This window comes from Giraffa tippelskirchi, chromosome 7 (assembly GCF_054371585.1).
Source record: "Giraffa tippelskirchi isolate mGirTip1 chromosome 7, T2T-mGirTip1v1.2.pri, whole genome shotgun sequence".
Taxonomy (NCBI): Eukaryota; Metazoa; Chordata; class Mammalia; order Artiodactyla; family Giraffidae; genus Giraffa; species Giraffa tippelskirchi.
The window spans coordinates 265,688-400,838 of record NC_137281.1 but is presented as its reverse complement, the minus strand read 5'-3'; the positions used below and the strand labels follow the sequence as shown (position 1 = coordinate 400,838).

The window sequence follows — 135,151 nt, the reverse complement described above, 5'->3', positions numbered from 1 at the left end:
TCTGTTGAGTTGGTGATGCCGTCCAACCATCTCATCCTCTGTCGTCTGCTTCTCCTCCTGCCTTCAATCTTTCCCAGCATCAGGGTCTTTTCAAATGAGTCAGTTCTTCACATCAGGTAGCCAAAGTATTCGAGTTTCAGCTTTAGCATCAGCCCTTCCAATGAATATTTAGGACTGATTTCCTTTGGGATGGACTGGTTGGATCTCGTTGCAGTCCAAGGGACTCTCGAGAGTCTTCTCCAACACCACAGTTCAAAAGCATCAATTCTTTGGTGCTCAGCTTTCCTTATAGTCCAACTCTCACATCCATACATGACTAACGGAAAAACCAAAGCTTTGACTAGATGGACCTCTGTTGGCAAAGTAATGTCTCAGCTTTTTAATATGCTAACTAGGTTGGTCATAACTTTTCTTCCAAGGAGCAAGCATCTTTCAATTTCATGGCGGCAGTCACCACCTGCAGTGATTTGGTGGGATGCAAACAGATGTAACTCCAAAGGACAAGAATTAGGCAAAATTAAAAACACACTTACCTTTGACCCAATATCCCACTTCTAGAGATCTATTCTGGAGAAGGCAATGGCACCCCACTCCAGTACTCTTGCCTGGAAAATCTCATGGCCGGAGGAGCCTGGTAGGCTGTAGTCCATGGGGTCGCTAAGAGTCGGACACGACTGAGCGACTTCACTTTCACTTTTCCCTTTCCTGCACTGGAGGAGGAAATGGCAACCCACTCCAGTGTTCTTGCCTGGAGAATCCCGGGGACAGCGGAGCCTGGTGGGCTGCCGTCTATGGGGTCGCACAGAGTCGGACACGACAGAAGCGACTTAGCAGCAGCTGAGCAGCAGCAGAGATCTATTCCAAATTTACACTGGCAAAAATGCGAAATGATGTAGGCACAGAAATATCCATTGCAGCACTGTCTGTAAAACACTCAATACAGCTTACATGTCATCAGTAGGGGGCTGGTGGAGGGAACTGCAGTCCTGACACATAATGGTGCCCTGGCAGTTGCCAGAGAACAATCGCCCACCGAATGGTTAGGTGGAAACAATGAAGTGTATCACAACACTATGTATATATAGTACTGAAGTTTTTACCCCAAGTGTGGGATACTTACAGAATGTATTGCTTATACTTTTTAAATGGAAGGATAATCCAAAACTTATAATTACCAATGGGCGAGGACAGGGATATAGGGACGAGCAGCCAGAGGCTAGGCTTCTCTTAGTGCACTTTTGTGTCTGTAGTTTTCATGCTGGAACCATGAAAGTACTTTGCATAATTATATTAGGTAAGTTTTAAGTGATGTCTAAGTATTGAAAGTACTCAGTGAAAAGCTTATCACATGGGTAATTACTGTCACTAACTTTAAAATACAGCAATTTCACTGTGGATATAAGATCTGAAATAGGTTCACACCTTGCATTAGGTTAATGTGTGCTTAAGTCCTGTACATTTACCTTTTTCAGATCTTAATTTGAATAAACATTTTTTAAAAGACACTTTGGGTAATTTAAGCTCTGGATATGATATTAATTCTTGCTAATATTTTTAGGTGTATTATTTTGTAGTTATATATTTAAGTCATTTCCCCCGCTATCATTTTTTTCTAATAGGTGTTGGTAGTAACTTTATGTATTACTAACAGTTGTATTGACACATCATTCACCATTCACCCACTTAAAGTGCATAATTCAATGGTTTTTAATATACTCAAGAGTTTCACAATCAATTCCAGAACATTTTCATCACCCCCCAAAGAAACAGATACCCGTTTAGCAGTCAGATGGTAAAGAATCTGCCTGCAATGGGGGAGACTTGGCTTTGATCCTGGGTTGGGAAGATCCCCTGGAGAAACGAATAGTGACCCACTCCAGTATTCTGGCCTAGAGAATTCCATGGATAGAGAAGCCTGGTGGGCTACAGTCCATGGGGCCACAAAGAGTCAGGTAGGAATGCACGACTAACACTTGACTTTTCACTTTCACATTTGCTCTAAAACTCCTCCAGCTCTAGGTAACCACTAAGCTACTTTCTCTATGGATTTGTCCATTCTGGAAAAAACCCCTCATCTCCTAGAGACACATTCTTAGGCATTTATGGGTGAGATGAAGGATCTGGGATTTGCTTCAGAATAACCCAGTTGGTGGCTGACAGCAGGTAGGGATAAATTTAAAAAGCAGAATGCTGACAATAAATACAGCTGAGTGATGTGTAGGGAAAGCATGGCATTTCATCACATCTCTTTACTCTTGTATATTTGTAATTTTCTATAAGGAAAACAAATAAGGTCGTCTGTTTTACCATAATGAAAAATCCTACAATGGGCATTAGCAGTATTAGTTGATTCGGTGACTCAAGGAGGATCCGATTACTGAGTCTGGTTCTTTCCATCCTTCTGCGCTGCTATTCTCTGCATGCTGGCGTGGCCTCTTGAGCTGGGTTCCTCACGGTGCTGGCACGGCGATCCTGTTCTACACACTGAATGCAGACTACACTGTCCAGAGGCAACACAAGGGGACACAATGGTGTCTCATGTCCATTTTTGAGAGAGAGCGAAACTTCCCCAGAAGCCTTCAATAGACTTGTCACTTCTGCTTGGTCAGAATACACCCTCCTAATTCAGTCCACTAGCATGAGGCGTGACACCACCCCATCAAGACTCTCCTTTTGGAAGGTAGGTTCCAAGTACCTTGGAAGAATACACAAACTGCAGGGTCTTGCGAGCAAGCATGAAGTATGCAGATAAGAAGGCGATGGTCGGTGGGTAAAGCAACCAAGAAGGTCAACTGCAGAAGAGTCGAGGCAAGAAGACTGGGCACAGGAGCAACCCAGACACAAGACAACAATCTAGGAACTCAATGATAACCTGAGGTTCAGGAAGAGCCAGAGTGGTTCCCGCCAGAAGGCCGGCCTAGGAAGGTTTCCTGCCGTCTCTCCCACCTTCAAGAGCCAGGGCGGGTCTGTGGGTCTCAGCCCCACAAGGCAGTGAAGCTGAATATGCACACAGTGGTCAGATCACATAAAACAGAACTCTCTGACCCACAATCGCTGTAGCAACAAGTCCAAAACAGTCAGGACTTGCTCACTAACTGCCAGCTTCCCTATTTTTTGCCCCTGTCCCACCTAGGGACCAACTGGAGAAGGCCAAGCAAGCTTCCCTGAGCAATCACACAGGATGACGCACCCCTTGTTAGCCGGCCTCCAACTTCATACGCCACACTCAGAACACAGTCGAGGCCCCACCCTCTCCTTGGCCGGCCTTTGAGCCTTTGCCAAACACCCGCTGTGGCAGACTCCCCCGCTCTAGCGGGCTCTGCGAAAACGTCTTCCGTGCTCCTCGGCAGGGGGTCTCCCTCGACTTCCACGCCCAGACGCCAAAGGCCACTATGCTGCCGCCGCGAGGAGTAACATCTGCTGCAGCAACTAGAGAAACCGCCACCGGCGCGACAAAAACCGCCACCGGCGCGACAAAAACCGCCACCGGCGTGCGGCTTTCTGGGACTTGTAGTTCCTCGCGCCGAGCGGGCACACTTCCGCCACCTACCGGAAGTGCCGCCAATACTCGCGCGCGCAGGTGAGCCTGGCCCGGGAACCCGCGCGGAGGCTCACCTGTGCCCCACAGGCCTCCCGAGCCCAGTACGTGGACACATTTCTTCCACTGGTCCGTGGGTTTCGAACTCAGCTTTAAGAGAAAGTGTATGTTGTCCTGGTGGACAAAGAATTACGGGCATTCTTGGCAGAGAAAAACGCACCCGCAAACTCCGGCCCTGGGTGTTGGGGGCCCGTGTGGGTTGTGTTTGCTGATGCTGCCCCAGGTGGAGAGATCGGTGTGAGGAGGGCCTGGAGGGGTGAGCATGACTGGAGGTGTGGAGAGCTGGCCACAGAATTGCCGGGTGCGCGAGGGCTGGGGTTTGGGTTTCAGAGCCTCAGTAAATAGTAGCATCCGGCGGTGGATGGCTCAGGGGAGGGGCAGTGCCAAGGGAATAGAAAGTGTGAGAAGGGCTCTTGAGTTTCCGGTTCTAGTGAGGAGCCAGGAGGGAGGCCGCAGTGCAGGGGATGAGGGAATCCTGGACGCTATCAGTTGTGTTGAGTCTGTGGACGAAGAAATTAATCAATAATTGCTCTAAGAAGGAAATGGGACATTTTATTCAAGCCTGAGGATTATAACTCAGGAAGTAGCTTTTCAGAAAGCTCTGAGGATTGTTCCACCCTAGAGGTCGAAGCACAGTTATATACTTTTTGAGACAAAGGGCCATGTGTCAGGTGAGGAATTGACAGTTGATATAATTCAGCTCTGCAGTACAAAGCGGGTAGTGGGTCATTGTGACCCCTTGGAAAGAAGGAAGTTTGTCTGTCCCCTGAGTAGGTATGGTTAATGCGGATGCAGCATGCACACTAAATGGGAGGGAGGAGGCCCAAATGAGCAAAGAAAAAGTTTATGTTTAAATTTTTTTGCCTTGTTTTTGTCTTGCCATGAAATACGATTTTTATTTCATCAAGTCTTTAGAGGCATAGCTGGGTTTGGAGGAGAGAATGGCAAGGCAGCCTGGGAGGGAGGTCTGGGCTGGACATAAGCCCTGGGGCAGTACTTGAAACCCCGCCCCTCACAGGCAGGAAAAAAAGGAACTGGAAGGAGAAGGAGAAAGAGAGGCCTCTAGAAAGAGGTACCCATGCTGGACCGTGAGTCCAGCATGAGAGAAAGAAGGAGTTTTATGTCCAGGTATAACCAATAGAATTAAATCTGTTGTGGCCCTACTGTGTGTCAGCATAAGTGTTAAACTCTGTAAATGCAACTCTTGTAATCATCACAGCAACGCCACAAAGCAGGCCTGCTCTCCTCCCAGATTTCTGCAGCTGAGGCCCAGAGAGGCTGAGGAGGCCTGTTCAGGGTCCTTCAGCGGCAACTGGTGGAGGTAGGACTTTGAAAGCAGGCAGTCTGGCTGTGGAGGGGAGGTGTTCCCAGCCCCCACCCTGGGATGTCTCCAACCGGAAGAAGAGGACCAGAGGGTGGAAATGAATGCGCGTAGTAGGAGATTGCCCGTGGATAGACAGGAATGTCGGAACAAGACAGCTTCACGTAGAGCCTTGAGCGGTCTTCTTAGGTGTGTGTGTGTGTGTGTTTGTGTGTGCACGTCTGCAAGCGTGCAGCATGGATGTGCTTTTGGTACAGACAGAGTGAGAGGGAGTCAAACGTGGGGAAGGGTTTGGGATAAGATTTGGGAGGATTTCTGCCTGGCTTTCTCAGTGGGACTGTCACATGAGTACAGCCAAGACACTAGATGAGCGGAGTATGGGAAGCAATGGCGGCATTAAGGGAAGCGGGGGATAATAGGTGTGGCCTCTGGCCAGGTGGGCAGCATCCCAGCAGGTCCAGAAGTATGATACCCCCTCACAGAGTGCCCTTAGTTGTCCTCCTGGGGATTTTCATATGCTCCTTGTCCCCTTCCTCCACCTCCATTTTTAGAAACCGGCTGATGTTTCACTGGGATTTTTTTAAAATTGTACGATCAATTGTTTTGACACTGCCTCCATTTCTCTCTATGTAGTATCTTGAGATGATAGGAAAAACTGGCCCCTCCTTAATTTGAGTGTTGAGGTACTGTTGTGTGTCTTTGGGTTCATGGTTCAGACACTGCAGCACATGCCTCACGACATTTACTTTGAGCCTGTGACAGCCCAGGCCCAGACCTAGGCAGACTGGCCCTCTTCAGTGAGAGAGCTCAGCCGCCTTGGCTGACCTCAGAGCCTTGAACAGGAAGCCCACGTGATCAGAGCCCTGCCTCCCTGCCCTTCACTCCCCAAGGGATAGTCCTCAGCTGGCACCGGTTGCTCTCGCCTTTGGGCATGGGGGTGGCCTTGGGAGTGTGGAGGCACTGAGGTAGGGGCTCAATCCCTAATTGCTCCCCCAACCCCAGCCCTGCTTTCTGAGGGCCTCCGCCTTCTTCACGACAGCGTCTGCAGGTATGAGGAGGAAGCGGAGGCATATTCTCAGCAGATCCCATCCCAGGTGAGCTGGAGACCTTTGCTCCCACTGCTTTAGTCTCCGTGGCTGTAGAATGCGCCCAGGACTAACACCCACCTCCTCGGGTCAGTGCGCATGAGAGTTCTTGTAATGCTGCCCTGTGCCTTGGGGTGAAGTACACGGGCTCCCACGTGAATGAGCCAGGCATTCCCCAAACCTGGGTCTCTGGGCCAGGTCTCTTCAGACTTTGTCTTCATGGTGGTTGCTCAGTGGACCCTTCAGGGCGAGTAGAGCCGAGCCTCCAGAAACAGGCAGCCACTCTGGCCCATTGAACCTCACCGAGACCACTCAAGAGGGCAGCTGAGAGTGTGCCCGTAAAGCGCCAAAGTCACCCTTCGATGGCTCACATGTGGATTCATGAGGAAGCAATTGAGCTTATGGCATTAGCTTCCTAGAAACACACCATAGCCCTGCTTTGTCTCATGGCTGTGCTGACCCCTGATTTAGAGCATCCTCTTTGACTGGTTTCCAATCTGATATTGTACAGAAGCTGGGGGTGAGGATCTCCAAGAGGGGCCCCCATTGTTCCCAAAGCAGAAAATCAGGATCACCGATGCAACTAGCGGTAGATGAGATACCCAGAGAAAAATAAAAACACCTTGGACCTGCGTCCGAATCTGATCTGAGCAAGGGGTTCTCCCTTCCCTGTGCTGTCCTACCCTCAATTTCCTTGTCAAGAAAGCAGGGCTCCATGGTAACACCAGGATGCTTCAGCCAACTGTGGGCTTCAGGGACGTGGCTGTGGCCTTCACATGGGAGGACTGGGGACGCTTGGACCTGGCCCAGAGGATGATGTACCGTGAGACGGCGCCCAAGACCTGTGGTCACCTGGTCCCCCTGGTTAAGGCAGTCACTGCCCGTCGCCAGACCCAGGGTGCGGCTCATTTCAGGTATGCCTGGACTGGCCCAGAAGGTGCTGGAAGTGAGTCCTTTTGGGATGCAGATCTGGGTATTGCTGCTCATACCTTCTCCAGGGCAAGTCTATGGCTTGTGGTTCAGGGTGTGGGGAGTCTACTCGGGAGGATGGGGGCCCCTCCTAGTCCATCCACATCTGACCCCAGGGGTGAGAGCTGGACCTATCTCCCAGCAGAAGACCAAGCCCTCTGTTTTTCTTCCACTGACCAGGACTTCTGCTCTCGAAGCCAAATGTGATCTCCCAGCTGGAGCAAGGAGAGGACCACTGGAGAGTGGAACAGGGACCTCCCCAAAGTGAGAACAAGCCAGCGGCTCAACAGTTAAAGTCCGAGGAGCAGAGAGGCCGCTTTCAGGGAGTCTGCTCAGGTGTTCTCTGCTGCCACCTCATGTCCAACATGGCAGCCACATTCTCATCCCTGTCAGGCTGTCTCTGCCCAGCCCACCCACAGAGGACACTTGTTGCTGTTGTCAACACGTGTCGCACACGTGAGTTCACTTCTGTCCCTGTCTCCCTTTGGTCTTCACTCCTCTGCTACCATGTCTCATTCCCAGGTCCTCTTGCCTCCTGTTTTCCTCCAATCCCTCATCATAACTTCCATCCAGGGTGGCAGCTCCTCGGGCCTCCCTTTCCTGCTGGTCTTTGCTCTGCCGTTTGGGTGTCCACCCATCTTCCATGTTGGACATTTTCATGACTTTGGAATGATTTCAAGGTGTGGTGAGAATCCATGCTTTCCAGAAGGATTCCTACTAAACCACCATTCCTGGACCTGCTTTCCCATCTCACCTCATCCCATAGACCCACCACCTACCCTGCATGTCAGCCTAATTGGATTTTTTTTTTCTCTTACAGCTATATGGAAATATTAAAACAATTCTCATACCATACAGTTCACCTGTATAAAGCATGCAAAGTTTCTGAATATAGTTGCAGTTTGTGTATTTATCACCAAAGTCTATTTTAGAACATGGTCATCTCCCTGACTAATTGGGCTGCTTCTGATTTTTTTGCGGCTCTGTTTTAACTGATAGACTTTATTTTTTACAGCCAGTTTCGTCCTCACAGAAAGCACAGGGTTTCTCTATGCCCACCCTCCCCATGCAGTTTCCCCTGTTATTAATATCTTGCATTCAGTGGTACATTTGTTACAATCGAGGAACTTACATCGATTAATTATTACCATCAGAGGTCAATAGCTTATGTTAGGTTCACTCTAGTGTTGTGTATTTGGTGGGTTTGTACAAACATGTGATGTTGTATATCCACTGGTGTAGTGTACAGAGTAGCTCCACTGCCCTAAGGATCCTCCGTGCTCCACCTGTTCCTCCTTCCCTCCACCCTAACTCCTGGAAACCACTGATTAATTTACTGTCTCTGTAGTTTACTTTTCTAGAATGTCGTGTAGGTGGAATCATGTAGTACATGGTCCTTTCTGAGAGGTTGCTTTCACTTAACAATAAGCAGCATGTGTGTCCATCACGCCACCTTCTGCCGGCCTAGAGGTGTTTGATTTATCCCATGTGTTCCTGCTTCTTCTTACCCTGTAACTGTCATGTCTGCAGCCTCTGTTGTTTCTTACTTAGAAGTCTTACCTACTTTGACTTACCCTTGGTCCTCAAATGACATCATTCTGAAGTCAGTTTACCAGCAGTGTCTTTCTTCTCTTCTACCCTAGACATTACTTTCTGGCTGACCCACACAGTCTGTCTTCCTTATTTCAAGATTCTGATGCAGATGCTGCTGTAGAATTTTAACCTCCTTTGCCCATTTTTTCAACAGCCAGGCATATCTTAGACATAGCTTAGCCACGTAAAGATCCCTTCCCTCCCCTTCACCCCCAGATACTCTTTCACTCCCCTTCATGAGGCTGTTGTTTCATTTGAAAACTTCTTCTCATCAGAGATTCCAAGGCAGCACCCCAGAGGAACACAGCAGGGTCTTGGGAAGGAGGACAGTGTCGGTTGTGGGAGTATTGGGCAGAGATAAGGGCTTTCCCCAAGAGGGAAAGAAGGTCTGTGTTTGGCACAAGGAAAACATCCTCCTGGAAGTCATACTTTGCCAAATGGAGGATGCCTGTCTCCTTGGCAGGCATGGGAGAAAAGGATGGGAAGCTGGACAGAGGCCTTAATATTACTGGATGTGGGTGGCTGCCCACCTAAAAAGGGCAGTTGTGTGGGCAGAGTGACAAGTGAAGGGGGAATCCTGGAGGACTCAGTTGAGTGTCCTGAGCTGGAAGCCCATTGCACTCTTTGTTAGAGGCCTACTACTGATGGCTCAGCAGTAAAGAATCTTCCTGCAATGCAGGAGACTTGAGTTTGATCCCTGGGTTGGGAAGATCCCCTGGAGGAGGATCCCCTCCAGTATTCTTACCTAGAAAATACCTTGGACAGAACAGCCTGGCAGGCAACAGTCCATGGGGTCTCAAAGAGTCGGATCCAACTGAGCAACTGGGCACAGTATGTTCAACAGATGGAGGAATCCCTCTAACAACACTAACAAGGGTGGTGACATCAGCAGAACCATGTATAGCTTGGTGCCTTATGTACCGAACACCAAGTGAGGCTCACAAACTGATTCATTTTGGCCTCAAAGTAACCCTTCTTGGCTAAGCGTTCTTATTCCTGGCTTACCACTAAGGAAATGGAACCTCAGAAGTTGTCAGCTGGTGGAGTCCACTGGCCAAGCACACAGCTTCAGGGACCCCAGTAATTGTCTGGGGAATCGGTGGCATCAATTCTGGAGTGGTTAAAGAGACCTTTTTTCCTCTGTGGGAAGCCTGAAGCAGGGGTAGAAATGGTCCATTAAGAATATTAAGTCATCATTGGTATTTGGGGTCTCATTTCAAGATCCAGCACCAGGATATAGACTGAGTGTGAGTCATAGGGTTGAGGCACATGTTAGGACCTTGTTTCCTGTGACTTCTCTAACAGATTACCAGCTGGGTAACTTAAAACAACACACATTGATTCTCCCACAGCTCTGGAGGCTAGAAGTCACGATCTCATCATTGAGCTGAAATCAGTGCACACATGCCATTCTCCTTCTGGAGGCCTCATTAGAAAGGCTGTTCCTTTTATTCTTCCAGGTTCTGGTGGCTGGGGGAGGATTCCTGGGTCAGTGGCCACATCACTTCAGTCTTTCAGGCCAGCACCTTCATGTCTCTGCTCTGTGTTCAGATTGTCTTCTTGTGTGTATCAAGTCTCCTGCTTCCCTGTTATAAGAACACTTGCAATAACATTTGGGGCCCAGCAGATAATCCCTGGGCTTCCTTGGTGGCTCAGATTGTAAAGAATCTGTTTGCAGTGCAGGAGACCCAGGTTCAATCCCTGGGTTGGGAAGATCCCACGGAGAAAGGAATGGCTACCCATTCCAGTATTCTTGTCTGGGGAATCCATGGACAGAGGAGCCTGGTGGGCTACAGTCCGTGGGGTTGGAAAGAGTCAGACACGAGTGAGGGACTCACACACACACTGATTTCCTGTGTGCTGAGCCATCCCTCCATTTCACATCCTGCATGAAATTACAGTCCATAAATTAGACCCAGAGATATATCTCTCATACTCGGTGGTCTGTTTCATCCCACCCTCCCCTTCTAATGCTTCTCCGGTAGTTCAGGCCGTTTGGATTTCTCTCAGACTGGAAGACTACACTGGAAAGAGTCAGCTTCTGAAGAGAAGATCGCTGCGGAAGGGCCATCTTACCACATGGAGATGTTCAGGAGGAGGGCCTTGGGTTAGTGTCATTAGGAGAAATGCACCACTCCCGGGACCAGCTAGGGAAGAACCAGGAGGACTCTGAATCAAATAGTACTCATCTCAGAGAGACATTTTGCTCAAGGTGGGAGTTGTGAGCCTAAGCTTAGGGAAATATCTGAGTTTAAGCCTTCTACCTCCAACATTACCCACAAGAACACATTTCCATAAGCTCAACTCACAGGGTAAAAAGTTGAAATAGAACTCGGTTTTCATTAATCATTAGACTGGGCTAATCTGAAGCCCTGTGAAGATCTTCAAAGTGCAAGAGCCTTCTGGCAGATTATTTACTTGAATAAACTTGCAGGTTTTGAAACAGGAAATAAAAAGTCTTATGATTATACTGTCAATAGTGACCCTTTCAACTATGGTACCTCCTTTCATTTTCTTAATAGAATTTTTTCAGCAGAGAACAGCAAAGATGGTAAGAACTATGGAAACATTAATCATAGCTTGTCTCTTAATGAACACAAGCCAACGCATTTGGAGAGTCAGTTTGAATGTGACAGATCCTTGTACAGACTGAAATAAGTCATCCTGGAGAGGCACTATTCAAATATGAGGAGGACTGTGATGCCTCCCACACAGCCTCATCTTTTACTAACTGTGACATCATTGACATCATTCAGACTGGAAAGAAGCCATATGAATGTAATCAGTGTGCAAGATCTGTCAGCTGTTGCTCTAAGCTTGTACACCAGAGAACACACATTGGAGAAAAGCCCTATGAATGTACTCCATGTAGGAAGACTTTCAGCCAGAGCTATGACCTTGTTGTACACCGGAGAACTCACATGGGAGAAAAACCCTACAAATATAATCAGTGTGGGAAATCCTTCACCCAGAGTTCCAAACTCATTAGATATCAACGAATTCACACTGGAGAAAAACCATATAAATGTCATGAATGTGGAAAATCTTTCAGGTGGAACTCTAACCTTATTGTACATCAAATAATTCAAACTGGCGAGAAAACTTATGAGTACGCTCATTGTGGAAAGTCCTGCAGTCAGAGCTCTGACTTTGTCACACATAAAAGAACTCACAGTGAAGAGAAACCCTATGAATATAATCCTATGAATATGAATATAGTGTGGTAAATCCTTCATTTGAAGCACTCAACTTATTAGGCATCTGTGAATTCACACTGGGGAGAAGCCATTTAAATGCAATCAGTGTGATAAAGCCTTCACTGGGACCTCTCACCTTATTGAACATCAGAGAACTCATACTGGAGAGAAACCATTTGAATGTCATCAATGTGGGAGAGGCTTCACTGGGAGCTCTCACCTTTCACATTAGAGAATTCATTCTGGAGAGAAACCATATGAGTGTAACAACTGTGGGAAGGCTTTTCGGCAGCGAACTCAGCTTGTGCATCAACAAACACATGCTGGAGAGAAACCTTATGAATGCAGTCACTGTGGAAAAGCTCTCAGCCAGAGGTCTCCGCTGTGCATCAGAGAATGCACATTGGCGAGAAGCCCTGTCAGTGTAACATGTGTGCTAAAGTCTTCAGTCAAAGGTCACACCTTATTGAGCATCAGAGAACACATACTGGAGAAAAGCCCTATGAGTGCATTGACTGTGGGAAGACCTTCAATGATCGATCAACCCTTACAAAACACGAGAGAACACACACTGGGGAAAAACCCTATGAATGTAAACATTGTGAAGAGGCCTTTAGCCAGCAGTGTCAACTTACTAGGCATCAGAGAAACCATACTGGAGAGATCCTATGAATGTAATGAGTGTGGGAAATCTTTCCATTATAATACATCCTTTATTCAACATGAGAAAACTCATAGGGAAGAAACCCTGTGAATAATCAAAGTGAAAAAGTTCACTGCCAGACTTTCTTTACTAGACATCAGTTGACCAAGGTATGACTGTCACTGTGGTCTAATGACTGCAGGCATCAGAATTGCTTGGAGTGTGTGTCTTGAAACTGCACATTACTAAGCTTACCCTCAGCTTACTAAATCAGAATCTCTGGCAGTAAAACTCAGGAGCCCACAGTTTACAAAGGCAGCATGAAGGACTTGTTTGTACACTAAAATATATTTACTTCTGCAGTTAGGTGAGAAGCTATGAATATGAGCACTGAAGAAAAACATTGTCAGAGCTCTCAGCAGGAATTAGAAAACAGAATGGAGCTATACCACTGGGTAATCCTTTGTAGTCCAAATAGCCACCCAGTCTCAATCAGACATTGTCCCAGTAACACAGTCCTGGAAATGATAGTGAGCTGAAAAATATTCTTGACACAGAGCTCCAAACATTCCACCTAAGAAGAAACCATTACATGAGGAAGATGGTGTTAGAGATGAAATTTGGGGCCAGCCATGTTCAGTGTAAACCAGCAATAAAAAACACAAATTGAAGGAATACTAATGATGGGAAGTTTTGTAAAATGGTTTTTATTGGGGTTAAAAGTAGTCTTTCAGGGACTCCATTGTGCTGTAACTTTCTTGCTCAGTTAAGTTGACTAATTAGAAGTGAGTCCACAGCAATATGAAAAATGTCCAATGAAGTGAAAACAGGACCAAAAACAGTCTGTATACAAAATGTTACAGCACATAAGAATTTATACGCAGATGGTTGATTAAGGTCAACTCATCAGCACATTAAAAAAAAAAAGTATGTGTGTGCTTAGTTGCGACTGACTCCTTGCAGCCCTGTGGATTGTAACCCACCAAGCTCCTCTGTCCATGGGATTTTCCAGGCAAGACCACTGGAGTGAGTTGCCATTTCCTTCTGCAGGGCGTCTTCCTGACCTAGGGATCAAACCCATGGCTCCTGCATTGCCAGGCAGTTTTGTGGAGTTTTTTTTATAACCACTGAGCCACCTGGAAAGCCCTCCATAAAAAAGGCTGAAATTTAAATCCACAACGGTGAAGCAAGTAGGAGAGGCTGTTAATTGCAGGTCTGAGTGAGGTGCAGAGTGGCAAAGGTTGAAGTCAGGACCCTGTAAGGAGGGGCTGCAGCAGTGGAGGCACAGCCGCCCCGGCAGAGCTGCAGAGCGACAAGCGGAGCAGGAAAGCAGGGCTCACGGAAGGGCTCTCCGTGAAACCCCAGATCCTCTCCTCTTAGGTATCTGGCTGTGGGCAAGCAAACAAATACAGTAGAAAATGAGTCATGTGCTGACAAAGGGGGAGAAAAGTCTGAGGGACTAGGGAATCTGTATTGTGCTTCAGAACAAGGGCTTCCTTATGTTGCCATTCCAAAGACCTTCACCATCACTGTTAGTTCTTCCCCTTTTCATCCCAAAGCCAAGTGTGCCATTCACCAGCCCCGCCCATCTGAGGAGCTTTTCTTTGCCTTTTCACGTTGTTGTTATTTAGTCGCTAAGTCACGTCCGCCTCTTTGCAGCCCCATGGACTGCAGCACCCCGGGCTCCTCTGTCCTGCCCCGCTGGGAATCACACAAGGATGCGTGTGGGGGCGGGGAGGAATGGAAGGACAGCAGCTGCTGTGTACACATGAGTGCTTCAGGTCCTGTTCTGGGAAGGGTTTCATCCTTTCATAAGTCAAACCAGACACTCTTCGGGATCAAGAAGCGGGCTCACGTGACATAGGAATCTGAGAACTTTCTTCTCAAATGGTTCTCATACCCAGAGGCCAGTGTTTCCAAATGGGAACATGCATAAGACACACATGAAAGGAAGTGTTAGCGTTACAGCTTGCTGGGCCAGTCTTTTTAATTGACTAATTATTTGGCTGCACCATATTTTAGTTGCATTAGGTGAGCTCTGATATTCATTGCAACATACGGGGTCTTTATTTTTTCTAAGTTGCGGCATGCAAAATTTTAATTGTGGCATACGGGATCTAGTTCCCCGACCCAGGCCTTCTGCGTTGGGAGCACTGGACCATCAGAGAGGTCCCTGGACTCAACGTATTGTAAAGAATAACCTCACAATTGTATATCCATATATCTATTTCGTTTTCATTGGTTTCACTTACATTTGTGGCTTTTTTTAAATCCCCTGAATATGAGAAGGAATGGCAACCGACTGCAGTCTTCTTGCCTAGGAAACCCCACAGGCAGAGTCTGAGTGTGTGGGCCTCAGTCCGTGGGGTTTTGCAAGGAGTCGGACGCGACTTAGTGACTGAGCACACAAACGCAGGAGACCCAGGCTCACTCCCTTGGTCGGAAGATCCCTCAAGAAGGGAATGGCGGCCCACTTCACTCTTCTTGCCTGGAGAGTTCCATGGACAGAGGAGCCTGGCAGACTACAGTCCACGGGGTAGCAAAGGGTCAGACACGACTGAGAAACTAACACAAACACAAAACACCGCACCTGTGTTACATATGACCCAGGGGCCCCTTCAAACAGCAGTCCCTTCTTCCTGCTTTTAAACATAGAGATATCAAAATGTTGCTGAATATCTTTTTGATAAAACCAGCGGTAGAACTGTTGGAGGTCCACAAGGCCATTCCCACATCAGGAGATTTTCTAGAGGAATTCATGAGACTCAGCATATAGTTGCACTCACGGCCGAGATTTATGGCAGCGGTATCACAGGGATGTGCATGCAGTTGGATCATAAGGGAAAAGGCAGGCGAAGTCTGGGTGAAGTCTGGTGGGGCTCTCAACACTGTGCTTCCCCTGAGGGGTCATACAAAGCACACCAGGCACCAGGCAAGCAGACACCTGCCCAGCAGGTGCCATGATCCAGACCCCCAGGGGGCCAGCAGATGCTCAGTGTGAATGACACTGTCTCCAGGCACAGTGGGAAACCCTCATCAGTTAGAGTGCAGACGACACTGACGGCCAAGCTCCCGGGTGCCAGCCAGAGATCAGGCTTGCACGTGCGCTGCGTGTGTGCCGAGTCGCTCAACCACGTCTGACTCTTTGCAACCCCGTGGACTGTAGCTCACCAGGCTCCTCTGTCCAAGGGATTCTCCAGGCAAGAACACTGGATCCCTCTGAGGGATCTTCCGACCCGGGAATTAAACCCACATCTCTTCCATCTGCACTGGCCAGCGGGTTCTTTACCACTGGCACCACCTGGGAAGCTCAAGCTTGCACACAGGCTTGCAGCCTCAGGCCCGCTCTGTCAATCCATTTTGCGCAAGCTTTCTTGTCTAAACATGAATACAGCTAGTGATTTTTACAGTAGCTGTTCCATTAAACTGTTTAAACTGCATCTCTGGGGGCTTCCCTGGTGGTCCAGCTAAGAATCCACCTTGCAATGCAGGAGACACCCATTCCATCCCTGACCCAGGAAGATCCCACATGCTGCGGGGCAGCTAAGCCCATGCACCCTAAAGCCATGCTCTTCAACAAGAGAAGCCACTGCAGTGAGAACCCCCTGGACCACAACTAGAGAGTATGCCCCACTCACCTCAACTAGAGAAAAGCTTGCGAACAGCACTGAAGACCCAGTGCAACCAAAAATAAACTGCAGCTCTGTCTACACATGTGGATGTCGCATGTGATTCATACAATTCTTGCTTGAGATTGGTTTCCAGGAACAGATCAGACCCCAGCCCTGACATTCTTCAACAGTGACTCCAGCACGTAGACATAAATCCCATTTGTGCTGCTCCAGGCCTAGCTGCCAATGATGTTGCGTTTTTTCCCTGAATATAAAATGCAAATGTATGTGTTAATACTAAGCATTCTGAATGATGTCCAGGTCGAGTTATCAGCAGAACTCTTACTGATTCTGCAAGGGTGCTGCATCATGGTATTTCCCCTTCATCTCTGGAGGAGAAATGAAGCTTCTCTCATATCACTGAGCCATGCCTTGCTCTTCTGACATGAGATGTGCGGGCAGGAAAAGCCCTCTAGCTGGAGGTGGGGGAGATGTAGATAACTCAGGGGTGGCTTCTGTGTCTCCTGCACATGTGGAAACCCTCCGCGTAATGCTGGGCTCAGAGTCAGCGAGGAGTCACCTTGTGCTCACTGCACACTGAGGCCCCCATTCAGCCATTCCCTTTGGAAAATGGCCTCTTCATCCATCCACGCTGGAGGATTCTCCGTCTGGCCACCTCTCGGCAGGAGCCTTTCCCTGGCAGCGTGGGGGATCCCAGTCACCACCACACATCATGTGTTACATGCGTGCACCTCATGTATCACACACACACACCTCACAGCAGGAGTACTGGCTATCAGCTGCTCTGTGCCAGTAGCAAGTATCACATATCAGACACTGACTTTGTGTTGGGCTTGTGTTAAGTACTTTGCATGTATCATTAATTTATTTAACCCTCATCACAATCCTCTGAGGTAGCTAACATTACAATTGAGGTATCTGAGGCTCAGAGAGGAGCAAAAACCTGCTTAAGTTCACCCGGCTAGCAACGTAGGAAACTGCTTTTTATTTTTGCAAATCTCTTTAATGTTTGGCCTGACTGAAGGCATCTGGATTTCCATAACGATTTATGCCTTTGAGAATTGCGGAACTCACAACAAATAACTCAGTCCAGGAAATTCCCTGGCAGTCCAGTGGTAGGACTCCATGCTCTTGCTGCCAGGGGTCCAGGTTCGATCCCTAATGGGGAACTAAAAATCACACAAGCCTCGCAGTGCCATGGGGCGCAGGGAGAGAGAACTCAGTCCAAATGCTTCTATTAAGAGACGACCACAGTTTATCATGACTTCTAGCAGCATAAGGCTATGTCGCTAGGAAGATCCCAACCTCTCATTATAATGTCTTCTTGAGAAATTCGGCTAGGAGAATTTATAGTCTTTTTCCAGCCATCACCTGAGAAGAGTCTCCTGACTTCCCTTTCTTAGCATGCCTGTATGCGCAGTCATGTCTGACTCTGCGACCCTTTGGACCGCAGCCCACCAGTCTCCTCTGTCCATGGGATTTCCCAGGCAAGAATACTGGAGTGGTTTGCCATTTCCTGCTCCAGGGCATCTTCCTGACCCAAGGGTCAAACTCGTGTCTCCTGCACTGGCAGGCGGATTCTCTACCACTGAGCCACCTTAGAGCACTGACAGAAAAGGGCTTGCAGTTTTTAACCCTTCTCTCCCCATCTGAGATGCATTGGTATCTCCTTTAACTCAGCAGTGTCTTTCTCAAGGACCTGAAGGCCACTCCTTAGAAATGCAACCACCAGGAAGGATGGGGCCTCTGTCTCCAATCTCTGGGTCAGGAAGATCCCCTTGAGAAACGAATGTCTACCCACTCCAGTATCCTTGTTTGGAGAATTCCATGGACAGAGGAACCTGGTGGGCTACCATCCATGGGGCAAAGAGTTGGATATGACTGAGCGACTAACACTTATAATCAAAGAGAAAACAAAACTACAAGTCATAGGAAAGAAACAGTCAAAGTAATGAGAAAACATCATGCATCCAAAATTCAACAGGACCAGGAGAAAAGTCAGTGACTGTTGTTCAGTCACCCAGTCGTCTCTGACTCTGCGACCTCATGGATTGCAGCATGCCAGGGTTCTCTGCTTGCTATGCCTGCTTCCTGACATACAGTAAATGGGCAAGTAAATATCTGTTCTTATTTGATTGCATCCCAGTGAACATCTGCTCCTTCCTTCTTTTCTAGTAATTTTTTAACTGACTTTAACAAACTCACGGATATGACCCATGGCAAGGGAAACACCCCCAATCGGGAAACAGAACAAGATCAGCTTTCAGATCCTGAGAGTTGCCTGCTCTGGGCAACGGCCCTTCGAAACGTTTCCATTAACAAACGTTTAAACGTTCGTGTTATTCTGAAGCACAGAAATATTTTGAGCACAACGACAGTATACAATCCAGAAAGAGACTAGGGAAGTCCCAGGCCTCCTCCTCTGTGCTTCCCGCTAGGAAGAGCAGACCCCGGATTTCAAGCTGGGCTGTGGCAATCCAGGTTGCCGACTGGCATTTGGAAGCTGGACCGCGGGACGCAGACTGGCATTTGGAGGGGGGCCGCGGGGCACAGACTGGCATTTGGAAGGGGGGCCGCGGGGCACAGACTGGCATTTGGAGGCAGGGCTGCGAGGGCGAACGCTAGGGAACGGCTGGACTGGGAGAAGGACGTCCCCACGACCCGCAGCACGGCAACCACTAGCAGCGGAACTCCGCCCACTCAGGCCCGCGGCTCGGCGCGAAGAGCGCCAGCAGTGCCCGGAGGCCGGAGGATGGAGGCTTCCCATTGGCCGCAGGGCAAGAGGGAGGAAGCTCCCATTGGCTGAAGGCTCGACGAACGAAAGCTTTCATTGGCCAGGGCTGCGGCGTGCCGCACGGCCTTCTGGGAGCTGTAGTTGTGGCGTCCCCGGCGCGGCCGCCATTGTGCAGCGGGCCGTGAGTCTTGCGGTTCTTGCGGCGGCGGCGGCTCTAGTGTTCAGGGTCGCCTCGAGCACCAGTCCCCTACCTGTCAGCCTAGGATGGACCCCGCGGAGGAAGCGGCGGCACTGGCGATGGCTACGGGGCCGCCGGCAGAACGGCTGCAGGTACGGCGGAACAATAACAGTAACAATAACAAGGATGGCAGCGGGCCTCGGCCCGGGAGTCGCCCCTTTAGCCCTCACAGCGCACGGTGGGCCGGGTCGGGCCTTATCCCCTGGACAGGGCGGGAGAGTGAAGCCCAGGTAGGGGTGCGCGGACATGCCCAGCTGGTGAGGGCTGGCGTCTGGATTCGAGCCCGGTCATTCCCGTCCCCGAGTGCGCGTGCTCCGCGAGTCCTCCGGCCTTTCCGTTCAGAGATAGGACTTGGGTTCGTTCCCGAGCACAGGCTGGCCCCCCCCCCCCCCCGAAGGCCGTCCACCGTGAGGATGGTTCTTAGAAACTGGAATAGAGCTGCTTCAACGGGCGGTGTCAACCGACACCCACCCCGAGTCCCGCTCCGCGAAACCCCTGGCCCGCGGCCCGGGTACCACCTCCTGGGTGAGGACAGGTGACCACACACCGCGTTAGTGGGGCGGGAGCGCCTATCAGGGTCTGACCCCTACCGGGCTGTCGGGATCGCCGTTCAGAGTAGTCTCCAAGGGCATCTGGGAAGGCGACTGTTTGAAAGCTCCGGCCCTTGTAGACAAAGTGGCTGCTGCCCGTGTTCTCCATACAGTGCTGACTCCACGAGGCAGGAACCAAAAGAAATGTGTAATTCTGTAAGTTCCAGACTTTCTGTCTTTCTGTCCTTGCCTACCGGCTTGTGCATTTATTTCAGATTTGGTATGCAGAGTGAGACTTGATAATCCTGGGTGTGCACATGTTCAGAGACTGTTGCAAATGTGCGGTAGATGCAACCACGTTTTTTTTTTGTTTTTGCTGTGGATCGGGGAGAAGGGCCAGGGAGTGAGCATTGTCAAAAAATATCAGAGCTGGGCCATAGTTAAAGCAGTAAAAACAGGTTTTCTTTGGGGACAGTTGCAATGGGGGAAAGAGACTTCAGTATAGAACTGGGCTCAACTGTGAATACAACAAGCAAACGTGGGTATTTTTATAGTGGGGGCAGAGGTAATTTTTGGTTGTTGTCTGACTCTTTGCGACCCCATGGACTGCAGCATGCCAGGCTTCCCTGTCCTTCACTATCTCCCAGAGTTTGCTCAAATTCATGTCTGTTGAGTCAGTGATGCCATCCGACCATCTCATCCTCTGTCATCCCCTTCTCCTCCTGCCTTCAATCTTTCCCAGCATCAGGGTCTTTTCCAATGAGTTGGTTCTTTGCATCAGGAGGCCAAAGTATTGGGAGCTTCAGAGTCCGTTCTTCCAATGAATATTTAGGGTTGGTTTCCTTTAGGATTGACTGGTTTGATCTCCTTGCAGTCCAAGGGACTCTCAAGAGTCTTTCCCAGCACCACAGTTTGAAAGCATCAATTCTTTGGCGCTCAGCCGTCTTTATGGTCCAACTGTACATCCATACATGACTACTGGTAAAGAGTCTGTCCACAGTGCAGGAGATCCAGGTTCCATCCCCGAGTGGGGAAGATCCCCTGGAGAAGGAAGTGGCAACCCAGTCCAGTATTCTTGCCTGGAGAATCCCATGGACAGAAGAGCAGCCTGGTGGGCTGTAGTCCATGGGGTCACAAAGATTCGTACATGGCTGAGTGACTAATACTTCCACTTGACTATATGGACCTTTGTTGGCAAAGTGATGTCTCTGCTTTTTAATATGCTGTCTAGGTTTGTCATAGCTTTCCTTCGAGGGAGCAAGCGTCTTTTAATAATTTCATGAGTGCAGTCACCCTCTGCAGTGATTTTGGAGCCCAAGAATATAAGGTCTGTCACCATTTCCGTTGTTTCCCCATCTATTTGCCATGAAGTGATGGGACTGGATGCCATGATCTTAGTTTTTTGAATGTTGAGTTTTAAGCCAGCTTTTTCACTCTTCTCTTTCACCCTCATCAAGGGACTCCTTAGTTCCTCTTCACTTTCTGACATTAGGGTGGTGTCATCTGCATATCTGGCTAAACTGGCCTAAAACAGGGTTCTTGCTAAAGCAGGCCAAATGCTGGGATGTTACTTGGAGGACTGTGAGGGATGAGGACTTTGAAAAGATATCAAGAGTCATCAGATGTGGAGGGTGGGATTCTGGCTAAACCAACAGGACAGGATGTTTGGTAAAACTGAATGATGTGAAATGGACACATAAGCCCAAAGGTCAAAGCCTATTTGGGAAGAGGGTTGTGAGCCAGACTAAAGTTCAGTCAAGGAGAGAATCTGTCAGCAGTGAGAGGCTTAAGAGAGAGTGTGTTGGTTATCTGTTGCTGTGTAACAAATAATGAAAAAACATAGTGGCCTAAAACAACAATAAATATTACCTCAGTTTCTGGTGATAGGAATCCTGTAATGACTTAGCTGGTGGCTCTGGCCTGGGTTCGTGACAGTCAAGATGTCAGCCTGGACTGCTGTCACCTGAGACTTGACTGGGGCTGGAGGATTCACCTCCAGGATGGCTCATTCATGACAGTTGGCAGGAAGCCTCTGTTCCTTCTGATGTGGGACTCCCTCTGGAGCTGTCTGGGCGTTCTCACAACATGGCGCCTAGCTTCCCACAAAGGAAGTGATCCAAGAGAGGGCTCGGTGGAAGCCACAGTGTCTTGTGACCTGGGCTCAGAATTCACTCTCTGAATTATTGTATCAGTTACATAAGTCAGATCTGCTCAGTATAGGAGGAGGCTACCCGAGGGCTGGGGATCACTAGGCGCCATCTTGGAGGGCTGCCCCCATAGGAGGCGAAGACCAGAAGCAGAGGGCTCTGAGGTCCAGTGTGTTAGCATCCTTTGGCTGCCATTACAGATTATTACAAATGTGATGGTTTAAAATATATATTAATATGTTGATTCTTAGAGTTCTGGAGGTCAGGAGTCTGAATTCACTTTCCTCGGACACTGATCAGGCGTGGGCAGATGCACCTTTCCTGTCAGGGCTCTCCTCCAGTCTCATGTTGCCTTTTTCAGCTATTAGAGCCATAGACCTTGCATTTCTTGGCTCATGGCCCTTTGTCCGCCTTCATTTTGCTTTAGTGGTCACATCTTCTGCCTCGTGTAGTTCAATCTCCCAATACCTTCCCTTCAGAAGGACATTTGTGATTGAATTTAAGGACCACCTGGATATTCCCTAGGATAATCTCCTTATTTTTGAAACCCTTAATCACATCCACAGAGTCCCTTTTGCCATTTATGATAATATTCACAGGTTCCAAGAACTAGGACCTGGATATCTTTAGGGGCCATTTTTCAACTGCCCATAGCCAGGCTGAAGGGGGTCATCCTTTATCAAAAGGAAGGCGCTATTTGAATGGTTTAAGCAGGAATGGCATGGGTTTGAAAAATACATTCAGGCCTTGCGGGATGGCAGTAAGAGACACTGACGGCTAGCTGACGCCTGGGGTGGAGTCCAGGGACTGGGTGCTGGCTGATGCCAGGGTGGCCCGCTTAGCTGGGGGAAGATGTATGGAGGGAGCGGGTCTGACAAAGCCCATCCCGCCAGGCCCCACGGTGCAGAGCAGGAGACCAGGAGGAGGGCTGCAGGGGTCTGCGGTGGAGTAGCGGGGAGGCTCAAAGACAGCGAGGAGTGGGCTTCTGCTGGAATTCCGGAAGGGGACACGCGGGACTCATGTGATGCCACTGAGAGGTTTTGTGGCCTCAACAGACAGCCTGCAGCGGGCCCGGCAGCGTCACTGGCGCTGCGTGCAGAGCGGGTAATGGAGCCCGGAGGCACAGCAAGCATGTTTTCAGGGCTGGAGGACCGTCAGAGTGGGAGGTGAGGATGCGGGGCCAGGAGCAGAGACCTTGGTTCCCATCCAAAGGGTTCTGCAGATTTGCTGCATAATTTTTGTTCCAACCACATGCCACCTGTACTATAATTTCTTAAATATTTAAAAATCTAATTGTGTTTTTCTTAAAGGAAATACCACCTAAAAATTGAAGTCTTTTGTATGTGATTTTGACTTGCATTTCCCTGGTGGCGAATGACCTTTAGCATCTTTTCAGGTGCTTATTAGCTGTTTGTGTATTTTCTTTTATATCTTCTTGAAGAAATACCTATTTAGAGTCTTTGCTCATTTATTGCACTGTCTTCATTATTGAGTCTTTAAGAGTTCTCTGTATCTTCGGGATACAAGTCACTTATAAGAGATATGATCTGCAGTCATCACCTCCCATCATACCAGTGTCTTTTCACTCTGTTAATGTCCCTTAGAAACAAAAAAGTTTTTAATTTGATGAAGTCTAGTCTACTTATTTTTTTTTACTTTATTGCTTGTTCTTTTGCTATTATATCTAAGAATCCTTTGTCAAATACAGTTATAAAAATTTAGCCATATGTTTTCTTCTAAGAGGTTAATAGTTTTAACTCTTATATTTATGCCTTTGATCCATTTGAGTTAAATTTTATATATGGCGTGAGATAGGAGACTTTATTGTTTTACATGGGACTAAAAGTTTTCCCCTCATAAAATGTGGCCTAGTTTTCTATTTCTCACCAGAGACTGGGCATTCTGACCACGTGGGGCCTGTATCTCGCCAAAGTCAATTGGTTCTGAGTCCGAGCTACCCCTTCAGACAGGGCACATGTTACCCATCACTTCCTGTGCCACCTCTCATAGGTTAAGTGCCCTCACAGGCTCTTTCGTGAACCTACTGCAGTCACTTGTGAGCCTGCCCAGTCCCTGAAGGCCAGGGAATTTCTAACTTCAGCTGCACACCCCTCTTCTCCGGGAGGAGGATGAGCCTTGCTTTGCCTCTGAGGATTTCTCACTGTGTCCGTTAGCCGTTGTTGCGTAGCAGACTGTCCCAAAATTTAGGGGCTTAGACACAATGGTCACTGTTTCTTTAGCCCCCGAATCTGCAAGTCAGCAGTTTAGACTGGTCTGTGTCAGCACGTGCACCTATCTAAGATTGGTTGTGGGTTGGTCAGCTTTGCTCTTGCCTGGATGCCTTCTCAGGTCCTGGCCGCACAGCCCACCCCCAGGCGGGAGCCCAGCAGGGCCCGGGCGCCCTGTCTTGGTTGCTCGGGACGCGCGCTCTGGACACTGCACGCTTGGCTTCGCCTTCCCCGCCCCTCCGCCTATTCCTGAGGACGCCGACGGGGACGGTTCAGGTGACGGAGCGTGTGTGATGTTTCAGGAGCCGGTGACTTTCCGGGACGTGGCCGTGGACTTCACCCAGGAGGAGTGGGGGCAGCTGGGCCCGGCCCAGAGGACCCTGTACCGAGACGTGATGCTGGAGACCTTCGGGCACCTGCTCTCCGTGGGTAAGGCCGCTTCCCCAGCTGCTGACCGGATTCCTGTGCTGACTTACTCTTCATGGGTTATCGGTCGCTGGGCCTCTCGTGTGACAACTTGACCTCGGGCTGGAGATCCCAGAGCTTGAATTCTCACTCCTGCGGGACATGTGGGTTGGAGACTCTGCCCTTGTCTGTCCTGATGCAGAACCTTATGAGGCGCCCCAGCCCCTGATGGTCAGGAGCCTCCGTCTGGAGCCTGGACTGGTTCTCGTTTTCTCCAGAGCAGACCCATATACCGCCTTTGTCTTTCTGTTTCCAGGGCCTGAGCTTCCCAAACCGGACGTCATCTCCCAGCTGGAGCAAGGGGCTGAGTTGTGGGTGGCGGAGAGAGGACTCACCCAGGGCTGCCGTCCAGGTAAGAGCCCACCGAGTGGGAGCCCTGATAGCAGTGGCTGTGCCGCCTGGAAGGGGTGATGTGCCGGGGTCCCCAGAGGAAAGTCAGCAGAGGGAAAAGGCCAGTCAGTGGAACCAGATCCCTCCCTGGACCCCCGCAGTCCCCCGGCAGTGTGCTGTGCCAGCGTGAGAGGCGTTGGCTCCTAGGCAGGCTCGCGGTAGGCTCTGGGCCAGGGGTTGATTGGGGGCTGATCATGTGGACATCCTCCACCTGGCACAGACCAAGGCCCAGGCTCCCAGATCACAGTGAGTCTCTTCCCAGTTCGGTTCGTGGCAGTGCCCCCAAATCCAAGTTCCCCAACCAGGCCAGAGGCTGGCCTTGAGAGCTCGTCCTCCTGGGCAGCAGCCTCGGGCCACCCTAGGGCTCTTTCTCCACAGGTGCTTGGGCCCCTGTCCTTCGCCCCCCGCCTGCAGTGCTCCCGGTGCTCTGGGGTCTCCTCACCCCTGCCCCCCTTTCTCCGAGCTCAGAGACGCCTGCTCTTCTCGAGCGGCCAGAGCCCACCGCTTCCTCCTTTCCCAGCAGCGTGCGGCCTGCCCTTCCCGCGGGGTAGTTTCTGAGTGTGAATCTGCCCTTCATCTTCCCCGTTTCATTCTCCCACGCCCACCGTCTGTGCACGTGTTCCCTGCTCACTTCCGGGCTCCTGGGCGCCGTGAACACAGCTGGCCTAGAGCAGTCAAGACGAGGGCAGCTCTGCTCACAGAGCCGGAGGTGGGGACCGCTGCTGCTGCTGGCTCGGCATCCCCGTGCCGCCGGGGCTGGGGGTCCTGATTCTCCCGGCCTTTCCCCGGGCCGGGCGTGGCTGCAGCAGCTTTGATGTCACACCTGAGCTCCACGCGGGGGCTGAGGGAGCTGGGAAGGGTGGTGCCACTCACCTTTGTCCCCTTTCTCCAGCTCCAGACGTTGTCATTCCGGGGGGGGGACACCCCAGCTGCTTGCAGGCTGGGGGTGGGGGTTAGATGGTTGTCAGTCCCTGGGGCTGGCGACTTAGTCCCTGACTACATTTTGAAAGAAGTGGGCTCTGGCCACAGGAAACATAAGCAGCCCTACCCGCAGTCCAGCTCCCCCTCTGAAAGCCTCTGACACCGTCTGCAGGGAGTCCGTGGTCCCTCCATATACGATGTGGCCCCCCACCTGGGACGGGACTGCCAAGTACGCTGTCTCCTCTGGGCGTGGAGCCTGTGTGACATCTTCAGCCTCAAACAGTAGCTTTCCTTCCCTCAGGCTCTGAGGTGACTCTCATCCATCTGGCCAGCTCCCTTCTAGCTGCGTGGTCCCAAGCTTGCCATAAAATTGACCCAGGTGAAGTGTATGGTTCTGTGGTTCTGAGCATGTTCACAGATTGTATGTCCATCACCACCAGGTAGTTCCAGAACATTGCAGCTCCCCAGGAATGATCACCAGCAGCACTCTGGTCTGTTTCTGTCCATAGAACACTCTTGATGCCAAATGTGTGGGTTTTTTCCACATCGACAACCAGTTCTCCACCTCTTCAGACACTAGATGGGTATCGCAACAATTCAGTCCAATTCTGACACGCCCTCCCTGGAGTTGGTGCAGACCCCACAGCTTAGGAACTCAGTCCTAAAAGACTGGCCCCTCTTCAGACTGACTGGCTGTAAGACAGGGGTTCCTGCGGCCCCCTCCTTAGGTTCCGTAGTGTGCTGTAACAGCTCACAGAACTCGGGAAAGCGCTGCTTACATTTACTGTGTTTTATAAATAATAGTATAAAGGGTATAACTGAAGAGGCAGGTGTCAGGAGAGAGGGGCTGAAGCATCCCATCCTGAAGCTGTTGAGGGCCCATCAAGAGTCACCTCTCAGCATAAACTCATGGTTGAGGGGAATTTATTACAATTAACAAAAGACAGTCCTAACCCCTCTCACTAAGGAAATTCCAAGGGTTTTAAGATCTGTGTGCTGGGGCCCAGGGATGAAGACCACACACATATTTCTCATTAAATGACAGTAGTGACTCATCACCTCATCCCACCCAGCCCCTGGCAGTCACTAATCCACTTTCTATCCGGGAATTTGCATATTCTGGATATTCTATGTAAGTGGAATCTTATAACATGGCCTTTGGTGTCCAGCTTTTATTTTTTCTTGAAATGTAGTTGATGTACAACATCTTACATAAATACAGGTATACAATATAGTGATTCACAATTTTTAAAAGCTGTACCCCACTTACAGTTGTAAAGCATTGGGTGAGCGCCCTCTGTTGTGCAGTATAGCCTGTAACTCACTTTAGTGCATAAGAGTTGGCGTGTGTCGAGCGTCTTTCAAGGAGCATCTTATTTCCAAGGGTTAGTCACGCTGTACTGGGTTTCAGTCCTTCTTGCCATTGCCGAATCATTCCATTGTGTGGATGGACATTTGGTGGGTGGACCACATTTGGGTTGTTTCTACTTTTTGATTCTGTTGGATAATGCTGCTGTGAACGCACCGGTACAAGCTTTTGTGAGGGCTGACTGGTGTTTTTAGAAGACCTATCTGGGTGCTGTGTGTGGAGTCCAGTCTGGGGACTGGAGGTGAGCGAGACAGTGCCGGCTGCCTGGCCAACCTTGAGCCCTTCCAACTGCTTTCCCTGGCCAGCGCTCCCTCACTGCCTCGCATCTGAGGCAGGTTTGAGAACCTGCTCCTTGTCAGCTCTCAGAACCGGCTGTGGACATTCTGATGTGGTGAGGTGGACCCTGAGGGCATGAATACAGAGTGTGCTGTGGCCAGAATTGCAGCAGGTCAGGAGGTTCGAGCTGGGGGTGGGCAGGCCCGCCTGGCCCCGGAAGATGTCCATGTCCTAACCCCCAGAGCCCGTCCGTTGGATTGTTGGGCCAGCCTGTGACCTCACAACAGTCCTCTCGTGAGGGAGGCAGGATGAGGACGGGTGACGGCAGAGCAGGGTTGCCTGACGCTCCGCTGCTGGCTCTGGAGGTGAGGGGAAAGGCTGAGGCCCGCGGGCATCTCTAGAAGCCAGAGCTGCAAGGGAAACCCACCCCTGCAGCCTCCGGGAGCAGCGCTGCCCTGCCGACTGGGGTGCTAGGGCTCTGCCTTCCCCAGAATAGGTGTGTGCAGGGGCTAAGCGTGTGGTTATTTGTAGAGCGGTGCTTCACTGTGCCGTGCGGAGGGGAGAGCCTTGCCTGCCTGAGGGGCGATTCAGCCTCTGGAGGAGCCTGGACCAGGGGCTGCTCCTCGCAAGGGGTCCCACAGGTGAGAGGGCACCTCTCCCTGGGGATCTGAGCTGTCACACCCCAGTTTGAAACAGCTCTTCGTCCCCCCGAGCCTGCTCCTTCTGTGCCTTGTCGTGTCTGCCTCCCCAGCAGGGCTTTCTGCCTTTCAGAGTCCCTGCTCTGTCCCCAGCACCTCAGGCCAGACAGGAAATATTTTAGGCTTTGTGGGCAACGTTCAATTTCCGTATTTGTTTTCTATCATCGCTGTAGCACATTACCACAAACACAGAGGTTTAAGGCAACGTATTAACTCCCAATTCTGTCAGACCCAACTGGTTTATTGCCGCGGCCCCCACAAGGCCAAAGGCAAGGTATCGGTGGGCCGGGGCTGGAGGTGGCGGACTTACTGGGCGGCTCAGGAAGGATGTTCTCCTGGATGCAGGCAGGTTGTTGGCAGAGCCTAGTTCCGTGTGGTCATTGGACGGAAGTCCCCGTGTCCTTGCAGGCTGTCAGCCGACAGCTGTCTCAGCTTCCCTGGCTCAGGCCCCCTGCCCAGCCAGCCTCTCCCTTCTACCTCCTCCTCCTGTTTCTGAAGCTTGAGGGGATTGCTCCTGACCCACCCAGCTAACCCAGCATCATCTCCCTGTGCTGAGATTTTTAAAGTCAGCTGACGAGAGGACCACGTGTCACCGGCATAATCGCCTCCCAGGAGAACCTCCGTGACTGAACAGACAGCTGACGGCTTCGGAGTCCTGCCCGTTAGCATGGTTAGCTTGGGGGTTGTCTTTGGCCAGCTCCTGATCTAGGCCGATATCTGGCCCATGGCGTGTGCTTGAAAAGGTTTTGTTGAGGGAAGCTTTGTTCGCAGACAGAGCTGGGGTCAACGTGAGCAAACTGGGAGCCAGGGCACAGACCCAGGGTGTGTCCGTCAGCCCCTCACAGCGCTCTGGTTTTCTTTCAGGCCAGGAAGCTGGACCGGAGGGTCGAACACCAGCTCGGGAGCAGGACCTTCCTGAGGAGAAGGGGCCAGAAGGCTTCCTGGGGGAGGCGCCGTGTCCCGCCACGCCGGGGGAAGACGGGGAACGTGTGGGCCGGGTCAGGGGGCCCGAGCAGGACCAGGGTCATTGGCGGCAACTGGAATTCGGCCTCAAGGGAGCCTCGGTTCAGGATGGCGGTCTCAGGCTTGGGGAGAGCCTCGGTCTGCGCCCGGAGGTCTCCGGGGTGGAGCGTTCGTGTGTGCCGGAAACGCGGGTTCCGAGCTTGGAGCGCAGCCCTGGCGCGGCCCGGGAGGACACGGGCTCCCCGGGACCACAGCCCAGTGACCGCCGCGACCGCGGGGAGGCTTCCGCTCTGGCGCGTCCTGTTCCGGAGGCGGAGCCGGTGCGCGGCCCGGCGCCCGACAAGCCCTACAAGTGTGCGGACTGCGGGAAGTCCTTCAACCACAACGCGCACCTCACGGTGCACCGGCGCATCCACACGGGCGAGCGGCCCTACGCGTGCAAGGAGTGCGGCAAGGCCTTCAGCCAGAACTCGTCGCTGGTGCAGCACGAGCGCATCCACACGGGCCACAAGCCCTACAAGTGCGCCGAGTGCGGCAAGTCCTTCTGCCACAGCACGCACCTCACGGTGCACCGGCGCATCCACACGGGCGAGAAGCCCTACGCCTGCCAGGACTGCGGGCGCGCCTTCAACCAGAACTCGTCGCTGGGCCGCCACCGGCGCACGCACACCGGCGAGAAGCCGTTCGCCTGCAGCGTGTGCGGCAAGGCCTTCTCGCGGACCACCTGCCTGTTCCTGCACCTGCGGACGCACACGGCCGAGCGGCCCTACGAGTGCAGCCGCTGCGGCAAGGGCTTCCGGCACAGCTCGTCGCTGGCGCAGCACCAGCGCAAGCACGCGGGCGACGGGCCCTACGACTGCCGCCAGAGGCTGCTCTTCGCGCCCGCGCCCGCCTGGCCCGAGCCCCTGAGCCCGGGCGAGGGCCCGCCGCGCAGCGACAGGCCCTTCAGGTGCGGCCAGTGCGGCAAGGGTTTCACGCAGAGCTCGCATCTCATCCGCCACCAGATCACGCACACCCGGGAGCAGCCCCGGGGCCGGGGCCGCCGGCGCCCGCAGGCCCGCAGCCGCGGCCCGCACCTCGGGCGGCGCCCGCTCGGGCCCCCGGAGGAGAGCCCTGGGGGCGCGGCGAAGGCGGAGCAGCCGGCGGGCAGGGCGCTGGCGCTGTTTGACCTCCACGAGATCATGCAGGAAAAGAACCCCGTGCGTGTTATCGGGGTAGAAGAGCCTGCCATGGGCACGTCCGTGCTGTTTGATATCAGAGAGTCCACGTAGGGAAGGGACGCGGCGGATGACTGTTGAACCACGGGTACAGAAGTGTAAGTCCACGAGGTGTGTTTATGGAAGGGGCTGAGGGCAGAAGTGCCCCCAGATTGCTTCGGCAGTGGTGCTTCCGAACACCTGAGATCGCTGGTTCTCCAGTCTCTCAAGCCCAGCACTCTGAAATGCATTCAGAGGTAAGGGAACCGACAGACGTGTGTAATGCTGAAAAACCCATACATGTCCCCGTTTTGTAAAGGATAACTGAAGCAAAAGACACTGTCAGTAGATAACGTCTGCTGAGTTGCTGCTCTCTCTCCCTGGGGTGGTGACCATCCTGCCTGGAGACCTGGAGCCTTGCCTGTGGCTTGCCCTCTGCTGCACGGGGTGTGATGTTCCCACAGAAACAGGAGAGGCCTGTGGGGGGGGTGATTCCCCAGAGTGGTGACTAAGGCTTGGGAAAGGTTTGAACAAAACAAATGCAGGTGTGTTTCTGGAAGGTTTTGTTTGAATTCTAAACATGCAGGAATTAATTTATATGTGGAGTCAACCCAAGTCTCAGTTCATATATTATAGAAGGGAGTTTCAGACACACATACATGGCCGCTGGGATCCATTTCTGCACTTTAGCGTCATTAGAGCAGGCGTGGCAGCCACACTCGTGCCCAGAGCAAGTGACAGGATTCCCCCGTGAAATTCCACAGCTTTCTCCGGGGCTGTCACAGCTCCTGTTAGAAACCGTGGCCTTAGATTGGCAATGTTGCCTGTGATGAAGGGTCTCACTCAGTAGCTTTGTTCCCCAGGAAATGCTTGGTGATGTCTGGATGCATTTTGGTTGTCATGACTGGCAGAAGGGAGCGGTGCCACTGGCATCCTGTGGGGGAGGCTGAGGATGCCGCTGAGCATCCTGCAAAACCCCATCACCAAAGAGCCACCTGGCCTTGAGGTGGAGAAACCACGCCCAGCACAAGAGGCTTTCCTGTCTCTGGAAATTGATTAATCAGGGCTGTGTTAACAGTCCTGTACATTTGATTTTAACAAATGCTATCTTGAGCATATGCACATTTTCTTTTAGTAATTCTTTTCCACTGTTTTGCAACATTTGTAGTTGGTGTGAAGGAAGAGAATCCACTTATTTTTCTGAGTAATTTTAGCGTTTTATTTTGGACATTCCATGTGATGATACATTTTCAGTGGCACCCCTGTTGCCATAGGATTATTTTTACATCAGCCCCAGAAATCTTGTCATTTTATCTATTTTTTTAAATATCTCTAAAAAACATGGACTTATATATATATATATATATATATATATATAATCATGTTCGCCCATGATGACGAAACCCATTTTCATAGTCATTCTGAGCTATCATTTGCCTTTTTCACTAAGTTGATGTTTACACTGATGTTTGCACTGATAGTGCAGAACCAGCACGGGGTCACACTGCCAGAGTCTCAGTGAGAATCAAGGAAGTGGCCCCGAGGCCACTGTACATATTTTTCCTTCCCTGGCATTGCAGTGAAGGGGGGCAGAATGGTGTCACTTAAGAATGTCTGTGATGAAGCAGGAAAAATTATTAATTTCATTAAATCTTGAGTAAAACTATATTATCATCTAAGCAGAAATAACAGTAATTACTGTGTCATCAAATATCTAGTGGATATTCCTGGTTTCCTCATAAATTTTGTCTTGTTTTCTGTTTGGTTTGTTCTAATCATGATCTAAAGAAAAATCACACAGTGCATTTGCTTGACTTAGGTCTCTTTTAATCTGTAGGTCTCCCCTCTTTTTTCTTTTTTAGTCTTTTATATGTTGGGGAAACAAACAACAGGATAACCTAAATTTTGTCCCTAGCCCAAGCCTGCCCATTAGACCCACTGGACTCTGCTGAGGGCTCTTTGTGAATGGTGTGACTGTTTTGTTCTCAAAGTTTATCTGCCCCATCTCAAGCGCAGCTTACCATCTTGCTGGGGTCTCTGCTGACAGACCTTCAGAAGAGCTTTCTTTCAGCTGTCAATGCCCAGGAAAGCAAGACGTCTGAGAAAATGGCTTATTTATATATAATGCAGTATATTTTAATATGACCATTTTCACGGCCACAATTGGAAACTTCACCTGGGTCATCATCGTGCTCTCTTCCAACTTTACTCCTGAAGAAATCAAAGCCTTCTGCTCTTTGTCTATGCTGTTCTTGTTATAAAGAAGAACATTGTGTTCAAAGGTGTGATCCTTGGTATCAGCAGAAAGGATGCAAAAACTAAGGATTAATCCACCTGCTTTCTAACCTAGAATGAGAGAGCGAAATGCCCGTCCCTCTGGGACGCTGTGTGTGTGCCCCAGTTACACAGCACAATTGCCTTTTTTGTTTGTTTGCTCTTCCCACTGGTTGCGTTCTAGCGAAGTTAAATACAAAACGTAAACATCAACAATTGGAAGGAAGGAAAATTGGCCACGGCACAGGTCAGCTTGTAGAAATCGTTCCAGAAAAATATCCCCCAGAAGGAATATTGGATTGTGAGAGCTTCGAGTTGCGTGGAAGTACTCTGGAAGGGTACGGCAGCTGTTCTAAGTGTCAGAGTGACCGACCATCAGAACCCACTGCTGAGATGTGATGGGTGAGTGTCAGGACCTGTCAGGACTCCTTTGCCCAATTCTATTCTCAGATGCTTGAGTGTCACAGCCAGTGGGGGTTCCACAGAAGCAGAGCCAGGCTTGCAGCTCATCTCCAGAGGTTCCACAGGATGCCTTGAAGCCTCGGGTTTGCCTCTGCCACCCCGTCACTCTGGGCTTGCCTCCTGGACTTCTCTGTCAGCTCTCATTATCACAGCGCCTCTGTTGTTATGCCTTGGCCTGCCCCAGCTTCCATTTCAGTCTTAGCAAATAACCTATTTACATGGCTCGGAAAAGGTGTGTTTTCAGACTGGCAGTGACTCACACTCTGTGAGGTGGCGCCGTTTTATGTATAAGGAAAATCTGGCCCAGGACAAACATAACCTTCCCAAGGTTGCACAGCTAGGAGTTGGAGGCAGAATTTGAAGTCAACAAATTCTGTCACCTGTTGACAGTGGCTTAAACCGATCAGACTGCTCGAAGGCTGTGTCTTCAGTGGCTCCGCTCCATCAGAGGCAGTGTCTTCTCTCCCAGCCTGTCCCTCCTGGTCGCGGGGAGACCACTGCAGCCTCAGCCGACGCACCCACCGTCGTCAAGACTGGAGGAAGGGGAAAGGCAGGCCAATACTCATCGCCAGTGAGGTTTCAAAGAAAAGACTTCCCCAGAAGCTTCCATCCAATGCCTCCATGTCTTGCTGGCCAAGACAGAATCACTTAGCATCTCTAACCTCCCTGGCGGAGACTGTACCCCAGAAGAAGCCTTGGAAGAGGTTAACGGTGGGCAGCTGGCAGCGCCCGCCTCCTTTCTCCCCGGTCTCTTTCTGAGGAATCCTTAGGGTCCGGCGCCACCGTCTCTCCATCGCCTGGCTTGTGCCGCTCACGCGCCGGGCCCCTGCAGTCTGCGGTCCCCCGGCGTGCTGGAGTGCTGTGCTCTTCCAGATCCCTCCCGCCTCTCAAGTGGCTTCTTGCCCTCCCCTCCTTAATCCTGGGGCCCCTGGGCCGCTGTCCCCGAGGCGCATCTTGGGCTCCACGCGCTCCCGAGATGTCCCGGTCCACACCGTGACTGGGTGCTGCTCACTCCCCGGGACTGGTCGCCGAGCTTCAGGCTGGAACAGCAGCTGCGTGCTCCTGGAAGCTCCCCTGGATGCCCGGCAAACTCGGGAAACCGCCTACCCACAGGGAAATGCCACTTTCCGTCCCGAACCTGGGCCCCTGCCCGGCTCCCTTCCACGAGGATTGTTGCCACCTGCTGTCCCGTCCCTCAAGCCAGAAGATACTAATAGACATCCTGTTGATTTGACCACGTAAACGGCTTGGCTGTCTTCATTCCATTTCGTTCCCACCGCCACCGCTGACGCAGGATGGCTGGGAGAGGCCTGGCCACTAGTGGCCTCCACTTGTGACGGCCCCATCGTTGGTGTGGGGGTGCAGACTCGGAATGCTCCCACCACTAGCATGCTCGGGCTCGGGGAGACCCCGCGGGAACTGGACAGCTCAGAAGCCAGGCCTGCGACTGCCCCATTCCCTCCGCCGTGGCCCGCACGGTGGCAGCTGCAGAAGGGTCGTGGGCTGAGGCTCCAGTCACCTCGTGAGTTAAGCTGGGAACAAGCTTGTCACCGTCAGTGTTTGTGGCCCTCTCGATGCAGTACAGATGTTTTGGAATTTTCCATTTCTCATTTCGGGTCACCTTTTCCAGGCATCATATTCCTACTCATTTCCTTACAGATACTTTGAAACCAAGTCAGGTAAGAAACTCCTCAGGGGAAATTGCTGTAAACTAGAGAAAGTATATGGTTTTATCAGTTTATCAAAGTAATGCAAAATCTTTGTAGCAAAACCTGGAAAATGCACAAAAGTAAAATACACAAAAGTGTGAAGGCTTATTTAAAATTTAGTTCCTCATACTTCCACCATCCAGGGATGCTCATTACCTTAAGATTTTGTTAATTTTCTTTGTAACTTTTTCTTGAAATATACATGTGTGTATACATAGAGTGAACATTAAATCTTATACACAGCAAAAATATCTATAATTATCTTTTGTTTAGAAAGTTCCCTTGTAATGTGCTTCTTACTATATTTTGAACATTTTCCTGTGAAGATGGATTTTTAAATTAACATTCAGGAGGGTTGTAGCAGTGTGACCTCCACCCACCATCTTACCTAAGCTTTCATTTTTATCTAAAAGGGGGTGAAGGGATTCATACACATTTCTGAGGGAGTATGAATTGATATAGCCTCTGTGAAGGTCACTTTGTTGGTTGCTATCTAAATTACAACAAACTCTTTGTCCCAGCAAGCCATTTGCTGGAAATGAATCCTACGGATATATTTGTATCCGCACAAACTGTTCTTATGTAGTTTTTACTATGGTATTGATTTCAGAAAGTGAAAATTTAGAATCAACCTTGGCGTCCGCCACGTGGGACTGGCTAAGTGATCTCTGGTGGACTGGCTGGCTTTTATACAGCCCTTGAAATGGGGACTGTCTTTATGAACTCATGTGGAAAAGAGCGCCAAGATGCATTGTTTATGAAAAGGTATAAAACAGTTTGTATGATATGTTTCCATTTGTGTAAAGAGGAAGCCATTGCTTACACAGACACAAACACACTGAATCTGAGGGGTACAAGGTTACCAGACATAGTACTTGCTCTTGGAGAGGAGATTTGGAGGGAGGGGGAAGATGAGGAATAATTTTCACTCTCTATCTTTTGATATTTTTGGAATTTTGAAACATGTAAAAATATTACCAGTTCAAAAAATAAATTTAAACAAAACCTTAATTCTTTCAAATTAAACTAAGTTTGAGTTTGTTTCATTGTTCACTGTCTTCCCCCTTCTTAAATGTCCACATGACTGTGTGTCTTGGCCACATCTGTTTTATATGACACAATGGTAAAGAATCCACCTCGGTCATATAGAAGAGATGTGGGTTTGATCCCTGGATTGGGAAGATCCCCTGGAGGAGGGCATGGCAACCCACTCCAGTATTCTTGCCAGGATAATCCCATGGACAGAGGAGCCTGACGGGCTGCAGCCCGAGAGATCACAAGGAGTCAAACATGACTGAGCTTGTTCATGCGTGGGTTGAGCTGACAGGACCAATTGAGTGTAAGAGATCCTAGGCCCCATGAAGTTTCCTGCCAGCTAGTTGTAGCACACACGTTTCCAATCAAGAAACCAATCTACAGTAGGAATAGAAAAAATATTTTATTTGAGCCAAACTGAGGACTATATCCTGGGAGACAGCATCTCAGATAACTCTGAGGAGATGCTCCATTGAAGCATGCAGTGCGGTTTTGTGTCTTGTCAGAACAAAAAACACACAACTCAAGGATACATTCCTTCAAGGTTTCAAAACAAAAACCCACCCGATTGACAGGGAGTCGGCATGTCCTTGGCACCTGGGAAAGGGGCCCTATTGTTGAAGGAGGACCAGCATTGGTGTCCCAAGAAGCAAGGCATTTAATCGTTTTTAGTTCTACCAGTTTATTGCTACCAACCCATCTCGCTCCACCCTCATGCACACCTGCTCAGTCATGTAACCCCATGGACTGTAGCCCGCCAGGCACCTCTGTCTATGGTCTTTTCCAGGCAAGAAGACTGGAGTGGGTTGCCATTTCCTTCTTTATTTTTAACACAGACATTAGTTCTGGTCAGTGCACCCTTTTCTTCAGTGATTAAAGCAGATAGTGTGTATATGACAGGCTGTAAATGGGCTGTTTTAGTTAGCATAAATATCAAGATAAATCGTTTATAAGCCAGAATGACTTCCCTATAATGAAAATTCCTTTCATTAATACTTGTATATGTGCCAAAAGGAAGAGGAAAAAAGTATATATGCAGCATAGCTAAAAGGACACAGCGAATGTCCTGCGCTTGCCCCCTCATCCGTTCTGTGCTGCCGGAGTGGTGCACATGAATGTCCTGGCTGATGCTCTCAAGAGTATCAACAGTGCGGAAACGTGAATGCCCGGTGATAATTAGACTGCTCCAAAGTCGTCATCGGGTTTCTAATTGTGATGATGAAGCATGATTACATTGGCAGATTTGAAAGCATTGATGATCACAGGGCTGGAAAAATTGTTGTGAACCTCACAGGCAGGCTGAATAAATAAGTGTAGAGTGATCAGCCCCAGATTTGATGTGCATTGGTTTCATTGTACTGACAACCTCAGCTGGCATCATAGACCATGAATAGCAAGACGAAAACACACAGGAGGGAAAATCCTTGTATTCTTTTTCTGGGGATGTAATACATACAAATAAAATGCCTCAGAGGACAAAAACAAAAGGACACAGAAAGCTACGTATGTCAGGTCCTCCAACTTCGTGCAGATCGGCTGACAAGCTCCCAGGCTCTTTACTGGGCCGTGCCCTTCATTTCCCAGAAGGCCATTCGCCCTGTCCCCCCCGGTTTCGGGCACCCAGCTCAAGCGTGAGGCCCGTGAGGCCCGTTGGGAGACAAAGTCCCTGGAACCCTGGGCGCGGGCCGGAAGTGCAGGCGGAAGTGCTCTTGGTGAGTCCCTTCCGGGCAGGGGAGGCGCCCTCCAATCCTCCTGAGTCTGTGGTCCCAGCGGGGTGACGGTGGCACCGTCAGGAGCCGGAGGCCTGTGTGCGCACTCGGTGGCGCCCAAGGGGGTAGGTGGCAGGGCTGTGGGGCTGCGGAGAGAGAAGGGGGCGCTGGGCACGCCAGGGGGCGGGGAAGCCAGTGGTGCTGTGCCGGCAGGTGCCACCCTGCTTGTGTGACACCACCTGTGGATGCAGGGGTGCCCTCGGGTGTGTGAGTCTATGCCCTGAATCCCTTAGCCATCACTCCCCGTTCATTTATTCCGCAGCCCCTGGAAAATGTTGATCTACTTTCTGTCTCTGTTCTGGACATTTCCTGTAAATGGGGTTGTACAATATGTGCTTTTTTTCTGTTTGGTTTTTCTCAATGAAACTATTTTCTGGGCTTCCCTGGTGGCCCAGTTCAGTTCAGTCACTCAGTCGTGTCTGACGCTTTGTGACCCCATGAACCGCAGCACGCCAGGCCTCCCTCTCCATCACCAACTGCCGGAGTCCACCCAAACCCATGTCCATCGAGTCGGTGATGCCATCCAACCGTCTCATCCTCTGTCGTCCCCTTCTCCTGCCCTCAATCTTTCCCAGCATCAGGGTCTTTTCAAATGAGTCGACTCTTCGCATCAGGTGGCCGAAGTATTGGAGTTTCAGCTTCAACATCAGTCCTTCCAATGAACACCCAGGACTGATCTCCTTTAGGATGGACTGGTTGGGTCTCCTTGCAGTCCAAGGGACTCTCAAGAGTCTTCTCCAACACCACAGTTCAAAAGCATCAATTCTTCGGCGCTCAGCTTTCTTCACAGTCCCAACTCTCACATCCATACATGACTACTGGAAAAACCATAGCCTTGACTAGACGGACCTCTGCTTTTTAATATGCTGTCTAGGTTGGTCATAACTTTACTTCCGAAGAGTAAGTGTCTTTTAATTACATGGCTGCAGTCACCATCTGCAGTGATTTTGGAGTCCCCCAAAATAAAGTCAGCCACTGTTTCCACTGTTTCCCCATCTATTTGCCATGAAGTGATGGGACCAGATGCCATGAGTTTAGTTTTCTAAATGTTGAGCTTTAAGCCAACTTTTTCACTCTACTCTAACTTTCATCAAGAGGCTCTTTAGTTCTTCTTCACTCTCTGCCATAAGGATGGTGTCATCCGCATATCTGAGGTTATTGATATTTCTCCCGGCAATCTTGATTCCAGCTTGTGCTTCCTCCAGCCCAGCGATTCTCATGATGTACTCTGCATATAAGTTAAATAAGCAGGGTGACAATATACAGCCTTGACGTACTCCTTTTCCTATTTGGAACCGCTCTGTTGTTCCATGTCCAGTTCTAACTGTTGCTTCCTGACCTGCATACAGATTTCTCAAGAGGCAGTTCAGGTGGTCTGGTATTCTGATCTTCAGAATTTTCCACAGTTTATTGTGATCCACACAGTCAAAGGCTTTGGCGTAGTCAATAAAGCAGAAATAGATGTTTTTCTGGAACTCTCTTGCTTTTTCGATGATCCAGCGGATGTTGGCAATTTGATCTCTGGTTCCTCTGCCCTTTTTTTTTTTTAAAATCTCTGGTTCCTCTGCCTTGCTGGTGGCTCAGCGGTAAAGAATCCGCCTGTCAGTGCAGGAGACAGGAGTTTGATCCCTGATCTGGGAAGATCCCAAAGGCTGCAGAGCAATTAAGCAGACGCTCAGATGTATTCCCTGTCGTGCTGAAATAGAAACTGCTCTGAGAACTGGGAGATGACACGAGGATTGGGTCCCACCTGAGGAAGCAGTTGAGCCACTTGAGCAACTGGAGGCAAAGGCAGTGTGGGAACAGGCAGCCCTTGCTCCATCCAGATGTTGATGAAAGTTCTACTGAGAGCCACGCATGTGTTTCCGTCACAGGCATGAGCCCTTCACTCCCACACAGCTTTCCTCAGGGCTTCCCTATGGCCACCAGGCTAAGTTCTCACCTCAAGCCACCCTCCAAGCCCCTGCTCTCCCCACTGTGCCCGCCTTTCCGGGCTCATGTCTCAGCATCCCGTGGGGAGCCTGGGACGATCAGATCTGTCTCCCTCCTGCCCCTGGTCGGCCCCGCTTGTTCCGGTGTCCTTCCCACAGCATCAGCTCTGGTCAGCGCCGCTGCTTCCAGGTGGCGTGCCCGGAAGGGGGTTCTGGAGGGAGAAAAACAGGAAGCACTCTGTGCTCTGGATACGGGCCCTAAATGCTTAGGATACCGACCTAAGGAATAATTTCAGTGAGCCCAAACTCCTGAATCAGACACGGAAAAGCACCAAACTTAACTTGAAGTGTCTGATCTTTGTGACTGGCAGTAATCTTTTGATGTTCAACTACATCAAAAGTTGTGTGTTTTTTTCCCCCCATAAAATGAAACAAACCTCTCTATATCTTGGCTCCTTCCTTACCTCTTTAATGAACAGTGTTACTGTGAATATTTCTGTGTAATATTTTGTGCTTGCTTTTCTCTTGGAATTGGTGGTGTGTATGTACTCAGTCACTCAGTGGTGTCCAACTCTTTGTCACCCCATGAACTGTAGCCCACCAGGCTCCTCTGTCCATGGGATTTTCCAGTCAAGAATACTGGTGCAGGTTGCCATTTCCTACTTCAGGGGAACTTATTGATCAGACAATGAACTCATCTCCTGCGTCTCCTGCATTAGCAGGTGGATTGTTAACCACTGTACCATTGTGCCACCTGTGAAGCCCTGGAATTTCTGGGTCATAAGATAACTAGGTTTAACTTTTTGTGGAACTGCTGATCTGTTTTCCATAGGGGCTGCATCATTTTACATCTCCACCAGCAATGTGTGAGTTTTCCTGTCTCTCCACATCCTCACCAACGCTTGTTACCTTTCTGATGGCAGCCATCCTCGTGGATGTGAAGTGGCATCACATTGTGGCTTTGATTTGCATTTTCCTGAAAACAAAGGATGTTGAGCATACACTCGCATGTTTTCTTTACCCATCTGTATTATATTTATTTGGCTGCACTGGGTGGCTTGCAGGATCCTAGTTTCCCAACCAGGGTTCCAACCCTGCTCCCCCCACCCCACCCCAGCAGTGGAAACTCCAAGCGCTGACCCCTGGCCTGTCGGGAACTCCCTCCCCACTCTTAAACTGGGTTATTTAGGGGCTTTGTTGTTGTTGCTGTTGTAAGTGTTCTTTATATATCCTGGATGCTAGTTGTGTCTTTGTGTTTCTGTGTGTCTTTATGTGGGTCTGTATGTCTGTGTGAGCCTAAGTGTGTGTCTCTGTCTAAGAGGGCACAACTTTTCCTCCCACTCACTGGACATGGAGCCTCTCAGGTGGCTCAGTGGTAAAAAAACAAAAACAAAAACAAAACCCTGCCAATGCAAGAGATGCAAGAGACGCTAGTTTGATCACTGGGTGGGGAAGATCCCCTGGAGGAGGAAATGGCAACCCACTCCAGTGTTCTTGCCTGGAGAATCCCATGGACAGAGGAGCCTGGCGGGCTACAGTCCATGGGGTCACAAAGAGTCAGACCCGACTGAAATGACAGCACGACACACACACTTGGACATGGAGACGCAAAGGGCATCCCGATCAGCCGAACAGAGGGGTGAGTGTGTGGCTATGTGCTGAGCTGTGTCCGACTCTTCACAACCCCATGGACTGTAGCCTGCCAGGCTCCATTGTCCATGGGATTTTCCTGGAAAGAACACTGGAGCAGGCTGCCATTTCTTCCTCCAGGGGATCTTCTTGCCTCAAGGATCTCCCCTTCGATTATCCTGGACTACCAGGTGAGTCCGATGTAATCACAAGGGTCCGCATAAGTGAAGAAGAGATGCAGGAGATAGGCTAGAGTCAGAGAAGATGTGATGAAGGGAGACAGGGCCACAGACCAAGGAACGCAGAGAGCCTCTGGAAGGCAGGAAAGGCACTGAAGTGGATTTCTTCCTTATGGCCTCTAGAGGAAACCAGGCTTGCCAAAATGGTGATTTTAGCCCAGTGAGACCCATCTGGGGCTTCTGACCTCCAGAAATGTAGTAGATTTTGTTGTTATGAGCCACTGCATGCTGTGATTACAGTAGCAATAGGAAACAAATACAGCCTCTCTAGACAGGAGCCAGACCAAGTTAGCAGAGCCAATTCCACCCACGTGTAAAACAGGAAAAAGGGCATGATGATTCATAGAAGTGATAAAACAGGAGCCAGGAAAATCGGGTTCCCTTGACTGGTGAGAGGCAAGTTTAGCTTGGAGGCAGGGAGGTAAAAAGGGAAGTACCATGAGACATCAGTGATGTGAAGTTGGACTTCGCGGAGAGGGCAGGGCTGGAGGGTGGGAAGCAGGAGCTGCCAAAGAGAAAGCCTCCTGTTGGTGCAAAAAGGAAGGTCACGGGCGGAGTTGGCAACCTGGATGAACTGAGCAGGCTCAGTAAGTGCCTGGTGTGCAGATGGAGCTCAGTGCAGACATGGTTTATTGTTACGATTATTGGGGCTGTGCCTTTGCAAACAGAGGTGGGACAGAAGAAGACCACAGGAAGGCCAAGTAGACCCAAATATGTGAAGGCCACCAGTGCCACCCACAGGCCAAAGCCCAGCACTTGACAGGTGACATGGGTCTTGGTTGGGTAACGTGAAGGATGCCTTGGATTAGGGTGTCCCTGGTGTGCCTACCAGTGGTCAGGAAATGCAAAGGGACCATTTACACAGAATATACAGAATACACATCCACAGAGGCAGGAGGCAGATGAGTGGGTGTCCAGTGCTGGGACAGCGGGAATAGGGAGTGACTGCTAATGGGTATGGGGATTCTTTGGGAGGCGATAAAAGTGGTGATCATTCCACAGGCTTGTAAAGAAAATAAAAAACCATTGAATTGTACCCATGTAGAAGGGTGAGCCGAAGGGAGGTGGATTACAGCTCCAAAAAACGTTACAACATTTCAAAGGGCAAAGAAAACGGAAAGAGAGCCAAGTACAGAGGCTCTGTGACGAGGACCACAGCGCTGCATACGTGATACACGCCCTCCGCCCTGCATCACACCCCGCCCCTCACACCGGTCATCTCCTCACCCACCCCTCACCTCCTCACACACACCTCGCACATCGTGCACGCTTCCGCCTTCCGCACACCCTCGGGCCGGACCATGCACACACCGCCACCACCGCCCCACAAAGTCACGGCCGCAGTCCCCTCGGCTCACGAACGCAGTCGGACTACAACTCCCGGCGTGCCCCGGGATGCTGGGGCGGGCGGCGAGGTGCCTTCTGGGAATTGTAGTCCAGGAGCTGTGGTCCCGGCTGGAGCGCGCGAGCCCCTCACTGCAGCGCCTCCGGGTTGCCTCCCGGAAGCGTCCGCCCACAGGCGGGTGAGGTGGGTCGGGTTGGGGTTCCGCCCTGGTTGCGGCTGGAGGGGAACTACTGGAGGCCCTGAAGTCTCGAACGCCTGCGGTGGCCTGAAGGAGATGTAGGGGACCGGCACGCGCGAATGGGGAGCGAGGGGCTGACCCCGAGCCGCGCGTGGACCGACGGACGGAAAGACACAGTGTGGAACTCACTGGTCAAGTGCGGGGCCAGCTGACTGCGAAAAGGCTGACTGACCAGTTGTTTGTGTCTGACTCGTCTTGACTAGTGTTTCTGACTGACAAACTAGGAGCATGTGGTCAGCTGATAGGATGTCTGACTGACCCGATCAAGTGTGCGACTGACAACTTTTTAGTTGTTTGAGATTTTGTCGCCGGGTTGTGGGCTGCTGTGAGTGAGAGGGCGTGTCTGTGACTGTGTAAGTTTAGGCGTGACTGAGAGTGTGTATCTGACCGGCTGAGGCAGTGACTGTTGATTACGACTAACTGTGGGAATGATGGCGATGGTGTGCTGCTGCTCTGTGCGACCCCGTAGACGGCAGCCCGCCAGGCTCCTCCGTCCATGGGATTTTCCAAGCAAGAGTACTGGAGTGGGTTGCCATTGCCTTCTCCGGGTGATGGTGTGAGGGCGTGTGTTTATTTGACTGACTGTGAGTGACTAGGAACGTTTGGGTCCCTGGGCATATTTTGGGGTACGACTGAGGGACTCTGCCGGAGGTAGAGCGTATGCATATAACTATGGGCTTGACTGGGATTTTGTGAGGGGGCCTATGCTTGGATGGTTTGCTTGGGAGTTTACCAAGCATGTGACAGAGCTTGTGCTTGGCCATGTCTGCAGCTGAAATTCTGTGACCTGCAGTCACCCAGCTGGGATGATGTCCTAGCACCTTCTATGGGCTTAAATCTGGCAGATGGCTACAGAGTCATCAGATTGCACATCTGCTGTCTGCTGTGTGCAGGCCTGTTGTCAGGCCAGATACTAGTAAGTACTAATAATGTAATTACAAGAAGTGAAAGAACCCTTCCCCTAAGTTGGTTAAGGGTTTGTGGACAGAGGCTCTCAACCATATGTGAGGTCAGGAAGTTGGAGGATGATTGAGCATGTTCTGTGTCCATGTATCTCATACTGTCATCAGGGATTTTCCTAAAGTGGTTTCAGGGATACAAAAGGGAGGTTGGAAATTGTCGCTGCATTTATTGTTAATCCTGCCCGCTCTGTGCACCTCCCTCCCCCAGCAATAATTCCCTGTATCAGATGCCACCTTTCCCGGTCCCTCCGTTTGCTCAGCACCTGTTACCTGTGCACTTGCTGTGGGCACTGTCTCTCCAGCATGCCCAGTCTCTCTGGGGAAGCATGGTTGGAGCGCAGAGCCCCAGGGCACACAAGGGACTACTTAGCCTGCTCCCAGGTGCTGGGCCAGCTCTTGGAGAAGACGACAGCTAAAGTGGGTCCTGGAGGACTAAGGGGGACTTTAGAACAAGAGAATAACAGGGACAAAGGAATTGAGAAATTGGGATAATGGCAAGAGCAAGGTTTCAAGAGACCCAAGTGAGCTTTCGCGTGGAGTTAGGGGCTAAGCATAGCTTTGTCAGAAATCACCAGCTGCCACTGAGAAGTGTCAGGACTGAGGTCCTGTTTTATTGATGTCCAATTCTCCCTGTACCCAAGGTCATTTCTTAAGTGTCAAAAGTTGTTATCTGTCATTTTGTGTATTACATCCTAGCAGGTGTAAAATGGTGTCTCATTTTGGTTTTAATTTGTACTTTTCTGGTAGCTGATAATGTTGAGCTTCTTTTCATGTGCTTTTTAGCCACTTGTATGTCTTTGGAGAAATGTCTGGTCAAATCACTTGCCCATTCTTTAATTTTGGACTATTTGTCTTTTTATTATGGAGTTGTTCTAGGTACAGGTCCCTAATCAGATATATGATTTGCAGATATTTCCTCCCATTCTGGGGTTGCATTTTCTTTTTCTTTTTTTGCCTTACTGCATGTCTTGTAGGATCTTAGTCCTCCGACCAGGGATTGAACCCCTGCCCGGGCAGTGAAGGCACTGAGTCCTGGACCGCCAGGGAATTCCCCTTTTCACCTTCTTGATGTCCTTCAAATAGCAAAGGTTTTTAATTTTGATGAAGTCCAGTTTATCTGTTTTCTCTTTTGTCACTTACCTAACATGGCTTTGCATTATTTTTAAGTGTATGTGGAGCATCGACCACAATTAACCATACACCGAGTCACAAACCAAGTCTCAGCATATATCAAAGGATTAAAATTGACCAAAACACATTTTCTGAGCACCCAGAGTTAGTCTGGAAATCCGTAATAAGAAGACAATTAGAAACCTCTGGACTGTCTGGAAGTGAAGCAGCAGCGTTCTAAGCAGCTCATGGTTCAGGAAGAAACCACAGGAAACAATTAGAAAATATTTTTAACTAAGTGATAATGAAGATGCAAAACCAAACTTAGGGGTGTACAGCTAAAGCTATGTTTATAGGGAAATTTATGGCCTGAAATACATATATTAGCAAAGAAAGGCTGAATGTCAGTTATCTAAGTATTAATCTCAGAAGCTACAAAATAATTAGCAGGTAAAGTAAGGGAATGCTCCTGTGGCTTCCTGGGGACTGGGGTGTGTGTGAGGTAGGAGACAGACCCTCCATGTGTGAAAGGAGCGTATGCCTTAAGCAGACTGTGTGAGGGGTCAGACTGCAGGAGTTTGTAGCTCAGCAACTGCCCTCCCTTTCACTGTCTGGGAAACTTTGGGTAAATCTTTCTCTCCTGTTTTCATACCCCAAAAATGGAAAGAAAGCTTCCACCTCCTGAGTTTGTTGTGAGTTTTGAACAAGTTATTCTCTGCAAGCATTTAGAAAAGTTCTCAGCACCCAATGGGCATTGTCCTGAATATTTTGATCATCTGTGTTGAGGCAGGACCCAAGGTCATGGGATGACCAAGTTTTGATCTTCCTGCAGACCCAGTTCCAAGGCTCCAGCCATCCTGTGCCTCACTGAAGGTCTGCTGCCCAATGGCCATGCCCAAGAGCTGCCTGAGCCCAGTGTCCTGGGAACAGGATGGCTTTCTCCAGGTGAAGATGGAGGAGGAGGAGGCCAGCCTCTCCCAGGTCCAGGAATCTAGCTTTGGCCACACTGTCCACCCCGAGGCTGCACGTCTGCGCTTCCGGCACTTCTGCTTTGAGGAGGCGTCCAACCCTCGCGAGGCGCTGGCCCAGCTCCGTGAACTCTGCCGCCAGTGGCTGCGGCCCGAGGCGCACTCCAAGGAGCAGATGCTGGAGCTGCTGGTGCTGGAGCAGTTCCTGGGCGCGCTGCCCCCCGAGATCCAGTCTTGGGTGGGCGCTCAGTGCCCCGAGAGTGGCGAGGGGGCTGCTATGCTGGTGGAGGATCTGACTCAGGCGCTGGACAGGAGAGGTAAGGGGGTGACTGGCAGGGGCTCACAGTGCACTGGGCGCGGAGCCTGGGCTGGAAAGTAAGGGTGCAGGTTTGGACTTGGGGCCACGCACCAAAACCCTCACACGCTTCGGTAAGCAGTTCTGTTTTGATTGCCAGTGACCAAAAGCCAAGCTCCAACTGACAGACGCCGAGGGAGGTTTCCTGGCTGTGTATGAGGAGCTCAGGTGACATCATCAGGACTCTCGTTCTCCTTGCTCGGTTGAGTTTTCGTATGTTAGCTTCATTCTTAAGTAGCTTCTTAAGCTGCCTAAGACATAGTTGGTCTAGCAATCTCATGCTTGTGTCTTATCCATGTGGAAACCCCATAGGTACAACAGTGAACCATCCCCAAGCTGAGCCTCACTGAACTGGTTGGGGGCTTGTGCTTGTGTTTGGCTGACCAAAGCCCTAGGGACTGATGTAAGCAAGGGCAGTTCCCCAAAGAAGAGCCAGGAGGCTGCTACCAGATGAGGCGGCTGGATCCCTGGGCCGGAGGAGGGGGCAGAAATGCCATGTGTCCAGGTGCTCCGCTTTGGAGCGCTCCCTGTGGTGACCTCCAGGGTCTAGGTGAGACAGACCTGCCCCAGGTCAGAGGTGGGCCCCGTCGCTCAGAGACCCACTCAGATGTCACAGCGCAGGGAGGTCTCATGGGACACCAGGAGGACCCAGTGCTGAGACAGTCCAGGGCAGGGAGTGAAGGCTCTGTCCCAGAAGGGCCTGGCCCCACTTGATGGTAGCATTTGTGGGGTGGGCATGCCAGGAACCAGGGCGCGGGCCGCGGGCAGGGAGAGCGTGGAGTTGGAGCTCAGAGGCTCCTCGAGGCTCGGGACATCCAACCTCTGCGCTGCCACTTCCTGGCTCCGAGAGGCGACATCCTCCTGTAGGGTCAGGATAGTCTTCAGAGAAACTGCAAGATGGCTCTGAAACAGCAGGAAAGAAGCACAGTCCAGGCAGAGGGATGGTGGGAGGCAGAGACCCTGTGGTACGACATGGACTATTGCATTCTAGAGAGAGCAGGCGGTGCCGTGTTTCTGGAATAAAGGGTAAGGCTGCAGGGGTTGCGGGAATTAGTGGAACACCAGTGGGTTTAGAGATTTCCCAGGTGGAGCTAGTGGTAAAGAACTCACCTGCCAAAGCAGGAGAAATAAGAGACATGTGTTCTATCCCTGGGTTGGGAAGATCCCTTGGAGGATGGCATGGCTAGCCACTCCAGTATTCTTGCCTGGAATAATCCCATACACAGAGGATCCTGGTGGGCTACAGTCCATAGGGTTGCAAAAAAGTTGTACACAACTGAAGCAACTTAGCATGCACGCACAGTGGGCTTAGAGGAGGAGGAGAAGATTCTAGAACTGAAACCCCAACTTGGCCACTAGCTAGCTGTGTGATGTTGTAAAAGTTACTCAACCTCTCTGAGTTAATCATGTGGTCTTGTACCAGTTACTCAAGACCTCCCCTCAGTTGGGCGTCCATTTCCTTGCCTGGAACACAGTGGTCAAAGTGCCTCTTTCTGAGAGCAGAATGAAGCTTACACGAGGCAATGGAAGTTACCCACTGTAGTTGGAGCCTAGTGTAGAACAAGGGTCTGATAATGGCCAGAAGCCCTGGGAGGCAAGCAGTATCCCATCTTCCATATGAGGAAACTGAGGCCCAAATGAGAGCAAGACTGCCCAACGCTGGGAGCTGGCCAGCAGCAGAGCTGGAGCACCACTGTGGACCTGATGACAGCTCTTCCGGCCGCCCCCTTCCTGGGCCTGTCAGTAAACAACGCCCAGTCAAGCATCCTCGGGTGCTGCACGCACCCGTCAAGAGCAGGTCAGTTCAGGCACGCTCCTACCCCATACACAGGCCAGCTTGCAGCTGCCCCTTAGGTGTGCTCTGCCTTCCCAGCAGATTATGAAGAGCGGGCCTTGGGTTCCCAGGTGGCTCAGGGAGGCCAGGTGGGGCATCACCCACCACCCACAGCCCCAGGTGTCTGCCTGGGCTTCAGGGGCAAGTCTCCTGCAGCCTGGATTGATGCCCTCATCCAACCAGTATTTACTGAGCCTCTGCAGACTCATCCAGGTCCAAGCGGCAGGGAAGGAGTGGGCGGGATGGAGCTCGAGCCTGCCCCGGAAGCATGTCCTCAGGCGCCTGGCTCTTTCAGATCAGTTCAACCCCAGAGATTTCCTTCTGATATTTGAGACAAAATCAGGAGCCTTAAAGAATGGAGGGTTTGAGAGGTAGTGAGTGAGGGGCGAATAGAAACTTGTTACACAAGGTTTTTTAATACATTGGTGTACAATGTTGTGTTAATTTCTGCTGTTTAGCAAAATGATTCAGTTATACACACTTATACATTCTTTTTCATATTCTTTTCCATTATGCTTTATTCAAGGGCATTGAATATAGTTCCCTGTGCTGTACAGTAGGGGCCTGTTTATCCATTCTGTATACACTAGTTTGCATCTGCTAACCCCAAACTCAACCCATTGCTACCCCTCCTCCCCCTTGGCCACCACAAGTCCGTTCTCTATGTCTGTGAGTCTGTTTCTGTTTCGTAGATAAGTTCATTTGTGTCATTTTTTGGGGAGGGCGAGGCTGTGACATGTGCCATGCAGGATCTCAGTTCCCTGAGCAGGGATTGAACCCAGGCCCCCTGCAGTGGAACCAGGGAGTCTTAACCCCTGGACCACCAGGGAAGTCCCTGTGTCATAGTTTAGATTCAACATATAAGTGATATCATGTGATACTTATTTTTCTTTTTCTGACTTACTTCACTTCGTATGATAATCTCTAGTCCCATCCATGTTGCTCCAGATGGCATTATTTCATTCTCTTCATGGCTGAGTAATATTCCATTGTGTATATATACCACATCTTTATCGATTCATCTGCCAGTGGACATTTAGGTTGCTTCCATGTCTTGGCTCGGAGAAGGCAATGGCACCCCACTCCAGTACTCTTGCCTGGAAAATCCCATGGACGGAGGAGCCTGGTAGGCTGCAGTCCATGGGGTCGCTAAGAGTCGGACACGACTGAGCGACTTCACTTTCACTTTTCCCTTTCATGCACTGGAGAAGGAAATGGCAACCCACTCCAGTATTCTTGCCTGGAGAATCCCAGGGATGGCGGAGCCTGATGGGCTGCCGTCTATGGGGTCGCACAGAGTCGGACACGACTGAAGCGACTTAGCAGCAGCAGCAGCAGCATGTCTTGGCTATTGTAAATACAATATGAACACAGTGGTGCCTTGTCAAATTAGAGTTTTGTCTGGTTATATGCCTAAGAGTGGGATTGCTGGGTCTGGCAACACTATTTTTAGTGTTTTGAGGAATTGCCCTACTGTTCTCCATAGTGGCGGAGTCAGTTTACATTCCCACTGCACACCCTCGCCAACATTTATTATTTGTTGACTCTTTTGATGATGGCCATTCCAAGCAGCATGAAGTGGTACCTCACTTCTGATTTGCATTTCTCTCATCATTAGTGATGGTGAGCACCTTTTCATGAGCCCATTGGCCGTCTGTGTGTGTGACACAGGTGGTTGATGGTGTTGGAGGACAGCCCTGTGCCCTTTTGTCATCCAAGACAGCAAGTGAGAAACTTTTCTTTGGAAATGGGACCACGTGTCAGGAGTGGCCCCCACCTTCCCTTTCAGAGTGAGGCCAGGGCTCGGCAGAGTCGGGCAGGCCTGGTATGGGAAAAGCAGTGACTCTGTGGTTGGAACTGTTGCAGGCTGGGCTCTGGGATCTGAGCTCACAGACACCAGCTGTAAGCAGAGCAGTTTGGAGGAGTCGGAGCCCTGGGACAGGGCCACCGAAACCCTGGAAGGAGGAATCCCCCGGGAGCCGCCTTTGGTGATGACTGTGAATCCAAGGGCGGCCCAGAGAGGCAGGCCAGACTCTCAGGGCAAACGTGGGCCCAGTCTGTCGCCCACCAGATAGATTTCAGGAAAACTTCAGGGCCTCACAAGGACGCTCCCCCAGCCCAACCCAGCTGTGAAGCTGGTGGCTTGGGGGACAGACCCCACATGTGGCCAGACCTCACCTCCCGAGAGAAGACTCCTTCCGAGGAGAGATGGGATCCACTGGTTGGTTGTGGGACAGAGCCTCCAGGCACGTGCTCGGGGAGGAAGCCCCCCACATGGGGAGAGTGGGGGAAGACCCTCTGGAGCCCCTCGGCGGCCCACCGGAAGAGCCGGGCCCGCAAGGCGCCCTACACCTGCAGCGAGTGCGGCAAGGCCTTCCGCCACAGCACCCACCTCAGCCAGCACCGGAGGGTCCACACCGGCGAGAAGCCCTACGCCTGCGGCGAGTGCGGCAAGGCCTTCCGCCAGAGCACGCATCTGACCCCGCCCCAGCGCGTCCACTCATGACACACACACCACATAGACAAACCACACACACACCACGTACATACACATTCCCCTACACACATACCAATACACACACCACACAAACTACAGACACACCCCACATACATACACACACCACACATACATATACACACCACACATGCACACTATATACATACACATTCCCCCCACACCACATATACCACACACAAACCAACACACACACCACTTACATACACATCCCCACACACACACACACACACACAGTTGTTTTCTCCTCCACACGGGCCTCCAGCAGACTCTTTCCACAACCTGAATCTGCTTGTGTCTCCGCAGTCGTGGGAATCTCCACTGTGTCACCTTCTACAGCAAAGCTTCCTGAATGGGCTACAAGTTTGCCAAGACATAAGTGGCTTTGGGAACTAGGCTGTCTCTCCAGTTACCGCCTATGTGTTTATGAACACTATCATTTTTGTGTGTGTGCAGTGGAGTGCAAATGGGTTCAGATCACTGCCCCGTGAGAGAGACCTGAGACTCCGTCAGCTGCCATTCACGGTTTTCAGTGACGGGCCCGCAGCCTCATCCCCTGTGGCCCTGCCTCCCACACGCCAGCCGGGCGGCACCCGCGGCTCCTGGAGGAGCTGCCCTTTGGCCCACGGACGCGCCTTTGCTTCTGTGCCTGGAACCCTTCTCTCTCTCCTCCAGGACATTTCCCATGTCCCTCCCCCATGTCCCCACTTGCCCCCTCTGCTCCCCGAGTGCCTCCTACTGACTCCTCCGAGCCTCCTACCGTATCATAGTCACTCCTCAGAGCCTGGAGTTTGTCTCTCCTGAGGACACTGCGCGTCCAGGAGCAGGGCTGTGTCTTAGTGTCCACAGCACACGGGGCCAGAGGCGCTGAGCGACGGCTGCCGAACGCATGACTGATGCCTTTCCACAGGCGGTCACCACACTTCACCCTGAGTTGTCCTTATAGACATTTACGTGGCTGTCTCCCCCCAGCTGTGGGCCCTCCAGGACAAACCGCCCGATTCCTCCAGGGCCCCTGCGCCCAGACAAGCCGGCATCCGGTGGCCTCCATAAAGTGTGCCGAGCCGGCCCTTTCCGTGGCCCCACAGCGCTCTGTGGCTGCCAGCGGCCTGGCTGTGTGCTCTCTGCCTTCCCTCTCAGCTCTGTGCCCCCGTCTTGCTTGCAGGCTCCGTGTCTGTAACTGACGTGGCAGCCTCTGTTCCTGTCAAGGCATCAGCCTTCTTTGCTCTGTTTCTCTGACGACCCCGTTGCACATGAACCTGACCCCCTGGCACACAGGTGCGTGTTGTGTGCCGGTCATCGACACCATCCCTCCCTGTATTTCTCCCTCCGTCTCAAATTCATTCCTTCTGTGTCATGAGTAACCAAAGACCTCTGACGAGCGAGGTTCAGAGGAGGAAGGCCGAGACCCAGGGAGACGGAGGTCTTGTCAGCGTCGCAGAGTCCCAGATACACCCAGACGCAGCACGGCCGAGGCTCAGACGCTGAGGAGCTGACAGGACGTGAGGGAAGACCAAGAGGCGAGAGATGCACGTCCCCCTGCCCTCAGGGCCCAGCAGGCCGCAGGGGGCGGAAGAGACGGGACCCTCACATCAGGCTGCCTGGGGGACCCCAGGTAAACGGCTCCCCGAGCCTTAGTGTCCGGCTCGGTCAAGAGAGGGGATGATGAGGCCCGCCTTGTGCAGCAGCTGATGCGGGCTCTGGGCACTGGCCCTGACGGCTGGCATCTTACTCCCCCTTTCTGCCCCACCCTCCTGCTCTCTTTCACTGAGGAACTGGATCTCCTCCCCACCCCGGCGCTCAGAGCACCTCTAACACCCACTTTGTCATGAGACGTGTATCTGCTTATGTTTATCTAAAGGAGGAGGAGGTCAGGGGAAGAAAGGAATCTTTATTACGGTCTTACATCCCATTTAAATGGTAAAATATTAATTGTAAGTAGACTGCAAAGAGTTAAGTGTGCATACTGCAATCCTGAAAGAAATCTTTATAAAAGATTTATAAAAGACTATACAAAGAGAATTCGTTGGAAGGACTGATGCTGAAGCTCCAATACTTTGGCCACCTGATGCAAACTGACTCATTGGAAAAGACCCTGATGCTGACAAAGATTGAAGGCAGGAGGAGAAGGGACGACAGAGGATGAGATGGTTGGATGGCATCACTGACTCGATGGACATGAATTTGAGCAAGCTCCGGGAGTTGGTGATGGACAGGGAGGCCTGGTGTGCTGCAGTCCATGGGGTCACAAAGAGTCGGACACGACTGAGCGACTGAACTGAACTGAACTGAAACAGAGATGATCAAAAACTGCTGCTGCTGCTGCTAAGTCACGTCAGTCGTGTCCGACTCTGTGCGACCCCATAGACGGCAGCCCACCAGGCTCCCCCGTCCCTGGGATTCTCCAGGCAAGAACACTGGAGTGGGTTGCCATTTCCTTCTCCAGTGCATGAGAGTGAAAAGTGAAAGTGGAGTCGCTCAGTCGTGTCCGACTCAGTGACCCCATGGACTGCAGCCTGCCAGGCTCCTCCGTTCATGGGATTTTCCAGGCAAGAGTACTGGAGTGGGGTGCCATTGCCTTCTCCAGATCAAAAATTAGATGAATTCAAAAGGAAGCTGAGAAACAACCCAAAAGAAAGCAGGAAAGGGGAAACGGACAGATAACAAAAGGAACAAACAGGAAAGAAAAAGGCAGACCAAACCGTAAGCTTATACATTGTTACATATAAATGATCTAAACATGCCAATTAAAAGGATTTGCCAGAATGAATTTTTTAAAAAAAGAAAATAAGAAACTTAACTTTCAATATGATGATATAGGGAGTTCCCTGGTGGCCCAGTGGTTATAAGAATCCAGCTTGCAATCCAGCGGACAGGTTTGACCCCTGGTCAGGGAACTAGATCCCACATGCTGCATAGAAACAGCACCACAGCTACCGAGCCCACGTGCCCCAAAGCCCCCGAGCCCCGACTCGAGAGTTCCTGTGTCCCAGTGACGGATCCTGCACAACGCAACGAAGACCCTCAGGCCTCAACTAAGACCCAGTGCAGCCAGACAGATAAATACTTTAAAAACAAATGCAATTATATAGGGAAGCTTAAGGTAAAAGAGTGGGGAAAGATATATATTATGAAATCTTTATTAGAAGATGCTGCGATGACTATATTAGTATCAAACCAGGTAGACTTAAGAACAAGGAAAATTAGGAATAGAGAGAAGTTACATAGTGATAAAGAGACAATTCACCAAAAAGACATACCAATTCCAAATAATGAATGCATTTAACAACAAAGCCTTAAAATAACAGGAAATAAAAACTGATAGAGCTGAAAGAAAATAGTAGACATTCACAGTTGGAGACTTCAACACCCCTCTCACTAGAATCAACAGAACAAAACAGAAAACCAGTAAGGATACAAAAGAACTGACCAATGTCATCAACCAACTGGATGTAATGGACGAAGCTGCCAAAGGTCAAACTTTGTTTATCCAGAAATAAGTAATTTCCCATGATTTAAGCTAATATAAAACCTTTTAAGTCTTATATTAAACTGTTACTAATGTTTACCCCCAAAAGTGAATGGTCTAAGTTTCCACCTGAAGAAAATGAAAAAGAAGAAATTAATTCAGAATTAAGTAGAAGGAAGGGAATGATATAAGTAGAGATTCACAAAATAGAAAAGAGATGGTACCAAAGTGAGCACTCTCAAAAGGTAATCTGTTCTTTGATAAAGATAAATGTAAAAGATAAATACAATTGATAAACCTCTAGCTAGACAGAGAGGGAGAAGGGACATAGCATCAGTCACGGAAGAGCTGGCATCACTACAGATCCTGCAGGCCTGAAAAGACTACAGCAGTACGATGAGCAGCTCTATGCCAGTCAATCAGACCTCTCAGTTCAAAAAGTAGGCAAATTTCTTGCAAAAACACAGTTTATCAAACATTAGTTGATAATGCTAGCCTTACTCACAACTGCTGTGTGTCAGCACCTGGAGGGCCAGGCTGGGGCGGGTCAGTGGTCCAGGAGGGGTCCGGTTCGGGGACCGTGGGGAAGAGCAGAGAGGACTCCTCCCCTCCCGCGGCTCGGGCTGTGGGGTGGGCGGCCCGGCCTCCGGCGCTGGACACAGCCTCGCAGCGCCTCCTGGTGGCCACTGAGCCGGGACAACTGCAAAATACAGCCTCTGAACCGCCCCCCAGTCCAGTCAAGGTCTGCAGCCTCAGCTGCCTCCCACTCCTGCGGGGGCTGGGCGGAGGGGACTGGGGAGCAGGAGGTAGCTTAATGGGAGAAGGCAGGAGAAGGGGCTTCCGCCCTCAGGATCCAGCCCAGAACCCACCCACCTTCAGGACTCGGGATCCCAGCCCTGGGGCTCCCGCCCTCCCGCCCCTGGACCACCATGGGCCAGAGACACATCTTAAAGGCTGTCTGCACATTTATTAGTTCCTGGCACGGATCGGGGAGAGGCGGCCACTCCCCCTCCCCCCAGGGAGAACTCCAGCTTCCCGCTGCAGCACAAGGCATCGGAGGCAGGCTGGAGAAAGGACTTCCCGAGGACACCACGCGGGTCTGCCACGGGGTCAGCTTCCTGGACCAAGTGGACAAAGGAGAGCTGGTGAGGAGGGAGCCTCCCTGCGTCCTCCGTGGTGAGTCAGGGCGGGGACTGGTCAGCTGCCCGCGAGGAAACACGCCCCCACCGCCCCCTACAGGTGCTTGTGACCACGCCCCTCCCTGCCTTGCAGGCCCCCCCCCCACACACACACACAGAGTCTAGGCCCACCAGCCGGTGTCAGCGCTGGAGGGGCGCATGAAAGCGCAGCCCTGGAGGAGGGTACCATCGGGGTAAAACCCTGGACCGCAACCCCCTCCTCCTGGGGCTTCAATTCACCTGCCACCCGGAGCTCCACCGGGTTGCTGAGCTCCGACAGCAAGGAGCGGGGCCCGCCGGTACGGTAGCGGCAGCTGTATGTGCCGGCGTGCTGGAGCCCCACGGAGGTCAGCACCAGGTCCGCGGAGCGGTGGGTGGACCAGGCCGTAGCCAAGGGCTTCTCTTCGCCCTCACGCAGCAGCAGGAAGGAGACATCGGGCACCTGGGCCTCGCAGCGCAGGACGGCATCGCGGCCGGGAGTCACGGCCTCTGTCCACAGGGCCCGCAGCTGCGGCCTGGGCAGCGGTCCTGGGCGAGCGGCCGTAGGTCAAGTGAGGCCCCTCGCCCCGCTCCGACCCTGGTCACTGCGCCCCCAGACCTGCCATAAAATCTGACCCCCCCTGGGCTCCCCATCACGGGCACGCAGGGCCCAGGACAGGCGAGGAGGAGGAAAGGCCATCCACCCAGGGGAGTGGGGTTCCCGCGGAGGGCACAGCCGGGTCAGCGGCCCGGAGGTGGGGCCTGTGCCCCCAGGAGGCCCGGACGACGAAATCGGAGGAGCACACAGACCCGCCGGCGGGGGCTCGGCAAGAATTACATCTCGATCCTCCGCATGGGCGCCTGGGCTCCAGGAGGACCGGGGTCCTAATCTGCTACCTCCGCCAGGAGCGTGGTGCAGGGAAACCAAGGCACGAGTCGGTGCAGAGCAGTTACGAGTCTGAACCCTAAAAACTGGATGCGCCCTCCAGGATCTCCCCCAAAGCGCCCCGCCTGCCCGGGCGCTCACGGCGGCGGCAGACAGGCCACCAGGAGCGGCGCCCCGGGGCCCTGGTGGCCGACCCCCCACCCCTCGGGGCGGGGCCGAGGCCCCGGGCGCCTCCCGTCGGATCCCGAGACCGGCGCCCGGGTAGAAGGGGGCTCCGGGCCACCGTGCCCGCAGCTCACCGTCCACGCGCAGCTCCAGGGTCGCGCTGGGCGTGGACCCCGCGAAGGGCGGCGACGTGTCCGCGTAGACGCAGCTGTAGTTGCCCGAGTCCACTGCCGAGACGCCGCGCAGCTCGAATTGGGCCTCGGCGCCCGCGGGGCTCAGAACACGCTGCACCCGGCGCCCGCCCGCGTCCTCGCGCACCAGGGCGAAGCGCACGCCAGCGCGAGGTGCCCGGCACCGCAGCTGCACCAGCGCGCCCGGCGCGGGGCTCAGGGTCGCGGGCTCGGCCGACAGCTCCGGCGCGGGGAGCGACCCTGCGGGGAGAGCGCGGGAGGCTGGCGCCCAAACCGGATCCTGCTCCGGAAAGATCCGCCCCGCTCCCTCCCGGGAGGCCGGCGGGGACCACTCCCAAGCCTTCTTCCCTACCCCGCCCGGTCCTCGCCGGACGCGGACACTCCTACGCTCTCCTCACTAATCCGTGAGCGCAGGAAAATGGGGTGCGGGCGCGTTTTGTGGAAGGAGCCCCGCCCCGAGCCCCCGACGGCCGCGTCCTCTCCTGAGCTTTACGCCCCCGCTCCGAGTCCTTAGGAGTCCTGCAGCGCCCCCCATCCCCCGGCCCCCTCCACAGCGGCCTCAGGGCCCACCGGGGCCGGGGGCGGATGGCCCGGTGCAGGGGCGCTTTCCCCGCCGGGGCCGGCCCTGCGCGCCTCGCCCTCGGCTCGCGGGGGAGACCGCGCCCCGGGCACGGGCAGGGCTGCGTCCGGGCTCCGTCCCGGCTCTCCACCCTCGCCGCCCCGCGGTCTCGTCCCGCAGGCTCACCGTCGCTCAGCACCAGCTCGGCCGGCGCACTGTCCCGGGACCAGGCCGCCAGCTCGCCGTGCAGCCGGTAGCGGCAGGTGTAGCTGCCGCCGTCGCCCGCGGCCAGCGCCCTCAGCTGGAAGAAGACGCGGTCCGGACTGGTGCTGGCCCGGGGAACGAGCTGCTCCTCCGCGCCCCGCCGCAGCTGGAAGTCCACGCCGCTCAGGGGCGCCACGCAGGTGAGCGAGGCGGGCGAGCCCGGGCTCAGGACCCCGGCCGACTCCCTGTCCACCGTCAGCGTGGGCGCCAGCGGCTGGGCTGCAGGGAGGGGGGTGGTCACTGGGGCGGCCGCTCCGGGGCCCAGACTCCAGACCTCTGTCCCAGGAACAGCCTTTCTGTGGCAGGTTCCGACGCCGCTCTCCAGGCGGCCCGCTGCTTCCCACAGCCGTCCTGGGTGGGGCTGCTCAGGGTCCAGGGTAGCTTCTCGGTCTTCCAGGAACCTCCTCCCCCAGGAAGCCCTCTGGGATGGCCCACCCACTCACCCAGCTCCTCTATGATCACCGTGGCACTGGGCTCCGAAGGGGTGCCTGCCGCGTGGGTCCGGTAGCTGCAGCTGTAGTTGCCAGCACGGTGGACCAGGAAGGTGGCTTGCGTGGCCTCTGGGGCCTCAGCCACCTCCAGAAACGGGTCCTCGCCTTCCCGCTTCAGCAGGAAGGTCACGCCTCGAAGTCCCGCGAGGCACAGCAGCGTGGTGTTCAGGCCGGGTGTGATCCAGGACACCGGACTGGTTGATAGCGAGGGTGGGGGCAGGGGCTCTGCGGATGGGGCAGGGGTCACAGGCGGGGCAGGGGTCTCGGGTGGCTCTGCCTGAGCTGGGAGACATGGGGGCCCAGCCTGAGCTGGACCTCCACACTCGTGACAGTGTGAGGGAGCTGAGAGATGGACGTCCCCATCGGGGCATGGGCGAAGGACAGGCCAAGCGGGGAATACAAGGGGAAGGCTTGGGGCCGGGCCTGCCCGCAGCTTCCTGGGGATTCAATCACTTATTCCTCACAGCCTTCTAGGGTCGGTGAAAACATCACCCTTTTGTTTAGTCACTAAGTCTGTCCAGCTGTTTGGCACCCCACGGACTGTAGCCTGCCAGGCTGCTCTGACCATGGGATTCCCTAGGCAAGGATACTGGAGCAGGTTGCCATGCCCTCCTCCAGGGGGTCTTCCCGACACAGGGATCGAACTGACCTCTCCTGCACTGGCAAGGAGATTCTTTAACACTGAGCCACCAGGGAAGCCCAGTCACCCTTATTTTACAGATGGGGACACTGGGCTCAGAGATAGCACCTGAGCTACCAGAGGCCACCGGCTGCTCTGGTGGGCAGAGGAGCCGCCCCAGCCGCCTGTCCTCCTGCCTCCAGGCTGTGGACCGCACTCACCTGCTCCCGTCACCTCCACCAGGTTGCTCAGGCTGATCCAACTGTTGCCACCCTTGTAGCTGCAGCGGTAGAGGCCCCGAGTGGCACTGGTCACTGGTCCCAGCGGGAACCTGTGCTCGTGGGCAGGGGACTCCAGGCACACCGGCTCCTGGCCCACGCCATCCTTGAGGAGCTGGAACTCCTGGGTCGGCAGCGGGCTCTGGCAGGTCAGCGTCACGTTGGCCCAGGGTGCCAGCGGCGAGCCGGCCTCGGCCCACAGGGACGGCCTGGGGTCGAAGACTGCGTGGGGGAGGCAGTCAGAGCCGGGCGCCCCCCCCCGGGGGCTCACCCCGCAGCACCCCCCGCGCCCGGGGCCCAGCCCTCTCACCTGTTGCCTGCTCAGTCACCAGGCTCAGGGCCAGACCTGCGGAGACCCGCCTGTTAGGCCTACTGCCATTCCCCCCAACTCCCCCCCCCCCCCCCCCCCCCCGCCACAGCCACCCTCGGACCCGGCCTCACCCCAGAGCAGCAGGAGGGCTGCCCGAGCAGACATGGTCCGCCTCACGCGGCCTCGGGGCTGTCTGTCGGGTTATAAGGCACAGCCGGGGCGGCCGGGTGGAGGGCGGGCGGTGTGGACCGTCTGGCTCACCCACTCCTCCTTCCCGGAAAGCTGGGCTCTGGGGGCAAAGGGCAAACCTTGACCCCCGGAGGCTCAGACACAGCAACAATCAATAACCGTGCTGAAAGGGTTTGCTGCCTTCCGGTCAGTTTTGCAAATCTCTTAACAAGCAGTTGCCTGGGGACCAGCAGCAGTCAGGATGCACGCAACCAGGACGCTACTCGTTTCAGCCACGGACTCGTCAGAATGGCTGGATGAAGCTTCTTTTCAGGGTCCTGCTGGCAGCCCTCGTGGGCGGGTTATTTTCCCCTTGGATATCCCAACCACAAAAAAACCCACCTGCCAAACAGGGGATGGGCTCAATCCCTGAGTCAGGAAGCTTCCCTGGAAAAGGGAATGGTAACCCACTCCAGTATTCTCGCCTGGGAAATTCCACAGACAGAGGAGCCTGGAGGGCTGTAGTCCATGGGGTCCCAAAGAGCCAACACGACTTAGCGACTAAACAAAAAAAATCTCAGCGACAGCAGCGGAGATGAGTCGGTGGTCAGAGCTCTGGGGAGAAGGTTTCTGAGCGGAGATCAGCCGCGCTGAGTTGGTAAAAGGTGGCACTGCAGAGGCAGGCGCGCCCCGCGGACAGTGAGGGGCCCCAGGAGCTGCGACTGCTCCGCTCGTCAGGGGCTGCTTGTCAGAGCTGGGCAGCTGAAGGCCCCGAGCTCAGAGCGTCCCGTCTGGTCCTGCATTCGGCAAGTAACTGGTCTGAGGCATTCCCCAGAGAAACAAGGAGGCCATACGAACAGGCAGGACCTGAAGTTTCTCACACAGGTCACGCATCACACACACTCATCACACACACGTGGCCATTGCACAGCCTCCCATCCCCTCCGGGCCTGCGTGGGGCTGGTCTTCAACCCAGGGCAGGTGAAGGCATCTCCCCGCACTGATGGCATCGATCAGGGTAATTCCTTGGAAATCCAGGGCCTCCCTCACTCTGTGGCAACTTGCCATGTTGTCCCTCGGCTTCTCCACGTGACAAATTAGCCAGCTGGAGCTCGAGACCGAAGCATAGGTGCTGGGAGCCCCTTCTCCAAGCAGGCGTGAGGATATCGGGGTGACGATGAACACTGGCGTGCCACGCCCTGTGCCGAGCTGTCCCTGGGGCCCTGACGGTCACCCGTCACCACATGGGAGGATGTGACGGAGAAGCTCCACTTTCCCAGTGCTCATGGGCTGGAGTCCGAGGATGTTCGTCCCAGGCGGGAGGTGGGCCAGCCGCCATGCTGCCCGTCCACCTGAGACACCGACCGTGCAGCTCCCAGAGAACGGGGCTGGGGGGACCCGGGTGTGCTGGGGAGCAGGCAGCCGGGGGCCCCACCTGCCCACCGTCCCAGCAGCAGGTGGGGACAGCCTGACCTACAGTGGACGCCAGCCCAGGCTGACGGAGCTGGGGTCAGCAGCCGTGACTCCTGGGGGAGGTCAAGGGAGGTGTTTCTCTAGAATTTGAAGCCTGTTGTGCCAGTAAAGTAGACCAGCCGCAGGTTCCAAAAGGCGTCACCTGTATGCCAGGACTGGCAGAGCGGCGGGCAGCAGGCCCTATCGTGTGTCAGCCACTGCAGCTGAACTGCTCAGGCTCATCCAGCACCTGGCATACTCAAGAGTCTGCCCTGCCAGGGACAGACGAGCGGGAAGAGCTGGCCAGGGGAAGGCAAGCACAGAATGCACCTTCACATGGCAGCTGGGAATGGAACACAGTGCAGCCAGCCACTGTGGACGGCCGCCCGGATGTGCCCCCTGTGGTCAAAGAGCACACCGCGCTTCCAGGCCTACGTGTCCACCTGAGAGAAATGAAAACAGGCGTTCAAGCAAACACTTGTGCACTAATGTTCACTGCAGAATTTTCCATAACCTCCAAAAGATGGAATCAACCCAAATGTCAGCTGATGAATGGCTAAACGAATTGTAGTCCATCCATAGGCTGGAATATTACTCAGCAATAAAAAGGAATGAAGTACTGGTACGTGGTCAGACCGCAGAAAATATCAGAGTCAGGGAAAGAAGCCAGACACCAAAAGGCCACATATTGTATGATTCCATTTATATGAAAAATCTAGAACAAGCAGATCCAAAGAGTGAATTAGTGGTTGCTAGGGGCTGAGGGGAGGAACAAAGGGGAGTAACTGCTTAACAAGCAGAGTTTCATTCTGGGCTGTGGAAACGCACTGGAATTGGTGATGATGACGATCGCACAACACAGAAAATTCATGAACTAAAACATAGAACAAAAACAAAAACCAACCTGAACTGTACACTTTGAAATGGTTCACTTATGTTATGAATTGCATCTCAAAAACGGAAGGCACTCATGGCATAAGGTGTTCCTGCCTTTGGTGTGCTGGGGTGTCCACTTGAGGTGACCTGGGCCAGCCCACCCACCAACATCCAGGAAGTCATCCGAGCCCCGGCCACAGGGACAATACTGCACTGACAGGAGGTGAGTGCATATGTGTTTAAGCAATATTTTTATAATAAGAAAAACAAGGTCTTGGGAATTGTTAGGTAAAATAAAACATCAGCTTCTTGTCCATGGTCAAGCTGACTGCACACTAAGCAGTTTTTACATCAGAAGCTTGATGCAGGGTTGACAGCATTCTCCCCAGGGCACAGACTTCTCCTCAACCGGGTGTCTCTTAATCCACTCGCTTCAAGAAGAGAACACTTTGTGGGAAGATGGAGACACCTGCTGGGAATAATGGGCAGTGTGCTGGGGCACAGGGCAATGCCTGTGGAGGCCAAGCGCAGGGCACTTCAGTCACCACAGACGAAGAGCTGTGACTCTGTGAGGCCTGACTCTGGCAGGACGTGCGGCTCGGTTTGTCTGACCCCGGAGCCTTGTCTCCACACCTGGGGGCCGCTGCTCCCACCACCGCCCACCTCATTCAGCGTCCGCCTCTCACAGGGGTGGGCCTTACTCTCTGGCAGGTGTCTCACGGCAGGCCCAGGCTGCTACCTCCCCAGCCTCGCTGGAGTCTCTGCCTCTGCAGGCTTGACAGATTTCCTTAGTCTGCTCCCAAAAGCCAGGCTGACCCTGCAGGGGACCAACTGCAGAGCTGCTGGGGCGGCTGCCAGGACCCTCTACTAACAGGGCCAGCCCAGGGACACCAGCAGGCGAGGAGCTGGGGTCCCCAGCACAGGGGAGCCATGAGTGCTGACATGGGGACCCTGCCACCCCTTCTCTTTGTACAACTGCAACCCAAGTGTGAACCCGGCCCCTCACAGAAGGGGACCCCACGGGAGTGCTAAGCCATTGGAGGCTGTGGCCCTGCCAACACCTTGATTTCAGACTGCTGGCCTGTAGAACTGAAAGAATCAAGTTCTGTTGTTTTAACCTGCCCAGTCAGTTGCAGCCACGTGTGCAGAGACTGGCCCAGCACCCTTAACAGGCTGGGTGGGTTGCATGGGGAGGTGGCCTCTCCTGGCCCCCAGTGATGCCGTCAGATGACTGCTCAGTGCCCAGACAGAAGGTCGGGGGAGATGGGGTGGTTCCTGGAAGCCACAACCCCGACTTGCAGTAAGGGGCCGTGTACTCACAGGAGGCAGGGCTGAGGGCGCCTCCAGATACCCTGCCCCGACAGGTGGCTCCTCTGCGCATCTGTTGGGCCAGAAACCGGCCTCCCAGCAGCAGACCCTGCAGATCCTGCAGAGCGTGGCTGTGTCTCTGCCTCTCCTGCCCTGCTCGGAGCCTGCACCATCGAGCCACCTCTCCTGTACCCGACCACCTGTCAGCCACGGAACCAGGATCTGGGATTCCGCTCCGCGAGGGCGGCCGGGAGCCTGTCCCTGACCCTGACTGCAGTTGTTCCAGGTGTCTGACAGTAACCTCACGTCTGCCCTGGGGGACCACGACCTCCACGCAGCGGGCTGGCCCAGCCTTCCTAACTGGCTGCGGGCGAATGAGATTAGGGCTCGAGGACCTTCCGGCCCGCAGGGAGGCTGGGGGGTCAATGTCTCCCGGGCCGCGTCCTGCAGAACCTCAGGCCACCTTCCGTGGGAAGGAGGTGAGCGAGGCTCAGCGTTCTCAGAACCTGGACACGAGCCCTGAGGCTGGCAAGATTTTCCTGGAAGTCAACAGAGGCAGCTTTGAAGCGCGGAGGGCAGGCCGGGGGCGGCTCCACCACCTCTTATCTCAGGCCAACCGCACCCCCACCGAGGGCCCCAGGGAGCCCTAGCTTCTGTCCCTGAACCCGGCGGGAGGGCGGAGCAGGACGCACAGCAGGGCGGGAGTGCCCCATGCGTGCGGCCAAACTCCCTCCCACGCCCGTCCTCCCGGTGGTGCCGCTCGGGCCTCGGCCTCCAGGACCGGGACGAGGGAGCCGGAGCCAACAACACCGGGGACAGGCCCGCCCGGAACTGAACGGCCGACAGCGGTGCCCGCCCGGACCGGAGCCAGCGGACCGGAAGTGCGCCGATCCGCTCCCGCCGGGACCCCGCGTGCGGCGCTGGGGTGGGAGCCGGGTTGGCGGTAGTGCTGGGAACGCGCGAGATGCCTGTTACTCGCCGGGGGTGGTCGGCGCGGGTCCCCGGGTCCCCGCCCGCTCGCAGCGCGGAGCCTTCCACCCTCCTGCTCCGGGCCGCGGCTCTGAAGGGGGGCGCGGCTGCAAGGACGGGCGGAACCTCCCTCCCCCGGGTGCGCGCTCAGTCCTGTCAGACCCTCTGCGACCTCATGGACTGCAGCCCGCCTGGCTCCTCTGTCCATGGCATTCTCCAGGCAAGAACACTGGAGCGGGCTGCCGTGCCCGCCTCCAGGAGATCTTCCCGATCCTGGGATCGAGCCCGGTCTCCTGAGTCTCCGGCATTGCAGGCCGATTCTTGACCCACTGAGCCTTCTGGGTCGCAACCCCCGCCCCTCGCGGGGGCTGCTGGGAAATGTAGTCCTGCCGCGCCCGACTCTCCGTCCGCCCCAGGACTCCGGTTGCCGTGGTAACGGGGGCCTGCGCGGAGTGAGCTTGCGTCATCGCCAAGGAGATGGGGTCTCGGACCCGGCACTCCGGCACACCTGGCCCGGGAGAAGCTGGTGACTGGCCAGGACGATGCTTAATAGTCCTTGTCCCCTGTCTGCCTTCTGGGAGATACGGACTGGGAAAGGCGTGCAAGGGTCGCGGTTGGGAAACACCGGGTCTGCTCTGAAACGTCCGGGTGAGCGGGTCGCTCGCCAGAGGTGAAATCAGAATCTCGGAGCGGGGCTCGAGCATCTGGGTGTCAGAGCTCCGGGGCAGATTCTAGTATGTGCAGCCGCGTTCGAGAGCCCCGACCCCCAGGGCCCCAAAGGCGACGCTGAGCCTGCTCGCTCTGCTGGGTGGGATGTGCCGGTCAGGCCCCCCCGCCCACTATGCCACCCGCGTCGGTGCCCGCCCACCCCGGCAATCCTGCACCACAACCACACGGACACACGTGGCGATGTCAGCCGATGTGGCCCCCAGGTGGCACTCGACGGCCCCGACGGTTCGCTCCCACTGTGTGTCCCCTTCTCCATCCTTATGGGTGTCTGGACATCGAATGCCCTGCTTCAATGAGGCCTGTCTCCCTGCCCAGCGGTAGTGTCAGGGCTTGGTTGAAGCTGTTTGTGGGGTTCACCACGCGGTCATGTATGGATGTGAGAGTTGGACTATAAAGCTGAGCGCCGAAGAATTGCTGCTTTTGAACTGTGGTGTTGGAGAAGACTCTTGAGAGTCCCTTGGACTGCAAAGAGATCCAACCGGTCCATCCTAAAGGAGATCAGTCCTGGGTGTTCATTGGTAGGACTGATTTTGAAGCTGAAACTCCAATACTTTGGCCACCTGATGCGAAGAGCTGACTCATTTGAAAAGACCCTGATACTGGGAAAAATTGAGGGCAGGAGGAGAAGGGGACTACAGAAGATGAGATGGTTGGATGGCATCACCGATTCAATGGACATGGGTTTGGGTGGACTCCGGCAGTTGGTGATGAACAGGGATGCCTGGCGTGCTGCGGTTCATGGGGTCGCAAAGAGTCGGACATGACTGAGCGACTGAACTGAACTGAGTGAGGTTGGAGAAGGGCACGTGGAGGGCCGCTTGCCTGCGTGCCTACCCTGGTGGAACAGGAAGGCCTTGCCAGGGTGGCTGCAGAGGAGGGGAGGTGCGTGGGTGACTCTTGTGCACTCCCTGGGGCTTCTCACTGCTGAGTCTCCCAAGGCTCAACAGTCTTGCAGAATCGGGACCTCTCAGGCCTGTGGGCACACTGCTGCTGAAGGAGCTTCTCCTTCTTGCAAAAGGACCTCCTGCTCTGGGTGCACGGAAAGGGCCACTCCCTGGAGTGGATTATCTGCTGCCTCAGGCCCGCCTCTCAAAGGCCCTGTTGCTGTTGGGCAGTCGTGGAGGGTGCATGTGGGCACCTGCGTGAGGGACTTGTTTGGATGTGGTTGGCTGCAGGGTCTGCTTTACAGAAGCTGGTTGCCTACGATGACCTGTCCTGCCCCCTGCCCCACTCCCCTGCACCCTAGGGCTTATGCTGGGAGCAGCACCCGAAAAGTACTTGAGTGCCCTGCTGGGCCACAGGGGGATTTTAGGGGCAAGACCCCCGGTCACACAGGGCACTGGAGAGGGAGTGGGGCTCCCGCATGAGGTCCCTTGAAATGTCAGGCTCCGGGACCAGGGCTCTCACCGGGCCCCAGCCCTGGGAGCCTGTGCCCTGGGCCCACTGTCCTGCTGCCCACACCCCCCCCCCAGGTGGGAGGGGGGCCTCTCAGCTCTGTCTACTGGGGGCCCAGGCTCCACCTTGACCTCACCTGCGGTCCCAGGACAGCTCATGGGGCATCAGCCTGCTCAGGGCACTGGGCTGGAGCATCCATCCCAGGGCCAGCCTGCAGCTCAGGAGTCCTCATTGCAGGACTTGGAAGAGCCAAGAAATGGAGGGGCTGGCCGTTCCCAAGAGGGGAAAAGCAAACTTCAATGACTGAGGGATCTTGGATGACTTGGCCAGATATCCTTAGGAGTCTTGAAAGCGATAAAAAGGGGAGAGACATAAAGAAGGGAGTTTCAGGGCCTTCCCTGGCAGTCCAGTGGTTAGGACTCTGTACTTCCATTGCAGCAGGCATAGGTTCAATCCCTGGTTGGGAAACTAAGATCCACAAGCTGCTCGGATTAGCAAAACAAAAAGAAAGCAGGAGCTGAAGGCAGCTGATTCAGTGGATTGAATTAAGTGGTCAGGAGGCAACTCCTGGCCTTTGCAGGCTTGGTTTCTCCCTCCCCTCCACTGTCCTTTCTCACCTCTGTGACGCCGGGCTGCATGCTGACCTCTGTCTTCCTCAGACCCACCCTCTTCCCCAGCTGCCCTGAACATCCTCCCAGACTGCCCGTCTGACAAGCCAACCCCAGTGCTTGTCATTTGGTGGCTGTGCCAGCCCCGCGATGGAACTGCTGCTGACCAGGGTGGAGAGTGCAACGTGTACTTGTGGTCAGCAGAATAATGGACCTCAGCTAGGGCCACATGCTAGTCCCCAGAGCCTGTGAGTGTGCCACCTCATATGGCAAAGGGGACTTTGCAGATCTGATAAGCGGTCAAGAGAGAGGGAGAGTGTCCTGAATCATCCAGGAGGGCTCTAAATGTGGTCACGGTGCTCCATATAAGAGGGAGGCTGGAGGTCGGTCAGCAGAGGAGGTGTGATGGCAGAAGCAGGGCAGAGTGACTCGGCAGCAGGAATAAGCAGAGACCTCTGGCCTTTCCCTCCCCATTCAGCTGCACACAGACCCCTGAGGGACCTGAAAGTCCACAGTGAAGTTGCCAAGTGGAAATAAAGGATGCAAAAAAGAGCTCACAGGGAAAGTATTTCTGGCACTCAGCTCCCTGTAGTTGCCTCTGGGTGGGTCTGGGGCTGTGGGCCATCTCTTTACACCTCTGTGATCATACCTTTCCCATCTCTCCTCCAATAGGTAGGTATTAGGAAATTGGAAGGCATCGCATTTTTGCTTTACAACATTTCAGTGGCCCACTTGTCCTAACACCTGGGCAATTATCTACGATTGAGTAACAAAGCACCCCAATATATGTATCCCCCACTCTTCAAAAGTTTGCTTTATGCCACTTTGCTGTGAAGAAAGATCTACATTAGAATCTATTTGTGCTAAATGAAAGAAATCTTTGAAGAGGATTTTCACTTTTAAGAAAAGTTAAAAAGAGAAAACTTCATTCCCCATTTGTTTGGCAGTGAGCTAAGTGACAGAGGAAGCGCACACATATAAGTTAAATAAGCAGGGTGACAATATACAACCTTGACGGACTCCTTGTGCTATTTGGAACCAGTCTGTTGTTCCACGTTCAGTTCTAACTGTTGCTTTTTGACCTACATACAGATTTCTCAGGAGACAGGTCAGGTGGTCTGGTATTCCCATCTCTTTAAGAATTTTCCACAGTTTGTTGCCATCCACACAGTCAAAGGCTTTGGCATAGTCAATAAAGCAGATGTTTTTCCAGAACTCTCTTGCTTTTTCTATGATCCAATGGATATTGGGAATTTGATTTCTGGTTCCTCTGCCTTTTCTAAATCCAACTTGAACATCATGGTTCACGTACTGTTGAAACCTTGCTTGGAGAGTTTTGAGCATTACTTTGCTAGCGTATGAGATGCGTGAAATTGTGCGGTAGTTTGAATATTCTTTGGCATTGCCTTTCTTTGGGATGGGAATGAAAACTGACCTTTCCCAGTCCTGTGGTCACTGCTGAGTTTTCCAAATTTGCTGGCATATTGAGCGCAGCACTTTCACAGCATCATCTTCTAGGATTTGAAATAGCTCAACTGGAATTCCATCACCTCCACTAGCTTTGTTCGTAGTGATGCTTCCTAAGGCCCACTTGACTTCCATTACAGGATGTCTGGCTCTAGGTGAGTGATCACACCATCATGGTTATCTGGGTCGTGAAGATCTTTTCTGTATAGTTCTGTGTATTCTTGCCACTTCCTTTTAATATCTTCTGCTTCTGTTAGGTCCATACCATTTCTGTCCTTTATTTTGCCCATCTTTGCCTGAAATGTTCCCCGGGTATTATTAATTTTCTTGAAGAGATCTCTAGTCTTTTCCATTCTGTTGTTTTCTTCTATTTCTTTGCATTGATCACTGAGGAAAGTGTTCTTATCTCTCCTTGCTATTCTTTGGAACTCTGCACTCAAACGGTTATATCTTTGCTTTTCTCCTTTGCCTTTAGCTTCTCTTCTTTTCTCAGCTATTTGTAAGCCCTTCTCAGACGAACATTTTGCCTTTTTGTATTTCTTTTTCTTGGGGATGGTTTTGATCACTGCCTCCTGTACATTGTCATGAACCTCCATCCATAGTTTTTCAGGCATTCTGTCTATCAGATCTAATCCCTTGAATCTATTTGTCACTTCCACTGTATAATCATAACGGATTTGACTTAGGTCATACCTGAATGGTCTAGTGGTTTTCCCTACTTTCTTCAATTTAAGTCTGAATTTGGCAATAAGGAGTTCATGATCTGAGCCATAGTCAGCTCCCGGTCTTGTTTTTGCTGACTACATAGAGAGTCTCCATCTTTGGCTGCAAAGAATGTAATCAATCTGATTTCAGAATTGACCATCTGGTGATGCCTATGTGCAGAGTCTTCTCTTGAATTTTTGGAAGAGGATGTCAGTGCATTCTCTTGGCAAAACTCTGTTAGCCTTTGCCCTGCTTCATTCTGTACTCCAAGGCCAAACTTGCCTGTTACTCCAGGCATCTCTTGACTTCCTACTTTTGCATTCCAGTCCTCTATCACGAAAAGGACATGTTTTTTGGGTGTTAGTTTTAGAAGGTCTTGTAGGTCTTCATAGAACCGCTCAACTTCAGCTTCTTCAGCATCACTGGTTGGTGCATAGACTTGGATTACTGTGATATTGAATGGTTTGCCTTGGAAATGAACAGAGATCATTCTGTCTTTTTTGAGATTGTACCCAAGTACTGCATTTCAGACTCTATTGTTGACTATGATGGCTACTCCATTTCTTCTATGGGATTCTTGCCCACAGTAGTAGATATAATGGTCATCTGAGTAAGAGTTGCCCATTCCAGTCCATTTTAGGTCACTGATTCCTAAAATGTCGATGTTCACTCTTGCCATCTCCTATTTGACCACTTACAATTTACCTTGATTCATGGGCCTAACATTCCAGGTTCTTATGCAATATTGTTCTTTACAGCATTGGACTTGACTTCCATCACCAGTCACATCCCCACTTCACAGATGGGAAAACTGAGACCCAGACAGGAAAGCCACGCATCCTGGGCTGGATCCATGCAGCCAGACACGCAGCCACGGCCCACGACCCAGGGCTGATCTGCCCCAATCCCTCACCTCAGCCCTGTGACGCCACCCCCGTCCCCGAGGGGAGGAAGGGCGCACCCCGGACTCCACCCTAGGGCAACACCCAGGCGCTCCCGCCTCCCTCTCGGCGTTCAGCGGCTGAGCACGCAGCGGGAGAGGAGCTGACGATCGTCTCCGGGCTCGGCCGGGCCTCCGGGTACCGTGGCGACCACCACCTCTCCCGCGCCCCACCCCGCTCTGCAGGCGGCTGTAGGTACTCCAGCGTCTGGGTAAAGCTGGAGCCTTCCTGCGATTCGCCATCGCCTTGGAGACAGGTGACGTCACCAAGCTGGTAATCACTTCCACGCTAGTGATTGGTCGTGTCCATGGAAGGGCGGGGCTTTCGGCGTGCGTCTCGGTTCTTAGTCGATCCCACGTGCATGACAGAGGGAAGCCGGAGTGTTCCCCCAAAAGTTTGAACTGTGTCCTTAGATGCCCCGCAAAGTCCCCACGGCCGGGTCCTCCCGCTCCGGACTAACAAGATCCCGCCTCTGGTTCCGATAAGTCCGGACGCCAGGTTCTACCCTGATTCCTGCCTTTGGGTCCCACCCCCTAAATCCGTGTGTCCGTTTCGCCTCCAGTTAGGGCGTTGGATTCCCCCTCCTCAAGTCCCGGTCCCCCTTTCTCTCCGACTTCTTGCCTTGCAGCTCCAAATCGCAGCCGCTAGTATCTGTACCTGTGAGACTTCTGCATTCATACATCTGGCCTCCAAAATTTGAGATCCTGTACCCACTAACTCTGGATGTTTGGAAGTTCGAAATGTGTTTCTGGGCTTATCCTTAATCCAAGCCTCTGAGAGCCCCTATTAATACCTGCCCTAAGCTCTTCCTCCCTTGTATTCTCCACCCCAAACGCTGCCAAGTGAGGAGACAGGTCTGCAGCTGCTCCGGCATCGCCACCCCAGCCCTGCACGTTCTGTCCTGTCGCCCCCTCCGGCCCTCGTTCCGAAGAGCCACCCTAAGCATGCGGTCCTGATTTATAGCTCAGCAAATTGAGGACGCGGAACGGGCTTAGACCAGCCCACCTAGCAGGTGAACTGGCCCAGGCACCTCCCCTGCCTTGAGCTCTAGTCCTATAACAAGCATCCCGGACACGCCACCCATCCCTGTGAGCCCAGACTGATGTGGTCAGGGCAGTGGGAAAGATCAACTTGCTCTCTGCCAAGCAGACGGGTGCGTGCGTTGTGTATGTGCAGGGGGCGGGTGGCAGGAAGACTGACAGTCCTGCAGGAGTTAGAGGAACAATAAATATTTTTGTTTTCACATTAATTTGTTCCTTTAGGCAGGTTGAAATCAAAGAGACCATCCTTCCTTGGTAATTACATGGTTACTGGTTCATGAACCTTTTCTTTAATAAGGGAGGAGCTTAGGGAGCAGAAAGAGCCCCTCTCTGGATCATGCCAGATCCAGTGGAAAGGCCTAGAGTTGACTGGATTCATTTGTTCATTGGACACATATTTATTGGTCACTTTGTATGTGCTGAGACAGAGAAGTGGAGAGGCCAGCTGAGGCAGGAGAGGTCAGGTTCTGGGGCAACCAGCTTAGAAGTCTAGCTCTGCTCCCTTTTGCTGTGTGACCCTGGGTGAGTTGTTGCACCTTTCCGGGCCTCCATGACTACCTAATCAAGTAGTTCTGAAGAGCAAATGGTCTGATTCCTAGACTCCTAATGCCCACCTGGGATTAGGAAGGGGTTTCCCAAGGCTGACCTCAATTAAGGGGTGGCCAGGAGGACTTCCTTGGTGGTCCAGTGGCTAAAACTCTGTGCTCCCAAGGCAGGGGGCCAGGTTTGGATCCCTGGTCAAGGAACTAGATCCTATATGCTGCAACTAAACCGATGTAGCCAAATAAAAACAAAAATAATTTTTTTTTGTTTTTAAAGAGGTGGCCAGGAAGAGGGACAGAACCAGGTGAGGAGGTGTTCTGAACAGGGGACAGAAGGACTATGGGTCTGAAATTGGTGTCTCATGGAGGAGGGAGGCCCAGCGGTGTCTGCCTGAAGCCCACAGTGAGAGCAGCAAGACTCCAGAGACGTGCCACATCCCTCCTTCCATCCATCATTCATCCAGCAGTTACATGTGAGCAGACACTGTACTTCCAGCTGGGGATACACAGAGAGCAAGCCTGACATTCCACCCTCATGAAGCAGTTGGAAAACCAGGGCACAGAGGATGGCCAGAGCTCCTTAGCCCAGAGTGAACTTGAGGCACCAGGAATTGAGGCGGGGGTGGCGGGTGGGGTTTGCAGAGCCTTGCCCCCTCCAGCCTGGAGAACACAGTAGCAGCATCCCGAGGCTTACAGGATCAGACACCAGACTTTGTGCCTGTGTGTGGGGACCTGGGGAGGTGGGACTACCCTCGCCCTGGCAAATAGTGTGTGATCTTCAGCTAAGCAAGGTGACCCCTGACCCCCCACCACAGAGGGCTTTACTGCAGGTCCTCCTGCCTGCTCTCCACTGCACGGTGGTCACTCTTATCAGGTCTATAAAGATGTCCATTATCAAGTGACCGCTGATGGCCAGGCCACAGACTCCAGACTCACCTTGTTTGATTTAGTTCTCATTTTCACAGACAGGGGAAACAGGTTCAGAGGGGTGGGCCCTTGTCAGCTTTTGAGGAGAAAGAGACAGGGTTGGGGGGGGCTCTCTGGCTCCTGCTGAGTGAGGGTGCCCACCGCCTACTCCTAGCTTCCTGTTTTGCCCTGGGAAGTACTTCCCCAGCTGTGTCCCCCAGGACCAGACAGAGCCTACTTAGCCCGTCCCCATCCCCACAGAGCACGGTGGGAAGCCCAGCTGCTGCTCCATACAGAGCAGGGCAGAGGCCAGGGGAAGGCCACAGGGTGTTGGGGCGGGGGGGGGCGGGGGGGGGGCTTGGCCTCTGGGCGCAGCTCCCAGACTTCCACCCTCCAGAGCCTGAGGTGTCTGATCCCCTGCCCAGACCAGCTTCTAGGCCTGTGTCCCCCCTGGACAAAGACAAGAGCTGTGACTGAGATAGTCCGGAGTTTCTGAAAAGCTCTAGGAATTGCGACGGGGTAGGAGCCAGTCTTTATATAGTCAGTAGTCAGGCAGGCAGGCAACAAACACCGCAGCTACTGAGCACGCGCAATGCATATGCCGGGACGGTGGACCAGTGGGGTTGTTGGAGACAAATGAAGGACCGCCTGAGTCACGAGGCTGAGCCCCTTCAGGTGTCAGAAGGGGACCTCCCACCCGCGGAGGTTGAGATGGGCACTTGGAGGTGAGGAGGCTCAGGAGACTCAGCTCCGCCAGACGCCGCTTCCTGCCATCTGCAGCCAGCACGGGTGTGCAGCTAGTGGTCGCTGCGCCTGCGAAGCCCGCCGAGGAGGCGTCCACCTCCCAGCTTGGCTCCAGGGTCTAGGCTGGGGGTGTGAATCTTGGCACGTGCTCTCCACGCCGATCGCCAGCGTCACTGAGTGCGGCTGCAGAGTGGACAGGGCACCCGTCACGGTGCGGCCCCTGCACTCGACCAGAGACCTCAGCAGCACAGGCCCTAGCTGAATCAGAAAGGGAGGGAGCTGTCCCCCAGGACCCCTCCCCGACCCTCTCCTGCACGCGGAAATGGGGCAGGAAACGCGGGCACCAAGGAGAGGCAGTGGGAAGCGGACCCCGGCATGGGGTGAAGCGAGGGGTCCCCTTTCGGAGGCTCAGGCCGCAAACAGCCCCGGCCGCGCGAGTGTGGGGGAGGCGGATCCTCGAGTGGAACCCGGCCACACGCGCGGGGCCGGGACCACAGCGGAGCGCAGTCTCGACGTTTCGGCACCACTCAGCCGACCCGGCCTGCGACGCGTGCGTGTCGGTATAGCGATCTCCGCGCGCCCGACTTCTGACCTCATGAGACATGGCGGCGTTGGCCTCAGAGAGACCTCTGCGCCTGTGCAAGTGCCCCCGCAGCGAGCTCTCTAGTGCTGGAAGTTGGACTTCCGCCAGACTGGCGTTTCGGCCCACTTCTGCGAGGACGCATGCGCTAAATGTATACGTGTTCCGTCTGGCCCTGGGGGCGCGTTTACATGCTCGTTCCGCATTGGTCCGTTACTAGGCCGTGTCCGTATGCGCACGCTCCACCTCCGCTGACCCGGAAGTTCTCGCCTCCGTTAAAGGCCTCAGCCCGCGGTGCGCGGCCTCTTCCTGTCTGTGCCTGGCCGGCGCGTGGTCAAAGCCGAGCGATAGAGACGCCTCGGCTGTGCTTTCAGGTGAGGCTGCCGCGGAGCAGGGGGCCGAGGGGCCATCCTAGATCTTCGGAAGGTGTGGGTGCGCCCCGCGCCCGGGGCCTTTCCTCGTGCGGGTGACCGGATGGAGGCGCGGGGAAGGTTACTCTCGCCCTCTCGCTTCAGCCCCCCGCCGCCGTAGCCTTGCCTCGCGGCGTACTGGGGAAGTTGCTCGCGGTTGCCTTGGTCTCTGCAGTTGTACTTTATTTACGTAAGAAAATTCCTTAAATACAAGACTCACACTTTGAAGATGCTTCCTCCTAAATAATAGCCCCTAATGATCCCCTCGGGGTCGGACACCAACTTCAGCTTTTGTACTGGTAAAACACAGAACTCTTAACGCTATGCTGATGAGAGAGCTGAGTCCAAAGGAGAGTTGTAGGTCTGCAGGTTCGCAGAGCTCTGGAATAACATGGTTGGGGGTTGACTTCTAGCGGAGGCAGCGTCAGGGCATTTGGACTCAACCTGCCCGTCCCTGGGCCGCCCTGCAACTGTTGAGGGCGTGCCTGTCAGCTCTGGGCCTCAGGGTTCCTGGGTGAGAGACAGGTGTTGCTTGCTGACAGATGAGTGGTTTTTCTAGGATTCAACACGGTGGACCCAGATATTCCTAGCGTTCTTTGGTTGCTGGTAATTTCCCAGTTGTGCTCTAAGCTGGCCTCAGAGTCAGTGATACGTAGGCCTGGGCTTTGACGATTTTATCCCTAGGATGACGGAGTGGGAAACAGCTGCACCTGCAGTGGCAGAGACCCCCGACATCAAGCTCTTTGGGAAGTGGAGCACCGATGACGTGCAGATCAATGACATTTCCCTGCAGGTAAGGAGGGTGTAAGGATTGTGCTCCCTGGCTGGGGGCGGGGCCGCTTGAAACTGGTAGCCTTCCTGCCGAGTAGAGTTGAAGGTGGGACAGGTAAAGGAGGGATTCCTGGACCGCCACACCCACCATATCTGTTTTTCTTTGTATCCTGTTAGAGGTTGGTACAGTTTTCCCCAGGAGACGTTCCTTCCACAGTTAACTATCACATCCCACGGCTGGTATAGTTTTTTGTGTTGTAGTGAAATATACAGAAAATTAATTTTTTAGTTTTATACATTTTGTTTTTTAAAGGTGTTTCTTATTTTACTGAAGTATTTTAGATGACAAAGGCAATACTATTTCATTCAGGCTATAGCATTTGAGTTACATGTTTTAGAATTAAGTAAAAATGGGCAATGTTCATCAAGTTCAGAAGTTGTGCCCTGGAGAGAAGAGTCAAATTACAAAGATTCAAATGCCTGAAAATCTAAACACTTTGCAGTTGTCCCTCAGTGTCTGAGGGGATGTTGGTTCCAGGAGCCTCAAGTTTACCAAAACCCTCAGGTGCTCACATCCCTCCGGGTGCACAGGTATTTGAAGTGTACGAGCCCAAAATTATTATTTTGTGTGAGGAAATCCAGTTGTCTCAGCACATTTGATTTTTGTCTTTTGGAGTTGTGCATCTTAACAAATTTAGACCATAAAATGTTACTGAAATCTCATTTACGTGGTATATGTATGTATCCCGGCACCATTTGTTGAAGGGACTATTTATCCCATTGAATAGTCTTGGCACCGTTGTTGAATATCAATTCAGCAAAGATGTAAGGGTTTATTCCTGGATTCTGAACTCTTATTTCATTGGTCTCTCTGCCTTTTTTTGTTTTTCTTTGCCAGTATCACGGTCTTGATTACTATAGCTTTGTAATAGGTTTGAAATTGGTCAGTGGGAGTTCTCCACTGCAGTGTTGCCTCCACAGTGCTTTACACTTGGGCTTTACATTAGGACACTTGTGGAGCCTTTATGAAAAGAAATTTCTGTTTTGTGACTGCATTGGTATTGTTGTCCAGGGGCTCAGTCATGTCTGACTCTTTGTGACCCCACCAGGCTTCCCTGTCCTGCACTCTCAGAGTTTCCTCAAACTCACGTCCATTGTGATGCCCCCCAACCAGCATTACTATTTGTTGCTTCTGTGCAATGCAGGGAACCCTGGTTTGATTCCTGCGTTGGGAATGTCCCCTGGAGAAGGGATAGGTTTCCCACTCCAGTATTCTGGCCTGGAGAATTCCATGGACTGTATAGTTGGGGGTCGTAAAGAGTTGGACATAACTGAGCAACTTTCACTTTTCATGTGTATCACAATACCTAGGCACTGAGCCCAACGGAGAATTCAAACCTGTTTTTCACTCTGAGGGTCTTCTAGAGCTGTTTCACTTCATGGGTTTGTTGGAGGAGGTTTGCAAACTTAAAATGGCCAGATAGTGTTTCAGTCTCGGCTGGTCACAGGATGGTCTGTCACGTGTGTGTTTGCCTCTTTGTGGTTTTTTTTTTCTTCTTGCTTTTTTTGGTACAAAACTTTAATAATGTAAAAACACTTTTTCACTTTTCCCTGGCGTTCTCCGAGAGGCTGGGGAAGCAGAAGTCAGCATGGTATCAGAATTCTCACCGTTAAAGCTACACTGGGCTCTACCATGCGGCCCAGCAACTCAACCAAATGCTTGCTGGGGTGTTTGGTGGTCACAATTTTTTCTTGCACAGTGCAAGTCCCTGCATGTTTACTTCTGTTTGTGCAAATGGTTTTCTCCAGAAAGACTCTAGTCTGTCATGCCTGTCAGAATCCTGTATTCTTTCCTGTCAATCCTTGGTTTTGTAGAAACTCATTGTTTGTGTATGTTCTCGTTTGTATATGGTAGAGTGACTTTTTTATGTAGGGTTCATCCTGGAAATAGGTCAGAAGTAGTCCTTTTCAGGTACATGGAGTTCCTCTGACTCAGCCCCTCCCCCAACGATTTAGTGTTTGCTAGATATTGTCTTGGGACATGTATGTATTCATAGGGAAGATTGTTGAGTGATTCTTTTAAAACAGTGGTTCTCTGGGCTGGTTCCCCCATCAGCCCTTTAGGGAACCCTAGGCAATGTCTGGGCACATGTTTGGGTGTCAGTGGTGAGTGCTCCTGGCATACTGGGTGCTACAGTGCACAAGACAGCAAAGAATTATTTGATATAAAATGTCAGTGAAGACTGAAGATCACTTTTAAAAGAAAACTGAAGTTGTGGGCTGTTATCTCCTTAGTTCTCCATATCCTTCCTCCCATTATTAAGAAAGGATTCTTTTTAGTGACCTGGTAAAGTCACTTTGTTGTTCAGTTGCTAACTCTTATCTAACTCTTTGCAACCCCATAGACTGCAGCACACCAGGCTTCCCTCTCTTTCACTGTCCCCCGGAGTTTGCTCGGATTCATGTCCATTAAGTCAGAGATGCCATCCAGCCATCTCATCCTCTGTCGTCCCCTTCTCCTCCTGCCCTCAATCTTTCCCAGCATCAGGGTCTTTTCCAGTGAGTCAGTTCTTAGCATCAGGTGGCCAAAGTATTGGAGCTTCAGCATCAGTCCTTCCAATGAATATTCAGGACTGATCTCCTTGCAGTCCAAAGGCCTCTCAGGAGTCTTCTCCAGCACCACATAGTTTGAAAGCATCCTTCGGCATTCAGCTTTCTTCATGGTCCAGCTCGCACATCTGTACATGATTACTGGGGAAACTGTAGCTTTTGACTATACAGACCTTAGTTGGCAAAGTGATGTCTCTTCTTTTTAATACTTTGTCTAGGTTGTCATAACTTTCCTTCCAGGGGTCACTTGCTTAGGTTTTATTCTTTGTGGCAGGCAGGGGCTCACATCCAAACCCCCACAGGTGTGTGGGGGCTCCCGTAAGTGGGTGGTGAGTCCCCCTGGTACCCTCGAATGTCCGTCCTACTCTTGAATGAGCTCCCTCCGCCCGCTCTTCCTGCTGCCCCAGGACTACATTGCTGTCAAGGAGAAGTACGCCAAGTACCTGCCCCACAGCGCGGGTCGCTATGCGGCCAAGCGCTTCCGCAAGGCACAGTGCCCCATCGTGGAGCGCCTCACCAACTCCATGATGATGCACGGCCGTAACAACGGCAAGAAGCTCATGACCGTGCGCATCGTCAAGCACGCCTTCGAGATCATCCACCTGCTCACTGGCGAGGTAGGGCCCGGGGCCAGGCGAGGAGAGTGCGCTCAGGTACCCGTAGCCAACAGCGCCTCCACCATATGCATGCCAGGGTCCTCCAGGGACGGGGAGGGACGCGGGCTGTGTGTCTGGCTCATGGGCGTCCCCCCACACCCCCCCACTCCAGAACCCCCTGCAGGTCCTGGTGAACGCCATCATCAACAGCGGCCCCCGGGAGGACTCCACCCGCATTGGGCGAGCTGGTACAGTGAGGCGGCAGGCCGTGGATGTGTCCCCACTGCGCCGTGTGAATCAGGTGGGCTTGGGGCTTTGGGTACACGTGGCCACCGAGAAACAGCTGCCAGGCTGGGGCAGAATGCTGCCTGGGGCAGAGGCTAGCAACGGGGATGTTCGTCTCTGTCTGCATGTTTTTACCTCAGTGTCATTTCCTCCAGGAAGCCTTCCAGGATTCCCACCCCACAGAGCACATCCTTGCTCCAGCCCTCTCCTGGGCATCATTTGGCTGAGGGGCCAATTTCATTTGGGTGTATGTTTTTAAGTTGTGTTTTGTTTTCTTGGACCATGTGAGAACCCATTGCAGGTGTTCTGACCATTTTTCTGTTACCACTTCAGTTGGTGTCTCCTAGACAGTCTAGTCCATCCCCACTGTCACCTGCAAGGAATTTAACAGCAATCTATCGTTCACATTGCATCACCGGCCCAATTTGTGGAGCTGTCCCCAGCACACCCTTTATAGTTGTTTGTTTTCAGTCAAGGCTTCCGGGCCAGGAGCCCACATTGCTTTTTCCGTCTTAGCTGGTTTAAATCCGCTGCCGTCAGGGACCCAGGCTTCAGCCTTGGGACACCCTTTTCCATGGCCCTCAGTCTGACCCCAGCTCTAGCGGCCTGCTCTGGGCAGCACCGTGGGCTCCCGCTGCTGTGCTCAGCGGGCCTGCGGGTGGCAGCGTGGTCCCCAGGGTGTGTTAGGGCCCCAGTACCTGAGAATGGTGGGCCCTCCTGGTGCGGGGACACCTGCTCAGCTGGCCCCCTGCCCCTAGGCCATCTGGCTGCTGTGCACCGGCGCCCGTGAGGCCGCCTTCCGGAACATCAAGACCATTGCCGAGTGCCTGGCGGATGAACTGATCAATGCAGCCAAGGTGGGTGAGGACGCTGCGGGGGCGGAGGGTGGGCGTCTCAAGGGGAAGGTGGTCCGCGTTGAGCTAAGCATCTGTTCCTGCAGGGCTCCTCCAACTCCTACGCCATCAAGAAGAAGGACGAGCTGGAGCGCGTGGCCAAATCCAACCGCTGATCGCTGGCTGCAGCCCTAATAAACCTGTTTGCCCTGTGGGGCAGCCCCTTCACCCATGTCTGTCCTTGGCGGGAGTCGGGGTGGGAGCGGGAGCAGCGGGTGAGGGGCAGGCTGAGGCTGGTGTCTGAGGAGTTGGCCGCATTCATTCCTGGCGTGTCTTCGGTCTGTGGGGACCTGGATTCACCAGGGAGGACTCAGCTCAGGAAGCATCGCTGACTCAGAAACCGTGGCACCCTGGGCTGCAGGCCTGGCTGCCTGGACCGTCCCAGCCGGTGTCAGAAACGAGAAGGGTGGGGTTGTCCTGGCAGAGATGGCACTGGGCGGGCACTTGGGAGGTGCAGCCCACCCTGAGAGTTGCCAGGAAGTAGCCGGGGTCAGGGCCTGGGCCCTGGGCTACAACAGTGTATTCCCATGTGTGCCGGCTGCACAGCACTGACCTGGTCCAGTGCACTGTGGGGTCTGCCGCCTTCAACCCCCGGGACCCCAGAAGGCCACAGTGGGCACGCTGTCCGCGGCCTGTGTCTTACCCCCATGGACACACGGGTACCCCGGATAGCTCTCATCCCACAGTGGCTCTAGGTGGAAGGTCCATGAGCTGGGGAGGGCTGGAGGTGGCGGGGGGGGCCCCCTACCAGGCCCTGGACCGTCATGCCCTTGTCAACCTGTGCCTCCACCCTCCAGCCGCCCCCGACACCCCGCTGAGGTCAGGCTTGTGCACTCCGTCCTGTCTCTGGGGGGGCGGTCGGACAGGTCCGGTGGGAATCTGGAGGGCGTGGCCCCACCGCTGGTGCCCGCCTACGGGGAGGGGCACTTGGTCCACCTGCGGGCAGGTCTAGGGACGGGGTCAGAACCCGCGCGGAGCGCCAGCCCGAGGGCGGAAGCACCACTAGGTAGGGAGAGGCTGCTGGGCTCTGCTTGGGGACCCTCCTGGCCTGCTGGGCTGCGCCCTGACGGCCTGACGCTTGGGGCTTCTCCCTTGAGTCTGGGGTCTCCCTCCAGGGTCTGTCTGCCCAGCTCTCTTGAGAGCCCTGCTGTTCCCCCTTCTCGTCGGGTCTGTTCTGAAGTCCCTCAGGTCCACTCTGCCCCCGCCTGCGGGTCCCCAAGTCTGGCTCTGAATCCGCAGTGCTCTTCAAGAGCCCCTAGACCCCACCCACCCGCCGGCGGCCTCGGGTCCACATCCTCCGCCTCTCCCCGCGCCCTCCTGCCGCTCCAGCCGCCGCCTCCCGGCTCTGCTCCTCCGGCCGCCCTTCCCGGTGTCGGTGGTCCCTCCAGAGCTCGGCGGCTGACCGCCTCTCCCCGCCGGCCGGCCCGGATGCCCTGCCCTCGGCCGCCCTGGCTCCGCCGTCCGCGGGCCCCCCGGGGCTCGGGCTCCAGCACCGCGCGCTCCCCCGGCAGGGGCGGGGACGAGGACGAGGGCTGCGAGGAGGAAGCGGACGGCAGCCCGGGCCCCATGCTGGCCCCCGCCTCCCCGGTGGAGTGCCTCATCTGCGTGTCGCCCTTCGACGGCGTGTTCAAGCTGCCCAAGAGCCTGGACTGCGGCCACGTCTTCTGCCTCGAGTGCCTGGCCCGCCTGTCGCTGGCCACGGCGGGCGGCGGCGCGGCGGTGGCCTGCCCGGTGTGCCGCGCGCCCACACGCCTGGCCCCGCGCCGCGGGCTCCCCGCGCTGCCCACGCAGCTCGGCCTGTTGCCCAGCCCCGCGCGCGCCCCGCCGGCGCCCCCGGGCTCCGTGCGCTTCGACCGCCGGCGCGGCCTGCTCTACCTGCGGCCGCCGCCGCCCGGGCCCGGGACGCGCAAGGCCCGCGGGCCGCCGCCGCCGCCGCCGCTGCGCCTCGGCCGCCCGCTGTCGCGCCGCCTGTCGCTGGCGCGCTCGGCCTGGCTCTTCCACGCGGCCGTCGTTCTGGCCGTGCTGGTGGCCGCGGGGCTCGTGGTCTCGGGCGTCTACATCTTCTTCCTCATCCCGCGCGCCACCACCTCCCACCCCGCGCGGCCCCAGCTCGTGGCGCTCGCCCCGGCGCCCGGCCTCTCCTGGTTCCCGCCTCGGCCCACCGCACCGGCGCTCCGGATCCCCGGCTGGACGTCGCGCCCCGCGGCCGCCGACCCAGACTTGGGTCCTGACCCGGACGCCGCCCCACCGGGGGCTTCGGAGGACTCGCTGGAGCCCGAGGGGCTCCCCCAAAGCACAGAGACACCTGCTGGGCCCTCGGAACGCGCTCGGTGGACGGAGGCTGGCCCTGACCGGACCCCGCGGGCACGGGGCACGGGGCACGGGAACCCGGGGGTCGTCCCGGGGCTCCCCGTGATCCCCGCGGAGACCTGGGCGGGCGCGAGGCAAGGGCGCCCTGCTTGAGTGAGGCCCGGTGGGTCATTCTGGGACCCTCCCAAGGAGCAGCCCTGACTGCAGCCCCCGTGGGCCACCGCTGGAGGACCCCCGGGGGTGTCGAGGTCCCGGGGCGAGGCACTCATCAACGGGTCAGGGGTGCCCTTGGTCCCCATCTCTCCTGGGACTTCAGTCCCCCGAGCAGCATCCCGCGGGGCCCTGCTAGGGGCACCCCCTGACCCTGAGCCTCAGAAGTGTCCCCCAAATCATCAGCGCCCCAGGAGGACGTTCAGCCCTGGCTGGCACCAGGGCCACCATCTCTGATGTGGCTCATCCTTTGGGCTTTCGCTGGGTCCTTGGCCACATCCGTGAGTGGCCAGGACCAACCACCATGCTCCTCCCCGGGCTGGGGAGTTTGTTTTCCACTCTGCTGCCTGCAGGCTGGGCCTGGGTGGGATGCAGCCGGCCCCATGCAGGGCCTGCTTGGTGGCCTTGCGCGCCTGGCTGGGGTTGGGGCTGAGGCTTGCCGGAAGGGGCCTGGCTGGGACTGCGGATGGACAGACGGCCTGGGCCTCCCCGATAGGCTCCCATCTGGGCCCTGAGCAGCAGCTTGCAGCAGGCCCTTGCTCCCGCTGTGGGGGGTGGCTTCTGGGGTTCTCTAGAAGCCTCCTCTTGTGAGGGCAGCTGAGGTCCGGCTCAGAGCGGCCAAGGTTGCCTCCAGGTCAGGCAGTGTCGGTGTGGATCGCTCCAGACATTGCTGGCCTGCCCAAGGGGTCCTGGCCCCTCTTCCCGCCACGAGCCCCCATCACCCGCATCTCCACCCCTCGAATGCTCAGGGTCAGTCTCTGCCCTCCTCCAAGACTCCTTCAGCACCTCGTCAGCTCTGAGGGCGAGGGAGCCTCCGCCCTCCCTGTGGGCGGCAGCTTACAGGGAGGGTGTCCTCCTCCCGGAAGCCTTCCTGAATTATCACAGTGGGGCAGACGGCAGCCACTCGCCACACAAACTGGACAAGGGCCTTCTGTCTCCCCCGCTTGCCCTGGGGCCCCTGTCTGCCTCATGTCAACCAGTGCTGGCGTGCTGTGTGGCAGGGTGGTGTCCAGGGAGAAATGTCACTTCTTTAGGGCTGGGGGCACCTGTTTGATTTGTTTACATGTGTGTCCTCGGGACCTGGCACAGAACGGGTGTTGACTAGCTCTGCAGGGAGGGACGGCATTGCAGGGACTGCTGCGGGCACCTCGGCTCACCTGGCTCCCAGCATCCTCACCAGGTGCGTCAGCAGAGCTGCTTCGTCTGAGGGAGTGTCTCCCTGGACCAGTTCCTGTCCGACATCCGGGCCGATGATGCCCGCAGGGGCCTGGACCGGGGTGCTGCGTCACGGGGCAGGCCCAGCCCAGCCCCGCAGGGAGGAGACTGGTCAGGCAGGGGCAGGGCTGACTGGTGGTCTGGATGGGTTTCCCCAGCTGCTGCAACGATCACCAGTGACTCAGCTCCTTAGAACAGCACGTGGTATAGTTATCTTCCTCACTCTCTTCCTCACTTTCCTGCTGCACTCTTCCTGAAAAGGACACCAGGGTCGCCCTGAGCCCACCCAGACAACTGAGGACATCTCCAACTCCATATCCTTAATTTCATCACCTCTGTAAGGTCCATCTTTATTGTTAAGTAACAGATTCACATTCTAGGTATGGGGGTGCCATTATTCAGCTTTCATAGGGTCTCAGATATCTACCTCCTCATCCCTCGCCTCCTCCACTACAGGCTGGGAAGAGTTGAGGTGGGGGCATAGAATGGGCAGAGATGGGCCCAACCGCAGGGTGGGGCTCAGAAAGGGGCCCTTGGCTGTCGGGTGCACAGGAGAGGAAGAAATGATGCTTTCTGCCTGAAGGTGTTCAAGGAAGGCTGCCTGGAGGAATAGTACCTTCAAGAATGCTCAGGGGAGCGTCATCTGGCGTTGAGGCAGGGGGACCTGAGGGAGGGAGCTGGTGGCTAAGGGCAGCTGGCAGGGCTGTCTCCTTGTGAAGTGGAGCAGGACCTTGCTCTTGACCTTGTTCTCTGCCTGCCCTTTGCCTGTGGATAACTCTAGTCCAAGAAGACGTTTAATCAGAAAAGTGAGAAACAACGGAAAACAGGCTAAGGAGACTAAATAATAATAATGTAGTCAGTAAGTGTATTCAGGGACCTCCAGTTCTTTCTCAAGGGCTATCGATAACATTCTGAGCCACGTCCTGTGAGCCGTCTTACAGATCCCAAACACCAGATGGAGCAGTTGGTCACCAGGTACGTGATGACCCGGCTACCCCGGCGCTGCCCCAGTGCTGAGAATTGGGGACAAGTGCACCCGGGACTGAATAACTGTACCTAAAACATCCAAGATGCTGCTGGTCAGACCACTGATGCCCAATCTGAAGCGGACTGTTAGAGATGACGGTGCTGTTTCTGCATGTTGCACACCCCCCACACACTTTGTCTATAAAAGCTCTCACTCCCTGCTTGTCAGACGGGGAAGTCAGCCTTTGCAGAGATGTTTCCATCCTCCCCCCGGAGTTGCCTGCATCTGAAATAAAGCAAAGTTTCCTTTCCACCAACCTGACCTGCTTATTGGCTTTTGAGCAGCCAGCAGCCGGACACCCCCACGCATACATTTCATAACACTTGTCCTAACCCGCTTCCCCCTCCAAACTCTGGGGAGTGGTTGCTTCTCTCCTCTCCCAGATGGGAGCCTGAAACCTCATTCTCTCTTCCTGTAAAATGCAGCTGATGACAGAGCTCAGGGGTCGCTGAGCGGCCCTGTTTGCTGATTACTACCTCGATGTGTGCCCGCCCGCTGCTCGTGAACAAAGGGACTGCCTGCAACCACCACCTGGGCCAGGACTGCTGGGCACCTGCAGCCTCTGTGGCCACCTGGCGCCGTGCTCTCCAGGCCTGCCTGGGCCCGCTCTATCCCTACTAGGGGCACCCTCCACACCTGCCCCAGTCTTGCTCCTCTTAACGGTCCCAATGCCTGTGAACACGGGGTGGGGGGAGATGGCTGGTGGGGGGGGGCGGGCGTCTCAGTGCCTGGCATGGTGCCAGGGAGGCCTTTACCCGTCAGACTTTATTCTATCTTCTGTAAAACGGGAGATGATAAACTCGCAGGAAGAATTTTTCGTTCCTCCACAAGTATCTATTGAGCGCCTGCTCTGTACTTAGGGTGCACTGGAGGCACCGTGGGAATGAGGGACTTGGCAGGCAGTTGATGTCCAGAGGGCGAGCGGGGGCCACCATCTTGGACACACTACCTCTCCCTGCACGCTCACGGGGCCCCCACTCCCCAAACCTTTCCCAGGTCCTCCCCACGTCTCCTCCTCTTGCAAACGAGGTGTGAGGGTTGCTCCACGCCACCAGGATCCAGCCGGCCTCTCTTCATGAGGGCCAGGGAGGCCTCTGGCCACAGTGCACCCGTGTCCGGCCGTGGGATATCTGCTTATGTTTAGGTTGAGGGCGCAGGGCCATGGGGGGCCCTCGCCGGACCCTGAGAGCAGACGTATCCAGCTTAGAGATGGGAAAACAGGCTGAGGGCTGGATGGGGTGTGGACTCGAACAGGGACCAGAGAGCCTTCTGCAGAACAACTCCTTTCAAGTCCACTCCCTGGCCAGGCAGCCTCGCTCTTCCTTCCTCCTGTGGCCCAGCAGCTGCAACTCTCTCCTCCATACGCCAGTTTCCCATCCTCTCTATCCTGCCCGCTCACAAACCTAAGTGGCCACAGGACTGGAAAAGGTCAGTTTTCATTCCAATCCCAAAGAAAGGCAATGCCAAAGAATGCTCAAACTACCGCACAATCGCACTCATCTCACATGCTAGCAAAGTAATGCTCAAAATTCTCCAAGCCAGGCTTCAACAGTACATGAACCGAGAACTTCTAGATATTCAGGCTGGATTTAGAAAAGGCAAAGGAACCAGAGGTCAGATTGCCAACATCTGCTGGATCATAGAAAAAGCAGGAGAATTCCAGAAAAACGTCTACTTCTGCTTCATCGACTACATGAAAGACTGTGTGTGGATCACAACAGACTGTGCAAAATTCTTAAAGAGATGGAAACACCAGACCACCTTACCTGCCTCCTGAGAAATCTGTATGCAGGTCAAGAATCAACAGTTAGAACCAGACATGGAACAAACTGGTCCAAATTGGAAAAGGAGTACCTCAAGGCTGTATATTGTCACTCTGCTTATTTAACTTATATGGAGAGTACATGATGAGAAATGCCAGGCTGGATGAAGCACAAGCTGGAATCAAGATTGGCAGGAGAAATATCAATAACCTCAGATATGCGGATGACACCACCCTTATGGAAGAAAGTGAAGAAGAACTAAAGAGCCTCTTGATGGAATCGAAAGAGGAGAGTGAAAAAGCTGGCTTGAAACTCAACATTCAAAAAACAAAGATCATAGCATTTGGTCCCATCACTTCATGGCACATAGATGGGGACACAATGGAAACAGTGAGAGACTTTATTTTCTTGGGCTCCAAAATAACTGCAGATGATGGTTGCAGCCATGAAATTAAAAGATGCTTGATCCTTGGAAGAAAAGCTATGACCAACCCAGTGAAAGTGAAAGTTGCTCAGTTGTGTCCAACGCTTAGCGACCCCGTGACTATACAGTCCATGGAATTCTCCAGGCCAGAATACTGGAGTGGGTAGCTGCTCCCTTCTCCAGAGTATCTTCTCAACCCAGGGATCTGTTTGACCACTACCAGTTTTCCTTGATTCATGGACCCAACATTCCAGGTTCCTGTGCAATATTACTCTTCACAGCATCGGACTTTACTTCCATCTCCAGTCACATCCACAAATGGGTGTTGTTTTTTCTTTGACTCCCTCTCTTCATTCTTTCTGGAGTTATGTCTCCACTGATCTCCAGTAGCATATTGGGCACCTACTGACCTGGGTGTTCATTGGAAGGACTGATGCTGAAGCTGAAACTCCAATACTTTGGCCACCTGATGTGAAGAGTTGACTCATTGGAAAAGACCCTAATGCTGGGAAAGATTGAGGGCAGGAGGAGAAGGGGATGACAGAGGATGAGATGGTTGGATGGCATCACTGACTCAATGGACATGGGTTTGGGTAGACTCTGGCAGTTGGTGATGGACAGGAAGGCCTGGCGTGCTGCAGTCCATGGGGTCGCAAAGAGTCGGACACGACTGAGCGACTGAACTGAACTGAACTGAATGCGAACACAGGTAGATTAGATTACAAAGGAAGAGGGTGACTCAGATGTGCTCTCCCTAGCCCTAACCCCTGGCTGACCTGGGAAGTGCTGCGACCCTGCGTCCCAAGGGGAAAGCAGGCTCGGATGAGGAGCGTCTCCCCTAGGGGCACGCCTTGGCAGGGCAGCGGGGCATGTCCTCCTAAGCTGTGGCTTTCTCTGCCCTGTCAGTCTCTGCAGAGGCTGGGGCATACGAGCCAGGAGGGACCTGCGACCTGCATGTTCCCTCTGCACTGTGCGTGGGTATTTCCACCCTAGTGGCCATGAAAACCTCCACATTGGATATGGGACTTTTCCAAGGAATCTTCCAGAAATTTGCTCGTTTTTATTTTTAATAATACATTTCTTGAAATGTAATCTAAACATATTTACACAATTTGCCCAGAGTCTACAATTCATTTTGTTAATATGTTCTTAGCCCTTCTGAAACTCAGTCTTCACTTGGGGAGTGGTGCGGGGGTACAGTTGGCCTTGTGTGTTCCTGGCTTCACACAGGCTGTGCTCTCTGCTCTCAGGTACTCGTGTGCTGTGAAAGGACTGTGGGCCTCTGCTGGATTAAAAAATATAATTATTTTATTTTATTTTTTGGCTGTTTCGGTTCTTGCTGCAGGCAGGCTCTCTCTAGTTGCAGTGAGCAGGGGCTACACTTTATTGTGCATGGGCTTCTCACTGCGGTGGCTCCCTGATGCAGAGCACAGGCTCTAGCTGCCTGGGCTCAATAACTGTGCTGCACTTGGGCTTAGCTGCTCTGAGGCCTGTGGGGTCTTCCTGGACCGGGGATGAAACCAGTGTCCCTTGCATTGCAAGGCAGATTCTTAACCACTGCTTCCCAGGTGGCGCTAGTGGTAAAGAACATGCCTGCCGATGCAGCGGCGATGAGTCAGTCAGTCAGTCAGTTCAGTTGTTCAGTTGTGTCTGACTCTTTGCGACCCCATGGACTGCAGCGCGCCAGGCCTCCCTATCCGTCACCAACTCCCAGAGCTTGCTCAAACTCATGTCCATTGAGTCGGTGATGCCATCCAACCATCTCATCCTCTGTCGTCCCCCTCTCCTCCCACCTTCAATCCTTCCCAGCATCAGGGTCTTTTCCAATGAGTCTCTTCGCATGAGGTGGCCAAAGTATTGGAGCTTCAGCTTCAGCATCAGTCCTTCCAATGAATATTCAGGACTGATTTCCTTTAGGACGGACTGGTTGGATCTCCTTGCAGTCCAAGGGACTCTCAAGAGTCTTCTCCAACACCACAGTTCAAAAGCATCAATTCTTCGGTGTTCAGCTTTGTTTATAGTCCAACTCTCACATCCATACATGACTACTGGAAAAACCATAGCTTTCACTAGATGGACCTTTGTTAGCAAAGTAATCTCTCTGCTTTTTTAATATTCTGTCTAGCTTGGTCACAGCTTTGCTTCCAAGGAGCAAGAGTCTTTTAATTTCATGGGTTCAGTCACCATCTGCAGTGATTTTGGAGACCCCAAAATTAGTCTCTCACTGTTTCCATTGTTTCCCCGTCTATTTGCCACGAAGTGATGTGACCGGATGCCACAATCTTAGTTTTCTGAATGTTGAGCTTTAAGCCAACTTTTTCACTCTCCCCTTTCACTTTCATCAAGAGGCTCTTTAGTTTTTCTTCACTTCCTGCCATAATGGTGGTGTCATCTGCATATCTGAGGTTATTGATATTTTTCCCAGCAATCTTGACTCCAGTTTGTGCTTGAAGGAAGAAAGAAAGGAAGGAAAAACGCCTTCCTCAACGATCAATGCAAAGAAATAGAGGAAAACAATAGAATGGGAAAGACTAGAGGTCTCTTCAAGAAAATACCAAGGGAACATTTCATGCAAAGATGGGCAGAATAAAGGACAGAAATGGTATGGACCCAACAGAAGCAGAAGATATTTAAGAAGAGGTGGCAAGAATACACATAAGAACTGCACAAAAAAAGATCTTCCTGACCCAGATAACCACGATGGTGTGATCACTCACCTAGAGCCAGACAACCTGGAACGGGAAGTCAAGTGGGCCTTAGGAAGCATCACTATGAACAAAGCTAGTGGAGATGATGGAATTCCAGTTGAGCTATTTCAAATCCTAAAAGATGATGTTGTGAAAGTGCTGCACTCAATATGTCAGCAAATTTGGAAAACTCAGCAGTGGCCACAGGACTGGAAAAGGTCACTTTTCATTCCAATCCCAAAGAAAGGCAATGCCAAAGAATGCTCAAACTGCCACACAATCGCACTCATCTCACATGCTAGCAAAGTAGTGCTGAAAATTCTCCAAGCCAGGCTTCAACAGCAGGTGAACCGAGTATGTGAACAGTACATGAAACGTTCAAGCTGGATTTAGAAAAGGCAGAGGAATCACAGATCAAATTGCCAACATCTGTTGGATCATCGAGAAAGCAAAAGAGTTCTAGAAAAACATCTACTTCTGCTTTATTGACTACGTCAAAGCCTTTGACTGTGTGGATCACAACAAACTGGAAAATTCTGAAAGAGACAGGAATACCAGACCACCTGACCTGCCTCCTGAGAAATCTGTATGCGGGTCAAGAAGCAACAGTTAGACCTGGACATGGGACAACAGACTGGTTCTAAATAGGGAAAGGAGTACATCAAGGCTGTATATTGTCACCCTGCTTATTGAATTTATATGCAGAGTACATCATGTGAAATGCCAGGCTGGATGAAGCACAAGCTGGAAACAAGATTGTCAGGAGAAATATCAATAACCTCAGATATGCAGCTGACACACTTATCCATAAGAGACACGGGTTCAATCCCTGGGTTGGGAAGATCCTCTGGAAGAGGACAAGGCAACTCACCCCGTATTCTTGCCTGGGGAATCCCATAGACAGATGAGCCTGTCAGGCTACAATCCATACACCTGCTCAGAGTTGGACACAACTGAAGCAACTTAGCACGCATGCACAGACCCCCAGGGAAGCCCTGATGTCCGTTTTCAAAGGGCAACGGGGACTTCCCTGGCGGTCCAGTGGTTAAGACTGGGTGCTTCCACTGCAGGGATATCAGTTTGATCCCTGGTCTGGGAACTAAGATTCCTGCATGCCATGTGGCACAGCCAAAAAAAGGAAAAACAAGAGATTTGGACATCACATCAAAGAAGATACACAGATGGCAGAGAGAAGCAGATGAAAATATTCCGAACATCATATGCCATTATGGAATGTCAAATTTAAACAGTATCACTACATATCTATTAGAGTGGCTAAAGTCCAAAATACTGACAAGCAGTACCAGAACTCTACTGGTGTCCAGAATGCAAAATTATATAGCCCTGAGGAGGACAACTGGTAGTTTCTTATAAACTTAAATACACTCCTATTATGTGATCCAACTACCACACTCCTAGGTACTTATACAAATGTATTGAAAACATGTCCACACAGACAGTGGAACAGGAATGTTTATAGCAAATTTATCCATAATTACTTAGAGCTGGAGTCAAACTGAGATGCCTTTCCATAGATAAATGAATAAGGAGATTGGTACATTCATACAATTGACTATTATTTAGCAATAAAAAAAAACTGAGCTCTGGAGCCACAAAAAGGCATGGAGGAATCTTAAATGTGTATTCTTAAGTGAAAAAGTCAGCTGAAAAAGGTACATACTGTATGATTCCAACTTTTATGACATCTTGGGAAGGTAAAACTAGAGAGTGAAACAGTGGTTGTTAAGGGCTCAGGGGAAGGGAGGAAGGGGTGAACAGATGGAACCGAGGAGAGTTTTCATGCAGCAAAACTATCCTGTAGTATACTGGAATGACTGACATGTATAAAAAAAGTGTAAATTCATATTTCTTACTTTAAAGCAACAAAACCAGTATAATTATAATCTTTGGTCTGTAACAAAGAATAAACTTGCCAATAACGGAAAGGCAGGTGGGTGGGACAAAGCCGTCCTCCGCCCGCGACCAGGACCAAATCCGCTACGGGAAGGCCTGGGCCCGCCCTCGCCGCGCTCCCGGAAACGCCCCTCTCCAGGCTGTACTCGGCTGCGTCGGTGCAGACGCATCTGTGACGTCACTTACGCGACCGCGCGCCGCGAACGGGGCCACGGGTGACTCGGGAGTCGAGTTACTGCGGGCACACGGACAGAGGTGCCACCCGGCGGCGCTGGCGGGCCGGGGCTTCCGACGTTGCCGTCGGGTGTCCGTTTCGCCTCCGCTGGCGGTCCCTGCGGCTGGGCTTCCGGCGTTGCCCCGCGTTGTGAGGCCCGTTGAGGGCCGCGCTCTCACCGCAGAGACCGTCACCGCGCCTTTGCTCGCACCGTGACCCCGGCCATGACTCCCTTTTGCTGAGACTTGCTGTTGTCCCCCGAGAACCTCCCGAAGCGGCTCCTGGTCTTCAGTCGGCCGGGGGCTCCTGCGCGCTGGGCGGGCTGGCGGGTACGGATCTCAGCTGAGCCCGCTGAAACTCCCCGCCATCCGGTTCCGATGGCAAAGGAGGCGCAGGTGAGTGGGAGGTGCGCCCCAGGTTCTCAGCACCCGCATCCCCACCCGGCAGGTCTGGACTCTGAATGGCCTGTGAGAGGTGAGGAAGGCTGTGACAGGTGAAGGGACAGTCTGTGCAGAGACAGAGACGGCGGAGGGACGGGGGTCTGGGAGCTACGTGTGTGGTGTGGTTCCCGGCGACAGAGGGGTTGCAGGGTGAGGAGGTCCTCGGTGTAGAGCCGGGGGGATACCCTTGGCCGTGAGCCGTTGGAGGTGTGGCGGGGCGGGGGGCGAGGCGGGATGGACTTGTTGTTCCCCGTGGTAGCACCCTGGAGACACCAGTGTGCACAGCGGCATGCGAGAGTGGCCAGTGGGGTGGACTGGTGAGGTTGTGCTGAGGGTGTGGTGGTGTACCGCGCTGCGGTACAGAGTTACGTGCCTGGCGTGCAGGAGGGCAAAGTGGAGGGCCCTTGGAGTGCGGTACTCAGGCCTGAGAGAGAGCCGGTACCGTGGGTTTTGTTGCTTCCGAATGGTGATCCCTGGGAGACAGGGAATGACTGGCAGGAAATAGGATGGACCGGTGTGCTTCAGGGCGTCCATCCATGGCAGCCTGTTGTGGGCTTGATGTAGAGTTTAATAGCAACAAGATGAGAGGGGCACCAATGGTATTGGGGACCCTGGGGATCCTCTGAGCTAGGGGTCTTAGGAGGAGAGAGGTGTGAGGGCTTGTGAGTGGTGGGGGCTCACAGGGAACCATGCCGGCAGTGAGGGATGTGCCGGGACCTGAGGCACGGGTCAAGGGCGTGGGTGTGTTTCTCTGTCCGTATTTTGGTTGGCTTTCTGCCCAATATTGACCCTAAGACTCAGTGGAATTCATCATTACAGGGCCCAGTGACCTTTGAGGATGTGGCTGTGTATTTTTCCCGGGAGGAGTGGGGTCTCCTTAATTTGACCCAGAGGAGCCTGTACCGTGATGTTATGCTGGAGAACTTTGTACTCATTGGCTCTCTGGGTAAGTCACACTTTTCCCCAACAGACCGACCACCTCTGCCTTTTCTCCATGGGAAGTTTTGTTCATCCTAAAGCCCACAGAGTCTGTGTGCCCTTCCTGCCTCGCTGTGAGCAGCCCTGTTGGCAGCTTTGACACCTGTTGCCCCACAGGCTCCTGGAGTAGGGCTTGGGGTTCAGATGTTTATAGTTTGCCCAACAAATCCCAGCTCTGCCTCTTTCTGGCTGTGTGACTTTGCTGAAGCTTTGGCTCCTCTGTGCTCTGAGTTTTGCCTTCCTCCTCCAAAAGAAATTTTATAGGGCCCTCCCTGGGCCAGATGTCAACCGTGAATTGAAATCAGTAGATCAGTTTGGGCAGGATAGCCGTCTTTTTTTTTTCGCTGTGTTGAGTGGTTTGTGGGCTTTTAGTTACCCATCAGGAATTGAAGCCGCGCCCTTGGCAGGGAAAGCATGGAGTCCTAACCCCTGAACCTCCAGAAAATTCCAGGACTGCCATCTTTAATATCTTTCAATCTATAAACATGAATGTATTTCTGTTTATTTAGGTCCATATATTTTTTAAAAATAATTTTATGTATTTGTTTCTTTTGGACTGTGCTGGGTCTTGGTTGCCGCGGTGGCCTTTCTTTAGTCGCAGCAGCCGGGCTACTCCTCCTTGCCATGTGCAGGCTTCTCATCGAGGTGGCCTCTCTTGTTGCGGAGCGTGGGCCGGGGGGGCACGGGGGCTTGAGCGGTTGCAGCAAGTGAGCTCAGTCATTTCAGCTCCCAGGCGCTAGAGCGCAGGCTCAGTAGTTGTGGCTCCGGAGCTTAGTTGCCCCACAGCATGTGGGATCTTCCCGGACCAGAGATTGAACCTGTGTCTCCTGCATTGGCAGATGGATTCTTTACCACTGAGCCACCATGGAAACCCACTAGCTCTAATTTTTTAAAGTGTTTTCAATATACAAGGCTAAATATATTTCTAAGTATTTTATTCATTTTGATGCTCTTCCCCTCCCTCCTTTTTATCTTTTTTTTTAATGCTCTTTTAAGTGGAATTTTTTTCTTAATTTCATTTTAGATTATACATTGCTAGTGTATAGAAATGTAATTGATTTTCGTATACGGATCTTGTACTCTGCAACCTTGCTAAACTCATTTATTAGTTATAATAGTTCTTTCAGTCGATTGTTTGGTATTTTCTATATATATAATGTCAGGACATCTGTGAGTAGAGATATTTTTACTTCTTCCTTTGCCTAACCAACTTGGCTATTGGATATAAATTGTAAGAGTAGACATCTTTTCTTGTTCCAGTTCTTACAGGAAAAGCACTCATCAGTCTGTCACTGATAAGTATGATGTTAGCTGTACGTTTATCGCATATGCCCTTTTCAGGTGAGGAAGTTCTCTTGTTGAGTGCATTTATTGTGAAAAGTTGTTAGATTTTGTGCAGTGCTTTTCCATGTCTGTTGAAATGATCATGTGATTTTTTGTCCTCTATTCCATTAATGTGGTGTATTACAGTCATTGATTTTCTGTATTCGTAAGAGTTATCAGTGGTATAGTTTTCTTTTCTTGTATCTTTATTTGGATTGAGTATGAGGATAATTTTGGCTTCAATGGATGAATTGGGAAATGTTCCCTTCTCTTCTGTTTTATGAACAGTTTCTGAAATATCGGCATTAATGCTTATTTCTGTGTTAATATTAACCTGTGACACCATCTCGGCCTAGCTTTTTTTTTTTCCTGTGGGGAAGTTTTTTTCAAGTCTATTCAGCTCTTCTATTTCTTCTTCAGTCAGTGGATCTCTGCTTTTTTTTTAAATTGTTTTCCTTCTACTTTTGGGTTTTTTTTTTTTTTCTTTTCGTTCCTTGAAGTATAAAGTTAGGATATTGGTTGAAGATCTTTTTTAAAAAATTCATTTTATAATTGAAGTGTAGTTGATTTATAGTGTTTCAGGGGTACAACAGAGTGATTCAGTTATACGTATAGAGATCTTTTTTACTATGTGTATTGTGACATTATAAGAAACATGTATTTTGTCTTTGTTCCCAGTTCTTTGGCATGCAGCTCCTAAAACTTTTGGAATCTCTGGAGTGATGAGATGCTTCTGTGTGCTGATGAATGTTGACAGTTGCTGGGGACCCCTGGATAGTCTCAGAATAGGGGCTGGTCACCAGAAATAACCAGTTACTCCCAGCCTCCTCTTCTCACTTCCCTACCCTGACTTTTGGGGGGAGGGGGAGGGGCTGGAGTTTGGGCCAATCATCAATGGCCAGTGATTCAATCAATCATGCCCATGTGATGAAACATCCATAAAAACTCCAAAATGACCAGTTCAGAGAGCTTCTGGGTTAGTGGACACATCTGAGGTGCTAGGAGAATGGTGCCACCAAGGGCATGGATCCTTCTTACCCTCTGCATCCTCAGTCTCCACCCCTGGCATACCCTGTCCTTTTCATTTCTTCCACTGGGCTGTTCCTGAGTTATAGCCTTTAAAATAAATTGGTAATAGTAAGTAAATTCTTTTCCTGAGTTACCTGATCTGTTCTAGCAACTTATTGAACCTGAAGAGGAATCAATAATTGTGAGAATCCCATATTTACAGCTATCAGAAGTATAGGAGGCAGGGGACTTCAGCTGATGCCTGAGGTAGGGGCAGTCTTGTGAGACTGAGCCCGTAGCCTGTGGGATCTGGTGCTAATTCCACATATCTGGTGTCAGAATTGAATTGAATCTTTGAACACCCAGCTGGAGTTGGAGAAATGGTATGGAAATCCCCCATGGATTTGGTGTCAGAGGTGTTGTGAATAAGTAGCTCAGAGGTGTTGCTATAATTTTCCTTCTAAGCAAGACTTTTCCCCATAACTTTTGGTATGTTGTGTTCTCTTTCATTTATCTCAAAGTGTTTTATAATTTTCCTTGTGGTTATTTAGGAGTACTTTAATTTCCATAAATTTGTGAGTTTTCCAGATTCACAGACATGGAGGACTGACTTTTGGTTGCCAGGGGATGGGGCAAGGAGCAGGAGAGGGGTGGATTGGGAGTTTGTGACTAGCAGATGCAGACTATTATATATAGAATGGATAAACAACAAAGTCCTATTGTATAGCACAGGGAAGTATATTCATATCTGGTAATAAACCATGGTGAGAAAGAATTCTAAACTATTTGTGAATTTCCCAGATTTTTTTCTGTTGTTGCTTTCTACTCTGAAGTCTACTGAGGCTTGTTTTATGTCCTAGCAAAAGGTCTCTTTTGGGGAATGTTCCACGTGCATGTCAGAATGGAGGAGAATATGTATTCTGTTATTGTTAAGTAGCATGTTCTATAGATGTCTTAGAGGTCTAGTTGATTTTTAGCATTATTCAAGTGGTATATCCTTCTTCATTTTCTGCCTAGTGGTCCTATCCATTTATGAAAATTAGAAATTGAAGTCTCTAAATATTATTGTCTTAATTCTTTAATTATTGTCAGTTTTGCCTCACAGGGGTTTCTTTTCTGGAAAATTGTGGTAAAACAAACCATGATATTTACCTTCTTAACACATGTTTAAAGGTACAGAAGAGGTTGCAACAAGGAGCTGCTGTACAGCACAGGGAACTATGTTCAGTATCTTCTAATAACCTATAAGGGAAAATAATCTGAAAAAGATATATACACACACACATATATAACTGAATCACTTTGCTGTACACCAGAAACTAATACAGTACTGTAAATCAACTAGATTTAAATTTAGAAAAATAAAAAATAAATGAACATTCAATTGCCTCTGACAACTTTTTTAAAAAAATGTTGCGTCCCATGTTCTAATACTTGATTTCCTTCATGGTTGCCATGGTGACACGAGCTTCCTCAGTTTATGTAGGGTGAGTCAGTCTTGATTTGGGCTGGCATCTTATTACTCTTCTCCCTCTTAGGCTTTGCACCTTCAAGGTCCCCCAAGGTTGCCCAAATGGAGGGTGAGGAAGAGGCCTGGGTGCCCAACATAGTAGACAGTGTGGTCAGCGGAGCAGAGGCCAGGAGGGGTCCCAGACTCAGTGACGGCGCTAGGGGAGGCCTCGGTTTCAGTGATGGGTATCTGTGCACTGGCACCGGGCGCTGGGGCCAGCGACCACACCTTCTTCACTCCTGGCCCCTCTTCTGGACTCCCCGTGTGGTCTTGCATTTTCTACCAGGGCTCTGGATGACCCACCTCTCTGGCCTCTGTCTTGTCATTCCCAGTTCTCTGTCCACTGTGACCTGCTCTGCGTGTGACTTGCGATGCACGTGCCCTGCAGTGATCCATGAGCGCCGGCTGCTCTGCCGGTCACCCTTTCACTGGGGCAGACAGCCTCCACAGAGCTTGCTGTTGTCGGCATCGCTGGCCCAGCGGAAGCCCTAGGCAGAGCATGACTTGCAGACCGTTACCCCCTCCCTGCAGTTCTCCCATCTGTCTCCTCGTCCCTGGCCTGGGGTCGGGCAGAGCCCTGTTCCCCTGGGCCAGCCCCTCCTCACCCGAACCTCTCCCTGCAGCCTCCTGCCAGTGTGCGGACACCTCGTGGGTGTGTGCCACAGGCACTGGTGGTGAAGCTGCCTCCTCCCTCCAGGCCCGTTCTGAGTGCCCACCTCTTCTGTCCCAGGTTGTCTGTGTAGACGGCAGGATGAGGAAGCCCCTCGCGAGCTCGGAGAGAGCTGCCGAGTCCAGCCATCAGAGAAGCCCTCTCTGTGTGGGACATCTGGACGGGCCTTCCCTGCCGCCCTAGCCTTCCTCCAGCCCCAGGCTGCCCGCAGAGAGGGGGCGCCCTGCAGGAGCCCCGAGTGCAGCGAGGCCTGCCCGCCCGGCTCTGCTGGCCAGCGGCAGCAGGGCGGCCATGCCGCGCAGAAGCCCTTCCGGTGCAGTGACTGTGGGCAGGCCTTCCTCCAGGCCTTCACGCTCCTTGACCACCTCGTCGCTCACGCCGGAGAGAGGCCCTTCAGGGGCCCAGCAGGTGGAAGCAGCCCCAAGGAGAACTCAACCCTGGTTCCTCAGCGGAACGCTCACCCCGGAGAGACAGCCCACGTGTGCAGTGAGTGTGGCAGAGCCTTCAGTTACCCGTCTAAACTGAGGAAGCACCAGAAGGTTCACACTGGCATCAAGCCTTTCAGGTGTGCCGAGTGCGGGAAGGCCTTCACCTGCAAGGACACGCTTGTCCTGCACCAGAGAACCCACACCGGAGAGCGGCCTTACGAGTGCGGCGAGTGCGGGAAGGCCTTCAGGGTGCTGTCCACCCTCACTCGGCACCGGAGGGCTCACGTTGGAGAACGGCCGTACGAGTGCCGGCAGTGTGGGAAGCTCTTCAAATACAGCCACAGCTTCGTCCTGCACTAGAGGGTTCACTCGGGAGACAGGCCTTACGGGTGCGGCGAGTGCGCGAAGGCCTACGTGACCCGCTCGGGGCTGTACCAGCACCGGAAGCTCCACAGCGGGGAGCGCCCCTACGAGTGTGGCCTGTGCAGGAAGACCTTCACCACCAGGTCCTACCGCAACCGCCACCAGCGCTTCCACACCGAGGAGCGGGCCCACGAGTGCCCCGAGTGCGGCCGCGCCTTCAAACACGGCTCCACCCTCCTCCAGCACAGGAAGGTCCACGCCGGAGCAAGGCTGTAGGGGGCAGGCAGGCGGGAAGCCATTGGCCACGGCTGGCACCTGCTCAAGTTCTCAGTCCAGAAGGGACGCTGGGGAGAGGGGCCGTTTGCAAGCGGAACCCGGCCGCCCGACCCCCACACTGACTGGGGCAAGCGTGCTGCGCTCCGGCCGGCCCAGCTGTTGGCAGCGTTGGGCCGTTGCCAGTTCCTGTGACAGGAACCGTCCCACCCCTCTGAGCTGGCAGGTCCCGTGGTATGCATCCGTGACCCTGTGTGCTCGGGGAAGCCGCCCTCTCTCTCCATAAGGGAGAGAGTCATGCGCGCTGGATTCCATACGGGGTCTTATTCCCTTCCCGCAGCCGGTTCAGGTGTGGACATGACCTAGCTCTGGCCGAGAGTAGCTGAGCAGTGTCTGCAGGGGCTTCTGGGGAAGGTTAGCCATCTTTATGGACTCTGTGGACGCCACGTTTGGTCCCTGTCGTGGATTTATCCAGCCCTGGGACTGACTGTCTCATGCGGCTCTGGAATGTCTAATAAAGACCTTTTTGTGTACGCCACCCTTAATCTTTGGGCTCTGATCTCTGTGTGTGGAAGGACTGAGAACCAACTTGGGCTCATGAATAGAAGGCGCGGTTTCTCTGGAGGTCCTTGACTGTCGTCCGCCTCAGCGGGGACAGCAGGGTGGCAGAGGCCAGCTCCAGTCAAGGTTGACCGAGTTTGCACTGGAGCTTCAGACCTCTGGGGGAAGACCGAACAGCTCTGTGGGTGGATCTCTAGCCTGGATGTCAGGTCTACCTCTGGGCCCAGAGCTTGCCTGAAGAATGGAGTGGTGGGTATAAGATCCCCGTGTGACTGGGCACAGGCACCAGGTGGGCTCCTTGTTTCTGGGCAAAGTTCTGCAACCTCCAGCGCTGGCCAGAAGAAGCTGCTTCTAGAATCAGCTCAGGAGCCGAGCTCTCTGAAACCGAGAACGGGGAGGTAAGTTTTAGAGTGGCTGTATGTCCTGCAGGGGCTGCTGGGCAGACTGAGTGGGCCCAGGAGCACGGAGAGGAGTCCTGGGGAACAGGGGGCCTGGCACACGTGAGGCTGGAGCTAGTTCTAAAGAGGAATCCATGGATGTGCCGGGAGCGTGGTTTCAGGGGGTGAGGCAGGCAGTTTCTCAGGAATTTGAAGCCTGTTCCTGGTGTCCAAGGTCACTGTCAGTAAATAGCCTACAGGTTCTTTGGATCCTCAGAGCCTTTCTGGGCATGTTCACCTCCTGGCCATCACCGTGGGGCTGAGAGAAGATCCTGTCACACTGGGATGCAGATTTCATGACCTGGCTGGGATTCCTGGTGTGTCTGCACACCACAGCCTTGACTTTTTGCTGTTGCTGTCACAGGGCTCCAGGGAAGTGGAAGTTGTTGATCCACATATAGATCCAGATCTGCTGGTTGTGGGCCCTTTGATTTTAAAATGTTGGAAACTACTCTTTTACAAGGTAAATGTCAATTCAGTGAAACTTGTTTCGCTGTCACTGTGGTTGTCATTGTGTCCCTGGTCTACAAACAGTGCTTGACGTCAAGAAGAAAACGTTAGTGGAGGCGTGTTTGGGGAGAGCCAACCCCAGACTGGAGGCTTTGGGCTGAGTGGTGCTCAGCCAGGACCATGTGTCAGGGTTGGAACCCGATGCTGCGGCCTTTAGCTTCAGCAGTTCCTCTCAGACACCCCGCTGGCAGGAGGGGCAGCAGCCACGGGGGCAGGAAGTTCTTGGACAGTCTGCTCAGTGTCTCCAGCGCCATAAGGCACACGCCACCCCAGGCCTGCTTGGGCCCTGGTGTGTGTAATCTCTGTGTGTAATAATTGTCTGCCTTCAGCATGGAGGTCTGTATGGAGCAGAGTCAAAGTCTGGCAGAGCCGAGCAGGGCCCAGATGCCCAGGCAGGTGGGGTTTAGGGCAGGTTGACCAAACTCCTCACCGCACCGACAGGGCGGCGTGACCCGGCTCCTGACTGCGTGGCCTGCGTCTCCCCCGTGGTCCCTCCGTGGGTCATCCCTGCCTGGTGCCTCTGCACTGGCGCTCATTCTGGCTGGAAAAGATTCCTGGAGTCCTCGCCTCAGGTTCTCCTGCCCGCCTAAAAGCGAGCGGCAGCTGCCGCTACTGTCACTCACTTGTGGTTCATTTCTCTCGGAGCTGCGGTTGCTCCGCAGTGACCCTGTTCTTTAGTCCCGTTGCACGTTACATCTTTGTATTGCGCATCAGATGGAGATGAAATGCATCTACCGCGGAGCTCAGGCAAAATCCTGGCACCCAGTAGGACCCCGGGGGATGTCTGGTGGCCCTAAGGGACGGTACTTGGCCCAGATCACAGCCCTGCTGGAGCTGACCCTGGGGAGGGAGAAGGTAGGAGACCTCAGGGAAAGAGCGGTGCTTACCCCAGCCTGCACCCTGAGTGCAGGCACACCTGTCCCAGGCTGTGAGCAGCTGCTGAGCCCTGGAGACTTCACTCCCCTGGCGGGACGAAACCCACAGGCCCTCCTGTGTGAAACGGACATTGCAGCAGGGTGGTGTAGGCCGAACGCTGTGTCCCCCCACAATACCTAGGTTAAAGCCTAACCCACTCAGTGTTCTGTATTTGGAAGAGGGGCCTTTAGGAGGTTGATGAGGTCATGAGGGAGGAACCCTTGTGACTGGGATTAGTGGTCTCATAAGAGAGGCCCCCAAGGACGCCCTCTCCTTCACTGTGAGGACACAGAGGATGGCTGTCAACCAGGAAGCAGATCCTCAGCAAATATCCTGGCACTGTGATCTTGGATTTTCCAGTCTCCAGAACTGTGAGAGATTTCTGTTATTTTTAAGCCTCCCAGTTTACGGTATTTGTTACATCAGCTGGAGTGGACCAAGACATGGGAGACAGACATCCCTCAGGCACGCACACAACTGGCAGCTGTGAGCAGGGCTGTGAAGGGCCCTGCACTGTCAGTCAGGCCCCTCCTGGCGCATCTCATCTCAGGACCCGAGTCTGTCCTTGTGTCTGTCGCCTGCGGGCTCACGCGACCCTGCACTTGGCTTTTACCTTTCAGTGAAGAAAAACTTTGTGGCCTGGAGTCATGTCTGCTGCTTTTGTTAGCACTTTAAAAAACCTGGCATTTAATGATTCTTCTACAATCCCTAAGGCTTATTAGTATTTCACCAGTATATGTGGACACACACACACATTTATATACACACACACATGTATTTCTCCCTTGGTACAGTTTTAGGTGCACCCCACATATTTTGATATGCTCTGTTTTCATTTTCATTCCAAGTACTTTCAAATTTTTCTTTTGATTTCATCTTTGACCTTGGATTATCTATGAGTGTGATATTCAGTTTCTGAATGAGGGTTTTCCACATATCATTCTGTTGTTGATTTCTTACTGAGTTCTGTTATAGTCAAGGTCCACACCATGTATTATTTCTTTTCCCTTTATCAGGCCTTCTTTTATGGCTCAGAATATGCTCCCTTTTGGTAAATGTTCTATGTGCATGTGAAAAGAATATTTATTCTGTCCTCTTGGACAGGAAGTTCTATAAATATTGATTAGGTCAACCTGGTTGCAAGTGTTGTCTTCCACACCTTTACTGATTATCTGGGAGGGTGTGAACATGCCGAAGTGTAACTGTGAATCTGTCTCTCTCTCCTTGCAGTTCTATCAGTTTTTCCTCCATGTACCCTGAAGCACTATTAGGTACATTAACGTGCAGGGCTGTCATGTGTCTTTATTAGTGAATCTCTCACCCAGCATGGGGTCAGTTCATTCCCTGACCCTCTCAGAGGCAACAGGCAGCTAGAAAGAGGTTTACGCTCCAGAGGAGAGACAGCGCTGTGTAGGTCCCTAGGCCACTCAGAAAGGGCAGGGTAGCTTCTGAAGGCATTTCCACATCAGTGACTCATTAGGGGATTTCTCTGTAGTCTGCTGCCTGAGGTTTGATGTAGCTGAAGATCTCCCAAAGACCATCTCCATGAGCCTCCACTCAGCTGTGGATCCTTCTATGCTGTGCAAGGTTGCAGAGGCGGCTGAAGATTTTCCCACAGTGGCCACACTCGTAAGTCCTTTCTTTGGTGTGAACTATCTGGTGTCGAACAAGTGTGGATCTTTCACTAAAGGCTTTCCCACACTGGCTGCATTCATAGGGCCTTTCCTGTGTGTGCACTCTCTGGTGACGAATGAGGTGAGAGTTACTGCTGAAGGCTCTCCCGCATGCACTGCACTCATAAGGCCTTTCCCCAGTGTGAACTCTCCAGTGATAGATGAGGCTGGACTTACGGCTAAAGAACTTGCCACATTTAGTGCACTCATAAGGCCTTTCCCCAGTGTGAACTTTCTGATGCTTTGTAAGAATGGACTTTTGGCTAAAGAACTTCCCACATTCATTACACTCATAAGGCCTTTCTCTGGTGTGAACTCTCCAGTGCTCAATGAGACTGGAACTGTGAGCAAAGGCTTTCCCACATTCACTGCACTCGTAAGGCTTTTCCCCAGTGTGAGTTCTCCAGTGCTGAACTAGGCTGGAGTTGCGACTGAAGGCTTTTCTGCACTCACTGCACCTGTAAGGCCTTTGTCCAGTATGTACTTTTTGGTGCTGAATGAGGGTGGAGCTGTTGCTGAAGGTTTTCCCACATTCACCACATGCGAAAGGCCGTTCTCCAGTATGGACTTTCTGATGGCGAAGGAGGTGGGAGCTTTGGCTAAAGTCTCTCCCACATTCACTGCATCCGAAAGGCCGTTCTCCAGTGTGAACCTTCTGGTGCTGAGCAAGGTTGGAGTTGTTGTTAAAAGCTCTCCCACACTCACTGCACTCAAACGGCCTCTCTCCAGTGTGAACTCTCCAGTGCTGCATGAGTGCAGAGCTGCGACTGAAGGCTTTACCACACTGACTGCACTCATAAGGCTTTATGTGGGTGTGGACTTTCTGGTGCCGAAGGAAATTGGAGCTTTGGCTGAAGGCTCTTCCACATTTGCTGCACTTGAAAGGCCTTTCTCCTGTGTGGACTTTCTCATGCCGAGCGAGGTGTGACCTGTTATTGAAGGCTTTCCCACATTCACTGCATTCATAAGGCCTTTCTCCCGTGTGGATTCTCTGGTGATGAATAAGGGTGAGTTTGTGGCTGAAAGCTTTCCCACAGTCACGGCACACATAATCTTTTACTCCTGTGTGGAATTTCTGATGCTTCCTCAGTTTATATGGGTGACTGAAAGCCTTGCCACACTCTTTACATACATGAGATGTTTCTCCAGTGTGAAACCACTGGTCACTAATAAGGGCTGATTTCTCCTCTAAGGAATTTTCAACTCTCGGGCATCTAAATGGTGTCTGTTCAGAGTGAGCGCTCAGGGGGCTGAGGAGGACAGAAGTCTTCTGGAAGGTATTCCCACTGTCACTGCAGTTGAAGGGCTTCTGTGAGCACTGGACCTCTGGGAGCTGCCCAGAATTGAAAGGGTGCAGTGAGGCCTCCCGGCCCTTTGTGCTGCCGTGTGGCTCCCCACTTCCATCCATGCTTGGGGGCTGGAGGAGGTCATGGCTGTCTGAGACATCCTGGCCACCTAACCCACATGTGATGGGCTTTCCTGACAGACAGCCTGTTGAGCTCTTCACAAACAAGTCCCTCTCTCTGTTCCACTGGAAGGGCTTTTCTCCGTTGCACTCCTGATGCTGGTGAAGATTTGCACCAAACCAAAACTCTCTTCCATACACTAAACATGTGCAGGGAGTCTCCCCAGTATGTCTTTGATAGTTGTCCAGCTGCAAAATGTCTTTCGAGAGTGGCTCACACGTGTCACAGCTGTCAGCCTTCTGCGTGGAAGGAGGTACACTGGGAGTCCTGACCTGTGACACTACTTCTCCAGAAGCATTCTCCTCAGAAGGCACCTCCTCATCTTCCACCACAGGCCAACAGCCTGAAAGCCAAGAAATTTCTGGTAAACGTGAGTGTTCCACTTAGTGAAAAGAGTGACTTGCTTAGAAATGTGTCACTGACACACAGGAATGGGCCAAGGGTTTGCTGATAGGCCAGGTGGGGCAGAGTTAGACAGGCTTGCTGGCGGGACAGGGCCCTCACCAGAGACAAGAACTCAGAGGCAATGGACCTGAAAGGACATTTTTCAAAAAAAGACATATATACACAAATGGCCAATAAATAAATGAAAAGAAGCTCAACATCATTAGTCACTGTGTGCACTGTGTGTGTGCTCAGTCGTGTCCGGCTCTTTACGACCCCATGCACTAGAGCCTGTCAGGCTCCTCTGTCCATGGAATTTTCCAGGCAAAACTACTGGAGTGGGTTGTCATTTTCTACTCCAGGGGATCTTCCTGACTCAGGGTTTGAACCCACATCTCTTCCATCTCCTGCACTGGCAGGCAGATTCTTTACCACTGCACCACCGGGGAAGCCCATTAGTCTTTACAGAAATGCAAGCTCAAACCACAATTAGATACCACTTTAAACTCACCAGGATAGCTTTAAGAAAAAAAGATAGTAACAAGTTTTTAATGAGGAAGTAGAGACACTGAAGCACTCATAAACTCCAGTGGGAATGTAAAACGGTGCTGCCAATTGGGAAACAGTTTGGGAATTTCACTGCTATGTATTTACCGAAGAGAAATGACATATATCTACACAAAAACTTGTACATGAACGTTTGTAACAGCCATAATTTTTGTAACAGTCAAAAAGTGGAAAAAGGCCAAATGTCCATCAGCTGATGAATGGATAAACAAAACTGGTGTATCTATACACTAGAATATTATTCAGCCATAAAAACAAAAGAAGTATTACTGATATGTTCTATAATATGGATGAACCTCAACAACTTTATGCCAAGTAAAAGCCAGTCACGGAAAACACATATTGTATAATTCCATTTGTATAAAATATCTATTAATAGAATAAGCAAATCTGTATAGTCAGAAAGTAGATTAGTGGTTGCCTAGGACTCAGGACAGGATAAGGGAGGATGAACGGTGATTGCTAAAGGGTACAAAGTTCTTTAGGTAATGCAAATGTTCTAAAATTAGAGTATGGTGATATTATTGAAAAAGTGAAAGTGAAGTTGCTCAGTCATGTCTGACTCTTTGCGACCCCATGGACTGTAGCCTACCAGGCTCCTCCATCCATGAGATTTTCCAGGGAAGAATACTGGAGTGGGTTGCCATTTCCTTCTCCAGGAGATCTTCCTGACCCAGGGAATGAACCCGGGTCTCCTGCGTTGTAGGCAGACACTTTACTGTCTGAGCCACCAGGGAAGTCCATTTGTTTATTATTATCTTTAATTTTTAAAAAATTTTATTGTTAAGTTCTGCCATAAAGCAAACTGCCTCAGTTATCCGTATGTTCTTTTTCATATTCTTTCCTATTATAGTTTGCTGTGCTATACAGGAGGACCTAATGTCTATCCGTTCTATGTATAATAGTTTGCGTTTCCTAATTCCAATCCATCCGTCTCCCAACCCCCACCGTTGGCAACCACAAGTCTGTTCTCTATATCTGTGAGACTTTTTCTGCTTTACAGATATGTTCATTTGTGTTATATTTTGGATTCACATATAAGAGATATCACATGGTACTTGGCTTTTCTCCTTATGACTTACTTCACTTAGTATAATAATCTCTAGGTTCACCCATGTTACTGCAAGTGGCATTATTTCTTTTTTATGGCTGAGTAGTATTCCATTGTATACATACACCACATCTTCTTTTCCATTCATCTGTCAATAGAATTTATGTTGCTTCCATGTCCTGGCTATTGTAAACAGTGCTACAATGAACACTGGAGTAAACTTATCTTTCAAATTGCTGTTTTTCCTCCAGATATATGCCCAGGAATGAGATTGCTGGATCATATGGCAACTCTATTTTTCGTTTTTTCAGGAACCTCTATCCTGTTTTCCACAGTGGCTGCACCAATTTGCAGTCCTGTTAACAGTGTAGGAGGGTCCTTTTTCCACACGCTCTCTAGCATTTGTTATTTGTAGGCTTTTGAATGATGGCTATTCTGACTGGTGTAAGGTGATACCTCATTCTAGTTTTCATTTGAATGTCTCTAATAAGCAGTGTTGAGCATCTTTTACAAGCCTTTTGGCCATCTGCATGTCTTCTTTGGAGAAATGTCTATTTAGGTCTTCTGCCCATTTTTCAATGGGGTTATTTTCTTGTTATTGAGTTGTATGAGCTGTCTGTCTATTTTGGAAATTAAAACCCTTATCAATCATATCATTTACAAATATTTCCTCCCAGTTTCCAAGTTGTATTTTCCTTTTGTTTATGGTTTCCTTTGCTGTGCAAAACCTTGTAAGTTTTATTAGGTTCCATTTGTTTGTTTTTATTTCTGTTGCCTTGGGAGACTGATTTAAGAAAACCCTGGTATGATTTATGTCAAAGAATATTTTGCGTATGTTCTCTTCAAGGAGGTCCATGGAGTATGGTGATATTTATACACTGAAAACATGAAAACCTACTAAATGGTACACTTTAAAAGGGTGGACATTAAAATTGATTTTTGTAAAAAAAATAAATAAAAGGGTGAACGTTATGATATATATCAGTAAAGCCATTAAAAAAATGTCTCTGGGGGAAGGGGCAGAACCTCGGCGTGGCCGCACACTAGATCAGCCAGCCAGGCACTGGCCAAGTTCAGCAGGACCCTTCAGGCAGGCCAGAATGCCTGATCCCCAACCTCTGCTCCCACAAGGCCTCTGTGGGACCTAATAGCTGTTAGGACTCCTCATGAGGCTGCTCAGGGAGAAACGAGGGTGCACACAGCCCAAGCCTAGCACTCACAGCAGCTACAACAGGAAACCTGGGCAGGAAGCAGTGTCCCTGGTCCAGCTTGGGGATGGGGAGAAGACAAAAGGCAGATGCTGGCCCCCAGGCCAGGGCAAGGCATGAGGGCCTTACCAAGCGAGGTCACGAGCTCCAAGGTCTCCAGCATCACAGTGTGGTACAGCTGCCTCTGGGCCTCATCGAGGAGCTCCCACTCCTCCCTGGAGAACTGCATGGCCACCTCCTCGAAGGCCACCAGGCTCCCCCATGAGGAGACAGCGAGGCCAGGGGGCCAACAGGTGGGCTGGAAAACAAAGAAAACAGTCCAACGGGCACATTCAGGCCCTTGATGTGTGACTCAGAGTTCTGCCATGTGTCCCACCAGCATCTCCTCTCCTCATGACCCTCCATCCATCCTCCCTCCACCCACCTGCAGCTCACCCCCTCTGCAGGCCCTCACCTCCGAGAAGACCACAGGTGCTGGTCCTGCTGGTGCCCTGCTCTCCTCACAGTCCCCCTGGCCACTGTTTTCAGACCAATCCTAAAGAGAGAGACAAAAGGAAGGCGGGTAGCTGGATGCTGTCTGAGCTCTAAGTTGTCACATGACACCCCTCTCCTTACTAACCAACTTCCCTTGTGTCCTTCAGGTCAGAGCTCCCTGGGCTCTCTTTTCTTCCTTAAGCCTCTGTATCAGGGCTCATTCCCTTACCATGTACACATCAATCTTCGCACCTCTAGTCCCCACATCCCACAGTACCATCGCCCCTCGCCCTGGCCACGCCACAGGCATGTTCCCCGGTCCTCATTTACCCCTATGCACTTAGCTTGCCAACAGCAGCAAGCAGGATCTGATGCCAACCTTGGACTGTCCTTGACTGCAAAAACTTCCCTCTAACAGAGACAGCCACCACCCCTCTAGATGAAGCCTCCCTTCTTGGCTCTGTTGCTCCAGCCTTGCACCCCAGAACCAGGAGTAATAATCCCAAACACCCTTATTCTCTTCCAGCTCTACCCTTATGCATGCTGTCCCTTCACCAGTCATAGCTGTCCTTGCCTTTCCTAATACACAAATCCCTGACCTGCTTGTCCCCACTCTTGGCGTGACAACTCTTAGCTTGGGCTGAGCCTTTTTGTCCCTGATACTCCAGCAGCCTAACAAACCCCCCTGGGTGTAAGGAGGATGGCCACAAAACCCTGTGAGCTGTAGAAAGGTAAAACAATCTAAACTCCACTGTCATCCTACCTTAGTCACTTCCGTGCTTTTCTTTTGTTTTGAATGTATTTATTTGGCTGCGCTGTGTCTTAGTTGCATCATGCGGGATCTTAGTTGTGGCAGGTGGAATCTAGTTCCCTGACCAGGGACCGAACCCAGGTCCCCTGCATTGAGAGCATGGAGTCTTGGCCACTGGACCACCAAGGAAGACCCTGTGCTTCATTTTTTCATCCCAGGTCTACATTCTACTCAGTGGCTTGTTTGTCATCCTGAACCCAGCTCACAGCTGCAGACAGTGCGCAAGCACAAGCCTCCACCCGGCGGACATCTGGCGGACATCTCTAGTCTTGACCTGGCATGAAATACACTTGACACCTCAATTTGGCAGTCTCGATGACATTCCAAATACGATATGGCCAAAACACAGTTATTTTCCCTCTGAAATCTACTCCTCGAACCATCTTCCACATCCGAAAAAATATTCAGGGTCAACCATATCTCCCTGCCATACATCAGGAAATCTAGTCCACCCTACTTAAAAATTACATCCAGGAGCCAACCACTTCTCCTACCTTACAGGCACCTCCCTGCTCTAGCCACCAAAACCACACACCAGGACTACTGCAGTCACCTCCTCCATGATCTTCGGGCCTCCAACCTCACCCCACCTTCCAGCCTCTTCACCCAGCATCCACAGGCTTGTTAAGATCTGATTCAGATCACCTCCTCCTCTGCTCTGAACTTCCCGTGACCCGCAGCACACTGAGAATGGAGATCCAGCACCGCAGCCTCCCTTTCCGGGCCTGTCTCCCGTCCCCTGCTCTCTATTTCCACCAGAAGAAATGGAGACCTGTCGTCTCCCTCAACACTGACCTTATGCCCACCTCCAAGCAACTGGCACATGCTGGTCCCTGTGTCAGGGGCACCTTTCCAGACCTTATCCCACGTGATCCGCTCCACATAACCTCTGGCCTAGGTTTAGGATGCTAGGGGAACGTGACTCTCAGGGGCCCACACTCATGTGCAGGCCGAGTTCGGGACGCCACCATTCCCTAACAGACCCCAGGGTCACAAAGGCGGTGATCTCAGCAGGTGAGGCCCTGTGTTCCTCTCACCCGACACTCACCTGCCCCGGGTCCATCAGCGACTCTGTAAGACCGGTCACAGCCTGTGGGCTGGGCGGGGTCGTGTCAGGCGGCGGCCGGGACGAGCCGGCGGGCTCGTCCGAACCCCCCCACACACTGGGTGGGGTGACGCAGGCTGATGGTCGCACTCAGTGCTTCGACCGTCCCCACTATGAAACGGAAGCCGCCTGCCCGGAACTTGGGACGAAGGCGCGGCGCGGAGGAACCGAGGCTTAGGAAGGAGGGGCGGTGAGCCGAGGGCAAAAGGGAGTGCCAAGGTGCAAAGAGGGTCTTGAACGTCCCCCCGGGGGGCTTCGCCTCTCGTCCCAGGGTGTGTCTGCTGCAGCCACCAGGCACAAAACCAAGACCGCAATGGCGACGCCGGAAGTCCCTCCCCACCCTCTGAGGCCAGGCGAAAACGCCCGAATCCTGACCCTCACTGGCTCCAGGCTCGTGGACGTCTATGACGCTATTCCCTGAGCCTATCGCGGTGCCGCCGAGTCGTTGCCTAGGTGATTAGGCCGGACGCACCGCATCACGGCTCACGCGACATGAACTACACTACCCAGAACTACCCTCGCCGTACGTTTACACGAGTGTTGACCAATGGTAGTCTAGGAAATAGGCGTTTCCGGGACGGCCACGCCTCGGAGGGCGGCACTTCCGGGTTCAGATGGCTGCTTCTCCGTCGGCCGCGGGCGGGTGGATTTAGTTGTTGGACTGTGGCTGGTGTCCGGCGGCTCCGCAGGCCCGCGGAAACGGAAGTGGGTAGGTACCACAGCCTAGGAGGTCTCGACTGTGCCCTGTATGTCCTGTGACCTCAGCAAACGTCCCGTCTCCCCGGGCTCTTGTGTCCTCGGCTGTCGGTGGACCGCCCGGCGCGGGGCTGTCCTGCGGGTCGTCCGTCAAGGCCCGTCTATGCCCGTGGCCGACCCAGAGTTGTGCGTCGTGTCCACTTTACGGAGAAGGGCCTCAGGCTCAAAAGCCACCCGTTCCGAGGTCATGACCGAGCATGTAGCTGGACTGCGGGCATGATAAGCGAGCCGGGTGAAGTAGGGTCTCCTGGCCTCCACCTGGGTGGACTCCGAACCCCAGTGCCGCCCAAGTCCCCGACTGAACCCCAGGCCTCGGTGCTCAGGACACAGGAGTGCTCATAGGTGGAGCTCTGCATTTCAGAATCCAGTGTGATAAAATGTGCAGAGTGCAGGCGGAGGGATGCGCATGTGCGAAGACTCGGAGGTGAGACTGGCCTGGGAGCATTCGGGAAAGTTCTGCAGCCTACACTGCGGGGAACCGACAGCGTGAGCATGGGAGTCCTACCTCTGTTGACGGGCTTAGGATCCTGGGAGCCACAGATTTTCATTAGACGATGAATAGCCATGATCTGAGTTAGGATTTTGAAGCTGCGTAAACACACAGTTGTGGAGGGGGTTGAAAGCAGGCAGCTTCAGGAGGATGCTGCTGCAAATGTTTCTGCGGTGACCTCTCGAGAATAGAATTAGGAGAGGTGGGAGAAATAATCACATTCCCGATACGTTTTTCAAACTGGGGTCGGTTTTCCATTTACAAATGGAGAGTGAATGTAGTGGAGGCTAAAGGACTATCCCAAGTGTTACAGATAAAGAATGAGATGGAGAGTGGAGGTTGGCAGGAGGAGTATGTTTGGCAGAAGAGTAGCAGTTGGAGTATGTGGGAGCAGAGTCTGAGTTGTCTGGAGAGCTCTAGGTGGAGGTGACCCGCGTGCCCGTGAACAAACAGGAAATTTCCATTTGGCTTCCTGATGTCTAGACTGCCCTGCCCTGCCTTGGTGGCCTGGACAAGGGAATGTCCTGAGATGGGATTTTGGAAGGGAAGGCTCAGCTTGTGGTACCATGTGGGCCCTGAGATCAGTGTGGGATATACAGATGAAGGACCAGTAGCTGAGTGGAGGAGGTGGGTGCATAAAAGAGGAACTGTCCAAACTCCGACGGATGTGCAGACCCTGCACACCCAGGAGGAGGGCCCACGCCCTCAGAGGTGAAAGGGTGAGCAGGGGTGTCGGGACGGGGTTTTGGAGATGTAAGGGGATGTAAGGGGAGGTGTGGGCTGGACAGAGACTGGGGGCCCGGGTCCAGTGCCCAGTGCTTAGATCACATTCTTGTGCCCCTTGGCTGGTGGTGCGGGACCCAATGACTTTTGAGGACAAGCGCAGGTGCCTTTTTGGGGGAGAAGTGCGCCTCCTTAGCGAGGCCAGTGAGGCCTCTGCTGTGATGCGCTGTCTTCACCAGGAGGGGCGCTGCTGGCCCTCGTGCTGGCCCTAGACCGCCGTGTGAACAGCCGCAGCGCTGTTTGCTTTGGGACCTTGACAGCCGTGGTCCAATATCCAAAGCATCACAGCCTGGGTAGCAGCAGATCGTCACCCTGGTTGTTTTCTGCGGGTGGCCCGGTCCGACTGTGACGCTTCCCTCCCTCTGTCACCTGCTCTCTGGCAGCGCGTGGGGGCTCCGCTTCGTTGCAGTGCGCAGGCTTCTCGTCGCGGTGGTTTCTCTGGTTGTGCAGCATGGGCTCTAGAGAGCGAGGGCTTCAGTAGTTGAGGTGCACGGGTTTAGTTGCCCCGAAATATATGAGATCCTCCTGGATCAGGGATCGAACCCGTGCTGCCTGCATTGGCAGGCAGGCTCTCAACCAGTGGAGCACTAGGGAAGCCTGGCAAGTGTATGTTTAACTCCTTGGAAGCTCCAAACTGGTTTCCAAAGGGTCTGTGCCTTTTTATATTCCCAGCAGCACTGTAGGACTGTTCCAGTTTTTCCACTTGGTGGTGTCATCCTAGTGGGTGTGAAATGGTACTTCAGTGGGTTTTTTTAAAATCATGGCAAAATATAGATAAAACATCATTTTAACCATTTTTCAGTGTATGGTTCAGTGGCATTAAGTAAATTCAGTTGTGCCACTTTAACCCCTATACTTCTCCAGAACATTTTTATTATCTTGGACTGAAACTCTTTACCTTTAAAGCAGTCATCTCATTGGGCTTTTGATCTACATCTTTTCATGTGCGTGTTAACCGTCTGTTTATCTTCTTTGATGAAACATCTATTCAGATCTTTTCCTTATTCCTAATTGGGTTGTCTTTTTATCTTTGAGCCGTAAAGTTCTTCATAGATTCTGTGTTTAGAATCCATATATAAGTATTTTCTAAGTATTTGCTCTCAGTCTGTGGCTCATTTTTTTTAACTTTTATTTGTGTTTTTTATTAAAAAAAACTTTTTATTTTGTATTGGGATATAGTCAGTTAACAAACAATGTTGTGATGGTTTAAGGTGAACAGTGAGGGGACTCAGCCACACATATACTATCTCTCTTACCACCCCCGCCACACTCCCCTCCTACCCAGGCTGTGTGCTCATCTTTTAATTTTCTTTTTTAAAAAAGCTTCGTTTACTCGGCCATGCCGGGTGTTCGTTGTGGCATGTGGGATCTACTTCCCTGACCAGAGGTCAAGCCTAGGCCCCCTGCATGGGGAACGCAGAGTCTTAGCCACTGGGCCAGCAGGAAAGTCTCTTAATGATGTGTTACGAAGAGCAAAGTTTTACATTTTGATGTTAAATTTTATACTCGTTGTCTAATATATTAGTTTTTCCATTTATATATTGTCTTTTTGTGTCATACCTAAAAAATTCTTTGCCTAGCCAAAAGTCAAAAAGTTCTCCTTTGTTTTCTTCTATAAATTGTATAGTCTTAGCTCTTCTATTTATGATCTTTTTCATGGTAACTTTTATGTATGGTTGAGATAAGGGTCTGAATTAATTTTTTTGCATGTGAATGTCTAGTTTTCCCAGAACCATTTGCTGGAAAGGCCATCTTTCCACACTATACTTTTGTTGGGAAATCAGTTAAGGGTATTTTGGTCTCTCAGATCTATTGATCTATATGTCTGTCCTTATGACAGGACCACACTGTCTTGGTTACCTTGGCTTTACAGACATTTTTGAAGTTCAGTAAGGAAAGTGCAACTTTGTTGCTTGTCATGGTTTTCTCTGTGGTGTTGTGCGTGTCTATGAATTTAGGGTCGGCCTGTTAGTTTCTGCTCACAATATCAGCTGTGGTTTCGATAGGGATTGCACTCTCAGAACCAGGGGGCCTTGGTTTGTTCTGGTATCACCGGTGAAACATGAGTGTTCCACTAAGTGCACAGAGCCTGGGCGGGGAGGGTAACAGGCAGGGGAAAGGCTTCTCCCAGGCACGGAGGCAGCGCTGTGGAGGCCTCTCTGACCACAGCTGACCGCTCTGGTACAGGGAGCTGAGCCCACCCTTTGCTCGGAAGCCTGAGGCCCCAAGGCACACCTGACTGCAGCTCTGATCGCCAGCCCCCCGTCAGCGGAAGGGAAGGTCTGAGTTCAGGGGACGCAGTGACACCTCGGGACGCTGGGGAGAGCTCAGGCAGACAGGCCCCAAGCTTGGCTCCCACAGGCCTGCAGGAGTGTCCTGCATCCCCCGCACAGCTTCAGGTCGATGATGGGGAGGGAGCGGAGAGGCGTCCTGGGAGCGGCCGCAGCGTGCTGTGCAGCGAACCCTGGGCCCCGCGCCTTCCTGTCTGGGGACCCCTGGGCTCCTGGGTTGCTTTTTGTCCTGAGTCACAAATGATGGCCCAGAAACCAACATTATATATAGCTCTCTCTCTATGTATAGAAAGAGTGGAGCTCATACATACCTGTAAACTTTGAACTTTGAGGGAGAATAGTCTTGAACCTTCATAAAATCAAAGGCTCCACATAAAACATGGCTCTCTCACTCCTCTTGGGAAAGCAGCAAATGGGACCACCGTGTGTGGGCTCCACCGTCCCTGCCCCTGTTCTGGGCCCCGCCTCGGTGGGAACCAGCAGATGATGAGGGCAGGTGCCCCCAGGCTCACCTGCAGCGCCGCCTGGGCGCCGGACCACCAGAGTGAGTGTGTGTGTGTGTGTATATGCGCATGTGTGTGCACTCCAGCCGGACCACCAGAGTGAGTGTGTATGTGTGTGTGCATGCGTGTGCACTCCAGCCGGACCACCAGAGTGAGTGTGTATGTGTGTGTGCATGCGTGTGCACTCCAGTCGAACCCACATCTCTTACCTCTCTTGCACTGGCAGGTGGATTCTTTACCATTGGTACCACTTGGGAAGCATTAACTGCTGGAACACCAGGGAAATCCCTAAACTTAATTTTTTTAACATGGACATTCTTTATTTCTGGCCATTGCACCCTTTTCTTTTCCCTACTTTCTTCAATTTAACTCTGAATTGGCAATAAGGAATTTAAGTCTGAATTTTGCAATAACGAGTTTGTGATCTGAGCCACAGTCAGTTCTCAGTCTTGTTTTTGCTGACTGTATAGAGCTTCTCCATCTTTGGCTGCAAAGAATATAATCAGTCTGACTTTGGTGTTGACCATCTGGTGACGTCCTCGTGTGGAGTCCGTGTAGAGCTGTCTCTCTAGTGTTGCTGGAAGAGGGTGTTTGTGATGACCAGCGCGTGCTCTTGGCAAAACTCTGCCTGCCTTTGCCCTGCTGCATTCTGTGCTCCAAGGCCAGACTTGCCTGCTACTCCCGGTATCGTTTGACTGCCTACTTTAACTTCCTTCTATGCTGTCTTATTTAGTTAGCATAGAAATCAAGTTAAACCATATATAAGCAAGAATGACTTCCCTAGTCCTCAATATGTGACCATTTCTTCCTTTAACATCCACTAAAATAAAAAGTGCACTCTTTCTTGATGTGACAAGTAGCCAAGTAGGCAATGCTTAATTTTTGTTTAAGTATACTTGTGGTAAGCAGGACTTCCCAGGTGGCTCAGTGGGTAAAGAATCTGTGTGTAATGCAGGAGATGCTGGGCCAATCCCTGGGTCGGAAAGATCCCCTGGAGGAGGGTATGGCAACCCACTCCAGTATTCTTGCCTGGAGAATACCATGGACAGAGAGGCCTGGTGGGCTACAGTCCACAGGGTCGCAAAGAGTCTGACACAGCTGAAGTGACTGAGCATGCGTGGTAAGCAGACTAAAGCACCATCCCGGCCAAAGATGTGGAGGACTTAATGTCCAGAACATGTTGTTACAGGGCAAGAGGGAACTAAATTTAGATGGTAGATGGAAATAAGGTTGATAATCAGCTGACTTTGGGACATGGAGATCATTCTGGATTGTCTGAGGTTGGCAGGGTGGGAGGAACCCTCCTAATAACAAGGGTCCTTATAGTGGAAGAGGGAGGCATAGAGACGGAGAGAGACCAAGTCAGAGTGATGTCATGTGAGAAAAACTCAAGTTGCCGATGCTGGCTTAGAAGACAGAAAAAGCCAGGAACCAAGGAGTGCTGACAGAGGCTGGAGTCTGGAACAGGCAAGGAAACCCCTTTTCCCCCCAGAAGCAATGCGGCCCTGCTGAGGCCTTGGTTTTAGAGCAGCTGACATGAGTGTCAGACCTAGGACATTCTTAGATTTAAAATATCTGTGTTGTGTTTTCCTGTTTTCAGGGGCTCATGTGATTATACTAGACTAACCCAGGCAATTCTGGATGATATTCCCATTTATGGACCACGTCAGGTGACATGTTAATAGGTTCCGAGCATTAGGGTGTGGACATTCTTGGAAAACCGTGTTTCCGCCTCCCACACTGAACGCACGTGGCTGTCGCGTGTGCTCAGCCTCTCAGTCATGTCTGACTCTTCGCGACCCCGTGGCCTGGAGCCTGCCAGTCTCCCCTGTCCATGGGATTCTCCAGGGAAGAATACTGGGGCGGGTTGCCATCTCCTCCTCCCAGCTGTCTTCCTGACCCAGGGGATAAACCCATCTCTCCTGTGTCTCCTGAATATGTGCAGGCATATTCTTTACTGCTGAGCCATTGGGGAAGATTTCTAGACTCACATGGGATTAGATATTTTAAAATCAGTGCTGCGCGTTCACTGACAGTCCAGGGGTCAAGAGTCTGCACTTCTGCTGCCGGGGGTGCGGGTTCCATCCCTGGTTAGGGAAATAAGATTCTCTCATGCCGTGCAATGCAGCCAAAAAATAAAACAGATGCAAAAATTATAAAAGCAGAAGTTTCCACAAAGAAATCCGAAGATCTAGCTCCTCCAGGAAGCACACACCCAACAGAAGATCCTGAAACTGTTTACTTTTCCCGCTTTCCTTTCTACGCAGCTGTGCCTCTGCGCCCTGAGGCTGGACAGCCGTGAAGATCGTGACTGCTGAGGTCACCAGGAACCCAGCCTGGGCAACAGGAGCCTCCCTGGCTTTTGCTGGCGGGGTGGCAGCTCTCAGGAGTGTGGCTCGGAAGCCTGCAGGATTCAGGACAGCTTCACCTGCTCAGTGCCCTTGAGCATGGTGTTGACAGATGCGAGGTTGGCCCCTGCAGGGCTCACAGACTGTGCCCTTGAGCATGGTGTTGACAGATGCGAGTTTGGCCCCTGCAGGGCTCACAGACTGTGCCCTTGAGCATGGTGTTGACAGATGCGAGGTTGGCCCCTGCAGGGCTCACAGACTGTGCCCTTGAGCATGGTGTTGACAGATGCGAGGTTGGCCCCTGCAGGGCTCACAGACTGTGCCCTTGAGCATGGTGTTGACAGATGCGAGGTTGGCCCCTGCAGGGCTCACAGACTGTGCCCTTGAGCATGGTGTTGACAGATGCGAGGTTGGCCCCTGCAGGGCTCACAGACTGTGCCCTTGAGCATGGTGTTGACAGATGCGAGGTTGGCCCCTGCAGGGCTCACAGACTGTGCCCTTGAGCATGGTGTTGACAGATGCGAGTTTGGGCCCTGCAGGGCTCACAGACTGTGCCCTCGCCTACTGGGCTCTGGCGTCCCTGTTGCCTGTTCCCTGTGCCCCTCCATTCCCCATCTGTGCAGAGGGGACCTGCCCCTCTCTGCCTGGAGCGGTGGTTACAGGGATCTGGTTTTTCTGGCCTGTCACAGAAAGATGGCTCATCTCCAGCTGGTGGCCACGCTAAGATGCGCCTGGTTTGAGGGACCTGCTTCTTTATTCTCTCAGACTGCTGTACCCCTCAGGTGGTGTGATTCCACCTCAGGTAAGCTCTGGGCGCACAGGTGACTCAGATCCTGGCCACAGTGCTTTCCCTGGAGGGCTTGAATCCGCAAGACCCTTCGGACCACAAGAGGACAGAGTGCCTCCCCTGCCCTCCCACTCTGTCCCCAGAGGCACGTGGACATTGCTGTCACCACTGAGAATCTGACCCCTCAGCACCCTGGCAGTGACCCATTTCTGTTCTGCCTCCTGGGCCACAGCCCTAGCTCCAAGGTGATGCAACCCTTCCGGCTTTACTGTCACAGAGTCTGGAGCAGTTGGAAGGGAGGTGCCCCCGGGACATTCCAGTTGCCCCCAGCAGAGTGAGCCTGTCCAGGACGCAGGGAAGCTCCCCCGGCACTGCTAGCGGATCTTCCGTGGGGCCCTCGGCCAGAGAGGGTCAGTTCCCAGCTCCCGTGCAATTAGGGCCTAACAGGTTCCGACTCTTTGCTACCCCATGTCCATGGACTTTTTCAGGCAGAATACTAGAGTGGGTTGCCTTTTCCTTCTCCAGGGGATCTTCCTAACCCAGGGATCGAAACAGTGTCTCCTGCACTGGCAGGCAGATTCTTTACCACTGAGCCACCTGGGAAGCCCCATATCATGTCCCATAGCTGTGTCTTTCTTTTAAAGGACCTGTTTTTAAAGGTTCTTTTAAGAACTCCTCCGTCCTGTTTCAGAGGGACCAGCATGTGCAAAGGCTTGGAGGAGGGTGTGCAGGACACCTGAAGTCCTTTACCACAAAGTCCCAAGGGAGAAGGATTCATGTTAGGCCTTTATCCTGGGGGTATGGGGGTGGGGCATGGGTTGGGGAGACATGATTGGAGGAGTGACTCGATCTGAAGTCCCTTTTGGGACTTCCCCAGTGGTCCAGTGGTTAAGCGCCCGCCTTCCAATGTGGGGGACGCAAGTTTGATTCCTGGGTGGGAAAATACGATCCCTCATGCTGAGATGCGGAGAAGGCAATGGCACCCCACTCCAGTACTCCTGCCTGGAAAATCCCATGGACGGAGGACCCTGGTAGGCTGCAGTCCATGGGGTCGCGAAGAGTCGGACACGACTGAGAGGCTTCACTTTCACTTTTCACTTTCATGCATTGGAGAAGGAAATGGCAACCCACTCCAATGTTCTTGCCTGGAGAATCCCAGGGACGGCGGAGCCTGGCGGGCTGCCGTCTATGGGGTCGCACAGAGTCGGACACGACTGAAGCGACTTAGCAGCAGCAGCAGCAGCATGCTGAGATGCAAATAAGCCTGAGTGCCACAACTGCTGAGCCCACATGCTCTGGAGCCTGCAAGCCACAGGGAAGATCCTGTGTACCTCAAATAAGACCTGACACAGCCAAATAAATAAATACATTTTTAAAAGAGCATCCGTTTGACATCCACGTGGACAAGGGAGGGGCTCTGGGGGAGGGTGGATGGGCCCTCTTGAGCCTCCACATGTGACACATTCCTGCCAGGCCCTTCGGTTCAGCTGCCCCTTCCTGGTCAGCAGAATCATGCCCCCTCCAAAGATGTCCCCAGACTCCTAACCCGCCCAAGTGCCACCCCGAGGCCTGGAGGGGAGGAGGGTTGTCATCTGTACCAGTGGGGTCAGTCTCACAGTCCAGGACCACCACGCAGACCCTGAGAGCTGGAGAGCCCACCGCAGTTATACCTGTGCACCTATCTTCAAAGACCTGGCTGCAGAATGAGGAAGCCGTGTACCCTGGGACATGGCGGGGAGGCTCCCGGTTCAGCCCCAGCCTCCGGCAACACCAAAGGCAGCTGAGGTGGGGGGACGTGTAGAGTCCCTCCCCAGTGCAGAGAAGCTCCAGAGGAGCTACGTGACCGGTCCACCAGCACCGTGACAGTGCTGAGGCCAACCGTAAAATGTCAAAAAGTGGGCATGGCCCAATTCCCGATAATCTTCACCCCTTTCCCCAAATAGTTGGAAAAACCCTTCCACTCATTAAGTCTATGAAGTTACCCAGCCCATAAAAACTAATCACCCCATGTTTTGGCATCTCGCTTTCTGAGATGGACCACTCTGTGGAGTATGTTTCACCCACAGTCGTTCTGGCATTTTGAGCTGACTGCATTCTGTCTATGGAATGTGTTTCTCTCTAAATAAATATACTTCTTACCTATAATTTTTGTATCTCACTGAATTCTTTCTGTGATGAGACATAAAGAACCTGAGCTTCATTAAGTCCAGAGACCAGGTGTGTGATCTCAGTTAAGTGACCATGGGTTGGGCCTTCCCTGGCAGTCCAGTGGGTAAGACTCCACGCTTTCACTGCGGGGGGCGCAGGTGATCCCTGGTTGAAGGGATCCCTTGTGCTATGCCATGCAGCCAGGAAAATAGAAAAAGACCTTGTGTTTGAGTCCCAGTATATGGGTTTAGGCTGGGTTTGTAGTCCAGACACGTGGGTTCAAGGCGCACCTCAGATGGGACTTGAATATTCTTTGTGTACGAGAATGGCAGGAAGCGTTCCCACATATGCATTCGATTTCCTTCAGTCTCAAGGTGAGCACAATTCAAACACAAATACTAACTGTGCTATTTGTACTACCAGTCCATCCTAAAGAAAATCAGTCCTGAATATTCTTTGGAAGGACTGATGCTGAAGCTGAAGCTCCAATACTGTGGCCACCTAATGCAAAGAACTGACTCATTGGAAAAGACTCTGATCCTGAGAAAGATTGAAGGCAGGAGGAGAAGGGGGCAACAGAGGATGAGATGGTTGGATGGCATCACTGACTTGATGGACATGAGTTTGAGCAAGTTCCCGGAGATGGTGATGGACAGGGAAGCCTGGCATGCTGCAGTCCATGGGGTAGCAAAGAGTCAGACACGACTGAGCAACTGAACTGAACGCCAAAATTGATGCTATCTCTTGCATTACAAGGATTTACAAACTGTTAATAATACATACAGCTGGACGGCCGTCTACTCCACTTCCCAGCGTCACCCGCGGTGACGCTTTGCCGTTGCCGTGGAGACAGGAGGCCCCCCCCCCCCCGCCGCTTGCCGTGCCTGCAGGCCGGCGGAAGCCACGCCTCCCCGGTCTCTGCGCGTGCGTCCGCAACGCGCCTCGGGCCAATGAGAGCTCGCGAGATTGGACTTCCTGCGCCCGGGACTGTCACTTGGCTACCGGTGTCGGGCCACGCCGGTGACGGCCGGAGAGCGCAGGGTCGCGGCCGGCTTGGCTGGAGGGTCTTGTGACCCGAGGCGCGGGCAGCGAGAACGCGCGGGAGGAGACCCGAGGCGCGGGTGGCGGAGCCAGGCGGTCCACGGCCCGCAGCCGGTCTCAGTTTCCCCGGGTGCCGCGTGGGCTGCAGCCCAGCCGCGCGCTCTCTGGTCTCCACGCAGCCCCGACGCGGCGCCCTTGACGGACCGGGAGAGTGAGGCCCGCTTCTGGGCGCCCGCCCTTTCTGCAGGTATCAATGGCCGCGGCAGCGGCGCAGCCAGACCCGGCGCAGCAGGTGAGTAGCGAGAGCCCGGGCGCCCCACCCCACCATGCCTCTTCCAGGGACCCGAGCCCCGAGCGGGAGAGGCAATTTGCCTGATGTCTTCCCCTCGCGCTTCGTCCTAGGGCCTGGTTCTCCGGCCGGTTGGGCGTGCACGCGTGGGATCCCCAGTTCTTGAGCTAAGGGGTGAGGTGTGGATAGAACTTCCAAGGGGACGGTGCCCCGTGTGCAAAAGCTGGGAGGGAAGCCTGAGTGTAGGCGCTTCCCAAACTGAAACTGCGGGACCGGGAGAGGATGTGTCTGAAAGGACACGCCGAGGAGTTAAGACTGTCCCAGAGCACTGGGAGAGTGGACATGCTTTAAGTCCCGAGTTTTTAGGTATCCCATCGTTTCCTGGATGGAGGACAGCAGCAGAGGTGGGTGGCGCTGTTCAGGGAGCAGGCTGCGGCCAGAGTCGGGGCAGTGGTGATGAGAATTCTGTGTAGATATGCTGAGGTATCAAGTGAGGTGTGCGTGAGTGCCCACTGGAAGGGCCATTCTAAGGTTTTCCGCCGGAGCACCCAACAGAATGGAGGTGCCTAGGATTTTCACAGATCCTCCTCGGGCAGCAGGGCCAGGATTTGGGAGCTGGTCCTGAAATTGAAAACTCTTGATTACATCCTTGCCCTGGGACTGTGTCAGTGACAGCTGTCACTCAGTGGGACAGAGCTGGGTGGGGTGGAGAAGGAGGTGCTGTGGACAAAATTAGGAACTGGAAGGGAAGGTAGGTTTACGGGGAACTGGGAAGAGTCTGTGACATTGCAGCGTGGAGGCGTCACATGCAGCTGGACTTGTAGGTGTCCGAGGACAGCGGCCCGGCGTCCTGAGCGGGGCTGAGCCTGGGGATCACACGGAGGAGGAGGGGATCGCACCGAACCAACCAGGGACAGGCATGGATAGTTAGGGCTCTGGGGAGACGGGAACGGCTGGCAGCCTGGGGCTCTCGGGGGAAGTCTGGCGGGTGGCTGAGGGAAGGGAGGCGGCAGCCCAGTGAGGAGGGAATAGAGGAGGTCTGACTGTGAAAGGAGGAGGGAAATGGCTTCTGTGTGCCCGCCAGGTCGTTGGGGTCATGCCTGTGGTGACTGCAGGGCATTAGCCAGCCAACCCTTCAGGTTCAAAGAGCAGCCTCGAAATGTCGAAATGTCGGGCGAGGTCAGCCGGAGAGGGCATCCCTGCAGGGATGGGCGTGTCCTGGGCGCTCACAGTTACCTGTACAGGAGCAGTGAGGGCACCTTTGGGGTGGGTCAGCGTTTGCAAAGGCTGGAGAATGGGTGGGCACCAGAGGCTTCCCTCAGGGCTTCCTCTGGCTTCCTCATGTAGATGGCCGGGTGGGGTTAAAGAGGCATCTATGGCCTGGATAAGGAAGGCGGAGGGGCTTAGCCAGGCCAGGGGAGTTCCACCTGCAGAGCCTTGGTGGGGGGTGGGGGTGGAGTGGGGGTGAGGGGGTGTAGCAGCTGAGGGGCGTGCGCGGAGGTAGCCTTTGGGGCAGAGAGAGCTGGGTCTTGGGTTACACAGCCGTAGCTTCATTGTGTCCACCTTCCAACTCTGGCAGGGCCTGATGGCCTTTGAGGACGTGGCTGTGCACTTCTCCCAGGAGGAGTGGGGGCTCCTGGATACAGCGCAGAGGGCTCTATACCGCCGGGTGATGCTGGAGAACTTTGCCCTCCTGGCCTCGTTGGGTAAGCTCTGGGCCGCCACATGAAGCTCGGTTGTCGCCAGGCTGGGCTGCCAGCACTAACCTCTCGTCGCCTGGCAGCCTGGGAGCAGCCGTGTGTCCGCTGGCCAAGTGTCCCTGTTAGCTGTGGTGTCTCAGCACTCAGTCCCCTGCTGGTGCTGCCCACACGGTTTTCCTCGCTGGCGGGAGGAGGTGTGACCCTGCCCTGGGGTGTGCCCTCGGCCTCCTCATCCTCACAGAGGGTGCCGTCTGTGTCCCGCGAAGCCCTGGCCCCTCCGTCTGGCCCCTCACTCGCCCGTCTTCTCCCGCAGGCCTGTCTGTGTCCCGGCCCCGCGTGGTCATGCAGCTGGAGCGTGGTGAGGAGCCCTGGGTTCTCAGTGGGGCGGACGTGACCCTGGCCAGGGATGCCCAGAGGAGGCCCCGCGGCGGTGAGTGGGGCGCAGGGTGTGAGCTGGAGGCCAGCTGTGAGCCAGCTTCTGTCCGCCTCCCTTCCCGGACGTGGTCCTCTCGGGCTTCCCACCCGCCTGACTGTTCACCTTCAGCCTCTTCTAGAGGCTCCGACTTTGGCCACCCCCAGGCCGTGGGGAGACCTGCCCAGAGTCCCACCATCGGCCAGTGTGTGTGGCCTCAGACCCTCCCGGGCTCCCCTCACCACCTCATCCATGAGGCCATTTATTTACAGCTTCGTGGTTTCTTGAGCACTTGAAGGGGCCAGCTCCATTCCAGGCCCTGGGGACACAGCCTTGCCCAGATCACTTCTGGTCTTGCCTTTGTGGGGCTGACCCTGCAGGGGAGAGGCAATCAGTAGGTGCTAGGGGTCAGGCGGTCAGTACCAGAGTCGGTGAGTGTGAGGAGCAGAGCGGCCCAGGAGAACCCAGAGGACAGCTTGGTGCCAGAAGGGAGTCAGGCCTCTGTCCCTCCCCCTCATGCACGCTGGGTCTGGGGTCCCCTTGCCTACCCACATGGTCCGCCCAGGATGACCCAATCGTATCATCCACCGTTTCTGTGCCTGCAGGTTCCCCTCTGGTGGAGGACGGCGATGTTTCTGGAGAAGCCCCATTCCTGGGGGCCTTCGGGGATGGCTCGCCTCTGGCGCCTGCTAGGGTCCTCCACACCGCGGGTGCCTGTGAGCACGGGAAGATCCCAGAGGGTCGGCGCGGCATCTCCCTTTCCCGGGAGAGAAGACCCACCGGGGTGTCCGTGATCTACTGGGAGAGGCTCCGGCTGGGGCCGGACAGTGGCGACGCCAGGGTGAGCCTCCGGCTGACCTCTTCTCTGCGGCCGCCGCCCGCGGACAAGGCCCTCTCAGAGCGGCCCGCGCCCAGCCAGCCGCCCCGGGTGTCGGAGCGGCGGAAGCCCTGGGCATGCGAGGCCCCCCGGGGAGCCTTCCCGAGAGCGCCCGGGCCTCCAGGAGCGCGAGGAATGGGCCCAGCCTGGCGCGGGCCGCCCGGCTGGGCCGAGCTGGGAGAGGCGCTGCAGCCCGGGCCCGGCCTCCTCTCCGGGGAGAAGCCCTTCGAGTGCAGGGCGTGCAGCAAGCTGTTCGTGAAGAGCTCCGACCTGCTCAAGCACCTGCGCACACACACCGGGGAGCGGCCGTACGAGTGCGCGCAGTGCGGCAAGGCCTTCAGCCAGACGTCGCACCTGACGCAGCACCAGCGCATCCACAGCGGGGAGACGCCCTACAGCTGCCTGGCCTGCGGGCAGGCCTTCCGGCACAGCTCGTCGCTGGTGCGGCACCAGCGCATCCACACGGCCGAGAAGGCCTTCCGCTGCGGCGAGTGTGGCAAGGCCTTCAGCCACCGCTCCAACCTCAGCCAGCACCGCAAGATCCACGCGGGCGGCCGGCCCTACGCGTGCGCGCGCTGCGGCCGCAGCTTCTGCCGCAACTCGCACCTCATCCAGCACGAGCGCACGCACACGGGTGAGAAGCCCTTCGCCTGCGCGCTGTGCGGAGCCGCCTTCAGCCAGGGCTCGTCGCTCTTCAAGCACCGGCGCGTACACACGGGCGAGAAACCCTTCGCCTGCGCGCAGTGCGGCCGCGCCTTCAGCCACAGCTCCAACCTGCGGCAGCACCGTCTGCTGCACACGGGCGAGCGGCCCTTCCGCTGCGCGGACTGCGGCAAGGCCTTCGCCAAAGGCGCCGTGCTGCTCAGCCACCGGCGCATCCACACGGGCGAGAAGCCCTTCGTGTGCGCGCACTGCGGCCGCGCCTTCCGCGAGCGCCCGGCCCTCTTCCACCACCAGAGGCTCCACACCGGCGAGAAGCCGGTACGGCGGCCCCGGGCCGGCCCGCGCCCCTCAGCCAGGCCGCCTTCGGGGGCATCGCCCGAGGGCGCGCTGGGGCGGGAAGCCGGGCGCCCCGCCGCCTCGGGCCCAGCCACCATCCTGAGGACCACTGAGGCCTGAGGACGCGGCCCGACCTTCCCCGGCCGGTGGTTGGGCCCTTCCGCGGAGGCCTCCACTCTAGAGGAGCTCGGCGGGCACTGGGCTTCCCCCCTGGCCCTGGTGACGAGATCTGCCGCTTGTCGGCCACAGCTCACCCCTGCAGCCTCAAGCAGACTGGCTGCGGCAAGGACGGGGGAGGCCGGCAGGGTGCCGCCAGTTCACGCGTGCTTTCACTGTGGTGCCAGAACAGGAGGTGCTGGGGGGCATGGAGATGGCCCGGAGACATTTCCGAGGTTTCCACCCAAACTGGAGGCTGTGTACGGAACCGCTGCACCCCCGCCGCCAGGAGATCCCCCACCGCAGGCCTCAGTTCAGCCCAGGCTTCCTGGGAGCAGCCCTGTGGGCAGGAAGCCTTGTGGGAGGCGCTGGCTTTGGACAAGTGGCTGGGCTCTGAGCCTCAGCTCCCGCCTCCGGAGAAGAGAAAACATCGAGGCTGCAGACGGCAACCTGCAACCCCCACCAGCCCTCCCTCTGCGCGCGGCATCTTCTCCTGACAGCGCTGAGGGGCTGCTGTGGCTGGTATCCCCATTCCCCAGAGGAGGCTGAGGCGCAGAGAGCTCGCCCCTTCACCCCACACTTAGCCTGCCAGCTCGGAGGGCTGGCTCCCTGCACGAGGTCGACCCTTAGGAGGAGGGGGGTCCCCAGGGAGCTGGGGGGGACAAGGTGCAGGGTGCCAGTTCCCCGGCTGTGCTTGTTCACTCAGATTGTGGTCCCGGCTCAGCTCCTGCGTCCTGCCGTCCCTAAAGTCAGCGTCATCAGAGCCTCTCCAGCCCCACTGCCCTGACGGGAGGTAACCGCAGCAACAGGTGCAGAGGAGGCTGGTGGGCCACTTGCTTCTTCCTGTGTGATCCAGTGGCCGTATGCCTGCCCGTGCCCCCTCATGGGGAGGAGGACTTGCCAACACCTGCAGCTGCGTGTGGCGCCCTCCCGAGACCCCTCCCCGGTGTGCCATAGCCCACCCGGTATGGACACTGAGGCAGGCAACTGGGCTGGGGGCCTGGTTGGCTTCTTGTGGCCTTCCACCTGGGGCACCTCCACCCCGGGTCTCACCTCCAGGGACAGTAACAGTGTATTTATTGGAGGGGGGCAAGACTAGAAGTTACAGCTTGGATGTACGGTTTAAACTCTTGCACAGCACTGGGTAGGTCCGCAGCCTCAGCCTCCAGGTCGTGGTTCAGAAGGTTTTGATAAGACAGAGTCCAGAGAGACTCCCTAATAAAGGTTTCTTTTCGGAAACATGGACAGAGTTGGCCTGAAGCGGGTTTCATCTCAGCGTGATGCACACATGTTGTCGCACAGCTGCAGGGCCCTGGCTTCAGGCCTGGTCCCTGTGAGGGGCTGCAAGGTAGAGGTGCAGCCTGTCTGTCCCCTGGGCAGCCGGGGACCTGGACGGGTCGGGGCTGCCCCACGCAGCAGCTCTGCTGGGAGATGAGCCTTTGTGGGTCCAGACCCTGGAATCTGAGGCTGTGGCCACGTGTGGCGATCCAGAAGGTTGACCCCAGCCCAGTGGGTGCTCGAGTTCCATCAACTCAAGACCTCACAGGTGTCTGCCATTACGAAAGACAAGAGACATGACACCCCCAACTCTCCACCTGCCAGCAGGCTGCCACCCCTGAAATCTCACAAGTCTTTGAAGGAAAGGAGACTTGGGGGTAGGGAGAGGGGTCACACAGAGCCAGGCTCCCCAAGACTCCCCAGAAGCAGATCCTCTGAGCCAGCGTCCAGCCGTCTTGGGCCCAACCTCTCTGCCCTGGTCCTTGCCTTGGCCTGGCTGTGTCTCTTCTTCCCCTAGCCTGGCTTCTATGAGGGAGCCTTGAGCAGGTCACATCAGGGTCTGTTGGCATGGCTGTGAGATGCAGACAAATCCCACAGCCTACAGAGCACTGTGGTAGGAGCCCGTGGGACTCAGAACAAAGGAGCCTGTTGAGTATCAAAGAGGTGCCCAGAGAGTCAGTCGCATGCAACCTTTGTTGCATCTTAGAAGAAGCTCCTGGAGCCTGGTTTCCACCCGGAGCCCTGCTGACCTCTCAGGCTAGGCCTGGTGCCCTGTCCAGCCTCCTTCCTGCTTCACTGAGCTTTTCCGGCCTGTGTTGGCTCCTACTACCCCAGTTCCTCCACTCTCTTCGAGTCCACCCTCCCAGTACCGAGGGGTGGTCAGAGGCTCCAGCCCTGTTCCTGTAGGAACAGCAACCATAAGTACCCCCCTGTCCCCATGTCTTGGCCCCAGAGTTGTTCTCCAAAACTTTGTGGTCGTGTTGGGCTGTGTCCTGCCAGGCTGACCCCTCTGCTCAACACCGAATGTGTGATGACTAAGTTTTTGTGGGCTTTCTGGGTCAAGATGATAGACTGAACACATGCATCTTACTTGGTCCAGAAACCCACTGAAATCACAGGGCGAGTTTGAAACACTAACCCTTGGGAACTCCCTGGCAGTCCAGTGGTTAGGACTCCAAGCTTCCATTGCTGGGGGCCCAGGGTTTGATCCCTGGTTGGGGAACTAGGACCCCACATGCTGAGTGGTGTGGCAAATAAGTAAATAAACCCACACGTAGGAGGAGGATGAAAGACGAGGCAATGGCATTCGGAAGCTAGAAGTGGGTGGAAATCGAGGAGCTAGTACCGATTTGGGGAAAGCCAACTACTGAGCTGGCGCTGGCGGACGTGGAGGGTGGTCCCACTAGGCTCACGCTGCAGAAATCCAGAAGACTTGAAAACCAGCAGCCCTCTGGAAGGGGAGACCCAAAGCAAAGATGACTGAGGGAAAGCTCCTGAAGAAGCTGTTGGAGCTCCAGCTCTCCCCACATGGTAGATGGTGGAAGAGACCTTTCTTTGCAGGACTGATCTAGCTGAAGGCACGTCTGACAGTATGAGGATGTAAATTACGGGGCCGTTTCCTCATCAGCAGACGGGTGCCCACTGTCCCCGTACAGCCGCCGGGTGCTCAGTGGTAGTCGAATGAAGGACGCCAGCACCATCCTTGCTGGAGAAATTCCTGGGGAAGGCGGAGAATGCCAGTATTCCCGGCAGGTCCCTGCTTCCTCTTGGGACCCGCGAGAGGAGAGTCTCGGGGAAGCTTCCGGCCGCCCGGGAGGGCAGGGCGACGCTCCGGCGGTTGTCTTGGAAATCGCGGGAGGCGGGCCGCTGTGCTCCCGCGGTTACCAGGGCGACCGCTGGCGACCAGAAGGAGGCTGCAGGGAGGGCGCCCGGGGGAGAGCCAGCCTGATTGGCCGAGAGGTCACGCCCCGCCTCACCTCTCGGCCAATAGGCGCCGGCTCCGCTGTGCGCATGCGCAAGATCCAGAGGTTCCCGTCCATCTCTGCAGTTGGTGAGTCCTCGGGGGCGGGTGCAAAGGGAGAGCGGCTGCCGGGACGGGGATGGAGCTCCCCGAAGCCCGTGGCGCCGCAGATGCCTCTCGGAGGAACGGGGCGCCCCTCAGTCGTGCGAGATCTTCGAGAAAGAGCACCTGCTGCCTGAGGCCGCGCCTGTGCTCGCGTGCTGAGGCTCATGGGAAACGTAGTCCGACGGGGCGGGGCCTCGGAACAGACGCGTGATTGGCCAGGGCGGCGTCGCCGGGGCAACGCGCGAGGGACGGGCGGATGGGGGCCCGCGGAAGGGGGCGGGGCCGCTTACCGCAGTGGCTCGGGGTGGCGGGGTGAGGGCGGGCCGGCGCGGCGGGCGGGGCCCTCCCGCTGCCGCCGGACGTGCGCTGGGCCCCGCCCCCAAGCCTTCGTCGGGCCCCTCCTCCGTCTGGGGCTCCGTCCCCTGCTCCCGGAGGGCCCCCGTCTCCCCTTCGTCTGTGGAAGGCCAGCTCTGGGGGTCGGGCCCGGTCCAGCCTGTCCGACAGACGCCCCATGTGAGCGCGTCTCCCTGCGGACCCTCAGGGCCGGGACACGGTTGCCCGCGGAGCGAGCGCTCCACACAGCCCTAGGCCCTGTTTTGCTTGGCTCCCGCTTTTCGCAAGTATGGTCCACACGGTGTGAGTCACTCCCAGCTGTCCGGTGTCACCGAGGACGGTGTCTCGGGGTCCACGTTGGTCCCTGTCTCGGCCGTGGCGCAGGCCAGCCCCTCGGGGTGCCCCACTTGAGTCAACGTGACCCGGAGATGGTGGGGACAGATTCAGGCCCCACCGCCTCCCTGGCTGCCCCCCACTCTCGGCCCCTCGGCCTAACCCTGGAAGCCTGGGGTAGTTCCCCTTGCCTCGTGTTCAGCATCATCTCCCAGCAGTTCCCTGGAAGCTCCATCCGACTCCAAGTGGTTCACAAGGCTTCCTTCTGCTCTTAGTTCCAGCTCTTATGACCTCTCCTTCCACGAAACTTTCCCCAGTTCAGCCTCAAGCATCCCCACACCAGGGTCCTCTCTGTCCAGACATCAGCACCAGCACCATTCCCACCCCAACCCCGGGCTGGGGCTGTCTGCACACAGCTGCCTCACCTTGGCTGTGGCCTTGTGGCTGGCACCCTGACCCCTCTTTCCTGCAGGTGGCTCCAAGATTCCCAGCACAATGCCATCCCCACTGGGTCCCCCGAGTCTGCCCTCTCTGGACCCAGAGGCCACCCCAGAGGATCCCGAGACAGCACGCCAACGCTTCCGGAGCTTCTGCTACCAGGAGGTGGCCGGTCCCCGGGAGGCCCTGGCCCGGCTGCAGTTTCTGTGCCGCCAGTGGCTGCGGCCCGAGGCGCACTCCAAGGAGCAGATACTGGACCTGCTGGTGCTGGAGCAATTCCTGGGGGCGCTGCCCCCTGAGATCCAGGCCTGGGTGCGGGGCCAGCAGCCAGGCAGCCCTGAGGAGGCCGCTGTCCTTGTTGAAGACCTGCAGCGTGACCCTGGGCAGCTGCTGTGCTGGGTGAGTGTGCTGGTAGTGGCTTCTCCGAGGGACAGAGTGAAACTAGCGCCCCAATGACTCCCCCCCCCCCCAGATTACAGCACACGTCCTGCAGCAAGCCGTGCTCCCAGCCACGCAGAAGACAGAGGAGTCGGTGGGGGGTGTCCACCCCTCAGAGACAGTGGAGCCCCTCAGGGCAGCCTCTGGGAAGGGGCCAAAGGATGCGCAGATGGAGGGGAATGCCCAGCTCAGCTGCAGCGTGAAGGAGGAGCCTGATGGCTACGTGCAGGAGACAGGTGAGCGTGCGGGTGCACGAGGGCTGGGGCCCCTTGAGAGTGAGAAGGGGGAGTCCAGGAGAGGTTGTGTGGAAACTGGGGGCTCCTGGGGTTGGTCTGGCATCCCCAGTTGGGAGGCGGGCCCCACAAGGACTGGATCCCCCAGAGGCTGGAGGGAGGGGCGGGCTGCCTGCCTGCCATGGGCCTGGCACACACAGAGCATGCCTTGCTGCTGGCAGAGGAGGGCCCAGGCCAGCGCTAGTTCCTTGCCTACCCTGGCTCGCAGGGGCAGCCCCTGACCCCTGCCTGCTTGGCTTCCTAGCATCCTCCAGCCCCCCACCTCCAGCCCAGTCCCACGAGGAGCACGTTGAACCACAGGAACCGACCTCCGCGCCCTTCCAGCCACCCCGGCTTCCGGTGAGCAGCCCCCGGTTGGCGAGTGCAGGCCCACTGCGGGAAGAGGGTGTCCTCAGGGTCTGTTCTCTGTCCTGCCGGTTGTCCAGGCTCCTTGGCCAGTGCTTCTTGTCCTCTTTGCTGCTCCAAAGTGGAGTTGGTATCAGGGTACCACTGGAAGGCTCTGGGGGCCAAGGGGACGGAACAGCGCTTGGAAAGAATTCTGGTCTCAGGGAACTAGGAACCTGGTTTAGAGTGATGGGAACTGGCAGAGGTGGGCTTTGCACTTACAGACATGAGAGGGAGGTTGGCAGCTCCCAGGAGTCCAGAGCCGGCACCTGGGGGGAGCCCTCATGAGCTTGTGCGGAGGGGACAGGGTCCCCAGTGTGGCAGGAAAGCCTGAGTGCCACCCAGCAGTCTGGCCTCCCTCGCATACCCAAGGTCAGAATGGATATGCTCTTGCCAGGAAATGGCCTGGGGCCTTCCTCCAAGGCCAGTCAGCTCTCAGCTGCAGCCAGCTGGGCTGGAAGCCCCTGTCACCTGGAGGGCTTGGGTCCTGAGTGTGGGCAGCAGGGTCTTGTCCTTCCCCAGTGACACTGTTCCCAACCTGCTCCGCACTGAGAAGCTCCCGAAGACCCAGCTGCAGCCTGAAGGCCCGGTTGCTTCGACCACAGCCGGCCCAGCTGTGTCTGGAGGTGCCAGGCCGTGCCTGCACTCTGCCGCCCCAGCCTCCCTGCAAGTTTGCTGAGGCCCTGGGCACTTCCCCTGAGGATCTCTGTTACCCTTGAAACCAGAGGCAGGGGAGAGGTGGTTGGGGTTCCTGCCATTCCCTGGCCTTTTGCTCCATGCAGCACCCACAGTCCCAGGGCCATCCAGGGGTCCTTCAGCTTCCTTCTGTGTGGCCAGAACCCGGGGTGGGGCAGCTGAGGGTGACCTGTGAGCAACGAGGCAGCTCCCTTCCCAGGCTTGCGTCCGCAGCGCTCACAGGTTCCCATCTCAGCAGGTGAGGCTTAGGTAACCTGCCACCCTTCAGGGGACCAGCAAGGCTCTGGCTGAGGGATCGGCTTGGCGGGTGTGGGGTAGACAGTTCTGTGGGTGATGGGTCGTGTCCCTGCAGGAGTGGGGGCTCCTGGAGCCGTCCCAGAAGGAGCTGTACTGGGACGCGATGCTGGAGAAGTACGGCACGGTGGTCTCCCTGGGTGAGGCCCCCTCTCCTCCTCCGGGCCCTTGGGCGCACCTTGCCTCCCAGCGCTCCCCAAGGGGCCTCCCCCGCCCCTCATTCGTGCGAACCCCTCACCTGATGGGCCCCCCACCTCAAGCAGGGTTGCCGCGCCCCCTGCCTGAGTCTCGAGTCAAGTCGCAGCAGCCGGAGGCGCAGAGCACCGGAATGGGATCCGAGGGGCAGAGAAGCCTCTGCCCGGGTGAGTGGCCTCTTGCGGTCCCTCGGTGGGGGCGGGCGGGGCACCCAGGCGACCCTGGCTGGACAGTGCTGGGTCCCCAGGTGATCTGGCCGCCTCTTCTCCCCAGGAGATGAGAGCGAGGGCCGGCCCGGCGGCCCCGAGGCCCCGCCACCGCCGAGGAGCAAGCCCTACACGTGCGCTCAGTGCGGCGGCGCCTTTGACTGGAAGTCGGTGTTCGTCATCCACCGCCGCGCGCACGCCGGCGGCCCCGGCGCAGAGAAGCCACCGGCCGGCCCGCTCCCACGCACGCTCCCAGGCCCGCGCGGCTACGCCTGCGAGGAGTGCGGCCACAGCTTCAGCTGGAAGTCACAGCTGGTCATCCACCGCAAGGGCCACTCTGGCCAGCGGCGCCACCTTTGTGCCGACTGCGGCCACAGCTTCGACTGGAAGTCGCAGCTGGTCATCCACCGCAAGAGCCACCGGCCTGAGGCCCCGTGAGCGCGGGAAGGGCGGCCTCGCGGTCCCGGTGCCCCCGTGGCCTGGAGATCTGGAGGGCGCCCAGGACCCTGGAGCAGGTCAGAGTCTCAGGGGGGCCCCCTGCCCCCCTCAGTGTCTCCCCGGAGCCAATGCTTCCCGTCTCCTGCCTCCCTCACCCCAGCTTTCTGAGAGGCCTGGGCTCCAGGCCTCCGCCAGCCCAGCGCCACCAGGGGACTTGCAAGCTCCCACCGGTGACCTCGTGCAGGCTCCCCCGACCTCTGGGACCACTTGGCTTGGTGACCAGGCCCCACCTGCTCCTCCTGCAGAAGCTGGGCCCTTGGTCTGAGTGTGGACGGGCCAGGAAGCCCAGGAGAGCATGACCCACTTCAGTCTGCAGCTAGCTGCAAAGCTGAAGTTTATTCACTGTGCGTTTTAGATTTTTAACAGATTCCAGTTTTGAACTGGAGAAGTGTCTGCAGAAGAATCCTGGTGTCTGGTCTCTGCTGGTCAGATCAGCAGCACCTGCCCTCCCACCCAGCCCCTGGAGCTGCTGAGCAGCCGGCCCCCAAGCCGGCTTCCCCCGAGCAAGCGTCCAGCCTGCGTGCTCCTCGGCTGCACACCCCACTGCTGGCATTGTTGTCCCCGCCTGAGTGGACGTGAAGGGAACTTCTTTCCAAGGATTTCTGTACAAGGATGGGCTCCGAGGACAGATGTCACTTAGGCCTGCAGGCCAGCAGCTTAGGGCTGTGTCCCCACACCCTGCACAGTGGGTCACCCGTGGCGGCCCGTCTGGGTGCTGGGCAGTCGTTCAGGACTTGGCCAGCGTCCTGTGGTACTTTCCTGCTGCTGCGATGGCTTGACACAACACGTGTATCCCCTTGGGACTCTGGAGGGTCTCCCTGGGCCCAATCATGGGGTCAGCAGGGCTGGTTCCTCTTGAAGTCTCTAAGTAGGGATCCACTGTAAGGGTTTTTCTGGCTTGTAGAGGCCGCTGCGCCCCTTGGTTTGTGGCCCTTTGCTCATCGGCAGTGCTCGCCGCGGATGGTGAGGTCTCACGCTGCCTCCTTCTTGTAAGGCCCTCGGGGCTGCGTCTAGAGTCCCCGGTAACCGTGGTGATCCTTGTCTCAGGACCGCACGTCTTCCATGTCCACCCGCCGTCCCGCCCTCACCTGCACAAGCGCTTTGCTTGTGTGAGGTGACGTTCACGGCTCCAGGAGTTAGGACGTGGACGTCTTGGGGGCTGTTACTTGGCGCCCTTCGGTCTCCATTCTGCTCTAAAACGAGCGTTTCATGGGAGGTGATTTCAGGGAAACACGTGCGCCCAAGGATTGAGCCCCCCGCAGCCTCGGGCACATGCAGGGGTCGCAGGAGGGTGTTGAGTGCTGCAGTAACCATCCTTCCTGGGCAAGGTGGGGGACACTGGACGGGGTGGGGGGCTTCCTGTGGCCTGAAACTGGGAGGGAGACGTCTTCACCCCGGGGACCCGCCTCCTCCATCCCCAGTCTCCTGGGGCCTTTGAGCTGTTGGCCATACTCAGGCCTGGGGAAGCACGGCCAGACTGGAGGTGGAACCGGGCACTGGTGTTCTCGTTACTGCGTCCAAGCTTGCGCTGCTCGCTGCGTGACCGGCCGGTGAATTGAGAGCCTAAGTGGTTAGGGCAAGGAGTAGCGCCTGTATTCAGAAAGCCAGCGGACTGAGACGAAAGGAGACTTGTGCCCCAAAGAACCGTCTTGTCTGAGTTAAAATCCAGGCTGCTCTTACACTGAAAGGGGAGGGAGTCAAGTCAAACCTTTCCTGGTTCAGAGGGGATGTGTTCATTTCCTCCTCCCTGTAGATGCTCACAGGTGGGTGTGGTCAAAGGTCTCCTGTGAGCTAAACGAAGGAATTTTAGCTTCAATGCTCAATACCTGGGAGTCAGCGCTCCCAGAGGTGGGCTATTATGTATAATTTAAGCTTAGAGGCAGCATTCCTCTAGTGACTGGCTCAGGTGACAGAATTCAAAGGTTCTTCCTCATTATGACAGTCTGGCTGGCAGCCAGAGGTGAGGCCTGGGCTGGGGTCACAGAGGAAGGTGCCAGGGTAGGGCCCAGCCACACACGGACGGCAAGGGGTGGGCGGGCAGCCTTCTTGGGAGATTTTCCATATGTAAAAGTAGTTTCTGTTCACTTAGAAAAGTCTGAAATATACCAGAGGACAAAGAAGGTCACGAAAGCCACTGTTTTTCTCGTGTTCACATGGGGGAGAGGTTTGTGCAGCCTGTGAGGCCCCTGGGTGTGGTTCTGAGCCCTGTTCTTCCCACCCGCCTCCCTGTGTTACTAAAAACGCGATGTTGCACGAGGCCTGGGTGGAGATTCCATTTCCGGGGCTTCCACCAGGCTCCGACAGTTCCTTGTCGGCCTCTCCCCCGGGGCTCCGGCTGCCGTGAGGACACCCCTGAGCAGACCTGCTGGGGCAGCCTGCATGTTTCCTCAAAACAGACTCCCACAGAGTGGGAGTGGCGAGTTTTCTGGAGGGTTGGATTTCTGTTCTTATTTTCTTCTTGTTTTAAGAAACAAAACAGGTAACAGTTCTGAGGTCAGGAGGCGGGCACAGTCTCACTGCGCTGAAGTCCAGGTCCAGCAGGCCTGCTTTCCTTCTCTGATCTCTGGGAGAACCAGCGCTACACTTTTCCACCCTAGAGGCAGCCTGCGTGCTGCGCTCACCGCCCTTCCCCAAAGTTCTAGGCTGGCAGTGGCCACTCAGCGCTCATGGGGGCTCGCCCGACACTCTCCTCTGCCCTCCTCTTCCACCTCTAAGGACCCTCATGATGACGCTGGGCCCACCTGCATCATCCCCGTCTCAGGGTCAGCTGGTGGGGAAAGGGGTTTTTAAATTCTCCGCAGACTCATCAGCGTCTTCCGGACACATGGAGCCCCGCCCGCCTTCTCTCTGGAAGGCAGGGCTCCCAGCAGCAGAGGCCCCAGAACGTTGTGGACTCGCTTTTCCAACCCTCATTTTCCATCCTGCGGGCAGAGCCCACGAGCCCTGTGTCTCCACGGACAGCACGCAGGCCCCTCCCCACCCACGTGCTCGTGTGTGTGTGTCGCCCTGTTGTCGCGGCCTCGCACATCACAGGGTCACATCCGTCAGCGTCTTCCATCGGCTTTAGACCGCTCGCCCCAGCTAGCTCCATAGTACACTCACCCCGCCTCTTGCCGTTGTAACTGGGCCAAGCTGCCTCTGCCAGCCTCCCCGGGCACCCCGCACCCCAGCATCGCCTGGGCTGCCTCTGGGCTGAGACCATGGGCAGCGTCTTCCCGCCCGGTCCCAGCTGCTCGCCTCCCACCCCGT

General features: G+C 53.9%; 11 protein-coding genes, 5 long non-coding RNA genes and 1 other non-coding gene across 52 annotated transcripts; 13 read left to right on the top strand and 4 right to left on the bottom strand.

The window, feature by feature from the left end:
* The first annotated feature begins 2,735 nt into the window (after positions 1-2,735).
* LOC145512463 (uncharacterized) lies at positions 2,736-7,928 on the top strand. Its single transcript, XM_081506151.1, has 7 exons — positions 2,736-2,762; positions 3,231-3,410; positions 3,515-3,642; positions 4,818-4,919; positions 5,959-6,013; positions 6,707-6,918; positions 7,154-7,928. The coding sequence occupies exons 1-7, from the start codon at positions 2,736-2,738 to the stop codon at positions 7,239-7,241; spliced, it is 792 nt and encodes a 263-aa protein (XP_081362277.1). The 3' UTR covers positions 7,242-7,928.
* On the top strand, positions 7,339-15,547 carry LOC145512462 (uncharacterized). Its single transcript, XM_081506150.1, is given in 5 exon segments — positions 7,339-7,429; positions 11,282-11,647; positions 11,832-12,051; positions 12,213-12,355; positions 15,384-15,547. Coding segments are annotated over 5 exon segments (984 nt in total).
* A 3,345-nt stretch (positions 15,548-18,892) lies between these two features.
* On the top strand, positions 18,893-35,664 carry ZNF8 (zinc finger protein 8). Of its 2 annotated transcripts, none has more exons than XM_081512072.1 (4): positions 18,893-19,102; positions 24,218-24,344; positions 24,637-24,732; positions 28,899-35,664. In XM_081512072.1, exons 1-4 carry the CDS (start codon positions 19,037-19,039, stop codon positions 30,266-30,268), a joined length of 1,659 nt encoding a protein of 552 aa, XP_081368198.1. In that variant the 5' UTR covers positions 18,893-19,036; the 3' UTR covers positions 30,269-35,664. The 2 variants fall into 2 exon arrangements, with proteins under 2 accessions (XP_081368198.1, XP_081368199.1); XM_081512073.1 differs by having other exon boundaries at positions 24,637-24,765; positions 28,932-35,664.
* Positions 32,452-42,609, bottom strand: LOC145514393 (uncharacterized). 3 transcript variants are annotated; one of them, XR_014060118.1, is made up of 4 exons: positions 42,494-42,609; positions 40,283-40,349; positions 36,471-39,585; positions 32,452-35,825 (listed from the first exon to the last, which is right to left on the bottom strand). It is a non-coding gene; the product is annotated as an uncharacterized LOC145514393 (long non-coding RNA). The 3 variants fall into 3 exon arrangements; XR_014060120.1 differs by lacking the exon at positions 32,452-35,825 and having other exon boundaries at positions 37,085-39,138; positions 39,385-39,585; XR_014060119.1 differs by lacking the exons at positions 32,452-35,825; positions 40,283-40,349 and having other exon boundaries at positions 37,085-39,585.
* A 190-nt stretch (positions 42,610-42,799) lies between these two features.
* On the top strand, positions 42,800-98,254 carry LOC145514377 (zinc finger and SCAN domain-containing protein 22-like). The gene is given in 5 exon segments (XM_081512087.1): positions 42,800-42,862; positions 45,729-46,181; positions 49,920-50,024; positions 50,027-50,547; positions 97,185-98,254. Coding segments are annotated over 4 exon segments (1,554 nt in total). The 5' UTR covers positions 42,800-42,862; positions 45,729-45,781; the 3' UTR covers positions 97,713-98,254.
* Positions 51,060-54,145, top strand: LOC145514397 (uncharacterized). Its single transcript, XR_014060124.1, has 2 exons — positions 51,060-52,909; positions 53,051-54,145. It is a non-coding gene; the product is annotated as an uncharacterized LOC145514397 (long non-coding RNA).
* On the bottom strand, positions 54,985-59,146 carry A1BG (alpha-1-B glycoprotein). The gene is made up of 8 exons (XM_081512091.1): positions 59,089-59,146; positions 58,958-58,993; positions 58,591-58,869; positions 57,703-57,975; positions 57,182-57,478; positions 56,380-56,676; positions 55,456-55,743; positions 54,985-55,155 (listed from the first exon to the last, which is right to left on the bottom strand). The coding sequence occupies exons 1-8, from the start codon at positions 59,120-59,122 to the stop codon at positions 55,148-55,150; spliced, it is 1,512 nt and encodes a 503-aa protein (XP_081368217.1). The 5' UTR covers positions 59,123-59,146; the 3' UTR covers positions 54,985-55,147.
* On the bottom strand, positions 61,264-63,526 carry LOC145514391 (uncharacterized). Its single transcript, XR_014060116.1, has 3 exons — positions 62,774-63,526; positions 62,155-62,270; positions 61,264-61,922 (listed from the first exon to the last, which is right to left on the bottom strand). It is a non-coding gene; the product is annotated as an uncharacterized LOC145514391 (long non-coding RNA).
* Positions 66,972-71,630, top strand: LOC145514399 (uncharacterized). Its single transcript, XR_014060126.1, has 3 exons — positions 66,972-67,027; positions 69,393-69,848; positions 71,435-71,630. It is a non-coding gene; the product is annotated as an uncharacterized LOC145514399 (long non-coding RNA).
* On the top strand, positions 73,691-79,120 carry RPS5 (ribosomal protein S5). Of its 2 annotated transcripts, none has more exons than XM_081512128.1 (6): positions 73,691-73,761; positions 74,482-74,590; positions 77,586-77,795; positions 77,947-78,075; positions 78,818-78,916; positions 79,000-79,120. In XM_081512128.1, the coding sequence occupies exons 2-6, from the start codon at positions 74,483-74,485 to the stop codon at positions 79,066-79,068; spliced, it is 615 nt and encodes a 204-aa protein (XP_081368254.1). In that variant the 5' UTR covers positions 73,691-73,761; position 74,482; the 3' UTR covers positions 79,069-79,120. The 2 variants fall into 2 exon arrangements, with proteins under 2 accessions (XP_081368254.1, XP_081368255.1); XM_081512129.1 differs by having other exon boundaries at positions 73,691-73,987.
* On the top strand, positions 80,381-81,415 carry RNF225 (ring finger protein 225). The gene has a single exon (XM_081506092.1). It carries the CDS (start codon positions 80,381-80,383, stop codon positions 81,413-81,415), a length of 1,035 nt encoding a protein of 344 aa, XP_081362218.1.
* ZNF584 (zinc finger protein 584) lies at positions 90,699-97,135 on the top strand. Its single transcript, XM_081506090.1, has 6 exons — positions 90,699-91,111; positions 91,976-92,102; positions 96,004-96,123; positions 96,599-96,649; positions 96,706-97,053; positions 97,095-97,135. The coding sequence occupies exons 1-6, from the start codon at positions 91,094-91,096 to the stop codon at positions 97,133-97,135; spliced, it is 705 nt and encodes a 234-aa protein (XP_081362216.1). The 5' UTR covers positions 90,699-91,093.
* Positions 93,395-95,849, top strand: LOC145514400 (uncharacterized). Its single transcript, XR_014060127.1, has 2 exons — positions 93,395-93,475; positions 94,136-95,849. It is a non-coding gene; the product is annotated as an uncharacterized LOC145514400 (long non-coding RNA).
* Positions 98,255-100,887: 2,633 nt separating the features above from the next.
* Positions 100,888-115,931, bottom strand: ZNF132 (zinc finger protein 132). 2 transcript variants are annotated; one of them, XM_081512064.1, is made up of 4 exons: positions 109,399-115,931; positions 106,936-107,016; positions 106,611-106,779; positions 100,888-103,614 (listed from the first exon to the last, which is right to left on the bottom strand). In XM_081512064.1, the coding sequence occupies exons 3-4, from the start codon at positions 106,708-106,710 to the stop codon at positions 101,690-101,692; spliced, it is 2,025 nt and encodes a 674-aa protein (XP_081368190.1). In that variant the 5' UTR covers positions 106,711-106,779; positions 106,936-107,016; positions 109,399-115,931; the 3' UTR covers positions 100,888-101,689. The 2 variants fall into 2 exon arrangements, with proteins under 2 accessions (XP_081368190.1, XP_081368189.1); XM_081512063.1 differs by lacking the exon at positions 109,399-115,931 and adding an exon at positions 108,815-109,189.
* On the top strand, positions 109,475-125,696 carry ZNF324 (zinc finger protein 324). 5 transcript variants are annotated; one of them, XM_081512068.1, is made up of 5 exons: positions 119,955-120,310; positions 121,392-121,573; positions 121,887-122,013; positions 122,321-122,437; positions 123,025-125,696. In XM_081512068.1, the coding sequence occupies exons 2-5, from the start codon at positions 121,475-121,477 to the stop codon at positions 124,413-124,415; spliced, it is 1,734 nt and encodes a 577-aa protein (XP_081368194.1). In that variant the 5' UTR covers positions 119,955-120,310; positions 121,392-121,474; the 3' UTR covers positions 124,416-125,696. The 5 variants fall into 5 exon arrangements, with proteins under 5 accessions (XP_081368197.1, XP_081368194.1, XP_081368196.1 ...); XM_081512070.1 differs by lacking the exon at positions 121,392-121,573 and adding an exon at positions 121,132-121,224; XM_081512071.1 differs by lacking the exons at positions 119,955-120,310; positions 121,392-121,573 and adding an exon at positions 109,475-109,580.
* On the top strand, positions 120,874-121,003 carry LOC145515995 (small nucleolar RNA SNORA30/SNORA37 family). The gene has a single exon (XR_014061182.1). It is a non-coding gene; the product is annotated as a small nucleolar RNA SNORA30/SNORA37 family (small nucleolar RNA).
* Positions 125,697-127,711: 2,015 nt separating the features above from the next.
* ZNF446 (zinc finger protein 446) lies at positions 127,712-134,027 on the top strand. Of its 27 annotated transcripts, none has more exons than XR_014060100.1 (8): positions 127,717-127,779; positions 128,933-129,297; positions 129,371-129,572; positions 129,874-129,968; positions 131,062-131,143; positions 131,267-131,365; positions 131,475-131,919; positions 132,258-134,027. XR_014060100.1 is itself a non-coding variant. In XM_081512094.1 (7 exons), exons 1-7 carry the CDS (start codon positions 127,740-127,742, stop codon positions 131,840-131,842), a joined length of 1,254 nt encoding a protein of 417 aa, XP_081368220.1. In that variant the 5' UTR covers positions 127,712-127,739; the 3' UTR covers positions 131,843-134,027. The 27 variants fall into 27 exon arrangements, 15 of the variants coding, with proteins under 15 accessions (XP_081368220.1, XP_081368221.1, XP_081368219.1 ...); XR_014060099.1 differs by having other exon boundaries at positions 131,472-131,919; XR_014060106.1 differs by lacking the exon at positions 127,717-127,779 and adding an exon at positions 128,035-128,414 and having other exon boundaries at positions 131,472-131,919.
* Positions 134,028-135,151: the final 1,124 nt, after the last annotated feature.

Coding starts and splice junctions, on each gene's coding strand:
- ZNF324 (XM_081512067.1), top strand. CDS start 121,370: ATGGCTTCTGTGTGCCCGCCAGGTCGTTGGGGTCATGCCTGTGGTGAC. Junction 121,574..121,886: donor GCAGTGAGGGCACCTTTGGG/GTGGGTCAGCGT, acceptor CAACTCTGGCAG/GGCCTGATGGCCTTTGAGGA. Junction 122,014..122,320: donor TGCCCTCCTGGCCTCGTTGG/GTAAGCTCTGGG, acceptor CTTCTCCCGCAG/GCCTGTCTGTGTCCCGGCCC.
- ZNF584 (XM_081506090.1), top strand. Junction 96,124..96,598: donor CAGGAGGGGTCCCAGACTCA/GTGACGGCGCTA, acceptor CTCTCCCTGCAG/CCTCCTGCCAGTGTGCGGAC. Junction 97,054..97,094: donor GCCCTTCAGGGGCCCAGCAG/GTGGAAGCAGCC, acceptor CTGGTTCCTCAG/CGGAACGCTCACCCCGGAGA.
- ZNF8 (XM_081512072.1), top strand. CDS start 19,037: ATGGACCCCGCGGAGGAAGCGGCGGCACTGGCGATGGCTACGGGGCCG. Junction 19,103..24,217: donor CGCCGGCAGAACGGCTGCAG/GTACGGCGGAAC, acceptor GTGATGTTTCAG/GAGCCGGTGACTTTCCGGGA. Junction 24,733..28,898: donor CACCCAGGGCTGCCGTCCAG/GTAAGAGCCCAC, acceptor GTTTTCTTTCAG/GCCAGGAAGCTGGACCGGAG.
- RPS5 (XM_081512128.1), top strand. CDS start 74,483: ATGACGGAGTGGGAAACAGCTGCACCTGCAGTGGCAGAGACCCCCGAC. Junction 74,591..77,585: donor TCAATGACATTTCCCTGCAG/GTAAGGAGGGTG, acceptor CTGCTGCCCCAG/GACTACATTGCTGTCAAGGA. Junction 78,917..78,999: donor AACTGATCAATGCAGCCAAG/GTGGGTGAGGAC, acceptor CTGTTCCTGCAG/GGCTCCTCCAACTCCTACGC.
- ZNF446 (XM_081512093.1), top strand. CDS start 127,740: ATGCGCAAGATCCAGAGGTTCCCGTCCATCTCTGCAGTTG. Junction 129,298..129,370: donor CTGGGCAGCTGCTGTGCTGG/GTGAGTGTGCTG, acceptor CCCCCCCCCCAG/ATTACAGCACACGTCCTGCA. Junction 131,366..131,471: donor GCAGAGAAGCCTCTGCCCGG/GTGAGTGGCCTC, acceptor TCTTCTCCCCAG/GAGATGAGAGCGAGGGCCGG.
- A1BG (XM_081512091.1), bottom strand. CDS start 59,122: ATGTCTGCTCGGGCAGCCCTCCTGCTGCTCTGGG. Junction 57,976..58,590: donor GGTGGAGGTGACGGGAGCAG/GTGAGTGCGGTC, acceptor CCCCATCCGCAG/AGCCCCTGCCCCCACCCTCG. Junction 55,744..56,379: donor CCTGGAGCTGCGCGTGGACG/GTGAGCTGCGGG, acceptor CCGCTCGCCCAG/GACCGCTGCCCAGGCCGCAG.
- LOC145512463 (XM_081506151.1), top strand. CDS start 2,736: ATGAAGTATGCAGATAAGAAGGCGATG. Junction 3,643..4,817: donor CCACAGGCCTCCCGAGCCCA/GTACGTGGACAC, acceptor TAATCATCACAG/CAACGCCACAAAGCAGGCCT. Junction 4,920..5,958: donor TTCAGCGGCAACTGGTGGAG/GTAGGACTTTGA, acceptor TCTTCACGACAG/CGTCTGCAGGTATGAGGAGG.
- ZNF132 (XM_081512063.1), bottom strand. Junction 106,780..106,935: donor CACCTGTGGTCTTCTCGGAG/GTGAGGGCCTGC, acceptor TTTGTTTTCCAG/CCCACCTGTTGGCCCCCTGG. Junction 103,615..106,610: donor GGAGCTCGTGACCTCGCTTG/GTAAGGCCCTCA, acceptor CTTGGCTTTCAG/GCTGTTGGCCTGTGGTGGAA.
- RNF225 (XM_081506092.1), top strand. CDS start 80,381: ATGCCCTGCCCTCGGCCGCCCTGGCTCCGCCGTCCGCGGGCCCCCCGG.